At 34.6% G+C, this 144179-nt stretch overlaps 2 protein-coding genes across 3 annotated transcripts in view; both read right to left on the reverse strand.

Moving 5' to 3' along the window:
* The window catches only part of Polr1f (RNA polymerase I subunit F), a 14111-nt gene extending 9752 nt beyond the window's left edge, over positions 1-4359 (reverse strand). The window contains exons 1-2 of the mRNA XM_026408581.2: positions 4087-4359; positions 2021-2162 (exon numbers count right to left, since the gene is read on the reverse strand). Coding sequence (XP_026264366.2) covers positions 2021-2162; positions 4087-4340 — 396 coding nt within the window. The 5' untranslated portion in view covers positions 4341-4359. The remainder of the gene's footprint in view (positions 1-2020; positions 2163-4086) is intronic.
* A 20574-nt stretch (positions 4360-24933) lies between these two features.
* On the reverse strand, positions 24934-82561 carry Tmem196 (transmembrane protein 196). Of its 2 annotated transcripts, none has more exons than XM_026408913.2 (4): positions 82415-82561; positions 31414-31470; positions 28249-28503; positions 24934-24993 (listed from the first exon to the last, which is right to left on the reverse strand). In XM_026408913.2, exons 1-4 carry the CDS (start codon positions 82559-82561, stop codon positions 24934-24936), a joined length of 519 nt encoding a protein of 172 aa, XP_026264698.1. The 2 variants fall into 2 exon arrangements, with proteins under 2 accessions (XP_026264698.1, XP_026264690.1); XM_026408905.2 differs by having other exon boundaries at positions 82397-82561.
* Between the last annotated feature and the right edge of the window lie 61618 nt (positions 82562-144179).

Below are 144179 nucleotides of genomic sequence, written 5' to 3' on the forward strand. Positions count from 1 at the left end.
GATCTCATAGAAGTTGAGAGTAGAATGCAGTTATCAGAGGTTAATCAATTGGGTATTTAGATACAGTTAGATAGGAGCAAGATGCTCTGGGGTAAGACTGCATAGTATTTTGATTATAGATAACAATGTTTTGTGTATTTCATATGGTTAGAAAGGATTTTGGAAGTTTTTACTGCAAAGATAATAAATGAGGAGATAAGAATGTTTAATCCGATTTATGCATTTACATCATGCAATGTATTCAAGCATCAAATATTACATGGCACCATTAATATGTGACTTTTATGTTTTTTTATAAGTTTAAATAATACAAAGTCTGGGAACTTCAGTTAGTAATAGTGTGTCAATACTGGCTAATAAACAATTATAACAAACACATTTCACTACTGCAAGATGATTTCAATAATAAGGGAAACTGCCTGCTTGAGAGGCAGGGAATATATGGAAACTCTGCATCCACTCAATTGCTCTGTAAGGCTGAAAAAATATATTCTATCAATTTAAAAAAGGAAACATTTTAAATATGAGTCTGGAACAACTGAACAGCCACAGGAGGAAGAAAATAGATTTCAAGACCTATTTCACACTACATACAAAGAAAAGCATAAGAAACTGATCACAGAGCTAACTATCAAAGCTAAAATTACAAAGCTTCCAGAAGTTTTTAAAATATCTTCACAAATTAGAAATGGGTAGGTTTCTTTGATAAGATCCAGAAGCAATAACCACAAAAGTATAAAATGGACCTCATCAAAATTAAGTGCTTCTGTTCATCAAATGGTACCATTAAAATGAATAAATAGGCACATCAACAAAGAACAAAGGTCTGAAAAAAATTCTTTCAATACTAAAAAGAGCTACAACTCAATAAAAACAGAAAAATCCAATTAAAAATAGGCAAAGGCATTTTCTCTTCTCGCAGTTCCCTTCTCTGGTCTTCCATACTAGGCTCTGCTATCCCAAAATAGCAGTGTCCAAAGCACCCACCAGAATCCCAAGACAAAGAGGGGAGGAACAGAGTTACAACAGGAGAGTTGCTCTATGTGTATAACTGAGGAATAGGAGGTTTACTATTCCTTGTGATTCTCTATTCTTCCCCAACATCTCATCCCTGCAAAAACCTCCAGTACAATGCTGAATAGAAATGGTAAAAGTGAAGGGCTCTTCAAGATGGCCCATCAGAGGCACCTAGCACTCACCTGCTCTTCCAAAAAGGAACCAAAGCAACAGGTGTATAGCTACATACTGAGGTGACTAATTGTGACAGCAGTGGAAATGAATAGAGGAAAAACATACATGGTAAGATCCAGAGACCAAGAACAACAGCACAGTAAGAGAAAAAAGATATCTTGTGAATTCTGTCATAATGAAATCTGATCTGTATTTTTATTAACAGTACTGATGGTTAGTTAACAATTCTTATCTACTAGATATATACATATACGAATATAAATATACATAAACCAACACATATACACAAACAGATCTGATGGTGGAAGAGCAAGTAAAAGGGATAAAAGATACATTTCAATAGATTTTACATCCATTTCTCCATTTCTACCTTCTAGAAAATTGGAAGATCTTCTACACAAAGCCTTCACTTTCTTGGCATGGACTGGCTGTCCTGTCCTGTTATTCATTCATTTTCATTACTTGCCTGACCCCACAGCCATATGAATGTCTGTTTCTTATGAAAGTATACTGCTTGAATCCTTTATAAAAACAAGATATAGGGGTAGAATTGAGGAATTTCAAGTACTGCTTTTTCCCTCCTCAAGATTATCATAAGGACTTTGCAAAAAAAAAAAAATATATATATATATATATCAACTGGATAGGTCACATATTTTGCACCCATGTGTTTCAAAAGGATGGAGTCTACAAACTTACCTCGATTGAAATGATAGAAAGTATTTTACTTTTAAAATACTTTTTATTTATTCGAATTATTTAAATCTCTTTAAAGTTTCCCAAAGTATAAAATTATTTCAAGAAAGCTAAGAAAAAATGATATACATACCATAAGCTTTTGCCCAGGTTCAGGGCTGAAAATAACAAAATCAGCTTCAATGTTAAGATGAATGTGTCCTTGATCATCATATATATCTCCCAGTTCACCCACAACTTTGATGTTATCATATGCAATAGGGACACCTAAAAGACTGTTTAAAAGAGAGAAGAAGATGATGCCTTTTATCCTGTTTTTAAACTAGGTCATTATGATACTGATTAGATAGTCTAAGACCGAAAAGTATTCATCTCCCAAATATATAACCTATGTCAAAACTGTAACAGTATATGCTTAGTCTGTAACAACTTTTTAGCAGTTCCACTTCACCAAAAGGTTCCAATGTGCTGGCTAAGTTAAAATGGAAATTGACAAGAAAAATGTGTATGCATTTTTTATTACTGAGTACAGGTAATACTGATATTGATACTCTCCATCTGCACTTGATGCAATACAAGGAAACCTAAGGGTTAAAGCTGAAGCCCCTGAATACTACAACCAGTAACTTAATACAAAAAAAAAAAAAAAAAAAAATCTCAAACTGCAACTGTTGCTAGTAAAAGGAAATTTTAAGACATATAACTACATCATTTATTAAGAATTGACTTTTGACACTCTGTGCACATTTTAGAATCCGGATTAGTTGGCAACTATTATTTCAAAATATCATTTCTAACCTATGAAGGATAAAAACCTGGCAGCTTTTACTACCATACCCACTACTTGGAGGAAACTTCCCTAACTTTCCAAGGCAAACCTGAAATCACTCTTCTATTCCATGTACAAATTTATCACTGTTCTACTTTTATTGAATCTACCTGTACATGTTTGGATTTCACACACACAAGCGGTAGACAGCAGAAAGTTTTTTTTGTTGTTGTTTTGTTTTTTTTTGTGGGAGACAAATTCCAGCATGATTTACATAGAATAAGAGAAAAGAATTTATCCCTAATAGATTTTATTTTAGTAAAATAGCCACAACTCCCAAGAAAGGAACTATAGTAACTACCAAATTAGCAAAATCAAACTTAGAAATTTCCTCAGGAATGCTCTTTTTAGTTATTACTTTATGCATGTAGCTTTCCTCAAAAGGAACCAACTATTATCAACTCAGACTACCTTACAGTCACTGAAAATAGCAGGAAGGAAAGAAAAATTGCCAAAACTGACAGGAAAAAATAATTTAGAACCTTATTTCCTTTAATCAAAGCCTCCTCTCTCTACTATAGAATGATGTTCAAGTGGAGACAGTACTGCTGTTCTCTAAAAGGAACTTGGGAATTTCTGGTACTATTCATGTTTGTTACAAACACTACAAAAAAAAAAAAAAAGACAGGGAGAAAGTCTGTTATGCACATGACAGCCCTATACAATGATGAAATATCCTTAGCTCTGCATTACTTTTGAGTAAAGAGATGAACTTGTTTATAAATAGATGGGCACATAATCTAACTTTAAAAATAAATGTATCAACATCTTTGCATGGTTTCAATATATGTTAAATTTCTAGAAATGGAGTAATAAACAAATGGTATTTCCCTCATTCCCAATCAGGTAAAGAAGAGAATCGCGGGAAAGCACCAGATCCAAAACAAACAAAAACTGATCATCGTGTTTTACAGAGAAACTGTTGTTTGTACAAATGCTTATGTGATCTTACAAGTTAAGAGAGAGAATCTACTCAAGTACTAATACGAACTGTTCATTGTCAAATGAGAAAACATTACCCCCGGAGGTGGGAAATGAAACGTTCAACGTCAAAGAAAACTCCGTATACTGGGTCTCCAGACACCTGGTTATTCTCATCTCCACTCCCTCGGTAGACAGTTCACCTGTAAGTTTTCTTTACTGTTCATGGAAGGACCTGGCAGAGATCCCGACCCGGTAGGTAGAGGCCTAGCTGAGCGGACCACAACTCTAGAACACCTCCGGACTACGCTCCGGTTGGGGTGGCCGGTGCGACCTTTCCCACTCCTCCACCTTTCTGTAGCATGCCCTCCCCACGCCCAAAAGAAGGGGCTGCCATCTACGTTACGGCGTTGCTGGCTGGGAGAAGGACAAGACACACAGACCCGTACCTCTCGGAATAGCGCAGGAGCTCGGCATCCAGCTGCTCTCGGATACCGGTGCGTTTCCGGTTAAGGTAGCGGGGCGACAGGGCGATGTGCCGCCGGTGCGGCGCGGCCACCAGACAGGAGTAGCGGCTGTTCACCAGAGCACAAGCAGCAGCATAGGTGGGCAGCTCTAGGCAAGGCAGGACGCCGCCTGTTCCTACCACGGGCGCCTCGGAGGCCGCCTTCGGCCGCGGAGACTCTGAGCAACCAGCAGCCATGCGTCAGGTTAGGCCTCTCCCGGCGCGTACCACTGACGCTAGCACAACCGCCTTTCCTCCGACTCCGGGTTTCTGCGTCATCCACCAGCTACCACGCCCCTACAACTTGTATCCCGTTCCCTGCACTATGCAGGTCTGACCAGCAGGGGGAAACCTTTTATGTTTTTCCCAAATCCTCTCACTTGGAGGAGGAAGCCTGGAGACTGTGGTTGTCTGTAGAGAGCATGCGTCAAGTTTTCTCTTTTTCCCTAAGGCAGGCAAATGTGTTTCCACAAACTCCTCAATGGATTTAGTATATAGATTAATGGGACTGCCCACTTTGATCGTTTGCAGTAATAACATGTTTGGGTAGGATGTTTCAAGCTTAAACTATTCAATAATATATCAAAAAATATAATGGAGTAGATTTTATGCAGTGAACCCAGTCTTACACAGCAGCTCTCAGGCCTCAAACGCAGTATCTGAACAAGAACTCACATTCTGTCTCCAATCCAACTTTACCTCTCATTCAGCAAATCACTTAATAAGAAAATCTCCCACTTTTCCAAGTATCCAAGCCCAGCTGTGATCTTGGGGTCTCTCTTGTGTGCCCACACATCAAATCAATCCAAAGTAAAAACCACAGCTGTATTTTTACAGCTCTGTGTTCACGCTGTCAAAACTACAAAACTCCTTTCCTGCCTATGGAAGGTCAACTTGATGATCAAAAGCATACCAGAAACAACCTAGTCTGTGAAACAACTATGGTGATGATGTGCCGTTTTTTAAAGCCCTAGGTAGGCTCCTGGTTTTCCCTAGGCTAATGCAGACTTCCTTAATAGAGCTAATGAATTACTAGGCCATTTTATTATTTTCCCCTAGCTGCTTTCCTCACCATCATTCATTGCTCTCCCTATGTTAACAATATCTGCTTGCCCTCCCTGCTTATTGAGCCATTTTCAACTCTCTCCCTCTCCCCACTCCCTCCCTCCTTCCATTCTTCAGCCATTTCTTCCACCAAGTAGTTTCTCTCACATGGGTAAATTCTATTTCTGTCAATTTTTAGTTTAGATTTTATATTCTCTTCCTCCGCAAATAGTTCTCTACCTCCTTATCTCCCTCTTTTCTCCTTAAGGATTAAGTAGTTCCCCATCTGTTTGTCACCACCATCACCACCACCACCACCATGGGCTTGTTTTTATGTTGAATTTGTTATAACTGGCTACTTGCCTGATGCATCACTAGATTCCTGTTTCACTGGGGGAAACACCATGAGGTTAGTCTTGTTCTCCAGAGAAGCCCCCCCCCCAAAAACCAACCCTTCCTTCCCCAAAAAATAACCAATGCATCCTAAATGAATAATGTATGAATGAATTAATAAATTATATAACTACTGATAAAGGGTTCAGAGCCCAAATGAAAATGGGATTGTTGGGGCAGGTCCCAAATGGCTGTAGTTAGGCTCCCTCAAAGAAACTTCTGATGGGCTATGTTGTTGTTAGTGTGTAGCCAGGGCTGAAAATCAAATATGTTATGGTTAGTCAAGGCCAGAAACAGTGTGATTCAGTGCATATACTCAAGGTCATAAACATTAATTTGTGAGCATACGCCCCCTTATGTAACCTGTTGGCAGTGTGTCTTATTTGTTTGGCCTGCATATAAAAAGGGTCTATGAAAAAGACTCAGGTGCTGATGGGGGCAAAACGAGAGCTAAAATGGAACTGGCTGGGGGCTAAGCTGAAGCTGGAGGCTGGAGCTGTTACCACCTCTGAATAAAGCATGTCTACTATCCTGAGTCTTGCATCTTCTTCCACTTGCTGACTGCAAATCTGTTTCCTGGGTCAGAACCCCTGCATGATAGGGATTTAAACAAACATTTAACATAGGTTATAGTGTATAAGTTCCAAGAGAAAAGCATAGCAAGAAGTGGTTTGAATGCATCCCCCAATACTGCAAAGTCCTTAAAACACTGTTGTTTCATTTGCTGAATAGGGATAATAATGTGTATCCTGCCTACCTTTGAGAATTGATAGTAGGTTCAAATAAGAGAAATACAAAAAATGATTTTCTTTTATTCTTCTTTAACTTAGTACAAATTCAACATGGAATGAAATTTCTCTCAACATTGAGCAACCTTTACCTTCTATTAAAAAGTTCTGTAACACCTTTGTACAGGACCCTTTTGTTCAGTGTTCTCAACTTTGGCTGAACATTGAAATCACCAAAGGTTTAAAAACTCCCGATTCTGAAGAGGCATCTGTGAGGATGGCCTTAGGCCTCAGTCTAAGCAACTCCAGTTTTAAAAACTCCAGTTTGAAACCTGCAATCTCACCAAGCATGCCTAACAGAGCCCTCCAGTATGACTCTCAGGCACAAACTAGTCACTTCTCCCCACTTGGATAAACTCTGTGAAGCTTCTAATAGGCTGTCCTCACCCAATAAGAGGAAAAGATGAAAAGATCAGGGCGGGGATCAGCAGACCAGATGTTTTAACCCCAGGGTAAATGACATAACTGAGAAATCCTGGCAACTGATAAGGATTGGAAGGGGAGTCAAAAGCCCCCAACCTCCAAATTTAGTATAAATAATAGAGCAAATGAACATACATTCAGCCAGCCGTTACTGATGCCCTCACGCTGAGAGCCTGATGAGGACCTGGACTGACATCTCAATACTGTCATGCCAGATTCCTGGGACCCCAATAGGAGCCACGAATGAGTTTCCTCTCCAGGAGCCGAATCTGATGCAATCACACAAGAGTTTTTATTGCAAGCTCGAGCCTGGACTCACAAGCGTTTCAGATGCAGCTGTCCCAGGGAGTGAGTCCTGGTCCTTTGTTCAGTGAGATTTTATAGTTTTGGGAGGGATACTCTATGCGTCACAACATCACACAGCAAATCATTCCATACCTCTGCCGGAAAGTCAAACAACAACTCTTAACGTTGATTAGCAAATTCACTGGTGGGAACAAGTTGGGTAGGGGTGATTGGTTAGTACAAGAGGGGGATTCCTTTGAACTGATAGGTTTAGGCTATGAGGGGTGTAGTGCTAAACTACATGGTTTCCCAACATGTTATCAACCAACTTAAATTACTGGGGGGTCATCTGGCATCCCAGGTATTTCCTATCTCATGCTGATTGGTGGTTGCTAGGGGGTCCCTATGGGTCCTCACCTAGCCTAACCGAGTCAGGGACACCTGGTGTCACAGATCTCTCTTGTTATTTGCAAACAAACAACTCAGCAGGGTGGGTGTGTGCCTAGGAATACTCTGTGGGTTTTTCCAAGGACAAGGGTCACACCCCTTTCCTTGGACAGGCTTTGCTTTGAGGTAGAGGCTGGTTTCTCAAAAATGGAGTCACATCAGTTTCTCAATACTTTGCATCGTTTGCTGATCCTCTGCATCTTCCTCATCGTTCTCAAACTCTACAGCCACATCTTAACCCTAGTGAGAGCCATAACTTCTCCCTAAAACCCTCTCCTCCACTGGCTGTCAGCTCCAACCCAGGAGAAGCCTGCCTTAGTTCCTGACCTCATCACTGCAGTCTGAGTGAGTGTGCATCTACTGGACTTAAAGCCTAAGGCTTGAAACTTTTGAACTGACACTTGAACTTAGCATGCAGAGGGAATGTCTGTCATTAGCCTGTCATGATTAAGTGTGTTTGCAGTGCTTAGAATTAATCTAGAATTGTTTGCTGTGAATTATGTCTATTGCAGGCCTAGCATTAAGGATTGACGTTTTCTTGATTAAGAACCTATAGAGTGAAATTGTATTATTGAGTGATTTGAATGAATAAAGCATTGAAAAGGGCAGAAGCGCTTACACATTCTTTATTTCTCCCCCTGGACTGTATAAGTCGCACCTTTGGCCCATTACAACAGCATCCTAGGTCATTTAAATAAAACTTCTCCAAGTAATTGATTATATTTTGCCATCAACATACATCTGGATTGTCTGCAGTTATTTTTAAACTAAAAACGATTTGTCCAAAAAGTGAAAATTTTTTTAGTAAAAAAGAATCTGAACAATTCAACCAAATATCTACACACTTTACCTGAAATCAAGTATTCTAGCTATGATTTTGAACAATATTAAATGTGGTGCATCATGGAACAGTTTTGAAACCCTTTATGTATCCATAATTATTTCTTTAACTCTGAAAATTATTAGAATGGAATTTTATGAAGAAATGGAATTGGACAGGATTTCCTTAAGTTATGTGTAACACTTTACATAAAAGAGTTTTGTATAAAGGGTATCCCAAAGATACAATTGACTTTTGCTTCATAATAAACTGTTTCTCAATTTAGTGGCTTTATACAACAGTCACAACTATTAATTTATCTCATAGATGTGGGCTGGGTTCAGTTGGGCTCACTAATGGCATCTGTGGGCAGATATGACTTCATGTGACCACCAGACTAGAATGAGCTTGCTTTCCTGTAACGCTGTGAAGGTTTACAAGGATGGGGCATGACTTCAGGTATGCATTAGAAGTCCTACATCAGGTATGCATTACAAGTCCCTAAATACATCTGCCCATAAAGAGCCAAACCAGTCGAGAGAGGAAGGTTGTCATCACTGCTTTAGGCTGATTTTATCAAGTTTGTTGAATGAGTAATAATCATTTTGTTTACTAGCATTCCCTTCCTGCAACAAAATACCTGAGATAATCAATGTAGAAGGAGGAAAGATTTATTTGGCTTAACAGTTTTAGGGTTTTTAGTCCGTGGTCAGCTCCCTTGGTTAGGTCCTGTGGTTAGGCAGAACATGGCAGTGGGGAGCCTGTGGTGAAAAAGAGCTGCTCACCTCAGGGCAGCTGGGAAATAGAGAAAGAAAGGGGCAGGGGCCAACATCTGCTTCAAGAGAAGACCTCCAATGACCTAATTTCCCTAAATGACCTAATTTCCCTCCTCACAGTTACCAGTGAGGAGTCCTGCTCCCTCACATGTTGAAGTATAACATTAGAGAAGCACGCTGAGGCAAGAACATAAAGTAGGGTTTATTTAAAAAGGGGTAACATAGACTTTTCCTGGGAGGGAGAAGGGGGCCTTGGCTAGTATCCTGGTATTCCAAGAAGTGAGGTGTTCTGCCTTTTTATATGTCTTAGGCTTCCTTTGTTCTCCTGCCCTCTTCCCCTTATCTTTCTCTTTCCTAGGAGACTAGTAGGTGACTTGGCCCAGGAAAGGGTTGGTGGGCTGAAGGGGGAAAGGTGGGCTGAAGGGGGAAAGGCAAGATGGAGCAGCCCAGCACACATTCATCAACAACTTTTACAACTCAGTGTAGGGAGGGGCCATTCCTGGGTCAGGTTACCTTAGCAACAGGTTGGAGCAGAGGCAGGTTCTGGATAAGGGTGGAGGAAGGGCTCTGAAGGCATTTCAGTCCCTCACGGGCAGTTTCCAACTTACCCTATTTGCTCAAATTGGCCTTCTTGATCCGACCTGACTGGATTTACCTATCTACACTGACTGCTGTCTAATTCTGGCTTCAGTTCTACCACCTCCTAATAGCACAACTGGCTGGTGACCAAGCCCTGAACATGTGACTTTGGGGAAAACATTTTAGATACAAACTATAACAATCATTGTCACAAAGAGCAACATAATCATCATCATCACAGTCAGGGTCAAATTTTATTACAAACCTGCCAGGCCCAGTGCTAAGTGCCTTGTATAAATCACCAACTCAGAATCTGTATTTATTTACCCTCTGCCTAAAAATGTTAAGGTAAAAATCAGACCAAAATGATAAATATTGACATTTTAAACAGGTTTGGGAAGGTGTGAGACAAGCATGAGTTTTAGCCAAATCATGAGTACTGGTGGTCTTGTGACAAATAATACAAGAAATATGTCCTGTAGGAGCCAGATACTAAACTCAGGTCATAGAAACGCAAATCCCAGCTGTCAACTTGGACATCTTGCTTAGTGTTTTTAACTTCAACTTCCTAAACTTTCCTGTAGAGGTGTGATGATATGGTCATGTCTTGAGGATTTAACAAAATAACAAGATGCAATATTAAATCCAGCAACTTCCCCACATTAAAGACCTGAAAATATGTTTCTGTGAATCCACGATCAATAACTTGTCTGTGATATGCTCGATTCAACATGATGAAGGCTGTACAGTTAAACTTGAGATCAGGAGAAAATGACCTTCTTGAATAACAAGGTCACAATAATGTAAGAGAAAAATGGGGACAAGAGTATGAATAAAAACTGGAGGATATTTTGGCTCCTATTCTCGGAAAATGATTTTTATTTTCTTGCTTTAGTGATATTAACATGATTAATTTCAGATCCTTCTCACCATATTGTAATTATAAGCAATTAATACATGAATATTTGATTTAGCTTAAACAACTTTGGATATAGTATCCCTTTAAAATATTTTATTGATAAAATTTACTCTAAATATTATATATACACACACACACACACACACACACACACACACACACACACTGAGATGTAAATTTGTAGTGAAGCCAGAATTAGACAGGCAGTCAGTGTAGACAGGTAAATCAAGACAGGTTAGATCAAGGAGGCCAATTTTGAGTGACTCTGGGAAGATGGAGACTGTTCCCTGAGGGATTGAAATGTTAATTCCTTCAGAGCCCTTCCTCCACCATTATCAAGAACGTTTACCTGTTGCCAAGCTTACCTGTCCCAGGAATTGCCCCTCCTTACAGGGTTGTTAATGTGTCCCTGTCTACTTCATCCTGTCCTTCCCGCAGCTCACCTGTTTCCCACCTTTGGGCCATGCCACCAAGCCTTCCTGGGCCTAGTCACACACACAGGAAGGAGAAAGATAAGGGGAAGAGGGCAGGAGAAAAAAGGAAGCCTGGGACATAAAAAAGGTAGAACACCTCGCTTCTTGGGATACCATGATACCAGCTATGGCCCCCTGCTCCCTCCCTGGAGAAGTCTGTGTTACCCCTTTTTAAATAAACCCTGCTTTATATGCTTGCCTTGGTGTGCTTCTCTAATGTTCAAACTTCAACATGTGGAGAAGCAGGACTGGTCACCAATAAATGGCAGTATCAGTAGTTTCAAGTGTAAGAATTGAAACAGGGGCTGGGGATATAGCTCAGTTGGTGGAGTGCTTGCTTGCCTTACATGCACAAAGCCCTGGGTTCAATCCCTAGCACCAAAAAAAAAGGAAAAAAAAAAAAAAAGAAAGAATTAAAACAGCTTCAATACAAATCAATCACTTGAAATCAATGCTAAGGAAATAGTTTCATTTGAATAGTTTTTAAAAAAAAATCGTAACATGGTGTTTTTAGGGAAAATCCATATTTAAAATTTGCCTAATGAGTTGTGGAAATAAAGAAACAACAACAAATCTAAACATAATATACATCAACTATTGATTGATAGAGACCCTTTGTAATTCACAAATACATCAGCAGATGGCAAACGTGAGCTTTAAATTTGTTCTAATACACTAGCAATGGCAAAAATCATGGCAGTTTTTTATTGATGATTTCTTTTTTACATAAAACCTTCTTCCAAAAGGGACTTAGGATCAATTTTTGACTTGGAAATCTCCTATTTGCTTGTTATGCTGATGTTACTATCTGAGGTAGACAGATAATATGTCTACAGAAGATGAGGGGAAAATAATAGCATATTACATTTTATTAAATATAACAGATTTCACTTCACAAGATATGGTTAATGCTATAAAACCATATACATGAATGACTTTGGTGAATGTAAGTTAAGATCCAATTTCTTTAATAAGAGTGTTGTATGGGTGGTCCTCAAATCAAGGTTCTGAACACATAGCATCAATATCATCTGGAAACTGCTTAGAAATCAAAATTTTCAGGCCCTCCTCAGGTTCACTCCATCTGGGGCTGGATCCCAGCATCTGTTTTGATAAGCTCTCCAGGTGAGTATAATATCTGTTGAAGTCTGAAAGATTGTTGGTAGATTGCTGGTAGATCCTGGTAGATAGCTTCATTTGATTCAATGTAAACACAGAAAGTTTGCTAAATAATACACATAAACAAGTATATACTATACATAGATTCAGACAAGGTAAAATACCATTACTAAATTTCCATCTGTTTCTTACATAATGAAGAATTTTAGTTATATGTTCTCCATGGATTATACTGCAAAAGATAATATTGTCATAATTTTTATAATTATAAGTAATGAAACAAATTATAATTAATTCAAAACCTGATTATATCAAAAGCATATAGAATGTTTTATAGGAAGAAAAAATAATTCTGCATAAAACATGCTTTTCTTATTTGTATTAACACACGTATATTCTATTTTCTCCTAGGGATAGTCAAATCTTCTACAACTCTTCCAATCACTGAAATAGATATAAGCATTTTAAATGAACAACAAATACACTCAAGTTTTATTTCATTTGTAAGTAAGGAAAGGCAAACAAAAATTATATGGTGATAATTTTATCCTAAGTACTACTTTGCTTCAATTATCTGAATGTCTGTTGAATTTTACTTTATTAGTTCAGAATTTCTGAAAGAGCACCAAAGGTCTAATTCTCATGAAGAGGCAGTGTGTATTGTACTTTCTTAGTCTAGAGACATGCTGTAGCCTTGTCTGTAATGTACAAACACAGTTTTTACAGGTTTACAGTTTTAATAGCAATAATGTGTAAATCATATCAGGTACTTATGAGGGTAATAATGAGCAAAATCCTCACACATGGGAAAGGTGAGAGAGAGACCTGGATTAAGCCTGAATTTAAAAAATATATGCCTAAATAAAATCATGCTAATTTTTTTAGCTTCATTTACCTAGGTTGTAAGTATGTATGTAGGTGTCTAGCAATAATTTCTGGGCAATAAGCCCTTTGGATGAAAGATGATAGTTTAAAAGTATTGATTAAAATAATAAAATTAATTTCAGGTGTGTGTATAGGTGTGTGTGTATGAGTGTGCACGCACACTAAATGCACACACATTCAACTATGAATATAGATGATTATCTTCTGGGTTTGGAAAGGTTAAAGATGGTACCTCAATGGGGTGGGGCTGCTTTAGAAAGACAGGATGCCATCTTTGGCATAATTCGTTATTCTTTTATGAAAACTAAGGTTAGTATTTCTTCTAAGGCCCTGTGTCCTCTTCAGTTGACCCTTACAACAACTATGTTTCAACACACTTCTCTAATGTTTTCCAATCCAAGGAATCTGGTTAATAAAATTAGCTATGGTACTTGTAAGGGTGCCTGTGGAAATCTCATTTACTTCCATCTGTCTTCAGCTCATTGCAGAAACAAAATAGGAAACTGCACCTTTTTTTTCCTTTTTTTTTAAGATTACCTTAAAGCTATAGTTTAATAAGCCACCTGCTGGCTGCAGAATATGTGGGTATGAACTCAACAATTCAAAGATCCTGAATATTAAATATTTCAAAAGAAGGAGATATGGAAAGTTTGAGGGTGGAAAGTAGACTAAAAATGAAACTTAGTCATGGTATTCTTTTACATATATATAATTTACTCTGACAGATAGACAAACCCCCTATTACTGTAGCATATCCTATACCCCCTTTATTGTTATTGTTGGGCTTTCTAGTTGGGGTCTAGGTCTTAGGCGTCCTTAACAAAGAATTAAGCAACACACACACAAGTTACAGGCAAAGTATAGATTTTTTTTTTTGAAAGTAGAGATGAGAGTAGCATTCTGCAAGTTAGGGCGGAGTGGGCCAAGTGAGAAAGAGAGGCTCAAGGCCCCAGGGTCTGAAAATTAGTGTCTTACATGATGAGCTGTGAGTTGTTCTCTTTCCTATAAGGACTAGATTGAAGACCACACCCCATATGTTCCCATTGGTTATCTTATGATACCTGATTAGAATATTGTCTAATTTTCCCCCTTTGGTTACTTTAGAAAACCTAATTATACCATGAAGAGAGAGCCTACAGAATGGGAGAAAATATTTACCACATGTGCCTCAGATAGAATATTAATGTCCAAGGATATATAAAGAACTCAAAAAATTTAACACCAAAAAAAATGAATAACCCAATCAATAAGGATCTGAACAGACACTTCACAGAAAAAGAAATACAATCAATTAACAAATATATGAAAAAATTTTCAACATCTCTAACAATTAAAGAAATGCAAATCAAAACTACACTGAGATTTCATCTCACTCCAGTAAGAATGGCAATTATCAAGAATACAAGCCACGGGGCTGGGGATGTGGCTCAAGTGGTAGTGCGCTTGCCTGGCATGCGTGCAGCCCAGGTTCAATCCTCAGCACCACATACAAACAAAAATGTTGTGTCCGCCAAAAAACTTAAAGATAAATATTAAAATTTTTTCTCTCTCTAAAAACAACAACAACAACAACAACAAAAAGAATACAAGCCACAATAAATGTTGGCGAGGATGTAGGGGAAAAAGGTACAATCCTACATTGCTGATGAGGCTGCAAATTACTATAACCACTATGGAAAGTAGTGTGGAGATTCCTCAGAAAACTTGGAAGGGAACTGCTATTTGACCCAGTTATCCCACTCCTTGGCATATACCCAAAGGACTTAAAATCAGTGACATAGCCACATCAATGTTCTGAGAAGCTAAATTCCCAATAGCTAAGCTATTGGGAATAAAACTAGATGCCCTTAAACATATGAATGGATAAAGAAACTGTGGCATATACACATAATGTAATATTACTCAGCCTTAAAGAAGTATGAAATTATGGCATTTGCTGGTAAATGGATGGAGCTGAAGAATATCATGCTAAGTGAAATAAGCCAATGTCAAACAACCAAAGACTGAATGAGAGGTAATTTGGATTAAATAGAGGGAAATGAAGGGAGTGGAGGGCATATGAGGTTTGGAAGAACAGTGGAACAAATCAGACATTATTACCCTACATGCATAAATTATTACGTGACTAGTATAATTGTACATCATGTGCAACCAGAAAAATGAGAAGTTATACTCCATTTATGTAGGATATGTCAAAATGCATTCTATAATCATATATATATATATATATATATATATAGATATATATACATATATATAATTAGAACAAATTAGAAGAAGGAGGAGGAGGGGGAGGAGGAAGAGGAGGAGGAGGAGCAGGAGGAGGAGGAGGAGGAAAATTCTAGTTAGAAAACTTCCTACTTTACCCCTATTAGTCATTTTAAAATACTGAACCAGTGGTGAAGTTGTCATGGTGATAAGTCCTCAGTGGTGTCATGATAATGGGACTTATCATAAACAGGAACATGACTTTGTCTCCCTGTTTTATCCTCTATTGGCATCTTTCTTATACTCTGCCTCTACCATCTTGGCATCCCTGATCTCCTACATAACATTATGGCCACCATATTAATACTTCTAATTTGGAAATGATTACAGTAATATACTTTCTTTCTCCATTGGCAAAGTGGACTTTTCCAGTAGCAGAAGAATGGCCTTCAAAAATTTACAAGGGAAGGTGTTACCTAAGGGGCCCATTTGCTAATATTATATTTGGAACTTCAAGATCTGCACTGATAGGTGTATTTCTGAGTGAAGTAGACCAATGACTAAATGAAAACAATTCATCGCTTTGTGTCTCACTTTCTCTTGATATTTTTTCTAGTGATTCCTGCTGTTTTATGCCATATTGAAGAGGGTGATACTGACAGTCTTAGCTCCACCTTGAATAAAACCAGTTGTAATATTCTGAGGAGGCTAAACAAGAGATTTTACAAAACGGGAAAAAACACCCAGAGAAATGAATATATCTGACATATGAGGGAAGCATTTTTTTCCTAAATCAAAATCAGTTTTCTCTATAGCTTATAGGTCCAATCCCATTATCTACAGAGCCCAGGAGAAAAAATGATCATCTTTCATTTCTAACTTACAGTTGTCTGCCTATCTCTAATGACATTCCAGATTTTCCAACTTCTTTATATCTAAGGAGTACAGATTTCATGTTTTCTTTCAATTTACTGAGATTTTTTAATATTTAATTTTTAGGTGTAGATGGACACAACACAATGCCTTTGTTTTTATGTGGTGCTGAGGATCAAACCTGGGTCCCGCCAGTGGTAGGCATGCTCTACCGCTGAGCCACAATGCCAGCCAGAGATCCTTCTTTTGAATTCCTTTTTCTAGGTTAAACAAATGCCTGATGGCCAGGTCATGAATATTGTCCAAATGGCTTCTGTCAATGACCCAGGTTGGTATTCACTGGCTGTTTCAGGAGTTGGTAGATTTGTTAAACAATCCTGAGTGCCTAAAGTAAAGGGTAGCTGTAAAGCTAGACAATTGGAGAAAGGAAAGTGAGGTCCAAGTGGAGTGGACAAAAACTGAAATCAAGGCAGCACTACAGAAGCAGAAATTTCGACATGCAATCAGGCAATCAGAAGAGCAGATCAAATGAAAGAAATTTGAATATGAAGAAGTCAGAAGAGCAGATCAAATGAAGGAGAGAGAGGGAGAGGGAGAGGGAGAGGGACATGGGGGGGAGGGAGGGAGGGAGGGAGAGAGAGAGAGAGAGAGAGAGAGAGAGAGAGAGAGAGAGAGAGAGAGAGAGGAGAGAGAGAGAGAGTTAGTTAGTTGTGTGGCTTGTTTTATGGACCTAAGAGTATATATATATGCTACATGACTTGTGTGAATGGCTGAAGATTTGGAAGTATAGCCGGACATAATCTCACCTTTCAAGGGGAAATATTGAGATGTACTTGGTGAATGGTTTCCTTTCACTTGCTGTATGACTATCTTTTTTGCTGACATAGCAATAGATTAAAATTACTAGGGCTCAGGCTGTAGTTCAGTGACACATGTAAGGCACTGAGTTTGATCCTTAGTACCACATAAAACAAGCAAATAAAATAAAGGCATTCTGTTCATCTACAACTACAAAAAAAAATTTAAAAATTACTAGTACTTCATGCTGTAACTTGGAAATTTGACACTTTTTCTGGAGTTTCATTTTATTATAGAGGACGGAACCTTTGTTTTATTTGCTTACAGATTTAGTTAAGAATAAATATGAACATATTTTGAAGACAGAAAGCCTGGATCTCAATAGACTTTGGGGATAGGAATGAGGGCAGTGGGGATGTAGGCAGCTGTCTAAACAGGGGCCTTGGAGTACATGTTTTAGAGAAGATTTCAGTTTCCTTGTTCTGAATGATCAATGGTCCAGGGTGAGGGGAAGTTTGTCAGTGGAAGAGCTTTTCTTTATTGGGCAGTGACCTTGGCACACCCAAGGGATTTCCTTTTAATTCTCCCTTAAGGTGTTATGGAATAATATTTGAGAACCACTGTCCTAATGATTAGGCAAACACTGGTACCCTGACTGATTAATAGCAAGGTTTGGTCCTAAGTCCTGATTCCTCATGGTTAATAATGGACATGGTTCTGCTTTGACAAGATTATAGATTTTTCTGTGATGTATCAGCCAAGTTCCAGAGCCTTCTTGGCAATTTTTAGTAACATAATAGATGTTGGCTTTGGAGAAAGGCTGTAATGTATTGTGCAGCTAAAGGAGTACAGCCTTTGTTTGTTAATGAAGAAAAACCTTCCAAATCAGTAGATTTTAGCTGATGTGAAGGAAAGGAAAGATAGTTCGTAGACCTTCAAGAATTCCAAATATATGAAAGCTATCTGCCTAAAATGAAGGAGTGTCTTCCTTATAATTAGTTGGTAATAGATAACATTAAACTGTTACACCATTGAAACAAAGATTTAGCTCTATAGCTTGATATTTTAATAATATATTTCTTGGACGATGCATTCCTAGTAAAGACTCTGGTATTCAATACATAGTTTTCCTGGCAAAGGGAGAAAAATATCCCTCCATATAGTTTTACTAGGCATCCCATCAGAATTGGTTTCCTCTGCTATGAGTAACTGACAACTTGTGATTTATGGATTTAGAATAATTGAATTTCTTGGCTGTCATACACTTTGAGTAAGAAGTATTACATATGTTTCCAGAAAAAAAGTGGCTTAAAGAAGAAAAGAGTGAAGTGATGCCAAGTTTCAAAATTTTATTTGGAAACAGTGTTCTAACCAAACGGTACTTAAGATGCTCCCTCTAAGTTTCTGAAACATGTTTGCTAAATAATTTTTGAAAATGTAGTTTGTGACATAAGGTTTTACAACATGCCATTTTTTGAGCTAAATCAAAGAATAAAGTAGAAGGCAGTATATTGTTATTATCACCTTCCCAAGCACAGGAAATGCAGGTTTGTGCATTGAAACATGGCAATATGTGGAGTAAACTTCTCCCAAAATAGAAGTTACCCAACATTTCATTTTGCCTGTCAAGCATAGAATATTTGATGATTTAGTGGAATCTTTCTGTGAGCAGATTTTTTAACATGAAATCTCTAAAACCATTTCTCAACATTACTATATATTGACCTACTGCAAACTACAATCACCTACTTTTGCTACTTTTTACTGGTTTTGCACAGTCTGTGGAATTACTAGTCCATATATTTTCAAGTTTCATAGAGTGTTTACAAACTCTTGTCACACTTCCTATTTTAATGATTGGTTGACTGTAGAAGAACATTCACAAGGATTGAAAGAAAGGCAGGTAGTTCTTTGTGTGCTTTTGTCCTATACTGTCCAATAGGACTTTCTGAGGTGATAAAAATATTCTGTCCTATTGTAGAATATTACAGAATATTTCTATTGATAGAAATATTCTGTACCTAAAAACCACACATGGTTTTTCAGCTCTTGGAATATGATTAGTTTGATGGAGATGGAATATGGAATTTTGTTTTAATTAAGGTTCATTTAACTTTAAATAGTCACAGGTGACTAGTGTCTATCATATTGAATAATACAGGGAGACTTTATGCATTAGAGACAAAATACCTGAGGCAATCAACTTATAGGAAGGATAGATTTATTTTGGCTCACAGATTTAGACATTTCAGTGCATGGTCAACTGGCTCTATTGCTTTGGGCCTGTGGCAAGGCAGAGCATCATAGTAGGAAATGTGTGGTGCCTAAGGCTACTTATATGATGGTTGCTGAGAAGCAAAGAAAGAAAGAGGAAGGGACTGGGTTCTCAATATCCCCTTCAAAGGCACACACTCAAAACAGAACTTCTTTCCACTAAGTCCCACCTCCTAAGGGTTCCACCACCTTTAATAGCACCATCAGCTAGAGGCCAATTCTTCAACACATAAGCATTTTGGAGACATTTCAAATCCCAACCATAACATGCTGTCGCTGGCCCCCAAAGTCTTGTGTCCATCTCACAATGCAAAATGCATTCAGAACACGTCAATAGTCCCCAAAGTATTAAATGTTCCAGCAATGCTCCCAAATGCAAGCCCAAAGTCTTGTGAGACTCAGTGAAAACTCTTTTTCTGTGAGCCCCTGTAAAAATCAAAACACAAATGACATACTTCCAAGACATAGCCATGAAGTAATAATTCCTATTCCCAAAGGAAAGAATAGGAAAATAGCAAGGAGGAATTGGAACAAAGCAAGACCAAAACCTTGAAGGCCGGCATTAATTCTTCATGTCTGCCATACAGTGGTGTGAGGTGACTTCCAAAAGGCTTGGGCAAAACAACCTCTGTGACCTTGCCAGTTGCAGTACACATGGCCTCTTTTTCGGGATGGCTCTGCTCACTGCCTTTCATTTCCCTTGGTAGATGTTTCACATCTTTGGCATCTCCAACTTCTCTAGCTTTCTCCACTGCAGCTTTAGCTTTATTCTCACCCTCTCAGAGACTGCTTGCAGAATTTTAACCCTGCCACATACTGCCTGGCTTCCCAGTCCTTTGAAATCTTGGTGGAAGCCTTCATGACTCTACACCTTTTGCATTCTTTGTGCATACAAAACCAGCACCAGGAGAACAATGCCAAGGTCTTCCATTGGCTTGAGCGGCAGCTAGGCCCAGTAAAACCGTGGTTGTAATGGTCTCTGAGTACCTGGAGTGGGGTGAGGTGAATCCTGGGGAAACAATTCCCTATTAGGCCCTGTGCCAGCACTACATCCTGGGACTCCCTTTCAAACAAAAATCTTTGAGCCTTGCTGACTCTTGGGATGCCCTGAAGGTATCTTGCCTATTTTTCTTGTGCAAAATACTTGGTTTCCTTATAATGGAACCAACTTTTCAGCAACTGCATGCACCTACTTGGCTGCAACTTCAAACATGCTTCTTTTCTGACCAAACATCAGGTTTTAAAATTTTTTATGCTCTGCTTTTTGCTCCTTATTCTCACAGTAAATCTAGCTGAAAACAACAAGCAATAGCCATGACATTTTGTGAATGCTGTGCTGCCTTAAAATTTCCTTCACCACGTTAATTATCCTGTCACCTTTAAACTCAGCTTCATACAAAGTCTCAGAGAATGGACAAAATGTAGACAGTTTGCCAGAATGCAACATGAATGGCCTTCATTACAGTTCCCAAAATAGATCTCATTTCCACCTGCAACTTTACTCTCTGTATTCCTATTAATATTCTGGTCTTCTGAGCCCCCTACCAAAATCTCTTGTTAACCTCCTCTTTTATTATTTTAGGCTTTTATTAACCCTCTTATCCACACTTTTTCAAACTCTTCCCACAAACTAATTCTGAAGGTTCTCATTACCATCTTCAGGTATAATCAAAGCAATGACCCTACTTCTTGGTACCTATTTTTTATGTTAGTCTGTTCTTGTTACTCTGACAAAATACTTGAAAAATATAAGGAAAACTTTATTTTGACTCACAGTTTCAATTTTCAGTCCATGGTCAGCTGGCTCTGTTGTTCTGGGCCTGTGATGAGGCAGAACATCATGGTGAGGATTGTGTGATAGATGAAGCTATCACATCGTGGAAGCCAGGAAGCAGAGAGACGAATGGGCTGGGTTCCCAATATCTCCACCAAGAGTATGTCACCAACGACCCAACTTCTTTCCACTAGGCCCCTCTTCTAAAAGCTTCTACTACGTACAACAGCACTATCAGGTTGAGACCAAGTCTTCACCACATGAAGATTTGAGGGATATTTAAGATATACATCATAACAGTTTTGGACTGTAAGTTTATGACCTTGAGCAATTCAGGTCTACATTTTTGGGTAGCATTAAAAGTGGCTGCCCTGAATCATGTTCAATGGTTTTCCTCAGTGGTTCTAAATTGGGCAATACTTCCCTACCATACAAACAGATGAAAATTTGTTAGGGCATCTTTGGTTGCTAGGGTGACTGGGTATGTACTTCTAGCATTTAATGAGTAGGGACCAGAAATGGCAAATAGCCTGAAATGCATAAAAAAGTCTCCACAATAAGTCATTGGCACCCAATTTGAAAAACATAAGCAGAACATCAGAATTCTCTAAATGTTGTTTTACTTGTGAGATTTGCAATCTTAGTTCTTCCTATAATTAGTTCTGTCCTCTATGATCTGTATCTCATGTCCCCTGCTTCCCCAGGGATTTTATTTTCTTATAATCATTGTATTTTGTGTCCTCAATCCTCTCTCTCTCTCTCTTAATTTGAATGCCTTCTAGTTTTTCCTATATTAAGCAGTGTATTTTTAAAATTCCATATCCACTGTGGCTGTTTTTTTCTCCTTATTCACAACAGTGTTTACCTTGCCAATCAGAATAACACATTTATTTATTTGGCTTTGGGGGTAACTGTTTTTTTTTGTATTATAATGAAAACAAAGCTGAAACCATACAATGTTTCAAAGAACACCATTTTATTACATAGACATATCAGTGGAATCATTATACCACTTTTCACTTCAAAACCATTGTGTGTGAGCACACACACACATACATCCACACACATATATGCATACAAATATGTTTTAAAATTTCTAAAGAGAGTCCACTTTTATTCTTTTAGGCTAATAATAACTCCACCAGTTTGTAGTTTGTCTCCAAACCACAGCTTCACACCATTTTTACATATTTTTTCTAATTTAGGATCACATTACTTTCCCCCAAGAATGGGCTCATACTAAAACTATATTCACTTAAAAAACTAGTTCATAGTCAGTGTATTGTCAAAACTAAGTCTTCAATTATTTGAACAATGTCTTTTTAACCTTCCCCACTTATCCTAGGAATCATTATACATCCATAGTAAATACTCTACAATGAGCCTTGAAAACATTGGGTTGAAATAATTGTATTTAAAGATATAGCTATACTTGGTTAAACATAACACTGTACTATTTGGATAATTGTGATGACTGCAATTTTTTTAACTATGTCAAAGCAGTGGTATGCTACTTTTGTCTTTTATTGTGTGGTTTTATGAAATAGATTAAAGGTGTTAAAACATCTTACTTATGTATTATAATTCTGTATTGTACAAATGTGTCTACAGAGAGAAATGCCACCAAAGTTACAGTTGGTGGTGTATTTCTTTCAGTACAAAACTATATCTTTGCATAAATTCAGTAGAACTGCATACACACAAAATTTCTGCATTTTATAGTTTAGATTTTCAGTGACAAAATCATGACTGTTTGTGGCATCAAATGAACTGTGATGATATTGGTTCACTATTTGAGATTGCATTTATGGACGATGTGTATGATCTACTAGATACTGAAATTACCTGAATGAGTTGGGAAACTTTATAAACTATATTGAACAAGAGTCCAGTTATTACTGTTAAATTGATAATCAGAATTTTTAAAGGAACTAATTTAAACAAGTTAAATGATAGTAATGTTGCTATAAAACTAAAAGCCTTCAGGTTTCTATCAATTAAAATTATTGTTTTTTTAGCACAACTAAAACCCATATCTTCCTTATAAATTATGGCATGTTCTCATAATAGATAATAAAGGTTTTGATTTTACCTATGATTTAGTAAGTAACTCATAAAAAATGACTTGAAAATTGACTCATGTTGGGAAGTAATAAAAAGCTACAATACAGTGTGTTATTATTTAAAAACATTAGATTTCTTCATTGTCTGTCAGAGGTTATATTCTCAAAGACCATGATATTTTCTTGTCCATATACAATATTGGTTGCTATTTTACCATTCCATTATGGAAGAGAGTATTGAATGTAGCTATATGAATGTCATTCATATTTTTATTTCCTTCTACAATAACTGTTTCAGTGCCTTTGGATATATGCCTTCCCAAACATGGTCTGTCCATATTATTTCATGTTAATTGTAAAGGAAAAGTGAAAAGGGCCGGGCGTGTAGGTCAGTGGTAGAACATTTGTTTGGTACACTTGAATCCCTGGGTTCCATCCCCAGTACTGGAAAACAAACAAACAAACAAATAAATGAAAAAGCAAACACCTTAATGAAGTATAGCAAAGCTAATTGTGATTTTGTTTTTAAAGGGAAGATTGGGATAGGGTACATCATCTGTTTTTGGTATAATTTAATTGGGATGGAATGTGTTTAAAACCTATCACAAAGTAATCATAAGTCAGAATGTCTTTGTTTATAATATGGAAGTATATGATTCAAAGTTATATTTATAAATCAATCTCCATGATTATTATTACATAAATACTATAATCATAGTAAAATAGCCAAAAAACTAAGTAATCTATCTTTATAATATTCTATTTAGATCACTCAGCTCCATCAATATCAGTCACAAAGATATGTATATATAACAGATAAAGAAGAAAAATGGAAAATTTTAGTAGAAATTAAATTTGTGATTTTTGTGGGCATAGAAAAACCTTGAGCAATTGCCTTGCCATTTCTGTTGAAATACCCCACAGCATCACAATTTCTTTTCTACTATCTATTTACATTCATGTAGCTATAAATATATGCTGTATATATGTTCTGTATTTACAGTATATACACACACACACACTTTATTAACTCATTTGTGAACATGTAGATTAATCTGCACAGTATGATCAAAACATTTATTTCTCTGAGATGGTATTCACTTACAACTTTGCAGTCTTGTGCAAAAATGGAAAAATATCATACAGATTAATATTGTCTTTCTAAAAAATTCTCTTCTTTATGTTTTTTGGGTTTTTATAATTTACAAATAAATTATGAAACATAGTTCATTCACAAATCGAAAATAATTGCAATGTTTTTGTAACAAGGCATTGCTGAGGTTTTGATTTGTGGCATTCTTGAAGCCATGGTCTTTCAAAACAAAGACATCAATAAGTTATTGTTATTTTTTGTTATTTGCACTTTTTAATTGCTCAATATGAAACATGTAATTACAAATCTAATACTCATGCTAGTCAAATGTTTGTGTAGAATATGAATTTTATTTCTGTTTTATTTATTTATTTCTCCTGAAAATTCTTCTTCAAAACAATCTGAAAAGTCTGTTGAAATGACCAAACTAGAGCATTTCTTTCTTTCTTTTTTTTTTTTTTAGTTCTCGGCGGACACAACATCTTTGTTGGTATGTGGTGCTGAGGATCGAACCCGGGCCGCACGTGTGCCAGGCGAGCGCGCTACCGCTTGAGCCACATCCCCAGCCCCCAAAGTAGAGCATTTCTAGAAAGGTTTTCACTGCATAAAAAAGGCTGGAGAGTAAGTGAGACAAAATTGATGAAGAATAATTTTAGTGGATGCTCAGGAGAAAGAAAAGCAAATGCAAGAACGGTTTTAATCTTATCTCCTAGTCCCTTGATATCTCCTTGCCTCATGAACATCCTAAAAACATTGATTATACTCTTCCATTAAATATCAGTGGTGGTCCTCCATTGCTCATGTTGTCTGTCACTTCCTGTTAGGAAAATAACATGAATTAATTAAAATTCACTTACAGAGTAAGACATTGATCTGGTTAACAGGGTAGAAAACAGAAATTTCAAGCCATTGAAAAACTTTTTTGGGGAAGGACAAGAGTTGATATTGTTGCTCCATTTGAGGAAATAAAATTTTATGGGATTTTGGAGCACATAAAAATGCTAAAGGGACAGTCTTGTAGACCAAAGTCTTCTACCCACAAAATCAGTTCACTCTCCCTACTTTCCTTGTTTTCCCTCAACTTTATTTTGGAAGGACCTCACCTAGAAAGAAAATGATCAAGGGCCCAAGTTTTCCCACAGGCTGCTCTGTTATACTAGCACACTGCCTGGATTACCTTCATTCTATAGAAAAATGCAGCCTTTTGACTACAAACTGAAAAGGCCCACAAAGCAGTCATTCACTCGTAACTATGGATCACTACAAAAATTATAGGAGGAAAGATTTTTTTTTTTTTAAATGATACTGTCACCTTTTACAGCGAAAAGCAGAACAATGAAATTACTAAACATGTCTTTAAGGGCCCAGTTACTAAGAAGTTAGGCAATGAAAATATAGATGTAAAGAATCACACAAAAAGTTCCATTTGTAATTATAGAATTTATTAATTTAGGAAAAATTTAGTTGTTTTGAATTCATATATCTTATTAAATATTAATCTTTTCCTTACAAAAGAAAAGATGATGAAATGTGAGGCCCACTTACTTTTATTATGGTTAGTGCACCATATTATAAATAATATATCAGCAAAATTATCTAAAAATAGATTGATGACATCCATATTCAAACAAGCCTTTTTGCAAAAGAGCAGGAATAAAAAAGACCTTCAAGTAAAATTATTTTCTGTTTTACTAGTTTCTGTTTTGAGAAAGTGCTTGATTTCTTTGGGGAATCTGCTAGAGATTCACATTGTGAAAGTGGTCTGAAAATATACTCATGTTGTTGTACTAGTATTAATCTGATTTGAGGCTTCATTTAATAATTCACTATTAATGGCAAGATTAATAGAAAGCATGCTCCAAAATGATAGTCAACAAAATTTATTCAATTTTTTTTTCTTATTCATCCTGCCAGAAGTAGAAGAATTTTATTAATGGATTTATAGAAATAAGAATCTTATTTGTCTTTCCTTTTCAGAAAAGTATTTGCATTAATAAAACTGCTTTAAGATAATAAAAAACTAAAGTATCAGTCTTTTATTGCAAATTTAAAGAAAGTTGTTTTTAAAAATTTTATGAAATAAGATAATTGTTTTAATTAAATTCACCCCATAAGGACACAGTTAAATTATTCATAGGAAATAACAGTAAAAATTAGTTTTGAAATGGATGAGTCTTATCAACTTATTTGCAAATAGGAATGTCCAATTAAACAAGATGTTTCTATTAGAAATTTGTGTAGGGCCAAATGTGGATATTAGCAAATGGACATACTTTCTGCAAATGGGTCACTATATAATTTTCTGTATTTCCAATTATACTGTTAAAATAAATCAAGAACTTTATTTTCAGCAATTGGAAATATGGAAAATAAATTGGAAAAATATTGTATTGGATAATTTTGCCAGAAAACCTTTTTTTTCAGAATTTGTGCTATATTAGTGTCAAACTTTGGCTCTCCGTTCATGCAATTTTGGCAAGCTGGGGATACAGTTTGTAGACTCATCTATTATTGAAAGCAAAACTGGTCTGTGAATGATGATATTGAGTCAGAATCATGATGTAGCAGAGAATAAAAGGAATTATGAATCATCCAAGCAGAAACGTGTTTGGATGCTTAAAGGCAGGCTGAATATTTTAAATACTCAACCAACTTTCAAGCTGCAAGACACTGCCATGTAGGTTTATGTCAACTCCTCGAAGCAGCCCTTATGAAAGTGATACTTTGAGGAACAACATTACAGCATCAGTCCAAACTGATCTGCTGACATCACGGCTTCCTGAAAGAAGCAGTGCTTCCTGCAGCAACGTTACAACATGGCAACTCCCTGGAAATCAGCGTACCTTGTAGGTAACTCTGGTGTCGGGGGCACCACCGGGCAGCTGGGCAAGTCGGTTATTTCAATAGCCCTCAATCTCTAATGTAAATATAACAATTATACAATAAATATTGAACAAACATACAAAAAAAGGTGAAAGCACACTAGAATAGAAATAGAGCACAAAAAATTCACTATCCAAATATATAATGATCATCTATTTTAATGACTGAATATTTCTTTAAATTATCAGTCCTGCTACTTATACTATTAATTATTTTTTGAAGGATATGCAGAAATCTGTCTAAAATTGCTTTCTTGGGACAATTTAAAAGCATCTTCTTTCTGTTTGTATGGATCATATACAAAATGAAAACATATCAACTGTAAAATAAATATTTAACTTCAAGGGAACATTATAAAGAAAAATGCAGTAACTCTTGCCACTATTTCTTTTTTTCTGTGGTTGTACAATTTCATTTCCATGACACAAAACAAAATATTATTTGGCCATTATCTTAATGAGTTTATTTTACAGATGTTTATCTTAATAGATCCAGTAGCAGGAACTGAATTAAGAAATGTGTGCAAAATGTAGCAGAAACACAGACAGCTCTCTATATTAATTCTTCTTTTATGCAATTAATATAACTTTCTGTTTGAATAGGTTTCATGAAACAATTGTGCAAGGACCATTGTTTAAAATACAGGCAAAGCTATCCAAATATGCATCAAATTAAGATGAGAATTAAATGAAGCTTTATATGGCTTGTAAAATATGCACTGATAGATGAAGCATTTTGTCGCCTTCTTAAAAAGCCCCTTTATGCTTGATGATCTAATTTACATAATCAAATGCATCTACTTACAAGAACAAGGGATGAGCTAGATAGAAAAGGGAATTCATGCAATTTCTAAAACTGGCACTATTGAGTGGAGACTGTTTTGAGTTTATGTGTTTTTCCTCAGTATAATACATAAAAATTCATATTTATAAGGTATTCAATATTTTATGAAGTGCTATTTTAGGAAATGTGTTTTGAATACACAGGCTACAAAATTATGTTGAAAATAGGTGTAACCATAAATTGCAGAGAGAAAATAATTTAAAAATTCCCATACTTAATCCAATAGGGCCAAACTTATAAAATATGACCCCTCATATTGTCATCTAGGGTTGCCTGTTGATTCACCCAGAGCAGACTGCAGTCTTCATCACATGACAGCAGTAGGAGGCAAAGGTACAAAACTCACTTTCTCAGCCATTTCATGAGAGTGATGCAGGGAATGCTCCCTTTCTGAGAACATCCTCCTCTGCTCATAGCTGGCTAGTCGGCAAGTGAGCCAGGAAGACAGGGTGCAGCCCCCAATCCCAATGCACGCCAGGGACATGGAGGCAAGATGCAGAGGATACAGGGAAGAGGTCTTCTTTGTGACTGCCCGGAGGAACTGAAAATTCAGGATGCCCCCAATGAGCCCACAGATACAGCAGGCTGAGAAGAGGATCATCTGACAAGGAAAAGAAAGAGGGGTTAAACTTGAAGACACAAAACTTCCTGGAACACAGGCTATTGCACGTCCAGGATGGCTGACTTTGAAGGTGCTAATAGAGGACAGAAGCTAGCCTTTCAGTAGGGATTCTACTTGTTCTGACTTATTGGAGAGGAAGTACACCACAGTGTCTCAGAAATAGAAATCAAGGATATATCAGATGAGAATTCTGAAGTAAGTATTGTCTTTCAGCTAGATACAGATTTAAACAACATTTATTTAATACCTATTGTGGGCCACTATGCTAGGAATAGCAATAGATGTCATCTCTATTAGCCTTGCCAGCAATCCACTGAAAGAGATACTAATGCACATTTTGGAAAAATGAATTGTTATTAGAATAAACTCAAATTTAGGTACTTAGATTTTCTAGCTTAAATCCAGTTTCACTATGTCAGTCCTCTCAAAGTGTCAAAATATCTATTGAATTTTCATTACTTCCACTTAACTTCAAATATTTGTGCCTCTTCAAATATTTGTGCCTCCTATGTATATGAACTTAGGGAATTTAGTTAAATCCTTTTTACTTTCAGTAAGTCTTTTATTGCTTGTGTATCTTTTTCCTCAACAGGTAGATTAAGGAATTCCCATGAACTGGCCCTCTACCTTACAAATCTTTTGTTTACTCTGGTGGCACTACAATGAAATATAAATAATAGGTGTTCCAAAAATACTGTTTGATTATGGCTTAGCTTTCAAACTTATTATTGGTTTGATCTGGGTCTCTACTCATAGGAGGGGGCAGTAATCAATCTAAATATCATCCCAGAAGATGAAGTGCAATGCTTTCTGTAGCAATGTTTTCTGAATATTTAAGAAACTTAATTTACTATTTCAAGAAATTTAATAATTTTACTTTGTTTTTGCATCTGGTATAAATTATCCTGTGGGCTTGCTTTCCTGGTATTTGATAATGTGATACTAATTTAATTATCCAAACTTATTTCCATTCTTCTCTGGAACATAGTATTCAATCACTCCACCCCCACGCCCACTGGGCTAGGGATGGAACCCAACCTCTCAAGCTCGAAGTCCAGCACTGATCTACACCCCAGCCCAGATTTTCTTGTCCATTAATGGAGCTTGCTCATTTACATCTCAAGGATATTTTTAGTTTCCTGGAAATGTTTTTGCTTTTTCCTTGTGTTCCTAAATGAAAGGCACAAATCAAGTCTTAACTTTTCAGAATGCCTTCCTGGATTTATTGATCCCCTCCTTTGCTATAATTCTCCAGAGCAAGCAGCTTTATAACTTACTTTAGCATTTAGTTTTACATGAACAGGTATTATTTGCTTTCCACAGGTAGTTAAGTTCAGCAGCATTAAGGAGTACCTAGCACCTGTGAAGTCCCAAGTGAGGCAGCTGGCACTACCAAGAATAGCTCATAATTATTCTCCTTGAGATCTCGTGAAAGAGAAGACTCAATTCCTCAAGGTGATGTCATAAATATTAAGAGGAAAAGATGAATTGTTGCCCTAGGAGTAGGAAAAAGGGGAGGTTAGAGTTTAGCCAGTGAGGGTTGTTGGAATCTTCCAGGATAACATGCCATCTTAGCTAAGTGCATCTAAGTGCCAACAGAAGGCCCAGCCATGGGTGGGTCAAGCACAATGAAAAAAAATGTTCAGATCTTATGATTTTTTTTCTTTTATACTTTAAAAGAGACTTAGAAAGACAGGAAACAGACACTAGTGTCTTTTAAAAAAGTTCTTCCTTCCTTCTTCCCTCCATCCGTTTTTCCCTTCTGTCCTTCCTTGCTTTTTTCTTCCAATAAGTTGTTCTTACACAGCCATAGAGAGCCTTGGTAGAGGAAAGGTGTAGAAGAATGAAGGCCATGTCTAGAGAATGATGGGAGAATCATAGGTGCCAATTCCATGTATCCAAGAAAACACTTTTTTCCTCCCAAAGATTTCTTTTTTCCCCTTTATATAATTTTTAAATATTACAGCTCACATGTCTACAGCAGTGAGTATGTAATAGTTTTTGTCACAATGGAAGTTATCATAGAAAAAGGCATAATTAGAAAAAGGGACAAAATGAAGATAGCTGCAATTCTATACATTTCTGGTCCTGCTCAGACACCTGGCCTTTCCTTGTAGAACTGCAGGCTCAAAGGCCACTTCCTAGAGTTGTTGTGCAGCATTGATTTTGCCATTTGGCAAAGGTTTATGATTTTTCCTTTTGTATTCAATAAAATAAGACATGCTTTTACTTTCTCTTCAAACTTTCATAAAATGACATGAAAGGCAAGAGGCGGATTCACATTTCAGCATGTGGTGTTCTCCTCCAGCCCAATGTCAGAGTCAACCAGGAGCATGTTCCCTACCCCAGAACCTAAGATAGAACCATTAAACATCTGAAAACACTTACATGTGCATTTATAGTAATAAAATAAAATAAATCTTTAAGAATTGTCTGTAACCATAACAACACAGCTGTCTTGATGTATTGTGAAATTAGTTTCATAAAGCCAGTAATTCTTAGGCCCAGATCCATATTCAACCAGCTAAATTTCCCAAAGACTCAAGCTTTATTGTTTTTAGCTCATGGAAGGTTTCAGGTGATTGCCCAGGAGTCTCTAAGTGGAAAACTGGAGGCTGTCATCCCTAGCAGACATTAACGCTTGCATATTTATGTATTAGGAGAGCATATCAAAGCTTTTTTGTGCTGGTGTTTTGTCATTGTCTCTCCTACTCTTGATGATTTTCTTTGAAATAAGAAACTCAGGATTTATTTGTCAGATTTGTCAGTCTCATTTTTATCCTAGCTAGTAACATTTAGTACATGGAAGTTGGCTAGTCATCTTTTCTGGTTTTGAATTCTTATATTTTAAACACTTCAATGCATAGTACAAACAAGGAAAAAACTTACGACAAGTCCTGATTTTTTTTTGGCGCACAATATCCCACATATGCCACAGAGAAGAAACTGCAAAGGAAAAGAAGTAAAATTATTCCATTTTCAAAGACAGGAGAACACCTAGCTTTTTAGCTTATTATAATTCACTCACGACACTTGCTCCAGGGAAGTGTAAAAGTTTTAAATTCCCATCAAAATCTTGAAAGAAAAATACCTGATTATATAATAGTGAAGGCTAAAAATGTACACTCTAATTAAAATTTATTTTTTGAAAGTTGATAAGAGTAATAGTGAGGTTTAAGCCCAAATTAACCAGGTTCACACCAGGCAAAATTATGAAGAAAATGAATTTAGAGTTCTGTTCCTCTTGTTTCCTATTACGTCTTATCCCTTTCTACTTTCTCAGGAAGAAAAGTGGTGTGATACATTCATTCATACTAAACAACTAGCAATAGGTTTTTACTTCAGGTAGGGGTTTAGTACAAAGGAAAAGATAAGGCATCAGTCAGGGACATATTTCTCTAAAAAGACATTATTTGTACCTGTCGAATTGGTACAATGGCTACCTCATTCCATCAGAATTGAGAATGCTGCCCTTGTGGAAACATCAAAAGAACACAAGGGAATGAAGTGACTAGAGACATATAATTTCATGTAAATAAGAACACTGGTGACATAATTGCTTTGCAAAAGCAATTACATTAAATCATCTATCAATAAAACATTATTAGACATTTTGATTATCATGAAATGGTAAATAGTTAAGTTTGGATATAAACATTTAAGGTCATTTCAATCCGAATTGGCAAATACTTCAGACTGGAACTATTATATAAATAAATTAACTCATTAACAAGTGAACAAGCCCACTAAAGGCTTTCAGATTTGCAAAAAGAAACTCATTTCCATTTTACTTTTTAAAATTTTGCTTTATCAAATGAAAACTAAAACACAACTGATTTAAACTATGTATCTCACACCTGGATAGATTTTAAAAATATGTATCAAAATATCCTAAGGATTATCTGAAATCGTATGCACATAAGAAGTACAAATAAACTTGTTGGAAAATAATGGGTAAAGGAAATTGTTGCCAGGGAACTTCCCACATAATGGAACAAAATGATTTTATAATCACCTGCTTTATAGTAGGCAATGGTACAGGAGGACAGATCTGGGGACATGAGGGTACATAATTTAGATGACATTTCAAACTAATGAGGAAAGGATCAGGATTATTCAATAAATGAAATTAAATAATTTGTTGACCTTGCCCTAACATCATATACCATAATTAATATAAAGCGCTTTGAGTTTTAGAGGCATAAAAATTTATAAATGTGTTAGGATATGATAAAGTTACAAATGTGTAATTTTAAAGAAGTGGGGAGGAATATCTAAATATAACCCTGAAGTCCATAGATCATGGTAGGAAACACTTATAAGCTGAGGAGAAAATTATGATTTTATGAATCAAAAATATTGAAACTCAAAGGTAAAAAATAACTTTAGGATCATATTCACAAAATATATTATGGGCAAAGGGTTAAAACACTCTAATCACAAAATATTTATAGTACTAATAGAATCAGGAGCAGATAGAAACTCAGAACCTTATAAGACTTGAATACTTACATAATTTTAAAAAATCTTAAAAAGTGATTGCTGAGTAACTGCTTCTTACAGCCCTCTGTGCCCTAATTTAGACCTCCTGTCCTTGTGTGGAGTCCTTCTAACTGATTCTATCTAGCATATTTTAAGGCTGTGCTGAAGCAATTTCCGTTTGGACCAATCCTGTACCTCTTCATGCTTTAAACCTCAAAGCCAAGCACATCTTTCTCCTTAACTAATTCTAACTCGACCTGAAAATCCGTTCACCCGGAATTCATTCTTGAAATAATTTGAAAGCTGTGTAGTTTTATGTTCTTTGGATCTGCTTTGAAATCTATAAATATCATCATTATTTATTTACTGTAGACTCATGGGACCTCAGGAGCATAAGCGGAGGTCACTACCCCAGCCACTTTGTTGGAACATCTAGTTGGAAGTGAAATTGCTACATCTAGGTAGCAATTTGTCCCAGTTCACTTGAATGGAGCTAAGAAATGGGAGTTCAGGGATGGGGAGGGGGAAGGTAGAGGAGGGAAATTAAGCAATGTTTTCCCATTCTCTCTCATCTCTGCAGTGTAAATAGTCTCTAATAGTTACTTCTGTATCCAAAATCCACATTCCTTAGAGGAAACCTGTAATCCTAGAAGAAAATATAGATGCATGCAATGGGAAGTATATAAAATTATGGAATTTTTGAGAAGGAACTGGGAGATCTTGACTTAAATTTAGCCATTTTAATTTACAGAGAAGAGAAAAAGCTCCTGCCCCCAACACACCTACCAAGCTGTAAATTGACCTTTTATTCCAGTGGCTGTCTTTTACCCAAGTAATACCACTGGAAGAGAGCTTGAGTTATGATTTAAGTAGACCTCATAATTTATACATGGGGACCTGGGAAACTAAATGTCCAGGCAGGTTTAGTGTCTTGCTAAAGGTCACACATATAATTTAATGTTTTACTAAATGTCTAAATTAATTTGTTTCTACTAATATAATGGAAATGCTTTTGAAAATGATTTTTTAATGTGAGTACAGTGTACGTTAAACTAGTAAATCCAATGGAAATGTTTAGTGAACACCTATCCACCTACGACTGCTGTCTCTGCTCTTGCCATAGTTGATTTTCATTGTAATTAAAATAATTAGATCGGAATTACTCTAAGATTTCATCTCACTCCTGTCAGAATGGCAACCATCAAGAATACAGGCAACAATAAATGTTGGTGAGGATGTGGGGAAAAAGGTACATTCATACATTGCTGGTGGGATTGCAAATTAGTGCAACCACTATGGAAAGCAGTATGGAGATTCCTTGGAAAATTTGGAATGGAACCACCATTTGACCCAGCTATCCCACTTCTTGGTTTATACCCAAATGACTTAAAATCAGCATATTATTGTGACACAGCCACATCAGTGTTTATAGAAGCTCAATTCACGATAGCTAGACTATGGAACCAATCTAGATGTCTCTCAATAGATGAATGGGTAAAGAAAATGTGGTATATATGCTTAATGGAATATTACTCAACTTTAAAGAAGAGTAAAATTATGGCATTTGCTAGTACATGGTTGGAGTTGGAGAATATCATGCTAAGTGAAATAAGCCAATCCCACAAAACCAAAGGCCAAATGTTTTCTCTAATATGCAGATGCTAATTCACAATAAGGCAGGGGGGGCACTATGGAATAACATTATCTTAGATTAAGTAGAAGGAAGTGATGGGGGGATGTGGGGATACGAAAGATAGTAGAATGAAGCAAACATTATATATATATATATATATATATATATATATGATTGAATGATCAATATGATTCTGCAACATGTACACTCAGAAAAATCCCATCTATGTATGATATATCAAAGTGCATAAATGCATTCTACTGTCATACATAATTAATTAAAACAAATAAAAAATGAAAATAATTAGGAAATGTGTCATGGTGTTATGGTCTAAAATTACTTGTATAGGGGAACCTGCTATAATAATTTAAAGGTTCTTATTTTTCTCACCATGACTTTATGCAGGATGGAAAGAACTTATCCACATTGTGGAAATTATTAAGCAATTATAAAATAAACTAGCTGAAACTGATAGCTTGTCGTGTGTGTGTGTGTGTGTGTGTGTGTGTGTGTGAGAGAGAGAGAGAGAGAGAGAGAGAGAGAGAGAAGAGATGTATGTGAAACCCTGCTCCTTCCCTAGTTTTTCCCTTTTTAACAAATAATAGCCTTAAGACTTTGGCAGGAAGGAAAAAAGCCTTTTATTTCCAGGGCATATGCAAGCTTAGATGGCCATTATAATTAGAGGAAAAATAGAAGAAAATTTGTTTACATAGGAAAAGAGGCAGGAATTCATTGGGGACCTAATATTCTATGCCTATACTTAATGAGCATCATCAACCACTGGAGAAGAGGCGGGAGTTCACTACTTAAGACCAATCACAGATACAAGGCAGAATTTGGCTTGTCACAAAGAGGAGGGTACCGAATGCCAAGAAAGTACCACCACTAGGCCAGGTACACAGGACCTTTCCAAGCTGAGATGGGCCTAAAACAACAAAGAACCTTCTCCTGGATCCCACTTGCCCTTAACTGTGAGCCTAGCACATGGAAGTAACAAGTAACAGGAGGTTTCCACTAAGGGGAGGCAAGAACATGGGAAAAGACCCCTCTGGTAGAGGTGAGCAGGGACTCAAGCTGAGGGTGGGACATTAATACTGGAGAATATGTTTTTGCACTCAAGTTCCTTCCTGGAGCACAAGATGACTATAGCGCACCACTAGAAGAATTTGAAGACTATTGTTCACCAAAGATAATTATAATAACAACAAAATTTAGTTCTTCCTTAGAATGACACTATCTCTAACACTGATAGTCTAAAAGAAGATAGAGAGATAAACTACAATATTCTGAAAAAAAAATATTTTGAAATTGGAGCTATACCATCCATCTAAACTCTTACTCAAAGAAGAAATTATAAGGATATGGTGGTAGAACGAATTATGGCCCCACATATTCTAATCCCAAGACCTTTGAATGTCACCTTATTTGGTTAAAAAAAGGGGGGCATATGTGATTAAATTAAGGATCTTGATATGGGGAGATTATTGTAGATTTTCCAGAGATACTCTAAAAATATAACCACAGGGGTCTATTAACGGGGGGGAGCAACATCAAAAGGAACAGAAGGAGGAATCCAAGATGGTGGCCAGAGGGAGGCAGAATTCTGTATATCTCTGTGACTTGGTCTCAACTAGTGGGAATACTGCTTCTCTGAGAGTGAGAGAGGACCCCTACACAGCTGCTCTCATGCATAAATCACCATGGCTGTGCCCCTACTCAGGGCTCTGGGCCTCAGTGTTAGAGCAAGACTCCTGACTCCTGTCATGCAACTCCTGACTATAAGCCCACACAGGGCTTCCGAGAGCCTGAGCAGGATCACTGCATCAGCACTGCTGCAGAACTCCCAGACGCTGCTCTGCTGCCATGCAGGATACTGAGATGCTACCTTCCCACAGGAACTCCGACTGCCACTCCCCTGTGGACCCCCATCTACCAACAGAGGCTCCCCAGGTCACCTCCATCTTGTGATTCGATTTAGCAGCTACAGCCATAATCCCCTACATGGTAATCTGCCCACATCAGGGGACTTCTCATAGGCTCTGAAGTCAGACAAAAGCTGCAGTACTGAACATCACAGAGCTCATCTCTGAACACACTGCACAACACCATCACAGGACTCCACCCACCCCACCTGACACCCCAGGGGTGGAAGCAGAAGGCCTCCATCTTGGGTCATCTTCCTCACCATATTTGGTGGGGGCAGCTCCTAGATTGGAACTCCAGCTGGCCAGATACTTGGTTTCCAACCCCCCTCCCTCCCCAGCAGCCGTAAACAGGCACGGTAGCTGCCCAACACAAAACATCTTTCAATGAGATGGGGTGCGCAGACCAGGGTGCTGCCTATGGGAGCCCTGCAGAGAGAGGTCCCTTAATTGGGAACAGCAAAGGGAGAGGGAGACGATGAAAAAGTTTTGAGACTAAGAGAGACCAGGAACTGGGAAATCTTTAGGCAAGATACCGAGACAGGACCAGGTGCTCAAGTCATATGAGCAGACCCAAAAAGAGACCTTTGAGGTGCAGTCTATCTGCAGGGACTGGCGGTGCCACACATTACTTCCAGGCACCCTGCTCCAGGACCAGCTTTCCCACCCTGGTTACCTTCATTATCCTGGGGGTGGAGGTACCAGCTAACTGAACAGGCAACCTCACCTATTGGTTGAGAAGGGAAGCAAGAAAGAAACTGATCTCCAAAACAATCAACAATTCTGGTTTCTTCCTTTGAGAACTTGTTTTTCTTTTTTCTCTTTTTCTTCTCCCACTCTATCCTCCCACCCTTACCTCCCCAACCTTTGTGAAACCAAGTACTTTTCATGAATTAGGATTTTGATGACTGGGATGTCTGAATAATATATTAGAGGTGTGTTGTATATGCTTTTATGTTTTTTCTTTTTCACCACCAATTTTTACTATTTTAATATCCTTTATTTTTCTGAACACATATATATGTTTGTTTTATGTACTCTACTGTCTTCCCACATACTTGTCTACCCCAAATTACTTCCTGATTTTTCTCCTGCTAATAGCCTTCTTCATTAGATTTCTCTTTCACACTTCCTAAGATATATTAACTCTATACCCTCACATCCTGCCTCTTCAGCATATTATCCTATGCCTCACCCCCTGTTCATTGTCCACCATCAGAAACTGTAAACCCTTTTATAAACCTAATGATTACATTATAGATAATAATTGAATTCAACATTTGTGTACATTGTGACCAAACTGTAAATGTCTTAATAGTAATGAATTGTTTATAGGTGTTATATTGCTGATATTGGGATCTGTTAACATTGTCCTTCCTCCCAAAGGAGAGGTATTTGAACCCTACAGGAGCACTATAAGCCTACAGGGTAAAAAAAATAACACATTGGACCCATAATGCTAGAAGGGAAGACACACAAAAAACATGAAAAGACAAGGGAAAAAGTGCCCCAAACAAATCAAGATACCACATTATTAGACTCCATGGCCAGCACAGCATAAGAAATGACAGAGAAGGAATTCAGGATATACATAATTAAAATGTTCTGTGAATTAAAGGATGATATAAGAGAGCAAATACAGGAAGCAAAAAATCATTTCAACAAAGAGCTACATAAACAAATACAAGAAGCAAAAGATTACAAAAGATTACTTCAATAGGGAGATAGTGGTTCTAAAAAAAAACAAACCCAGAAATACTTGAAATGAAATAAACAATAAACCAAATTAAAAGTTCAATTGAAAGCATCACCAACAGAGTAGACCACTTGGAAGTATGGACATCAGACAGTGAAGACATATACATAATATTGAAAAGAATGTAGACCACACAGTGAAAATGATAATAAACCATGAGAACATTCAAGAAATAAGGGATAGCATGCAAAGACCAAATTTAAGAGTTTTGGGGATAGAGGAAGGCATAGAGTTCCATACCAAAGGAATGAACAATTTATTCAGTGAAATAATATCAGAAAATTTTCCAGACATGAAGAATGAATTGGATGTCAAATGTTCAAAATCACAATAGATCCTCACTGAGGCACATTATAAAGAAAATGCCCAACATACAGAATAAGGAGACAATATTAAAAGCCACGAGAGAAAGGAATTAGATTACATATAGGGGGAAACCAATTAGGATAATGGCAGATTTTTCAACACAGACAGCTAGAAGATCCTGGAAAAACATACATCAAGCTCTGAAAGAAAATGGATGCCAACCAAGAATCTTGTATTCAGAAAAATTCAGCTTTAGATTCAATGATGAAATAAAAACCTTCCATGATAAACAAAAGTTAAAAAAGTTTACAGCTAAAAAATTGGCACTTCAAAACATCTTCGGCAAAATATGTTTTTGTTTCCATGAAGAGGAAACAAAAGAAAAAGCAATGAAAATTAGCAGAGGGAGGTATTATCCTAAAGGAAAAACTAATCAAAGGAGAAAACAAGTCAAGTTAAATAACAAAAATAAACAAATATGGCTGGAAATACAAATCATGTCTCAATAATAACCCTGAATGTTAATGGCCTAAACTCAGCAATCAAAAGACATAGGCTAGCAGATTAGATTTTTTTTAAAAGACCCAACAATATGCTGCCTCCAGGAGACTCATCTGATAGGAAAAGACATACACAGACTGAAGGTGAAAGGTTGAAAAAATCATACTACTCTCATGGACTGTGGAAGCAAGCAGGGGTTTCCATTCTTGTATCAAATAGACTTCAAACTAAAGTTAATCAAAAGGGATAAAGAAGGTCATTTCCTGCTGCTCAAGAGAATGATACACCAACAAGACATAACAATTATAAATACATATACCCCAAACAATGGAGCATCAGTGTTCATCAAACAAATCCTCCTCAAGTTCAAGAGTCAAATTGACAATAGCACAATAATCTTGGGTGACTTTAACACACCTCTTTCTCCACTGGGTAGATCTTCCAAACAAAAGTTGAATAAAAAAAACTATAGAACTCAATAATACAATCAATAACTTAGACTTAACTGACATATATAGAATATTTCATTCTTTAACAAGCAAATACACTTTCTTCTCAGCAGCTCATGGATCCTTCTCTAAAACAGACCATATAATATGCCACAAAGCAACCCTTAGCAAATACAAAAGAGTAGAGATACTACCCCATATTTTATCAGATCATAATGGAATGAAATTAGAAATCAATGACAAAATAAAAAATCAAAATTACTCCAACACCTGGAGACTAAACAATATGCTACTGAATGAACAATGAGTTGCAAAAGACATCAATGAGGACATTCTTAGAGGTAAATGAGAACATCGACAAAAAATAAGAGGAAAGTTCATTGCATGGAGTTCATTCCTTAAAAGAAGAAAAAGTCAGCAAATAAATGACCTAGCATTACATCTCAAACCCCTAGAAAAAGAAGAACAAATCAACACCAAAAGTAGAAAAAGGCAGGAAATAATTAAAATTTGAGGTGAAATCAATAAAATTGAAACAAAAGAAAGAATTGAAAAAATTGACAAAACAAAAATTTGGTTCTTTGAAAAAATAAATAAAATTGACAGACCCTTAGCTATGCTAACGAAGAGAAGGAGACAGAAAACTCAAATTACTAACATACGTGATGAAAAAGGTAATATCACAACAGACAGTACAGAAATACAGAGGATAATTAGAAATTATTTTGAAAACTTGCACTCCAATAAAATAGAAGATACTGAAGGAATTGGCAAATTTCTTAAGTCATATGACTTACCCAAATGGTGTCAGGATGATATACACAATTTAAACAGATCAATATCAAGCTATGAAATAGAAGATGCCATCAGAAGCCTACCAACTAAGAAAAGCCCAGGACCAGATGGATCCACAGCCAAGTTCTACAGACATTTAAAGAAGAACTAATACCAATACTCTTCAATTTATTTCAGGAAATAGAAAAAGAGCACTTCCAAACTTATTCTATGAGGCCAGTATCATCCTGATTCCAAAACCAGGCAAATACACATCAAAGAAAGAAAACTTCAGACCAATATCTCTAATGAATATAGATGCAAAAAGTCTCAATAAAATTCTGGAAAATTGAATAAAAAAATATATCAAAAAGATAGCGCACCTTGATCAAGTGGAATTCATCCCAGGGATGCAAGGTTGGTTCAACATATGAATATTAATAAATGTAATTTATCATGTCAATAAACTCAAAGATAAGAATCACATGATCATCTTAATAGATGCAGAGAAAGCATTTGACAAAATACAGCACCTCTTCATGTTCAAAATACTAGAAAAATTAGGGATAACAGAAACTTATCTCAACACTAATCTCTAGGGTATATAAAGAAATCAAAAAGCTAAACACCACAAAAAATCCAATCAATAAATGGGCTTGAACAGATACTTCTCAGAAGAGGATATACAATCAATCAATAAATATATGAAAAAAAATGTTCATCATCTCTAGCAATTAGAAAGAATGCAAATTAAAACTTCTGTAAGATTTCATCTCACTCCTGTCAGAATGGCAGCTATTATGAAAATAAACAACAATAAGTGTTGGTGAGGATGTGAGGGAAAATGTACACTCATACATTCCTGGTGAGACTGCAAATTGGTACAGCCCATATGGAAAGAAGTATGGAGATTCCTTGGGAAACTAGGAATGGAACCACCATTTGACTCAGCTATCCCTCTCCTTGGTTTATACCCAAAGGACTTTAAAATAGTATACTACAGGGACACAGCCATATCAAGGTTTATGGCAACACAATTCACAATAGCTAAACCATGGAACCAACCTAGATGCCCTTTAGTAGATAAATGGATAAAAAACAATGTGGCATATATATACAATGGAATATTACTCAGCAATAAAAGAGAATAAAATCATGGCATTTTCAGGTAAATGGATGGAGGTGGAGAAGAAAATGATAAGTGAAGTTAGCCTAAACAAACAACAACAACAAAACAAATGCTGAATGCTTTCTTTGATATAAGGAGACTGATTCATAGAGGGGTTGGGAGAGGGAGTTTGGGAGGAATAGAGGAACTCTAGATAGGGCAGAGAGGTGGAGTAGGGAGGGGAGGGGGCAGGTGGTTAGAAATGATGATGGAATGTGATAGACATAATATCCAAAGTACATGTATGAAGATAAAAATTGCTGTGAATATATATAACCAGAGATATGAAAAATGGCACTCTATATGTGCAATATGAATTGTAATGCTTTCTACTGTTATATATATATTGGGGGTGGGGAAGCACAGAATAAAACAAAATAGCAAATCTTTTAAGTAGGAAAATATTGATTCAAAAAGTTAATACATATTTAGAATAGATATCCCAGGTGATAGTGGCATGAGATAAGCTGTAAGCAAAGTTTTGTTTGTTCTTGTATCATTTAGCAGAATAATAGAGATCCTAACTCATTGTCAATATTGATAGCAAAGAAGAACTTTAAATTTGTGCATTTAATTATAGAGAACCAGAAAAATAAAAAGGAAATACAAAGTAATAATCACAAAGATTTCAGGAAAGTTAAAAAAAATCAACGGATTTCAGGAAAGTTAAAAAAAAAAACAGTGAAAAGGAAGAAAGTGAAACTATAAGACAAGTATGCACATGAATAATTCTCATAATGAAAGCAATTGGACTAATTATGAATGTGTTCAATTTTCCTAACAAAGGATTTTGTTAACATGAATGAAAACCTGTCCTTTTCTTGTCCCTCTTCTGTCTATCTCTTGGAATAAAATATACCAAGACAGGCTATTGTGGAATTTCCCGGTTTGTGTTGTGTAATAAAGGATCTGGAACAATGATTACTGTGGAAGCAGATAAAAGCAGTGGTTCTTCAACCAGTTTAGAGCATGTGAGACTGGAATGATGGGACTATGAAAGATGATGAGTCAATCTTGTTTCAAGACAGCATAGTAACATTTTTTCCTACCTTACATTTAACTACTTCAGATGAAATGCTTTTCTCAGAAATTCTGTAACTATTACAGAAGATGCATTCATTAGAAATAGAAACAGTTTTAGTTGTTTTCCCCTTAAGATCATGAGCTGAACCGCAGATGGAATAAAATACTTTAAGACCACTCACGATTTACATACTTTTATGAAAATTAGTCAGTTTTAAAATGTATTGAAAAATTATCAGGAAAACACACAAACATTACATGTAAAATTGGTCTAATATTATCTATTTACCTTAAATAATATATTCTGTATCTGGATTAAAAGTTGTATAATTTGTTTTGCTACTAGAAGTTCTTGAATATTTTTTATTCTGCTTCAATCATTTCTTAGTTAAAATGACAAGTATGGAATCTCTTAAATAAATTATTTTGGAGTGTAGCATGAAAAATGCATAAAAAAAGCAATTCACATTTTTCTTGATATTGAGCTGATGTAATTGTGACTATTTCACATCAACATTGGGGGGACTCGAAGTATGCCACCACTTTCATGGGCTTCCTTTCATTTGAGATTCCATTTCCCTAGTGATTCCTGTAAAAATTATTTTTGTAAGATGGGAAAGTTTATCAATTTGGAAAGTTTGCCTGTAACCTTTGGATCTCAAATTTGGCTGCTTATCAGTTTAAAATTCCTGATGCCTTGAAGCAGTTAGAATCTCCAAGAAAGTGTCTGTAAATTTAAATCTTCCCAGGTGATTACATTGTATAATCAGGGTCCAAGAGCCACAGACCATAAGAATCACACACATGCTCAACATTATCTTACCTGCAGACCCTCACTTCAGGGTTTTCCACAGAAGCACTGGTACTGTCCTTAATTCCCTTAGTGAATTATGGACAAACGTGAAGACCCGAAAAGTGCACTTTAGGGAGAAGCACCAAGTCTATGTTTATAACATAAGGTCAGAGAGTCAGAGCTGTTTAGTCCTAATGGCTCTTAGAAATTGAGACATTATATCATCAGTGTTTAGTTTTGTTCTACCTAGTGCCTTTCATCATTGCTAATGTTTTTCCCCCCGACCTTCTAATCTTTTCTAAACTTTCTTCAAGTTTTCTATTTTGCTTTCCTTTACTAGATCTAGAGCTAACAATAGTACACTATTATCAGGAAGAATCACAGTATGTTTGTTGAGAAAATGGGTATAAGAAAAAAAAACCTATACAAATAATCATCATTGTAAGAAAAGTATTGAAAAGGAATAGATTAAAATTAAGTGAGAGAAACAATAATAAAACAAACAATTGAATTAAAATATGGGCAAAATATTTGAACAGACACCTGAACAAAAAAAGACATACTTGGCAACTAAGCATTTGAAAAGATAGTCAACATTATTTGTCATTAAGAAATTTATATTTAAACTACAACTAAACACCAATACACATCTATTAAAATGGGTAAAATGCAAAACACAAGTCTGATGATACTAATTATTGTGATGTGGAGCAACAGGAATTTTCATTCATTGCTTATATAAATGGAAAAGGAAACAGCAGTTTTGGAAACAGTGTGGCAGTTTCTTATAACGCTAAATATAGTCTTCCCTTATGCCCTGATTGTGCATTAGGTATCTGTCCAACAAATCTGAAATGTTATGGCTTTATTCATCATTGACAAAAAATTGGAAGAAGTGAAGTTGTACTTTACTAGGTAATGGATAAAGTGTGGTACAACCTTGCAAAACAATATAATTCAATGATTAAAAAATGTGATGTCAAATAACTCAAAGACACCGATAGAATTTAAATGCATGTTGACAAATGAAAAAAGCTAGTCTGTGTACAGTACAAGTCTGATTATAGGGCATTTTGAAAAAAGTGAACAAAAGAGATAGTCAACAACAACAATAAAATGAGTAGTTGGCATTTAGATGAGAGAAATAGGGGGTAGAATATGTGAAACAGATATTTTCAAAGCAGTAAAATTACTCTGGGTGATATTGTAATAGTGGATATATGCTATTTGAATTTGTTAAAACTTTTTTTAACCACAGAATTACCTGGGGAGTTTTTTTCCTAATATTTATTTTTTAGTTTTAGGTGGACATAATATCTTTATTTTTATGTGGTGCTGAAGATTGAACCCAGATCTTCATGCATGCTAGGCAAGCACTCTACCACTGAGCCACAACCACAGCCCAGAATTTGTTAAAACTTTACAGCACAAAAAACCTCAGTGTGTGCAGAATTTAAAAAGAAAATGAAAAATCAGCCAGGACTCAAAAGAATAGAATACAGAATGTTACCAAACAATATAACTGTTACAAATGTGTAAGATGATTTTACTGAAAGTGGCCAAAGAAAGACTCTGACATAGGTAACTTTGGAAACAGTAGAACAGAAAATTAAAGGAAAAAAAAAGAAAATCTATACCTTTGCACTGTATTTGACAAAATTGTTTCCTGCAGGGTAATTGGTTAGCAGTTCTGATAGAAATATAGATGTACCTTGGAACTGAACAATTCAGTTAATATGTGATAGTGGGGGAAGCCAGATTTCTTACTGTTGGAATATGAATTTATAGATAATCAAGGGAAGAGGTTAGAATAATCTATATGGTAAATGATTAGAATGAAAGATATCAGTATTAACCAATTGTATAATCAGCATAGATACAGATGGTTAAATATAGAAAAAATTATAGATATGATCATATTCACATTAGTATTCATTCATATTCCATTGCTTTGTCAGCTGATAAGGCCTATATACAACAAAATCTCAGTAACATTGAGCATACCTGTCACCCAGATCTTGGTTTTTAATATCATTATCCATAAAAGGAGCTGTGTCTCCCTGAAGAAATGGCTGATTCTAGATTAGGGCAGGAAATACACAAGGTGAGCTTAGAGTATATTATAGTACCAGAAAGTAATTAGATATCTAAAAAACAAATAAACAAACAGAACACAGTGATGAAGTTTGTCAAAAGGAAAAAGGAACCAATTGAAAAAACTTCCAATGACCAAAAGTGGAACAACTTGAGCAATATAAATTGGATTGTGACCCTCTATGCACAATAAATATCCACAAGATCATAAAAATAAAAACAAATGACCAAAAAATCAATAAAATGGAAAAAGAAAAAATATCCTATGCAAAACATTCTGAATAACTTATGTAGATATTTGGCTCTTAAGTTGACAAAGCATAAATCCTTCTCCCTAAGTGTTGGTCACACATAATGATTTTCTTTTAAAAGTATCATGTGTAAAGGGGAAAAAGAATAAACTTAAGATAGAGAAATGGAACAAAAGCTTCCTCAAGTCAGGGGACAAAGGTCAATATCAAGAGTGATGACATGTTGATCTTACATGTACTTGATATGATATGACAAAAATGGTAAGGATGTCCAATGATCATAGCAGCACAATTCACAATAGCTAGACTGTGGAACCAACCTAGATGCCCTTCAATAGATGAATGGATAAAAAAAAATGTGACATTTATACACAACGGAGTATTATGCAGCACTAAAAATGACAAAATCATGGAATTTGCAGGGAAATGGATGGCATTAGAGCAGATTATGCTAAGCGAAGCTAGCCAATCCTTAAAAAACAAATGCCAAATGTCTTCTTTGATATAAGGAGATCAACTAAGAACAGAGCAGGGAGGAAGAGCATGAGGAAAAGATTAACATTAAACAGATCGAGTGGGGGGAGGGAAAGGGAGAGAGAAGGGAAATTGTATGGAATTGGAAGGAGACCCTCAATGTTACACAAAATTACATATAAGAGGTTGTGAAGGGAAAGGGGGGGGGAAACAAGGGAGAGAATTGAACAACAGCAGATGAGGTAGAGAGGGAAGATGGGAGGGGAGGGGGGATAGTAGAGGATAGGAAAGGTAGCAGAATACAACAGTCACTAATATGGCATTATGTAAAAATGTGGATGTGTAACCGATGTGATTCTGCAATTTGTATTTGGGGTAAAAATGGGAGTTCATAACCCACTTGAATCAAATGTATGAAAGATGATATGTCATGAGCTTTGTAATGTTTTGAACAACCAATAAAAAAATGGTAAGGATGTCTACTATAATCAATTATGTTAAACATTGAAATGGAAGTGCTTAACGTTTGAATTAGACAACAGAAAGAAATTGATACATTAAAATTGGAAAGGTAGAGGCAAACTATCATTGTTTGCAGACAAAAGATTAATTCGTGAAATTCCCCAAAGAATAAACTCCAGAATTTGCTACAAAAAAGTAAAGTAATTTAGTAAGGTAGGAAAGCACAAATTAATATATGGAGATTAATAATATTTATGTATAAAGCATCCTATTAGAAAGTGCAATGGGAGAAATCCCATTTTTAATACAAAAGGATGGATATCCTAAAAATTTATTTTATAATTTATGTGTAAATCAATAAGTAGAAAACTTGAAAATATGAATGACCAAAATAATCATAGATTTGTACAATCGAAAAATATATAACATGATGGCTATCTATGTTAAGTTTCTGAATAGGATTAGTGCTCTAAAGGAGACCTGAGGAAACTTGTTCATCCATTTAGCTGTATGGTACACTAGAAGGTGCAATCTTTAAAGGAGAGTGAGTTCTCCCCAGATGCTAACTCCAATGGTGACCTATCTTGTACTTCCCAGCCTCCAGAGCTGTGGGCAATACATTTATGCTTTTTATCAATTATTCAGTTTAAGGCATTCTGTTATAGCAACCTAAACTGACTAATACAGTGATCTTAGATAGAAAGGTTTAATAGTAAAGAATGCTAATCGTTTTAATTTAATTTGCTAATTTAACACAATTCAATAAAACACCAAAAAGATTTATTCTTTTAAATTAGAAGGCTGATTTTAAAATTAATATGAAAGCATAAATATCTTTCAGGAGAAATACCAGAGGAAAACTGGTAAAGATGAGCTATGAAGTTGTTAAACGTTAATATCAGATATCAAAACATATTGTAAAACCTCAGTGATTTAAAAAGATGGCATTTGAAAATGAATAGAAAATTGAACGAAGTAATAGAATTATAAAGTCTAGAAATAGCCAAATGTATATGAAATTCATCTTATAATAAAATGGTATTTTTAAGCAGTTATAAAAAGATAGCTTTCACAAATGATATTTGAGCATCTCTGTATCCATCTGGAGGATAAAATGAAATTACATCTATAATTTATATCATCTCAGGGTAATAGCCCAATGGACTAAAGATTTCACTTGCAAACAAAACCATGAAAGTATTGGAAGAAAATAGAAGTTCTTTATTACTTTGAAGTGGCAAGAATCTTTCCATCTATGACTAATAATCCAAAAAAGACAGGCATATTAAAAAACTAAGAGCTAAAAAATTAAACAAAAACTGGCCCAAAACAATAACTATGAGTAAGTTTAAAATAACATACTGGTGACAGTATTTGCAATTATTAAAAAGTCTAATCTTCCCAATGTAAAATGAACTCCTAGGAGTCAATAAAGACTAACAATCCAATAAAAATATAGACAAAAGATATGAACAGATACTTCTTTGAAATACAAATGACTTTCAAACACAAATAAACTCAACTTCATCCATAATGAGAGAAATGCAATTTCAAATTTACTTGGTGATGCTTTTTCCAACTATCTGATTGGCAGAAGCCTTAAAGTTTAATAAGAAGTTTGCCAGTCTTGGCAAAGATAACCAGATAGCCATATATAGTTTTTAGAAAAATTAATTGATACAATCCCTACCAAGAGGAATTTGGCAGTAATTTCAAAGTTATATAATACCTGTATTTACACTCAACAGTCCCATTTTTGAGAATTTAGCCAACATCATGTAACTGCAAGTATACAAAGTGATTTATGTGCCTCAAGAAGGGCAATCCCAAATGTCAGTCAGTAGGGAATTGGCTAAATTCAATGGAATTCTCTGCAACTATTTAAAAAATATGAGAAAACACTACACATTGATATGGAAAGTTCTCCTAAATATAATGAAAAAAGCAGAGCTCAGGATCATGTATTATATAATACATTACTTTTTGTGTAGATAGGCAAGAAATCCATACTACTATGGATACAATTTTCACATACATATATAAAGTAATTCTGTCAAAAACACAGAAAAAAAAAATGGCTGTGGTTACCAGCAGGGGTGAGGGGAGAGGAGTGATGGGAAACTTGCAAAAGGGGCTGGATTTTTCACTGAATATTTATGGTTTTATTTATTACTGAGCCATTTGTAGGTGTTGCCTATTTGAAAAGTTATATAAGTAACCTCCTATTTGCTCAAGTCAAAATTATTATGTTGCTATCAGAAAAAAAATAGCCCATTAAGATTCATCCTTACAAAGTGAATGACTCACCTGAGATTCATGCTTCCTCTGGGTATTTAGAAAAAAACCAATAAAACCCTCCCGAATCTGTACATTATCAGAATGTATACTTAGGAAGAAGAATTGCCAGAAATATTGAGGGTCAAAGAGCTCTGCTATTGTGTCTTCAGTCATAACCTGAAGGTCACCGTTTTGCCTTCCTATTTGCAAGGCTGATTTTCCATGTTGAATTAAACTGAGGTAAGAATTTCCTAGGGTAAGACCTTTCAGGCACAAATCCAAAAGTGCCACAGAGTAGTTACAAGTAGTGAGCACAGTCCTTAAAATAAAATGAAACCTATCATGGAGAACAGAGGTGGAAGGCTGAGTGAGGTTTTCTTCTTTAGTTAAATATAGTGAAACATAAATCACTACATATTATAGTAGGACTGACTTCACCTTTAATGACCACTGTATTTCATCTTTATTTAGAAATGTTTTTTTAGTTCCACCTACTCACAATAGAAGTTGAAATAGTTTTTATTTTGAAAAGTATTCTGATTGCCTCTCAATCCTCTAGGGAAAAAAATGGGTTGAAAAGGTAAGTTTTGCTCTATCGTGTGTAAGTTGATAAAAATAGATTGTGGAGCAAAGAAACAGTCTTGAAGTTCATAGGAACCTCATATATAAAAATAGAATTCAGTGTATCATTTCATTTGCCATTGCTGGTATTGTTCAGATGACAGGTTTTGTTTGTTATACCTAGCTCTGTCACAGCTTCTCCTATGAAGCTGTAATATTGAAATAAAATTTCTAGGTGGCATAATGTAACTTCAGACTGAATGGATGAAACAGCACATGACTGGATGATTGTATTTATAGTATGCAGGGGGACAGGCAAAATTTAACCAATTTCAGCCAATTCTAAAACCTATAAATGGGTGCAATCCTTTTTTCGTGGAATAAAATTTAATTAAACTCATTTTTTTTTAAATATCCACAACTAGATTGATTTATTCTCTTCTCAATGAAAAGTAGTTGAAAACAATTTGGATGGTGTTGACTTTTTAAGTATCCTAGTTTTGTTTTATGGGTTCCAGAAGGTTCCCTCTCAATCCTCAGATGCTGTTAAGATGTCAACAAAAAGACATTTCCAGGTCAAAGTCAATGGAAAGAATTTTACCTTGGCACTGAGTGATGATTGCAGAAGATTCTTATTTAGTGGTGCAAATGACTTCCCAAACTGGAAAAGGTTGTATTCTCATAAGACAGAAGATGATTCAGGAAAGCTACCTGCGAGCATATGTCCCAGTGTTGTTGATTCACTCTCTCTTGGAATAAGTTTGTCATAGGATAGGTTTTCTCCTCTGATGAAACTAAAATGTTGGGCAATATCACAGCACTCTCATCTGACTGCTATCATCTACTATAATCTGGCACACTTCTGTGAGTTCAACTCTCTCTGTACTCTCTCCTCTAACCTTAATACACAAGCAATCCCAATTCCATTGCAAAATTTGCTTCAGGAAGAAATCAGATACTTTTAATTTACTTGAGATCAAATAATTTAAAAGCAATCAAAAGATACCAGAAAAAGCTTCAGTACATGAAAATGTCAGAATATAAAAAAAATAGGTTCAACTGTTTTGCCACTTTGTGGTTCTTTTAATCCATCAGATATTATTCCTGGCAAGCCATGCCTGTATAAAAGCAGACTTTTAAAGGCAGAAAGAGGTACACCACATTTTCTGATTATGATCAATGGCTCATCTTAAAAGCACTATGACTAAACCTAAGCCTTTGCCATCTTTGTTGGGTATATTTCTGGGAAAAAAAGACAGTTCCTTTACAGAGTGTTTAGGGCTACCTAAGAACAACTTCATCAAATCTTAGGGCTTCTGTTATATTAATAACACTTTTGACTTTACATACCCAAATTGAACTTTTGTATGAGATCTCATTCAAAGTGAAGGAATATCTGTTTGAGAAATGTTCTTTACAAAGAAGATAACCAGCTTTCAGCATGGAAGGGAGCAGCAATGGTAATCAAATATTAAGTCACAAAGACTCCCTAGGCTTATATTATGAACCAATGAGTCCTTTTTTAAGGGTCTATACTTTTTGTAGAAACTTCATTTCTCCATTCCTAGGTGTTAAGCAGCTTTCTAAATGATTCAAGTTTTATGTGGTTTATTTTTTATTGGCTGATACACCATCAAAGAATTGTTGGGTTGGGTGTGGTGGTGCATACCAGTAATCCCAGAGATTTCAGAGGCTGAGGCAGGAGGATTGCAACTCTGAGGCCAGCCTTAGCAAAAAAGTTGGGAAAGTATCTCAGTAATAAACTATCCCTGGTTCAATCCCCAATTCTAGGGAGAGGGAATTGGTGATATTGTTGAAATTTGAAGTTCTTTTAAGCTTTACTTGCTTCTCTGTTTCCTATAATGAGGAATCATTTCTGGAAATCAGAACACCTATATTGAAAGGAAGGTGGGGCTATCAATATTCCAAACTGTGCCTTCCTCCTATACTGGGAATTGAACCCACAACCTGGTGCATGCTAGGCAAGTGCCCTACCACTGAACTACATCCACAGCCATTTTTAATCTTATTTTTGAGACAAGGTATCTAAATTGACAAGAATGGTCTTGAACTTGTGAACCTCCTACCTCACCCTCCCAAGTAGCTGGCATTACAGGAGTGAACCACTTGTGCCTGGCTTGGAATTGCCTTTTTAAGGGGCATTAACAAAGTGAACGATTTCTTACACTACTTATGTCCCTAGCTTTTTCTGCCTCCCTCTCTCTTTTAAAGGAGTCTGGAGCAGTTGATCAGAGGTCTGTGAAAGAAACACAGAGAAGAATTTTTATTATCACTCTGCTACAATTCTATAATGCATATTTTGTGTCAGGCATAAAATTATGATTTTCTTCTTGAATTTATTTATGCCAGAGCTCATCGGTAAACATACTCGAACTGTGAAAATTAAGGGACTGGAAAAAGTAAACTAGAATGAAGTACTTCCAAACTCCATTAAAAACCAATGAGTTGCAGAGCACTATTTACAATTCACTTGAAATTCCCTGAGAGGAGAGCATCTCTTCTCTCCACGCGTTAATTTCAAACTGGTTTTAAAGGGCAGAAAACGTGTGTGGCATCCTTCCAGTACTTAGTTCAATTTGTCTTCCAAAAAGACCCAAAACCCTCATAAGGTTAATAAGGAGACTTGAAAATCTAATCTCAAAAGGGGACGTTAGAGAATTACACAATTGGAAAGAGATTATACATTTCTCATTGCTTCAAATAGTCTAAAATAAGACTTTACAGGAACACGAATTAGGCTGTTAAAACTATCAGATTCTGGGAAGTGAATCTAGAGGGTGAGGTTTTTAAGAACTGGATTTTGGAAGGAAGCATTGTAATTGAAGTGTAAAAACAGTGCAAATGATTTATGAACTTAAGGACCCAGAGAAGATGCTGAATTTCTGAGCTGTTTAAGAATAGCTCTGAATGGTGGTTTCTGTGCCTCATTGATTTATATTATTAATCTTATAGCTTCCAGCTTCCTCTGGATAAAGAAGAATGTCATAAAATCATTTTAAACCCTTCTTCTAGCCTTTCACTAGTTCATTTCTTCATGACTCAGCAATCTACTACTCCAGCAAAGATGAGCAGATGACTTTCCACTTATCATATTATAACTTGATGGTACAGTGAAGCAAAACTAACTTATAATCTCACAGAGCCAGACAATGGTTCTGGCTCATAAAAAAAGCAAGAAGATTAAGCCTGACAGATTTTCTATTTCCTAGAGTTAAGGTGTGTGTTTACCGAGAAGCCCACAAAAGTTATAGAAGGAAATAGCAATGTGGTACAAAAAAAACTTTGGGGTCATCTAAAAAAAAAAACACTAGAGTTATGGGCTTTGAGGAAAATACTAAACACTGATCTGTTCATTGATATCCTTTTTTTTTTTTTTTTGAGGGAAATCTCTCTCTCCAAAAGGGCAGCTATGGAAGTAGCCTGTCACCTCAGTGTTGACCTTCCCATTGAGTTTTTATTTTTTTCCTCCATACTCAAAATCATATTTAACCTTAGGTTTCTGCTGTATCTCTTGCCCAGTTATGAGTAAAACTTAACATAAAAAATAAATCCCTTTCCATTTATCCCGTAACATAAACAAAATACGCTGATATTTTTGATGTAACTGGAAAACAAAGTGAGTTCAAAAAGAAAATGAGCTAAGAAACTGTAAGATAAGTCTCCTTCTTGGGACATAATGCATCTAATTCTCAGGACCTGTGCCATCTCACATCCCATCTAAGGGTCCTTTTGAGGGTCCAGAAAATATAACAAACCTTAGGAAATGAAGGGTCAGAGGCCACTTCTGTGTTCATTTGCTTATAATTGAAATTATCCTTTGATGCATTCTGTGGTTCATTTTTATAAAAAAGAGGATTTTTTGTGTATTTCATATTTCTATTGTGTATTTCTGATTTCTATTCAGGTGTTTTTTAGTCAAACAACTCAGAGGACCTATGTTTTATTTATTTATGTGCTGAAGCTATAAAAATACCTGTGTATGAAATTACATGATTGCTTAAAGATAAGCTATACAGAACAGGTACCTTTATCTTTGTGCTGCAGGATGGGCATATTCATAGGTTTAAGCTGCTATGATCCAAAATTCAGTTCTTTAGCCTAAGAACTGAGGTGTCTAAAATATAGTCAACTATTTTCTCACTTTCAACAAGAATGGAAAGGAGTTACGAGGAAGAAAAGTTCAACTCATTACCAGGAAAAATTTTCTAACAAATAGACTTGTCCATAAAGTAGTTTGATCCTCCTCATAACATCAATGAGGATCCTTTAACTGGAAATGTTTGGGGAGTAAATGAATAGCTACCTGTTAGGAGTGCATAGGATGGAGATGAAATAATTCTAACAAGGGGCAGAAGAATATTTCCTATGAAATATACTGACATTCTATTTGACAGCAATATAACACATGGCTAAATGCTCAAAGAATTAAATTTTAGTGACATACATGTGATATTGTGGAGTTTATCTCTGGTGAGAAAAAAGACATTTTAGGCTCCTTCAGTGTCCTGAGCTATTTATTATTATGAAAATATATTAGTCAATTTACAAATGTAAAGATGTGCTGGTTCGTTGAGACTACTGACTATAGGATATCAGATAATAGTTCAGTGTAACTGAAGAAATCATCACACTATTTTTACCCTTACTTTTACTTAAGATTAATAATAGATGACTTTTTATATTTATTATTGTATGAAATTATAACTGGCATCCACATATAAATTTTACATTTTAGGCCACTTATCATAAGCACTCATTGATTCATATTTTTTATAATACTGTGGGAGTTGGGAGAACTAAAAATAGGCTTTAATTGCCTTGCCCAGCACCTTAGCAAGGAGAAGCCATGAGTGCCTGATCTATATGAAGAGCTTAGAGGGTTTCTTCATTTCTATCTTTACACTCTCTTCAGAACCAAAGAAATCATAAAACACCCTATAATGGTTATCCATGTATTGTTATGGTGGTTTCACCTACTTAGCTTGCACATTTTTGGGGTTGAGTTGATATATCAGTAATAATTGTAATGACATTAAATATTTAGGTTTAGGGAAGGGAAAATAGTCATCATAATAAAAAAGACTGTGTAACATTTACTGAGCAAGCACCAGACTCTGGGCTAAACCTTTTGCACATATCACCTAAATTTGTTCCCATATCTCAGCAGAGAAAACATCCTAGATAATATTTTGTTCACATTCTAGAGCAGATAAGTGGTAGAACTGGTATCTGAACATCAGAATTTCTATCTCTAGAGGCTGACCTAGTTTATAATTTCCTGAGAATGATTTTAAATCAACTCTTTTAGCATTCATCTCAGTTTTGGTGCAATTTTCTGTTATTTGAGGAAGCTCCGGAGGCAGAGGTTAAAATAAACCCATAAATTTTATATTTGGACAGGATAATATTTAAAAATATTTTTTGTAGTTGTAGATGGACACAGTACCTTTATTTTATTTGTTTATTGTACATGGTGCCAGGGATCCAACCCAGTGCCTCACGCATGCTAGGCAAGTGCTGTACCACTGAGCCCCAGCCCCAGCTCCTGGACAGGATAATATTTTGATAGTGTGCATATAGAAAACAAATTCATCTTACCATTTTATGAAGATGAAATCCTGGATGGTTATTGATGCAAAAGAACCGGTATTTGGGTCCAAGTATAATGGGGGCTTTTGCTCCTGAAAGTTACTGCATTCTCTTTTCCAAGGAAGTATTTTGCCACCACTTGGTGGCAGCAGTTACCAATTAATTAACAGGTCTGTTTTCCAATTTATAGCTAAAAATATTGTCTTTATCTCTAGGTAAAGTGGACGAAGTATTTTTTTTTAATAAAGATCTATCCTCTCAATTAATTAAACTTTCAATGTGATCAATTTATTTCCATGGGTTTCTCCCATGATGATGATAATAATAATGATGATGATCATGATGATTATCTTGGACATCATTCAGCAATGTCTTTCTGCCTTTCCTAAGTTAAGATTCTATGTTTCGCTTTATAATAAAAGCCATAAACAATGACAACAGAATACTTTCCTTCACTCGATCTTATAGCTTCAGAGGTATAAGCTGACCAAAATAGAGTGATGACATAGCTTGGAAAGAATGAGGGCTTATGAAATCAGAACTGGAAAACAACTTATAATCTTCAAGAAATAACTTATTATTATTATGGGTTTGCACCTAATCAAGGAACTTCAAGCACATTGTCTCAATCCATATGACCAGTCCATTTTACAGAAGAGGAAAAAATTCAGAACAACTTTAGGGATTTTTGTCTAAGATATACTTGTACAATGTACACAGCTAGTAAATAGCTAGTAAATAGTCATCCACAACTTTATGACTCAAAGCATGTACCCTCTCCAACATCTCCATGCTGTCTCTGTGATGATGGTATTGCCATGTCTAAGGAAAGACACAATTAAGCAAGACTTCTAATTTTCAATTTCAAACAGGGATATAAAATTGTCAAGGATCTAAATTCTCCAATGTAGAGAGAGGTAGTAGAAATACATTTATAAAGAGTATAGAAAGACTATATTTTGGTTAGCTTTAAAGATAGATGGAATTTTGGAGTGGTCTACTAAAATTAGCTAAGGAAAAATATTTTGGGGGAGCTATAAATAATCTATCTTAAATAATTATGTGGAACTATCTGAAAGTAGAAGATAAGACTACTGAATCACTAAAATTTGGCCCTAACAATGAGGCTTTCTCAAACTCTGTTAGGTCAAAATTTAATACCTGGAGACTCTTTAAAGATGACAGTTGAGTAAGAGTCTCCGATGATTGTCTCCTCATATATACACCAATTTGAACAGTTACCCATGCATCAAACTACCTTCACTATAGCTAAGGAAGCCAGGTGAGAAAACACAGTGTTTGGTTATAGTATCATAGTAATAAAAGATGTATTGAAGAAGGTGGAAAGGAGATTCCCACATATCCCTCTCTCAACTCCAAGCAGCATAGAGAGATGCCTCCTACTTGGTAGAGGGCAAAGATATTAATTTCAGGCCTTAGAAATGAAACCCAGTTACAAGGCCCTCCCTGGTGAAACTCAATGTTGGGAAGAGCCCTAAAACCGTGCCTCCAGACTGGCACCAGCAGACTGAGGTACAAGAACTGTATTGGTAGCTAAGCGACTGCCTCCACCACCCTTTCCCCTACCTTGGGCAGCCAGAGGAAGAACATGATTCCATGTTCTGGGGAATAGAGAATGAAAGCTAGCACAGAGCTTTGCCTGAAAGCTCAATGACAGTCCCATTATGGTAAGATCCAGCACCAGGAAGAAACCAAACATCCTTATACTCAGGCCAGAGCTCACAGAAAGATTCTTTAGATCTTCTATGGGTCCATACAGAGACATCTTCCCTGGTGGAGCTGCAGTGGTTCTGAGTGTAACCCTAAGACTGTGCAGGTTTTTGTGACCATCAGCTTCAGATGTTACCCAGCTGGTTGTCAGCTTTGGTAGCTAAGACTAACTTCACTACTATTCCAGCATTCAGTATGGAGTAAGACTCTATTTGCTAAGGTTAGGACAAGATGGTGAGAATAGGACATTGCTGTAGAACCCAATGAAACTCAGCACTGGGAATATCCTAATGGCCCCCATTCCCAGACCAGTGACCATAGATAGAACCTCTGAAACTGGTAAAATCCCACTGCGAGGTGGACACATGGAGCCACAGTATATTGATAGAACTCCTATTCCTGCCAGCATCATCTCTGACTGGCTGCAGCAGTCTTGGGCCCCAAGGAACAAAGCCCTCTGTCGTAGGAAGCTCATGGCAGTGTGGGCTTTGTTCCCATCACAGTGCTGTGCTGATTTCAGTAGGCTATGAGCTCAGGATGTAACATAGCACTATAGCATTGGTGGCCACAAGTGTGGCATAGGAACCTGGGGCGTCTCCCTCTGTGATGACTCTTCCCACAGTCAGGCAAAATCCTGTTGTGCACAAACACATGTTGGTAACTGTGAATGAGGCAACTGGACCTACCTTAGCCCCAGGGACAGACTCACAGGGTCAGACTGCTCTTTTTAGGTACTCTCTCAGTTCAAACTTAACAACACACTAAATGTAGATGTGGGACAGACTTGGGCTTGCTTGGTTCATTTTCTAGTGCTGAGAGAGTGACAACATCCTAAAAGCAAACTTGTGGCAAACCTGCACTTAAGGCCCCATCTAGTGCTCAAATAATGCTAGTGACTACATACTAGGGGAAACTAAACAGGTTACTTATAATTTCTAAAAAGATAGTCACAAACCTAGATCCCAAAAACTGAAATAAAGAACTGTTTCTTTGATGCTCAGATGATATTGCACATGAACAAGTATCAAGAATCTGGGAGGAGCCATGACCTCTGTAAAAGTCCAAATGAGGTACAAGAAATTAAACACAGAATAAACAATATGGATGAACTCTTAGATGGAAGATTATTAGAAAATTGAACAAATTCTTTAGCTGAAAATACAGTAAGTGAAATTAAAAAAACATGATAGAAGAAATCAATAGCAGAGTAGATCAAACAGATGAAAGAATTAGCAGGTAGAAGACAGGCTGCTGGAAAATACATAGATGGAGGAGAAAAAGAAAAAAAGAATGAAGAGGAATGAAGAAAGCTTTGGGGAACTTTGGGACAGCATTAAAAGAGAAAACAATCAGGTTATTTGGGTCCAAGAGGAACTTGATAGTGACAAAGATGTAGAAAGCTTATGCAAAGAGATAATAACAAAATGTTCCCAAAGCTTGAGAAGGATACAAATATTCAGGTACAGGAAGATTAAATGTTGCTATGTCCAAAATACCCAACAAGAACAACTTAAAGAAGGGATTGTTTATTTGAATTCGTAGTTTCAGAGGTCTCAGTCCAGAGGTGTACAAATCCACTACTGTGAGTGCAAGGCGAGGCAGCCCATCATGGGGGAAAGGGTCCAGCAGAGCAAAGCAGCTCAGCACATGGTGGGCCCAGGAAGAAGAGGGGAGGGGGGAAGGGACCACAGCACAGAAGCACCCTTCCAGGGCACGCTCCCAGTGAGCCACCTCCTCCAACCATGCTCCACATGCCTAAAGTTACCACCCAGTCAGTCCATACAAGCTAGGATGGACCTATTAGGTAAATCTCTCTTAATTTAATCACTTTACCTCTGATTATATTAATAGGAGTTTGGGGGCATGTCTCATATCCAAATCATAATAGTCATCATTAAGATTTGAATCAACTAAGTCTTCTTCAACACACACATATATATAATCAAGCTCTCCAAGGAGAACAGTAAAGTGGATTTTCTCAAGGCTTCAAGAGAAAAGAAAAAAATAACATATAAGGGTATTCCAATTAATCTGACAGCAGAAAGCTTACAGGCCAGGAGATAGTGGAGTGAATTTTTCATTGTACTGAAGAAAAAAAAAAAAACCTTGTCAAGCGAGGATATTCTACTCAGCAGCCTATCACTTAGAAATGAAGGAGAGTTAAACAGTCCCAAACCAGAGCTAAAAGAATATATTTCCACCACACCTGTCCTACAAGAAATGCTAAAGTGATTTCTTCAAAGTGAAAGAAATACAAAAAAAAAATGAATAAGGAAAATATAAAATCCACTGGTAAGTATAATTATACAAATTCAAGTATGCTGTAATATTGTAAGCATGGTATGGAAACCATTCATATTGTTATTATGGAGGATTAAAAACAACTGAAAATAAAAAGATTCCAATAATGTATTAAGAGATAGGCAACATAGAAAGATGTAAAATGGGACACAAAAATTCAAATGTGGGGAGGAATTGAGTACAAGTTGGAGTTTTTATTAGTACATTTTCTATTTTCCTTTATGAACATGTTATATTGCTATCATTTCCAAATAGCTTATAGTCAAAAGATGTTTTTTGTAAGTTTTATGATAATCAAAAAGGAAAAATCAATAATAGACAAACCAAAAAACATAAGCAAGGCATCAAAACACTATTAGAACAAATCCCTTAATCACAAGTACCATCAAATAACACAACAATCTCACTCTTGGCTAAATAGCCAAAGGAAATAAAATCAGCATTTGAAGAGACATCTTCAGTCCCACTTTCATTTCAGCCCTATTCACAAAGGCCAAGAAGGGAAAACAACCTAAGTATCCATTAACAAATGAATGAAGAAAATGTGCTAAACATAACAATGGAATATTATTCAGCTGCACAAAGAATGAAATCCTGTCATTTGTGACAATATCCTGGAACTGCAGATTGTTTTGTTAAGTGAAATAAACCAGGCATGCTCATGTGGAATTTGAAAAGGTTGATCTTATAGAAGTTGAAAGTTTTTGGTTACCAGTGGCTCCAGAGATGCTAATCAATGTTATTAAATTACAGTTAGGCAGGAAAAAAGAAGTTCTGGTGTGCTATTGCTCAGTGAGGTGACTATATATAGCAATTGTATATTTCAAAAAAACTAGAAGAAATTACTTCTTAATGTTTTTCCATAAAGAAAGGATAAATGAGACAGATATATTTATCCTGATTTAAATATTATGCAACACATAAAGGTATGTAAATATCACAAGGTAATAAACATATATAATTTTTGTGTTTTATATATCAGAAAAATTTAAGACTATTGTCAATGTAAGGACATGAAATTTATGCGACTTTGTTCTTATAATATGAAAATTGTTATTATTTTCATACTTATGAAGCTAAGGTAATATATCACAATCCTCAAAGGATATCTATTTAAAATCTGATCCATAACTTGGGTTATATTTGCACATGCAAAATTAGAAACCACATGGTAAAAACACCATCTTGTTTATTACTGTGTCAGCAACCCTTCGTAATAGTCGAGAGTTGTGCTAAATGTCTGGGAGAGTTATGTTTTCTTTTTTAAATGAATTTTATTGTACATATTTAAAGTATATAATATGACATTATATAACATAGATAGATAGATAGATAGTAACTTCAGCAAAGCAAGTTAATGTATTCACCATCTTTCAATGAAAGGAAGGTCAAGTCTTTGAGTTAGTCTTGTACTGATTAAGAGTTCCTCTAGATTTTTCTCTTCTATTTGTCTTCGTTTCTTTTCCCTACTTCTCTTGCTACCTCTGCATAAGCAACAATCAACAATTCTCCTACTTACTTGGACTCGGCTCAATCTGATGCAGTGGAAACTAGGGTGTTAGTGAATCAGACCCGCTACTTGTCCAACATCACTATATTTCTGGGATGCCTTGCTTGACACATTTTTACAGTTTAAGATCAACCTCCTCCATGAACAAAGGCATTTATAAAAAATCCCTGCATAACTCTGATTGTCAATAAGCTTTCTTTCATTAAGCCTAAAGCATTTATCCTTCTCCACAAGTTAAGGTGAGTCTACCATTATTCCTGTATCTTCTCTAGAAGAAACACATTCTAGTTTCCTGGCCATTTTTGCAACCACTCTTTCCTGAGTTGTTTTTATTTCTCTCTCTTTAAGAAGCTTATCAGCAGCCTCTTTCCATGCTCCAAAAAGTACAGATTTAAATGTTTACACCACAAAAACATAAGACTGTGAGGTGATCAATGTTATTTAGCTTGATTTAATCACTTCAGAATATAAATATATATAAACACCATATTGAACTCTATAAATAAACACAATTATTATTTGTCAGTCAAAAATAAAAGAAAAATTAAAAAGTGTCAGCCATGAAATTGCACGGAAAGCAAATCAATACACTGACAAAGTTTCTTCTTTTAGTTAGGACAGGATTTTTTTTTTCTAGCAAATTTTCGAATAGCTGATGTCTCTAATCATCATTTTGTCTGGTCCACATTCTCCTGACAGCTCTGTATTTCAGAAACTCCTCCTAATATGTATCAGTTTTAAACTGTTAGAAAATTGCTTTCGGGCTGTGATTACTTTAAAGCAGTGGATCTCTGGTGTTCTTTGTCTATTCCAGGCCATTTTCTACTCCTTAAACAGAACCATGGAGTTTAAAATATATGGGTTTCCAATGTTTAGAATTGTATAAGCAAACACTATCCATCCATTATCCAATTCTTTTCCTTTAGAGGAACTCCTATACTTTACACAACTCAATCAAAATAGCATCATCCTCCTATAAACAGAATTGTATTCAATTTACACCAAAAACACAGCTTCGAAATCTCTGAACTAGAGGACAATCACATGCCTTTTAAGTATCTGCTTTAAAGTTTTCAATTTCCCAATGCTCATTTCCTTGAACAGTGTTTTGTTTCCAAAGGTGTCTGAGAAGACTAACTATAATACTTAAATCAAGTTAAGAGGATGGATAAAGATGTAATGCATTTGAAGTTTTCTTCTTGTCTCCAAGGGAGAAAGCAGGGAGAGTATCTGATTTGAGGAAAATTATATTATAGTTATTATTATTTTTTAGTATAGAACTAAGAAGACGTGGGCTGGCATGGTTTTTCTGCTAGACCATTCGAAGAAGAAATAAAAAGTTTGGAAAGGAAAATAATTCCATTCCCTTTGACAAGATAAGTGGTGTGGTGGCTATGCATTGGCTAGAAGGAAGAGCTCACAGGTGAAAGGAAGGTGTCTATAAAGACTTTTCAGGTTGAGCTGCTGGTTTCTGAAGCACTAGAGGAGCTATATTGATACTTCAGCACACTTTTCATTCTGAGAAAATGTTAATTTTGGGGTGGTATTCAGAAAGGTCAGGGATGTAGAATTAACACTGCTCTTAGAGAAAGAACTTTAAAAAAATAACTGGAGAGCTTAAGAGTACATTCTTTGAAGTCAAGGAGACATGGGTCTTAAATATGACTGTACCACATAGCAGTAGGACTTAGAGAAGCTACCTAAACTCTCACAATCCCAATTTCTCTATCATTAAAATGAATACAAGTATGCAAACATTCATCTTACATCTCCACTAAAAGAATTACTGAGATAATGTTTCTTATGTTTTGAGTATATTTCTAGTTTATAATAAACCACAAAATAATGGAGTTATTTAATAATAATCATTAAAATTGTATAATATTTTTGAATATCTGATAAGTCAGACCAGTGCCTGAATTCCTGATACAATTTATACATTCTTTTTTTTTCTTATTTATACAATCTTGCCTACTATCAAACATGTGTGTAAATTTGCTTCAAAGTATTCTTTCTTTCCTCTTTGGAGATAAGTTTTCCTATATCACATCATATGGACTTGGGATCTAAGCACCATCATTTTCTCCAACCTCTGTCTCTAATATGATGAGCTGCAATTAGGAAGACTTTGTGCCTTGTAAGTAGACTACCTTCTAGAAAATAATTATCAAATTATTAATTTCTATTTAATGCAAGAGTAGTTTTCTAAAAGTAGCCAAGAATACCTGCCTCTGAATGTGATATTTCAAAGTAAATGCCAGGTCTAAAGTGTGTCTATGCTCCAGGAGACCAGAGAATAGCACAGGATGCTGGTCATCTTGACAGCTTTGCCTATTTTTAGCTCAGTCTGCAATCATTTTGCAATTCAGTGTGTGTGCATCCAGATGTAAAACAGTCAATGAAAGTGATTCAGCAGAGATGTTCACAGCTTCAGAAACTCACAAAATGAATCTTAATCCTGTTTCTATTCCATCCCTTTTATGCCTATCAATCTTTCTACCATTCTCCCCAAATTAAGAGACCCTAATGAGTTTTCCCTCCTCTTCTCATAATTTCCATCAAATCAATTACTGTATGCCATGCATTCTACCTCAACAATGATCTTCTTACTTCATTCAAGGGCTCACCAACCCTCACCACAATTATCTAAAAGCCTTCAAGAAAATCTTCCTCCCTTGTGTTTCTATAATAGCATTTAAGTTTACCTAAGCATGATTTTTTGCACCTAATCTCTTTGTCCAATCTTTTTTCAATGCCTCTCCAAACTTCTTGGCCTGGCATCAGAACCCAGATGGACAGTTCCAACCCAGCTTGACTGGTCCCCTGCTAATCTTCTATGGCCAGAGTGATTTATGTAATTCCATGTACCCTAAATTTATCATTTTTTCTCATCCTACTTCTCCACTTAAAAAGTTTTATTCTTATTATTACCAATTCTCTAGTGTCCATTTCAAATTCTCTGATCAGATATGATGGCATCTATTTTTCTTAATCCTCATAGTACTCTTTATGGGTCATCTTACATTTTTTACTATTATTATTTATGTTCTTATTACTTATATCAGTAGAAGTTAAGCTCTTTAAAGAAGGAAAACATTCTTTATTCATCTTTATAACTACCACTGATCTCAGTAATTGCTTCACGCTATTCCCACTAGAAATACTTAGCAGGGTCCCTGGCTTTGAACAGGCACTTGCTAAAATGCTGTAATGGAAGGGTAAGCTCTGTGGTTATCGTACTTAACAATCAATGGATTCACAATACACGTTGAATAAATAAAATAGTAGTTTTAATTTTCACATTCCACTAAATCGTCCTTTCAAAAATTATCAATGAGGGCTGGGGTTGTGGTTCAGTGTTGGAGCGCTCACCTAGAACGTGCAAGGCCCTGGGTTTGATTCTCAGTACCACATAAAAATAAGTAAATAAAATCAAGGTATTACATCCAGCTACAACTAAAAAAAATAAAATTTAATTTAAAAAATTATCAATGACATTCCCTTATTTTTCAAATATTCTCCTTGCTAGATTCAATGGTGCTCTCCTGAGTGAACTCTGAATTTCTTCCCATCACTCCCCTTCTCTGTTATGGATTCTTTACCCCTACTTATCCTTTAAGCAGGTATTCATAAAATTTAAGTTTTCCTCTTCTCACTCATGCACTTTATGTCTTTAGCTGTTACTTCTCTCCCAATGACTTTTCACATTCACACATTGAGTATGGACCTCAATCTGAACTCAGCCTTCCATCCGTCTTTTCTACAACAATGCCTATGCTTCAAATTATACATTTCTCATTTTGAAAAACTACTTTGATTATATCAATTACTATGTGTGGTTGTAGAAAGCTGTAATTTTGCTTCTCAGAATTTATTTATCCATCTCTTTGCACTTCGGCTTCATTTTTCTGCTGAGGAAACAGTCTATCCTTCACTCTCAGTTGTAGGCTTCTTATCTAGATGAGGTCTAATGCATTAGAATCTTTTAACCACAGATCTCAGTAATTGCTTCAGACATGACAAAATAAGGTCTGAGGAAAAGAGAACAAATTATAGAAATTTTGTTTTATCAGTCAGGGAAGCAGCTTCTCTCTTCTGCTGGTTGTAGGTATGGCAATGACATGACAAGATGGTAAGGGGAACAGCGAGAAGACTAAGAACAAAGCCAACCACAAGAATCAGGCACCAAGATGTCTCAAAAAGATCTTTTATACTCAGGGTGTACTAATCACTGTTATCTTCTCCTGGAAACAGTTTCCTCCTCCAATATTTCTCACTTCTGGAAATAGAACAACTATCCATTCTGCTCTCATGCTTGACATCTTGGACACATTGACATCCCCTTCATACCCTCGCATACTAGATTCAGTGAACCACACGCTGCTATTGTTCTTTTGGTCTCCAGAATGTTTCTGAAACATATCTGTATCTCTTTGCTTCCATTACTTCAGCTTATTCCCTGCCACTGTCATCTCTCCTCAGTTTCACAGCAAAAGCTTTCAAGTTGTTCTTTCCACTCTTGCCTTTGTGAAAGCCACTTTCTTCTGAACTTGTTTCTTCCATGTTTAAAAATCTTTCCCAGTATCATTCCAAGTATTTACCTGATCTATGAAGTGTTCCATGATGTGCCTTCTTCTCTAGCTCAGCCTTCCTTGACTTCTCCCTTAACTTCTTGAAGCTCATTAAATTCTTTCTACCTCAAGGACTAGGCTTATGCTATTTCTTTTTCTTGAAATGTTTCTATCCTTTTCTACCTGGCTAATTCCTATTCAGGATTAAACTCTTTGCCTAAGTTCATTTCTTCCTGGAAGACTTTGTTAACTTTCTGAATTGAGTCCCCATGTTAAATTTTTATGGCGCCCTAGATTTTTCCTTTGAGATGTTGTAATTTAATAGTTATTTGCACAATTATTTGTTTAATGTTCTGCTCTCCATAGAATATGAATCTCAGGAAAAGTCAGGGACTTTATATTCTTCTTCTTTATTGCATCCCTAGACCAATAAGGCATGTCAGAGTGTCAGATACTCATATAATGTAGGATATTTTTTGTGGTAGATACCAGGGATTGAACTCAGGGGCACTCGGCTACTGAGCCACGTCCTCAGTCCTGTTTTGTATTTTATTTAGAGATAGGGTCTCACTGAATTGCTTAGCACCTCACTTTTGCTGAGTCTAGCTTTGAACTTGTGGTCCTATCATCTCAGCCTCCTGAGCTGCTGGGATTACAGGTATGCACCACAGCACCCGGCTAATGCATGGATATTTTATGGAAAAAAAAAAAAGAGGCACAAGTTGTTTAAAATTAATTCATTTTTTTTGCTCCCCCCAACATGGCTCTATTTTTGTTAGCTGCATTTTTCATAGGCTGTGTCCCTTTACTTCTTATTGAATCTGCCTCCATAAGGTTTCTCACATGAACTTTGTTGTTGTTGTTTTACCCTTTCCACTGGTAAGTCCTTCATTCTGACAATTTTAATGTTAAAGATGTGTATAATCTCTTTGACTCTAATTCTTCACATTGCTTCCTGGATGATTATTCTGACTGACTACTGTCATTCTTAATCTCAAGACCTTTAAAACATTTTTGGTACATGTTCATTTCCAACAAAATATATAATTAAAATCCCATTGTATAGTACTCTAGTTTCTTACAGCTAGGCCAAGCCTACTTCTTTGGGGACCTCTCCTTTCTGTGCTCTGAAATCAACCTTTTCTTAAGCAATTTTAAGCTTTCACGGGCCAGGCTTCACCAGCCTGATGTGTCCTCTCTTCCTTCTCCTCCATCTCTCCCTACTTGCCACCAAAGGCATAACCTTCATGAAGTTATATGTCTCCTTCTTCACTTTCCTTTGTGCATCCACAGGAATTGCATGCACCTCATTCTTTACTGAAGTATAGTTATTGGATTTAATAGAAGGCAATCAAGCTTAGTGATTAAGAGTGAATACTTTTGAGTAAAATTCAATGTATTGAATCCTGGCTCTGCCATTTTCCAGAAATGTGGCATGGCAAAAACTACTTAAATTATTATTTTTTTTCAGTTTCTTCTTTAGCTAGATGTGTAATCATGCATACCTCATGGAAAAATGAAAATATTAAATAAAATCATGAATCTAAATCACTTAGAAGAATTCAACTGCTCAATATCTTAGTGTTTTCAGGTTTATTTCTCCCACCAACTTGAATCCAGGGGCTAGTATATGTGTAATCTATGTTGCCTTATTTTTAGCAGATATTTGTCTAGTATCCACCATGACATAAGTCATAGCTCTCTGAAATTAAACATATTATTTATAATGGAATTATATTCTCCATTCTTTTAATAAGAATGAGGAGACTGCTGTTATAATAACATATGATTATAGAGTTTAAAAGGAAAATTCTTGTGAGAGTACTTAACCTTGTGTATGGGACACAGCAGATGTCAATAAAGGTTTATTTTCTCTATATTGGAAATTCCTTCTTAAATATCAGAATCAGTATAAATATTAAATGTATTTGTCAAGTCTTCTTCAACCCCTGTAGACAGTCCTAATCAAAACCTAATAAAATGTATTATATTGATGCCTATGATAACACTGATGTGCAGATCATATTTTATGGAAATTATTTATTATATATGTCATTCTAAAAGGTTTGAAATGCTTTATAATCAGGTAGTGTTTTTTAATCTTCAAAACTTTAACATTATCATAAGATTTGGCACACACAAAAATTTCAATGAATATTTGTTGGTAAATGGTAAGTAAATGGATTTCAGGTTTGTGGGAGAAGTGGAAAATAACCTCTTCTTACCTCACACTTTTGATACTTGCCAGATAATATTTGAAATCCCTTTAATAAAATGAAACACAGAAACTTTGATTGCAACATCAAAGTAAAGGTTGAAAGGCCTGCATCATGGGAGTAAGCAACTTAGGTGCCCATTTTGGGGAATTGTATGCTGTAACACTCAGCTGTCTCTGGTCTCTATGCCAACCAACTAATTTTGCTTTCCCAGTGAACTAATTAATACCTCAATTTGTCTTCAAGGATTTCCTCATCTTTGTTCATATCTCAGCAAAGCAATACAGAAAAGTTTTCTGACAAGATAATCACTTCTTTTCATCAAAAATGTATCCAGACAAGAGCTGTGCAATAGAAATAGAATATAACCCCACAAATACAAATGACATATATTTTTTCTCATACTCACATTAAAAGAAAAAGGTGGAATTAATTATACTAATATAGAATATATACAATATATAATATAATATATAATAATATAGAATAACATAAAAAAATTTATGAAATCAACATAAAAACATGGGACATTTTACATTTTTTATACTTAATCTTTGAAATCCAGTGTGTATTAATTATATTTATAGCACATCTTAATTTAGACTAGCTACATTTAAAGTGCTTAATAGCCACATGTGGCTAGTAGCAGCTCTCTTCGACTATGAAAATATGGATGACATCAACTTCTATTAATGATCACAAGTCAAAGGAGAACATGTTTTCTCCAAATATCTTATCACCCAAGGAGATATAGTGCTTTCCCTAATATAATTTTTATGTGAGAGTTTTAGAGGCCATGCTCTCTTTCTGCCAAGTTTCCTGATAACTTGTTAATATAATGTCTCCAAACTTGCATATTTTAACAGAGAAGATACTTTCATCTTACTATTTAATAAACGTTCTGAAGGTCTGAGAACCCAAGATGGTTGATGGATTTTGTCTAGACTTGAGAAGATCATTCTTTCTACAATGTAACTATTTCTTGGAGAAATTATTTTTTGTTCTAATTATAAGTAATTGGCATGTCAAGTTGGTGTAAAATGCTTTTCATAATGATACTTTAATTTCTTAGCTTTATACAAAAAAACTCAGCTGACCCTGTCAGAAGTAAGTATGCTACTATACTACTATGACCATGATCAAAAATAAATTTAATTAAGCCATACATACTGTATGCAAATTAGTAATGTAAGCTACTTGGGAGGCTGAGGCAGAAGGATCACAAGTTCAACACCAGCCTCAGCAACTTAGCAAGAGACCTGTCTCAAAAAAAAATAAAATAAAATAAAAAAGAAGGAGACTGGGGTTTAGTCAATGGATGATAGAGTACCCTTAGGTTTTACCCCCAGTACCAGAAAAAAAGCTATGAAAAATAAATTTAATAAAAGGACACCTTTCTTAATGTGTTACTATTAAAAGTAAGACATTTGTTTGTATAAAATATTTTTAAAACTATGTAAAGACATAATATTCATATACATATTTGCCCCTAAATGCCTCAGGTGAATCATATAGATTTTTTCATCTTGATTTATATATATTTGAATTAAAAAGAAAACACACAGCAAATATTCATTGCTATACTTTGACTTCCAGTATTCATAGTTATAGGACTTTGACTTCCAGTCCAACTTCTTTGAATGTCCAGAGTTTGATAAATGAACTTTGGAATCTGCTTTTAAAGCCTCTTGAAAGCAATTCATTTTACTTATCTAAACTGATCTATAGCTCTTGTGGGTTTGAAATTATTAGCTAAGTTCTAAAAATTAGCTTCCATTCCAGTTGGTGTGGAAAACCACCATGGAGTACTTGCCAAAGATTCTGCAGAAAGCTGTTTCTTTGGAGCCTGAAGTGGATGGAAACCCCTGAAATCTGTTGAAATACTTATTATATTTTCATGATAGTTTAGCTGTTGCAATAATTTGAGATCATTCCTGTTCAGTCAACATTTTCCTTTTGGTAGAGAACATATTTTAAGGATTCTTAATATACTGAGGCAACTGTGGAAATAATGTTAGACTAAGAATTAGGTGTCTTGCATTCTTTTCCAAGTTCTGTAGCTAGCCAGCTATACTAATTTTCTGGGCGCTAGTTTACTTATGTGTAATATGATGAATTTAGAATAATTTATTTCTAAGTCTCTATGCAGTTTACATTGTGTGACTTAATTATAAATCTCACCATCAGGGATAGACAACATTTATGATATTTTTAGTCTACTTCAAACTATAATCCTATCCTTTCTTTACCCTCAGTTATTAAATGTTTAAGTCTCAGACTAAATTAAAACAACAACAACAACAACACAACAGAAGGCATCTGAGACTTCCTTCACTATTGGCCATTAAATGTACCAAACTCTCTGTATCTTCACTCAGACTCATGTTGTTTTCTCTGTTTTTGTAATATACAAAAATAAAACTTAATAAAAACCTTCCCACTTCAGCTCTAAACCCAATCATCCTTTACTTACTCAAAGACTTTTTCTATATACTTATATTTTTCTTTTCTATTTCATTATTCACATTGGCATGCAAAGGTCTTCCAAAATCTCCTTTAAAAATGAATTAAAAATAAAAGAGTCCTTGACTCCAGATCCTTTATAACTATTTCTCTCCCTCTCTACACACAGCTCATATCCCTTCCTAGGGTTCTATACTTACTATTTCCATATTCTCCCTTCTGCACACTTTGCACTGACTTATATTCCTATTACTTTACTTCAACTACTTTTGCTAAGTAAACAATGACCACCACATCTCAGTCCTCCTTTCCCAAGGAAGGCCTCTCCTTTGGGGATTTTACGACACCATACTGTTCTGGTCTTCAGCATATTGTCTGGCCACAACTCTCAGTCTCTTTTTTCCTTGCTCCTCCCAACTATCACACCACTGAATTTTATAGTAAAGAAGACTTTGTTTGAGTGCTTGCAACAAATTACATGGCTTTGAATACCTTGTATTTTCAGATTAATTCCCCATTTAACAATTTACAGGCTCTCTCCATTTTGATATGTCACATATAACTCTAATATAACAGGCAGCAAATAAATTCTTTTTTATTTGTGCATTATAATTATACCTAATAGTTGAATTCATTATGCCATATTCATATATGCACATAATTGGATCAATTTCATTTCCCAGAACCTTCCCTTTCCCTACCTTCCTCTCTCTCCCAATCCACTTGCTCCATTATCTCCTTTCTTCAAATAGGTTCTTGATCTCTCCCCACATACCTCCCCCGGACACAGAGTATTTCCCTCTTCTAATCATCTACTTCTCAGAACACTAAATGGAAACTCTATCCAATTAGTTGTTTTGATCTCAACATCTGGGAATCATTCTTAATATTTTTCTCTATGATGGTATATAATTAAACACATCTTGTCATTCTATACCTTAAATATGTTTCCTCTATTTTTACCACCTCCACTATGATCCTAGTAATCATATTATACATCCTAGTATTTATCTGATTCCAATAATGTTTTCTAAACTATAGCCCAGAATGAGCTTCTTTCAATACAAGTATAAATTTGTCCTTTTTCTGCTTAAAAGTTTTTTGTTGGTTCCTCTTAAAAATTAGTAGGAAATCAAATCTGTATCATTTTGACAAAGTTTCAAAAAATGGGCTGGGGATGTGGCTCAGTGGTAGAGCACAGCATGCACAAGGCCCTGGGTTCAATTCCCACCACCACACACACATGAATAAATGAATAAAGAAGCCTTAAATGATTTTAACCTCTGTTTGCCTCTCTACCTCACTCAGTGCCTTCTACCTCCTCATTCTCAATTGCCACAATCCAGTCACCCAGGTCTTTATTCAATTTCTGAAAGAGACCAACGTTTTTCTATGTAAGGGTCTTTACCCACACTGTTGTCAACTTAAAAAAATGTTAATCACCATCTTCTCTTGAGTAATGCCTTATTATCCTTCAGAAGAAAGTTACATTATGGTAAAATGAATCAATAGAAAGTTATAGTAGTTACATTCTAGACAGCAGATTTCAGAATTAGAAAAATATGAATAGAGTCATTCACACACACACACACACACACACACACACACACACACACACAATACTGATTCTTTAGAGATGCTTTTACTGGTTCCTCCATTGCTAAGAAAGTTCATTTGTATTTTCCAGAAAGCTGTATCTTTTCCTGTCCACAAAGTACAATCTATAATTTTAATTTGTGCATTATTTATTCATTGTCTACCTTCATTTTAAAATTATGCTTCAGAAGTTCAGGGATCATGCTTATTTTATTCACTGCTAGATCCTGATGACCTAATTCAAAATATTGAATTTTGTAGCTCTGGCATCAATATTTGTTGACTAAATCTAATAGGAGAAGGAACTGATAGAGTGAGCAGCTGTATTGTGAGAGTCAGAACAGTAGCCCACCCTTCCTGGCTCCCAACAGAGCTCTTCCTCCACACACCACTGTTATTTCTCTCCATGACTCATTCCAACCCAGTGCAGACCATGGAGTGCAGGCCCACTGAGTCTCCTTGCCACCAAACTCAGCACTGATTTGGCCCCATCTCTGTAAGCCTAACCCTGGAAGGTGCCAGGCCCTGAGTCACGCTATCTCACAATCCAGTTTCTGGGGTTTCTCTGCCTGTCTTAAATGGCCTTGGCCTTCCCTTCTTCCAGTTCTTCAACATTTTAAACATATTGTTCATCTTCAAAAATAAGCCACTTTTCTTCTTTCCTATTTATATTCCTTTCTTTTCTTATTCCATGGAAAACCTTGCTAATTATGCAGTGTTCTTTCTCCCCCTAAAGCTTAAACTAATTTCTTATTTTCCATCACTGAATGATGTGCTGACAGTTGCATATATCAGTTTTCTTCTGCTAACCACTGACATGCACAATCAGTTTTACCAGAAAAAGGTGAATGAACATCTTTATCAACAAAGACATGACCTCTCATAAATATAATTAACTATGCAGAATAATAAAATACCTAGAGGACAAAATGTACAACAAATATATTCATGTGATAAGCTGTCTTCAAGTACTGCCAAGCCATCTTGGTGATTTGGCAGACCAGGTGAGATAGGAGGCAATTATAGCAAATGGAGAAATTTTTAAAAGAAAAAGAAAACACAAACCACTCAAGGGAGAAATGGAAAGAATGACCTCTTAGCAGTACATGAAGATGCACAGCAGGTAGTGGGGAAAACCTCTTCAGAGACTACAGAGTAACTGAGTGAATAGTGAACACAAGAATGAATTTCCAAAGAAATCATCAGACATAACATATAGCTAATAGGCATGCCAAACAATTCTAAATAAATCCAAGTCCAAAAACTATCTCAGAAACTTCTCATTGGCCTGGGATTCAAATCTTTCAGTGCAGGGAGTTGTGGCTCAGTGGTGGGAAACTTGCCTGGCATGTGAGAGGCAATAGGTTCGATTCTCAGCACCACATATAAATAAATGAATAAACTAAAGGTCCATCAACATCTAAAAAATATATTTTAAAAAATCTTTCAGTGCAAAGAACAAATCAGGCTTGATTCTCAGAATTTCATTTTCCACATCTCCCCCTCAGTGCTCACGTAATGTGATCTTTCTTGATTTTAATGCACTATGCATTGTTATGTTCTAATTCTGTTTTGGGGTGGCTTTTCTCATTTAAAAAATAATCTATTGAATATTTTGATCATTCTAAATAAATGAGGTTTTTGATGTTAGAGCTGTTTCTTCTGTAGCTGTAGCAAGGAAAATTATAACTAAATTCAGAAACTTAGTTATAAATTTATGAATTTTGTGTGAGTGGGAATTTAAATTTTGCAGTATCTTAAATATCAATTGTTCAAATAAATCTTTATGGTCACTATTCACATTAGTCCTGATAACAGAACAATACAAAACCAATCTCATAGATAGCAATAACAAAACCAGAGGAATTTATCTCCTGAATTCAAATTTTTTTATGTTAGTCAAATATAATATAAACTTTAAAATTAAATCTACATAAATATTTAAGATAATGAATATTTCTGGAGGGAATTAAAGGGGAAAATGGTCAATATTAAATATTGGGTACAGGTATTGTTACCAATAACATTCTTTTTACTAAGGTAATTTAAAATTTAGATATATATTATATAGAACTTGTATATGTAATTACATAAACTTGTATTATGTAATTAATAATACTTCAATAATTATATTTACATGTAATTTAATTAGTCATGTAGGCTACCCTAATTTGGATGATTTTTGCCTATATTTCTATATTTAAGATTTATTTTATTGAATATAAGATGAGCTTAGATTTTTTTTTAATATAGTAGAAGAACATACATATATAATGCTCACAACTTGATACATATGGAAACTATAACAGCTTAAAATGTTAAAATGATAGATGTATTGATGGAGAGAGAATAAAAATTACTCCCCTGGGGATGTGCCAGCTTTGAGTCTGATTTATGATCTGTTCTTACAGTTGAAAATAGCCAGGGACTCTAGGGGATTAAAGCATTGAAATTTTGCTCTTCCCAAGAATCTTCAACACAACAGCCATGCAATATGTGTGGCAGTTTCTGAAAGCCAGTTAGTTATAGAAATTAACTTCAGCTTCAAAGAGGGTCCCAACATTATGAATTTGTCCCCAAATCAGAGGCATTAAAGGCATAAAAGCAGAATATACTGCATATCAGTGACAGTTATCAATGTTTCCTATAATTGCTCATCTTTCCACCTGCCCTGTACCAGAGTGTGCACATCTACATCTACACCTTATTTTTTTTCTTTATGTGACTTAAATTTTAGATTTTATCTTACTCTTGTTACTGATTTCACTTTTTGGTATTAATCACTAAATTCTAAATCCTTTAATTTCTCATCCCTTAAGTTAAAGAATTTGTTGAGATAAAAGATAATGAAGGATCAGAGATATAATTTAGTGGTAAAGCACTTGTCTAGCATGTGTGAGGTACTGGCTTCAATCCTCAGCACTGCATTAAAAAATAAATAAACAAAATAAAGGTTGATTGACAACTTCAACTAAAAATATTTTTTTAAAAAGCATAATGAAGCCATTGGAATTCTTAGACAATGTAATGTATTACAAGCATAGACTGCCATTGAAAATGTAATTAATGTCATCTTTATTTTAATGCTTCAGAATAATCCACATAGGAAAATAATTGGCAAAAAACAAGTTGAGAATAAAACCAATTCCAACAATCTAGTCAAAAATAATGAGAAAATAAAACATCACTATTTGGTAAAATAAGTAAATGCATGCCCCACTTTGCCCAACATTTACCTAACATAATTATTTCTGGGAACCTGGAATATGCTCACTAAATCGCAACTAATTTTTACTGATGTCTAAAATTGGTTATAAAGATAACACATTTATCTAAGAGGGGCTATGCAACTTAAATGTTAGAAAACCTAAAGTCCAACCAAGATCAACTTCATCAATGGTCTTACAATAAGATCCTTTTCAGAAATGTAAAATGATAAAATGTCTGTAAAATACACAGAAACTCATAGAGAATATGTATTTTTTGCAGAAAAATGGCAAAACATGCAGTCATTGTTGTGGGTTTACATTGGTTATTGAATATCCAACAGGTATATGGAATGCTTTTATATAAATATTACATTCAATTTTCAGGATAATTTTGCAATAAGCTGTATTGCTATTTTTGAGATCAGTTAGCTGATTGATCAGCAAGATAATATAACACACTTAAAGTTTAATCAGAAAATGATAAGCTAGAATTTGAACTCAAACTTAATAACTTCCAGGTCTTTTATCCTTTCTTAGTATTATACTGATATCCTCAAATGTACAAATTCCTATTTTTGTATGCCAGGCAGCTATGAGAACATTGAACACAAGGTACTTATGTGCTTACAAATCCACCATTAAAAGAAATATAGTAAAATGTGTGATTAGATTTGTGGTGATGAATTTACACTTCCCTCAAATTTTCCTTCAAACCAAGATGCACATCTTGGGACCTGGGTTTCCTGTTTGACTTGAAAGTAGGCAGTAATTCCTGAGCACACTAACTTGGTCTTGTGATAATCAAGTTCTAGCTCCTCAAGCCTAGCTGGGAACCAAGACTACTGCCAAGTAGTCTTGTCGTTCTTTCAGAACTCTTTTTAAAGCTACTCCCATCTTAATTAGATGAGGTACATCTTCATTTAGCAGTTCGGACCATGAACACGCTAGACTAGTCTCCTCAATACCCCCAGAACACTCCATTGCATTCCACACCTCCATGAATTTAAACATGCACAGCTTTGCTTAGCAAATCTCTCCTTAGCCCATGGGAAATCTGCTTCACTTCCAAACCCAGATAAGTTCCTCTTGCATGAGAAAGCCATTTTGACCCTTCACTGTTGTTTCTTACTTTGAACACTTTAAATTTGTGGTCTTTCATCTTTCTGACTTTCCCTCATAATATTTAAGAATCATTTGAAATGAATAATTTGGTTTAGCTTTTATTCAAAGCTAAGGTTTAAGCTTTAAGAGCAGGAAAAGCTTGAGTCAATATCAATTCTGATAACATGTGGGTTGTGCTTGTTGATTGATTGACTCTGCCAGTATCTTCTGGAAAGTTAGAAAGAGAGAAAGATCAGAACCTGGCCTTAAGCCATCCTCCCTGACTCATATATATTCAGGTTCTGAGGAGCAAATAATGAGGTCAAGCCTCAATAACATTTTTTAATGAAAATTTCCAATGTTCCACACAATGTGACGGAAAAAGTACAGATTTTGAAATAAGACTGACTGCTCTGGCTTTAAATACTGCCTAACTCATCTACTGCCTCTCTGATTAAATAATTGCAGACTCTAGGTAAGTTACATTTTCACTTAAACTTTATAAAATAACACATTCTTTACAAAGTGATTAATATTAGAAATAATAAAGTACATGATGGCATCTTGAGAAATATGCTCAATAAGAGTTTATATGCTGGGCTGGGGATGTGGCTCAAGCGGTAGCGCACTCGCCTGGCATGCGTGCGGCCCGGGTTCGATCCTCAGCACCACATACAAACAAAGATGTTGTGTCCTCTGATAACTAAAAAATAAATAAATATTAAAATTCTCTCTCTCTCTCACTCTCTCTTTAAAAAAAAGAGTTTATATGCTGCCATCTACTTATCTGAATATTGTCCATTTGGCATTTTGAAACACCTAAATGTAGAGTAATTTCACTAAACCCCCAAAACAATAAAATCAAATATTTTCACCAACCCTGGGTCTAGTTCCTTAGCATTTGTAATCTGAAAGTCTGAAATCTGAAATGCTCCAAACTCCCCAAATTTTTGAGTGCTGACATATCGCTGCAAAAAGAAAATTTCACATCTGATCCCACATAATAGGCTGGAGCTAAAAGACAGGTACATTAAAGTACATTAAGCAAATTGTATAAAATTACCTTCAGCCTAAGGTGTATTTGAAACATCAATTAACTTTATGTTTAAATTTGGGTCTGATGGAAGATCATCTTATTATTTAGATGCAACTATTTCAAAATCCAGAAATCATGAAATTTGATACATGTGTTGTTCCAAGCATTTCAGGGAAGGATTATTCAACTGTTTATATCTGTATGTGCATGTATATATGTGTGGGGGCAGTGGGGTGTTGATAATTCACTTTATTCAATAGCGCAATTAAATTTGGTACTTCACAGGTGAAATGATTGTGACCCAACATACCTTGAACATGAAGCTGTTGTGACTCCTTCCCTTTTGCCTGTATATGTGTATTGGGAATGTATGAGTGTGGGAGTATGCATGCACATGCGTGAGCATACACAACAAAAACCACTATAGTTTTTACTGAGATGAAAGATGGGCATTTTGCTTTGGATAATTGGGGTACACTTTCTGTCTATTGAAAGAATTTATTGTTAGCCAAGACTAAGTGAATATATAAAAACAATAGTTTGGTTACATTGGAAGTATAATTGAATAGTCTAGCTAATAATTAAGCCCATACAAAGAGCCAACTCAAACATTTTAGGCAAAAGGATCTAAATTCAGAGATTTGATTTGGTTCAAAACATAATTATATCAAGTAAAACGTCAACAAGTAGGTGACTGTTATATATATTATCAATTATGCCCTAAAGATCCCAGGGCAAAGACTTCAAGGTAAGCTATGTTCCCCAGTCAGGGCCATAATTAAAAAGTCAATTTTGTCTTGGACTGAATAGAAATTTCAAAACATACTATTTTAGTGTGATTAAAATTTAGACAAAAAAATTTCATCAGCTAATGACAAAACCATTACCTTCTCCATAACATCATTATTGGTCAACACCAGAAATGGACATGTATTTATGCCTTCTTAGATATATGATATGGTCCCTTCAATAATAATTACACTTCTGAGTAGTTTGGTTTGCTCTACTTATCTAAATTTGAGAATGAGAGGATGAGTCATACATGAGATTCTTCACCTGGGCTCCAAAGGATTCATGAATGACTTTTATTCTATCTAAAATCTTGATCACACATTGGGCTTCATATCCCAGAGAAAACTATTTATGCACAGAGAAATGTTGAAGATTTTAAGATAATTTTTACTGCTTTTGATAAACTGATAAGGAAGAGAATGCCAGTTTTAATTATTTTTATAAAAATGTTTTGAAATGTCTTCTTCATATATTATTTATAAAATTTAAATTACTTTTAGAATAAGAGATAAACATACATTTGTAATTTTTTTTCCCTGAGGATACAGGCAGTGTTTACATCTCATTATAAAGAGAATGAATCTCCTATTTTATGTGTTCTGACAGTGTAGAAAAGTGGCATATTCTCTAGACAGAGATATGCTAGCTTCAGATTGTATGCATTTGAAGTAACTGGGGGCCTTCTTTCATGTTTTGGTTTTAATTAAAATTTAAATTAAAAGCTCTGAATATAAAATAATATTTTTGAACACATATCATTTGTATATAGTACCTCATTTGTGATGCTATGTTATCAGAATATTTAGATGAACATCTTAACTAAGTCTTCAATTTGGCTGAATCGTTGCCATGGTGAACCAGGAGTCTACAGAATAGGTATATTTGCACTGATTATGCTATAAATTTCATCCAACCAAAACATCATATTTATTAAGCAGAAAATTATGATATATAAATCAAGTATAATCCTAAAAAACAAGTAATAAAATTACTCAAATTTTTAAATGATTTGGATAAGTGAACTTCTGAATATTTTAAAAGACTGCAATTTTGGTTTACATGTGGGAAACCTAAGTTTAGAAAAATTATTTTAATAAATTAAAATTTACAGAAGATTATCAGATATAGATGGGTGGGATTATAGTATGATGGATATCAAATACAAATCAGCAACAGACTCTATTCTGAACATCAACATCTGAATTTTTGGATTTCAAATGTCAACCTAAGGCAACAATATAAAGTTCTTTGGGAGTCATGGATATCCATGAATATCACTAAACCTCATCCATCTGCATTATAGATGATGCACTAAGGGTGACTTTTGCACAGCAACTTGGAAACACAACTCTGTCTACTTAACTCCTTGTCAAATTTTGCATATCAATTCTATATCCTATGACTTTATCTTTTCCAAAGCAGTCAACTCAATCGTCCATTCACTGTCACTTAAAGGATATACTTTCTGATTTTGTAGTTTCATTTTAAGTGACCATAACAAAGAATCAAGAAAAAAAATGCTATAAAGGCATCTATAAAATTATAGTTAGATGATTTGTTTTCCTTCTAACTACCCACATTTTTTTAGGCTAATCACAGGAAGTACCTTGTCTGATTGTGAAACAGTGACTGTAACTATCTTTGTAAGCATCCCTCTCATTTATTTTAGATCCTTTATCTAGATACTACTTTATTTTTAAGCCATTTTAAAAAATATTCACGTTTGGGGTCAAATAACCAAACTAACTGCCTAAAACCTTAATAACCTTGTCCTAGACTAAAGATTATGATTTCAGTAATCCTTTATAGTGTAGCTTTTATTTCCACTAACTTTAAATTTAATTCCTAAACCTTGTAATAATGATGTTAATGTTTTGAAAAAAGCTTCATGACATCAATCAAAACACAGTCAGCTTTATACTGTGTATATTCTGACAGGTTAATTATTGAAAGATCTCATTTGGTATTCATAAATGATACAGTTTTTAATTCATAAATTACCAAAGAGATGAATAGTTTTTTAAATCTAGTTTCCCTTTGCACCTTCTTCAAATCTCTTTGGGAATTAAGAATTGGTGTTAATATTATTAAAAGTATAAGGGAATAAATCTATTGCTTCAAATGGGCACACAGCCTCTTATGATCTGGCCACAAACCCTCTGTCTATCCTTATCTTCCTCTCCCACAACTAAACCCTAGAAAAATATGAAGAGCCAATTCCTGGAACACAACCTTCCCTATCCCTGTTCTTTGCCTTCATCCATGCTGCCTGAAAGGATCTCACTTCTCACCCCCTATACTGCAAGTTTGTGTGTCCAGTGTTTGCTGTTTCTATTAACTCAATGCTCACTGCATGCCAGGTTCTTTACTTAGAGCATTATTTAATCTGTGCCTTGTACCAGTCCTGTTTTACACATGAGGAAAGTTTGCCTTGTCACCCATCTAGAAGTGACAGATCTGAGATTTTTTAACCAAGTAGTCTGACTGCAGATCCTTACACAGTGATACATGAACACTGTGATAACTTGATTCCATGTCTCAATAAATTTTCAAGTTCAAGAATAAAATAATATTTCTTCCATGGATATTTCATTGACCATGCCAACCTTTCTCTCCCTGTTTGTCCTTGTACCCCTCTGAGGTCACACTAACTTTTTACCACTAACCAAGTTAGTGATGTGCACATATTGTTTTCTTTGCCAGCAGTAGCCTTTTGAGGATGATGCTCTGATTCATTTTGCTACCCTCTGTAGTAAATAGTAAAGTGGTTTTCACACGCTCAACTCTGTATTCTTACTTGTTATATGAATTCACCAGTGAAGGAATTAAGAGGTAGTTCAGACTGTTTCACAAATGACTTACCACAAATAATTTAAATAGTCTACATAGCCAGCCAATAAAATGATAAGCATAAAGATCCTAATTGAGTATTTACTTCTTCACAAATTTGAATTTTCTAAGTTGGGTTTATGGCAGTGAGCAATGGTATTGGGCTCTTTAGTTTCAAACACATTCATTCAGTCAAATGTATTATTTGATTTTACTGAACTAGACTATATAATTAAAAATTATTGTTCCCGGAATCTAGGTGAATTTGGCTCATTCTGAACAACAAATTAAAAATGGAAGAAATTCTTTGTAATAGTGACTTTATGGATATGAGTATTATATTTTAAGCTAATGTAGTCATTTAAAATTTTTGAATATAAAGTGGATATGTTAATATTTAGAGACACTTATGCTTATTCATTCAATTTCTTTAGTTTTAGGGGGGTAGGAAATGACTTGAAGAGTATTTGAGTCTTATCATTCTTAAGCCATAAAAAGATGGCATTTTCTCCCCCTTTCTCTACATGTTGGCATTACACTTTGACAGTTGTACAATAGAAGTTTTAAAGTCTTATTTCTGTTTATATAATAACAACAATAACCACAACTCTCAAAAATATTTATAACCACATATAAGATGTAGAATTATCAGATTTAAGATGTTCCTTTTATCTGTTCAAACTCAAATTTAATGTATACCTTCACAAAAATTACATAATTAAGAACAAGATAGCTATTTGGAGGTTAATAGTAGCTAATTATTGATTTCAGAACAAGTATTCTTAGGAGATTTCAATACCATTTTTCTTTCAAGTTCTGTAATATAAGTATATTTATCTCACCTGGAAAAAATTAAAACAAAAACTAATTACCCAAAGCACAATTTTATCAGTTTTAAGCATGCCAGAGCATTTTTAAAAAATGAATTACTTTGGAATGATTTTTCATGGACTCCTAACTGGTCATTTTCTCCTAGTGTCTTAAAGCTAAAATAATGAAGCCATGGTTGTTAAATACATTATGGATTATCAGTGACAGAATACTTATTTAATAGATTATATAGAATAGTGGGAACAAGCTGGAGACTCAGAGGTCCTGACCACCATATAATTTAAAGGAGAGGTTTTTTTTTTTTTAAACAATTAGGTCCACACTAAGAATAGTGCTAAATTATTTTATTTATTCTTGTTGGAAGAAATGGGCCTCTAAAGCTTTCTTTAAGATTCACCCAAGTAACTAACCAAGAAGCTTGTAGGGTCTGCCACCTTACCTAGAAAAATTATGACATTTTCTATGAGAGATGGGTTATTCTCCAATTAGAATGCTGTTGCATTCCTTACCATTATTGATAAAATTACCATTCTTACTAAACTTATTGCCTCCAACTTACAAAAGAGTTTTCAAAGGTAAAGTATCAGAAAGATAGCAAAGAAAAATTGAGAGTGGTGTTTTCTGGGATGAAATGCACTCATATGCTCCTTTCACAAGCACACCACAATTGTTTTTTTTTTTTTTCTTTCTTTCTTTTTGTCATTGTCATATTGTTGTTGACTTTTGTATACCCTGGGCAATGTTGCCCAGAGATAAATGCATAACTATCCCTGCTTGTTTCTGACACAAGAAAATGATGTAACACTCTCATTTTGATCTTCCTTATAAAAGGAACAAAAGACTGAGTCTACCCTTGACAGATGTGACTCCCAAATCATTAACACTGGCCAGCCCTTTTGTAGAATCAGCCAGTGGAATTGAACACAGTCCCCCCAACTTTAAACAAAGCCTTTTAATTTGGTCTTGGCAAAAGAAAAAAAAAGCCTCAATAAATAAAAGGACAACATAAAGAAGCATAGTTTGCCGATTCGAACCTACATGCAAGCCAGAGGAGATTTATGATTTTGTTTCCCGGGGAGGGGGTGACTAACGCACGCACACTGACCATCACCGTAAAGAGGTAAAGAGAGAGTGAAATGGCTCAACGTACACACACCCCGCTCCATACCGGGGACGAGTCTCCGAGCTGCGGCTTGTGCTCTCGGAGGGCCAGGCTGAAGCTGACCGCCCCCACGGCCACGCTGGATACCCCCAACCCTATCTCCAGCACGGAAAGCACCAAGAGGCTCCCAATAATCTGGCCGCTGGTGCACATCCTTCCTGGGTCATCATTCCTTTCAGATCACAGAGGAAAACCAACCATCCACCTTCTTTCTTCCACGATTCTCCTCACCCCTTCCACCCCCTACCAGATCCTAAAACTTTTCTTTCTTCAGCAGCGAAACATTATCCACAAGGACTGGATTTCCAGAACTGGAGACCCTCCTCCCTGGCCCGGTCAGAGGCAAAGAGCTGCTCCACCCACTGGCACGCTCAGACAGGGATCGTGGACAGATCTTCCTGGGCTTGATAAGAGTCCAGAAGAGATCACAGCGGGAGCAGGGCTTTCAAAGAGCCTGAGACGGGGGAGACCTGGGAGCCAGAGCCGTGCTCAAGAGGCGCTGTCCAGAGTTCTGCCATGTCCCAATCTCCGCAGGGAAACCCTATTCCTTCCTCAGCCTCCAGGACCTTTCAGGGTCCCTTTTCTTTCCTTGCGGAGGAGAATGAGCTTAGCTTCCCGGAGAGCCAAGGGGGACTGCTCAGAGCTTCTCCCTGCCTCTGCCTCTTGCCTCCTCTCCTTTGTTTTCGTGGTAAATGCAAAGTGCTTCTGCAAGTCTCTAGGTCTCCTGGCGGAGTCGGCGTATGGTATTCAGCACCACGCTCCTCTCAGTCTCCATGTCGCCAGAAAATGCGACCTTGTCTGATGGCCTCTTTCCATCTGGGTTTCTTCTCCCTCGTCGTCGTCCTCTTCCTCCCCCTCTCTCTTGATCCGATTCTCTCTCATTGCTATGACCTCATTGGAATTTAGGAGGTTGACGGAGGAGGGAAAAGCCTGATGTATTTGTGGGTCTAGGACCAGTTCTCTTGGCTAGCCCTTGATCTGCCCCGCCCGGGGACCCTAACCACAGGAATCCAAGAGATGCCGACCTCCGCATCTCCCCCATTCACTCCCTTCTGGGCTTCCATCCAGCAGGGAGAAGAGGCGATGCCTACGTCAACGCGGGGCTCATTCGGTGTAAAACTTTCTTCTTCTGCGTATACGCGGGGTGGTGGTGGCGGGGGAAGGGGCGGGGGAGCAGTGAGCCAGGAAAGGCAGAGAGAGCAGGGGCTGGAGAAGAGCCAACACTAATTTCACTAGACTCCGAAGGACCCTTACGGAGGAACTCCTCTGTCCAGATGGGCTAGACTCAAGCCTGCTTATAAAGAAGGTCCACTCCAGGCTATCAGGACCTGTCAAGTTCCATATCCGAGGGAGAAGGAGCAGTTGGCTGGAGCCTCACTTCCGTGAGGATGTGGCAACAATTCTCTCTAGCCCACAGATCCCTGCTTCCCCCTAGGCGCACTCCAAGTCCTGGGATGTGTAGCCAGATTTGGCCCAGCTGATAACCCTCTGTTACCACTGAAATTCAAGGACTACATTGAAACAGACATTAAAAAAAAAAAAAAAATCATCTGCCTCAAAGTACAACCGTTTTTGACTGTCAACCTTAGCCAGAAACATCAGGGCACAGACCAAGCTTGGCCTGGGTATTTTTGTTTTGTCATCTTTGACGCATATGGACCTCCAGATGTGTGGGAATCGCTATATTTGAATCTTGTTTCCATTTCTCTGGTCTTACCCCGTGAAAAATCTCAAGGTATGCTATTAAGGATATCCAGAGAGTAGGGGAATGAGAAAAGGTTTTGAGCTGTGGATCATCTTTCTTAAAAACTGGGTTCTGCAGGTAGAGATGGACTGAAGGAAAACAGAGTAAAGGAGAATTGAGTAGGGGTACAATAACATAAGGTTAGGGCATCCTGACCTCTAAATACGTGCAGACAAGTGCACAGTGCAGGCACTTCGGTTACTGGAGGCTTCTGTTTTTAAAGCCACAATATTGAGAACACAAAATCTGAGTGATCCATTGCCTAAATTCTGTAGCCTAAGTGCTACTGCCAGTGTTCTTAAATTTGATTTGGGGCTTGTTTCACAGTTTAAATTCAATTCTACAGAATAACTTATTTCTTTATGGCATATTTATTCTGCAATTTTAAAACTCGAGTTTTTCCTTAAAAATAAAAAAGAAAGAAAAAACAATTACATGTTGTTTGGCCTTAAAGAGTTGTCAGTTATTGTAAAGTTAGAGAACAATTTAAACATTTATATTGAATAGTAATTAGTGAATTCACTTGCTACTTCTTAAAACTTGGCCCATCACATAGCCATTTTCTAAAATCCTTCAAACAATTTTTGCCTAGTGAACCATAGTTTACTGTATTTAAATATTGTAAATGTCATCTAAATGATCCAATCTATACATAGAAATAATGAAGGATCTGTGTTGTCTAATCTTTGGTTTGAATTTAGTCATCATGGTTCTTTTTGTATTTTCTTCTTTCTCTTTCATAAAAGAATAATTAGTTGTTTAATTAGTATTTATTAAAATAAAGTAATTAATGCAGACATGGAGAAAAATGAATAGCTTATTAGAAGAGAACTTAATATTTGTAGAGAACATAGCTTTGGCATAAATAATAAATGAATTTCAAAGAGAAATGAACAAATATTGTCTTATGGCTGAATTTCTATCACTGACAAATGTGATGGCAAGAAATAAGCTTACTTAAATACCTTAAAACCTAATCAGATATCCAAATATAACCAATCTTGATTGATTCTGGGACACTGGTACAGAATCCAGAACCTTGAAAATGAAAATTTACATAGAACAAATTAAACTTCTCTTTACTTTTGAGTAACTACCAATAAGTCACAATACACGAGAAATATTCTCAGGACTAAAGTTAAAACAATCACTATCCACAAATGAAATTACATATTGTTATGTGTTTAAAATCATGTCTGTCAATGTAAGAATTTTCAATAGATTCTTACATTACTTTTTCTGGCACAGAATGTATTTTGCATACCTGGTAAATTGGTGTTAAATATTCTCCCAAAAGAAACACAAATGCATCTAAAACTTCATAATTGCAGAAACTAAGAACAAAAAATGGGTTAAAACTGACAAAATGATTTATTATTATCATTATCCCTAAAAATTATTTGTTAGAAAAAATTATAGGATTTAACCTTAAGTAGAGAAAAAACTACACAAACTACATTGCTATTCAAACTCTAGTGCCTCCACAATTTGAAAATTTAGTTTTCTTATGTCATAGTGTATCAAAAGTGTTACTCATGAGATCCATTGAAACTTGGTTCAATATTTCTACCTCTTCAATAAAAGCAACAACATAAAAACAACAACAACAAAAATCTCAAGCTTGCCACCTGCTGGCTTGAATGTGACACAAGTAGATGTGTGAGTAGCCGCAAAATAATTCTCATAAAGCTCTATCTCTAATAAAAAATTCTCCATTGTTGTTTTCTTTAATGACCCACGTTTTGCTAGTAAGCATTTCTGAGGTATTCATATACGCATTTACATAAATTATGTTAATAGATATTTATTTGTATAAAGAAATATCTAGGAATTAGAAAACAAATATCCCCTGCTATGATCTGAAGAAGAGTCCACTGAAATATCTAGGAATTAAAAAACAAATATCCTCTGCTATGATCTGAAGAAGAGTCCACTTTTATATTAAAAGCTGGGTCCCCAACCTGTAATGCTATTGGAAGATTGTAGACCTTTAAGAGGTGGGGCCAAGTGTAAGGTAATTAGATCACTGGGAGGACAGGCTTTGAGGAGGACCCCATCCCTCTTCTTTCTCCTTGATTTCTGGCTGCCATGAGTTGAGAATCTTGTTCCCCCATGTGGTTCCTGCCATGATGTACTGTAGGCTTACCACAGGTTCAAAAGTGATAGGGCCAACCAGTCATGAATTGGAATATGTAAAATAGTGAGCCCAAATAAACCTTTCTTTCAAATATATTATTTCACATATTTTCTTATAGTAACAGGAAGCTGATAAATACACATCCTGTTTTAATGTAATAAAGTACACTGACAAAAAGACCACTGTACTCAATTCTGTAGAGTTAGTTTTTGAGAAACCCTCAGATTTTAAATGATTACTTTTCATAATTATGATCATCATGCTCTGATTTACAGAATCTAAACTTTAGTTATAAACAAATCTTATGATCACCATGTGCACTGGACTGAATAGCCAATGTAGTAAAAAACAATTAAGGAAAAGAAAAATCACAAAATTATTTCAAACCACTTGACAGTTTTGAAGTGCTCAATATACATTTTGAAGATCTATATGTCTACTTTAATACATACATACATACACACACACATACACAATACATATATATCCCATACCAATGAGATAATATGGTATCAAAATGATTTATTATTATCATTATATATAGGTATATATATAAAATGATAATAATAAATCATTTTGTCATATATATGCCTAATTATTCCTCAATAAAATATATGTATATTTAAGTGAACATAACTCAGTACTTTATTTTTTTTGTAATAATACAAAAGGAAGTTTAAAACTGGATCACTTGGCCCTTTCTCTTATCTCCTCTTAATTCAAAATGCTTGTATCTCTAAATAGCCAGTATTCTCTTGGATTTTCAACACACTCAAACCTCAGTGGAATCGTCTTTGTAGTTGTAGCCAAACTGGCTTAGTCTGCCCACCATGGCCAGCCACTGTGCTTCCTGTCATAATACCACTTTACCTGTGCTGACAGTGAACACTTACCTTTCTTGCACTGTGTTACTTTGTGGGGTTGGTGCTTGCCACACTTCTTACAGAAAGTCTGGCAAGTTTAAGAACGATCACCATATTTATAGGAGTGCTATTGGCACAGAAAGAAGTTCATTTGATAGTCTAATGCTTTTATCGTTGTGGCTAGAAAAGATTGTACCTAAATATTTATGTGGGATTGAGGAAGTGGTTCTGTAAAAAAAGGAAAAAATAAAGCAGCATTTGGAGGTTTTTTTTTATTTTCTCATTTAGAAATCAACAAGCAAAACTAATCACATCAGAATTTATTTTTTGCCCTTTGCCTTTTAGTGATAATGTAGCTCAGAAGGCATTATCCAAGAGTAACTTCAGAGCTTATGTTTCTTAATCAGAGAAAATACAGTATTTAATATTTAGATCAATTTTCCATTTATGTCTGAAATATCACCTATTATTGACCTTTACACACACACACACACACACACACACACACACACACACATACACACACATACACACACAGTAATTACTAATTTTTCACTCTTGGCCATTATGAATACAGGGGGCATGAATTTACTCTCCAACTATACATAAAATATACCTACAGTTAACTGATGAGATACAACAGGCAGCTCAGATCTGTGAACTCTGTAGAAGAGAAATAAAATTTTCTGTCTTGGTTTCTTAATTACAGGTATTAACAGACAATTTTATCAAAAAAGGGGTCATAGGCAGATAATGGTGGTCTCGTAAAATTTAGGAGGTAAATAGCAGAATTCTTTAGGGCTGATTTTGCGTTTGTGATCCCCAAGATTCCTATTTTGAACACCATTCCTATTTTGAATACCAATGGAATGATATTAGGAATTGAGGCTTTTGGGGGAAGTAATTAGGCTTAGATAAAGTCATGAGGATGTAGCTTCCATGGTGATATTTGTATCCTTTTTATTGTTGTTTAAATTTTTAAAAATCAAATCTATTGCATTTCATGGAAATTTAAAAATTCCCTTCTTTAAGAGATATGTTTAGAAAAATGAAGACAAGCCACAGTTTAGGAGGAAATAAATGCAATCTGTGTATCTGACAAAGAACCCAGGGATTCTGCTTCAAAATATATGAAAATATATCTTCAAAAAGACTTGCCTACAAATGCTCAGAGCAGCCCCACACCCACCTGTGTGGGGGATTGAACTCAATGCTTCATGCAAGCCACTGAGCTACACCCCAGCTCAGCTAGCAGCCTTCTTCTTTATGTCTATCTGACAATTTTGGAAGAATGAGTAGTGAGTCTTCCAATCTATGAATATGGTGTCTTTCCATTTATTTTTAAATGCATTTTTATTGATTCTTTTTAGTTATACATAACAGTAGATTCCATTTTGATATAATTATACAATCATGGAGTGTATCTATTCTAATTAGGATCACATTCTTATAGATGTACACAATGGAGGGATTCACTATGTTGTATTCATACATGTACATAGGAAAATTGTGTCATATATATCCTTTTTAAAAGTGAAAGAAGAGTTCCCACACTCTATCATGAGAGGATATAACAAGAAGACTGTCATTGGCAAACCAGTAGGAGGGACCTCACCAAACAGTGACTTCAATTTGTCAGCACCTTGATTCTCCTCTTCTCAGCTTCCAGGATTGTGAGAAGAAATTCTTGTTATTTAAGTCACCCAGTCTATGGTATGTTGTTATAGTAGCCCAAATTGACTAAGGCACTGAGGTGGTCAAATTTTTCAGGGCTTTTTACCGATCAAGAGGGAGTGTTTTGGAGAAAAAAATCCATACATGTTCATAGAAAATCCTTGAATCTGTCCTTTAAATCTAAGCTCCCTAGTTACAGGGTGTAGTTCTGCAAGATTATTTGAAAATTTGAAGGAATAATGGTCATTTTTTTTTTTTGCCAAATTGAGTGAAAACTACAAACTCACACATCTAAGAAGCTAAAGAAACTGCAAGTAAGATAAACAAAGTAACTGCATGTAGGATAAATACACCAAGGCACATCTCAGTCAAGTTGCTGGAAACTAGCAATGTAGACTAAAACTTAAAAACTGTCAGAAAAAGAAGGACGCATAAAGAAAAAGGGCAAGAATTTGAGACTTCTCATTTAATGTTATTAAAGCTAGGGGGTAAGGTAATGACATTTTAAGGTACTAAAATTTAAAGACAAATATAAAGACAAAAATATAGAATTATATACTGAGCAAAAATATCCAAAAATAAAGGGAACCAGACTTTCAGGCCATTAAAAGCTAAGAGAATTTACTAAAATGATATTTACATCACAAATGATATTAAAAGAAATATGCTTTAAATAGAATTAAAATATATCAGAAATAAACGTGGACCTACAATTAGGTATATTGAGCATCAAAATGGTAAATATATGGGGAAATTGTAAACAATACTTTTTTCAGTTATGATCTTTCAAAAAGGAAAAATAATGTGTTTTTAATTTGTGATATGTGTACAGCTAAAATATATGACACCAATAGCACAATCGAAGGGAAAAACTAAATGAAAAGATATTGTCTTAGGGTTCTTAATATGTGTAGTAGTACAATGTTATTTGAAAATACTTGTTACAAATAAAAGATGAAATTATATCTGTTAGCTAGAGCAACTACTAAGCAAATTTGATAAAAAATAGCAAATTAGCAATAATGGAGATAAATGCTACATATTAACATGTGATCTAAGAGAAAGAAAGAAAAGATAATACATAAGAAACAAGTGAAACAAATGACAAAATGTCTGATAAAACAATCCGGATCATACTGATAATTATAATGAATTAAGAGGTTTGACTACTCCAATTAAACAGCAGTGATAGTAAGACTGAATAATAATAACAGTAATAATCTTCATCATAAAATGACAAACGTTATATGCTATCTTTAGGAAGTCTAGTTTAAATGCGAAAGAATGGGAATTCCTGTTCTTAATATAATGTATATCACATCCTTCTAGTTGTATTTTCTTCAGAAAAACACTGAAATTCAAATACCATGTAAAAAGCAACCACCTAAGGGTGTGGAACAGTGAACAGAAGTAGGCAGACTCTGATTATGTGTGAATGCTCACTTAAAAAGAGACGAGGAGCTACACAAGTAAGTCCTCAATTCTACATCTTTTAGCCTGTGGCAAAGTGCAGGCTGTGTGATGCATCTGACCATGGCAGGGCCACAGCATGGAGAAACCTGTGGTCTTCCAGATCTTGGAAACAAGAAAAATGAAGCTAGAAAATTGTCAATGTGACTGAGAATATGGAACACCTGAAAAAATTGGGTGGGTCCCAATTTTTGATAGATCCCTGTACAACACATGTAAAACAAGATGAAAGACATGACCTGAGACCAAAACTTTAAGGCAAGAAAAAGTGTGCAATTCGTGCACAGCCAAGAAAATTGACACCAAAAACAAAGGAAACTATGTTTACAAAGAAAAATGACAGACTTAGAATCTTCACAACTTATAGACATAATATGCAGATATAACTTTAAAATTTCACTATTCCCAGTAGAGGAAAAAAACCCAGCCTGATCATAAAATAAATCAGATATTGGAACTGACAGATATAAGTTTTAGGATAGTAATTATAACTACCTCAATGAATTAAAGGAGAATATTTTTCAACTAATAGACATTTCAGTAGAGAAATTGGAAATTATAGTAAAGAACAAAAATCAATAAAGAAAAGAACCAAATGAAAATTCTAGAGGTTAAAAAAATAATTGAAAATTATAAAAAAGACAATGTAGGGACTCAGCAGCTGAAAGGCCACAACAAAGGAATAAGTAAATTTGAAGATATATCGATATGAACAATTATAGTAAGAAAGATAAAGATGAAGCCTCATTTAAAATGATGAAGCCTCAAGGACTTGTTAAATGAAACCAAATGGTAAGTACAAGTACAATTGGAATAGAGATGAAAGAGGAGAGAAATAGACAGAAAAACACTTGAGAGTATATAATGGCCAAAATTTTTGCAAAACTGATAACAGAAAGAAGTCCACATATTGGGGATTCTAAATGCGCACCAAACAGAGAAAATGTAAAGAAGCTAACAAGGCACATCTAGCAAAGCTAAATTATTATAATCCAAAGACAAATTATATCTTGAAAGCAACAAGAGAAAAATGGCATATTACATGCAGAAATAAATAACTTTTAATTGGAAATCATGGAAACAAGAAAAAAAAAGAGAGAATGTCATACTAAGTGCTTAAAGAAAAATAAATTCAACCCAGAAATCTATATACATCTAAGATAACCTTGAAAAATAATGGTCAAGTAAAAACACTTTTATGTAAAATAAGAAGAATTCATATCCATCAGACCTGAACTACAAAAGTCACGTTTTCAAATTGAGCAAAATGATACCTAGATCCTAAGAAAAAAATATAAAAATCACCAGAAATTATTTATAACTGGGTTAATGCAAAAGACCATGTTTTGTTTTGTTTTTTTAAAATTTCCTTATAAACCAGATAACTGTTTAAAGCCAAAATTGTAACATTGTTTTGTGGGGTTTTTAATAAATGTAGACATTTGTGTAAAGAGAACATGGATTTACTATATGGGGAATATAAAAAGTTAAGAATGTTGTGTAATTCCTAAGATAACAAAGAAAAATTTAAAATATAAAAATAAGACCAGAAATATAGTTAAAAAACTAACTAAAATTCTAAATAAAAGACAGAAAAGTATAAACACAGGAACAAAACATATAGGATACAAGTAGAAGTCAAAAAGTAAAGTGATATACAAATAGTGAACCCAAGGCTATGCAACAATAAACAAATAATATCAATAATTGCATTTTAAAAATATTTATTTTTTAGCTTTAGGTGGGCACAATATCTTTATTTTATTTTTATGTGGTGCTGAGGATCGAACCCAGTGCCTCACCATGCCAAGCGAGTGCGCTACGACTTGAGCCATATCCCCAGTCCCAATAATTGCATTTAAATATATAAACTATCAATGAGATAAACATTACAACTAAAAGGAAAAACTTATCAAAAGAAAAGGGGGAAAAAGACACACCTATGTGTTGTGTATGAAACAAACACTTTAAATAAAAAGATATCCCTTTCAAACAGTGGTTATATTAACAACAGACATAATATCTTTCAAAACAACTTTATTACCAAAAGTAGAAATAAATATAATTAAAGGATAAATGGGTTAGTTCAAAAGATAGACCTCCAGTTACCTCTGCCTCCTGGAATTCATGTCCTTATGTAATGCCCTCCCTTTCAATGTGGACAGGACCTAGAAACCTATTTGTAATTAACAGAATATGGCAAAAATAATGGAGTGTAACCTTTATGATCAGGTGAAAAAAGACTCTGACTGCTGACTTTTGGTTGTGTGTATTCCTTCTATACTTGTGTATTTTCAGAGAACATACTACTGTGCTGGAGAAGCCCATAAGACAAATAATTGAAGGTAGACTCAGACTACCAGCCAGTTAGAAATTAGTACCCTTGGTTCAGAATCTGAAGAGGGACTAAATCCTGCCAACAACCAAGTGAGTGGTCTTGGAATTAGATCCTTCATTAGTCAAATATTGAGATGACTATAGACCTAGCCAAAACCTTGATTGCAAAAGGCCCTCCTAATCCGCACACTCAGATTTCTAATCTTTAGAATCTGTGATAAGGAATGTTGTTGTTTCAAACCATTTACTTTGGAGTAATAGTTTGCAGAATATTAGACTAATACAAAGACATAGAGGCTGGGGATGTAGCTCAGAGGTAAGAGCCCTTGCTTAGCATGTGCGTAGCCATGGGTTCAATTCCCAGCACCACACACACACACACACACACAGGCACTAACAATCATAAATGTGGAAATCCATGATAACAGAACTTCTAATACATGAGGAAAAAGTTGATATAATTAAAAAGATAAATGGAAAATTCTATCGTTTATATTTGGAGATTTTATTATCAATTGGTAGAACAAGTAAAGAAAGATCAGCAAAGAAGAAAGACTGAAAATAATATCAACCAACTATCATAATTTGTCTAACATGATAATAATATTTGCCCTTTCTATCTTAATGAGAATCAGATGTCTGGCTATTGAGGTTCATTCAAGTGAAGTGTTCTGCCCAAATTCTTGTAGCCAGAAAGAGACAGATTTCATATATTTTTCTAATTTCTGATACTTTCTTGATCACTCTAAAGATTGAGTGTTAAGAAATTTAATAATCATTAAATCATAATGTATTCTACCATTTACATAATTATTTAAAGAGAAAGAAATTGATGAGAACAAGTTATTAGGTTACATTTACAAAAATGAGAAGTAGATTAATACAGATGGTAGAATGTAAAAGACTACAGGAAAATCTTTCTTCTTAGATTTAACCCTATATTTAATCCTTTCTAAAACATTTCTGATCTCTTCAACTTTTCTAGTGGCCAGAAACAATGCATTAAGAAAATGTTTAAATATTAAGCAGACATCTTTATTTTTATAAATTTTATCCACTGCTTTCTTATATATTCTGAAGCACAGAGCACAAGCAAAAACAATTTTATTTTGATAGTTATCCAAACATTTTATGAATGTCATTCCTTTTCAACATATTTATAGGAGAAATTTCCAAGTCCTTTCAAGAAATTGTACAAAATGGTCCTTAGCACTAGTGAGTCTTAACTTGTACCTATCTCTCTAAAGGAGAGAAAACAAAAACAAAAACAAAAACACCACAACAGACATGTTCTGAAAAATAAATAAATAAAGTACAACAGATATGTTCTGATAAAGAGCAGGTAGTAGGGATAATTATCTCAGAAATTCTGCATTTCTGTAAGTGATTTCTATAGTCATTGTGGTCATTTTTGGTCACACTGTCAACCATTGATTCATACTGAGTTTTTAATCGATATAAACCTTAGACCATTTTTCTGTGTACTGTCATGTTTCCTCAATCTGGTATTTTTATAGTTGTTGTTTTTTTAACTGAAGGGCAGGTTGATTCATTTGTCACTACTTAATTTCATCTTGTTATCTTGGCCCTTCATTATTTCCTGTTGAGATCTTTTTGAATCCTCTCTCTGTCATCCCATGTATTAGCTCTTTCTTCCAGAATTATGTCATATGCCCCCAAGCAGTGGGCTTATTCTGGCCTCATTCTTCTTGTTCTGAACATTTCTAAAAATGTCACTTTTATTATCTGAGGCATTTTTAACAAGCTTCTGCTTATTTATGCCTCTTACTTTTCTGTCTCTATATTTCCAGATTCTTGCTACTTCAGGGTTTATCATTGTTGATTATGTCCTCTAACTCTCAGCTTTTCATATTTCTTTCAAAATATATGCTTATCCTAGTATTTCCTAGGCAGGCATAAGTTTTTCTTCATTTCATAGTCCCTCAAACAGAGACAATTATAACTGAAGTATATGATTGGGGACTCACGTATTCTGGAGGCTCAAATGTGTATCTCACTATGCCAGTATTCCTTACTCCTCTTGTTTAGAATTTTAAGATGATACCAATTTACAAACTCACTGAACAAATGCTTAATAAGTCTTCATTGAATGAATACATGGAAATAAAAGGAAAGAAGAGTTCATGAATAACTGATAGACATTGTGTTAATAGCTTTCCATCATTATAATAAATACCTGAGATAAGCAAATTGTAAGGAGAAAAGGTTCATTCTGGTTCAGTGTTGGAAGTCATGGTTAAGTATGTGGTAGAGAAAAACTGTTCACTTTATGGTGAGGAATGGAAAAGAAAGAGGAAGAGACCAGGGTTGAAAAATCCACTAAAAGGGCATACCACCAATGAGCTAAGTCTCCCACTAGGCTCCACCTTTTAAAATTTTCACTACCTCTAAATAGCACCAAGGTGGGAACCAAGCCTTTATTTAATTCATGGGATTCTTGAAAACATTTAAGATCCAAACTATAGTAGATAGTTTTACAATAATTCATCTACTTAACTTCATCAATTACTGATATATATATATATATATATATATATAATTAAATCAGCAAGGTGATTTCTCTACTTACTTCCTTCACCAATTGATTTAAAGACAGAATAAAAAAGGGAAGTCATAACCTAGAAAACTGTGAAACATTCATGACAAAGTTTTATTTTTACAGATAAGTAGCTCTTTCCAATTCAACCTGATAGAAAAGCTCACAATATAATGAATAGGCAATTTTCTTACCCTAATTAAATTTTACAAGGAGCTAGCTAACATGTTTTTAAAAAGTTAGACTCAGTAGTAAACAAAAAGTATAAATTAGGCACCAGAAATGCAATCAGTCACTACTTCTCCTATTGGAGCAGAAAATGTTTACTTGAAAATGATAATCAGCATCATTAGGAGGAAATAAGATAGTTATTCTCACAAATGATGTTGGAAATGTAAATGCAAAGGATACTTACAATGTATATTTAGTAATAATTATCAATAATATAAAATTCATATTCCTTTTGAATCAGTAATTTAGCTTCTGTATTTTTACTCTAATAAAATGTTTATTAATAACCCAAAAATTTACATAAAGTAATCTTTATAAGGGAATTATTTTTAGAAAAAAAATTAAATCTGCCCAGTATTCTAGTTAAATGCTAATGGTGAAACGCAGAATGCTAAAACTAAAAATATAACAATTTATGGTCATTAAAATTATACTTCAAAATCCTGTATTATTTAGGTATAAATACAATTTGAAATTGTACTTTAAAATCATGCAAATAACAAAAAACAGATTTTCTTTAAAAATATGAATGCAAAAAATACTGTAAAGAATTCATAGTCATTAGTGTTTAGGTAGTGATCATGGGTTATTTTTCTCTTTCATACTTTCTGTATTTTTCAATTTGTCACAAAAATGTATATTAATTTGTAATTAGAAAAGTCATACCAAAAAAAGTAACTAAAAACACAGCAGTATGGGATCATTTAATGTTGATGGAATAATGCCTATCAATCTCAATACCTCCAGAAGACATCATTAAGTCAAAATTTAATTTACAAATATAAGTTAGGAATAATAATGCTTGAAAATTTAAGTTATATTATCTTTAATACCCCTGTTTAAGAAGCCAGGGAAATAAATCACAAGTTTTAAAATATAGTTTGTTAATCAACAATCTTGAAGATTTATTTTAAAATGTATTCTTCAGATCTTAAGAAATGATAAGGGAATGTAGTAAATCCAGTAATGTGAAAGGTTCATTCTTATACTAATAGGCTACAATGGTATTATATCATGTGCTGTAATGATTGAATAAAGATAAAGTTTCTGTAGATTTCAAAGAAAGAATTTTGGGTCAGCCAGTTGTACATTCTCCTAGTAAATATACAAATTGCTATGTAAAAAGAAACACCAGAAGTTCTGTTAACTTTCTTTAGGCCATTGGGATATGAATAAAATTTGAATTTATTTCACTTCCTACATCTTCAAAAATATCAAACTAAAGTTTGATTAAAATCATTTTTCTTCTGAGCTATTCTAATTAGTTTGCCCCTACCCACACACTGATCTTAATGGGATGCTGTGTGTGAGCTCAGATCTTGAAAAGATATTCTGAGCAGGAGTACAAGGAAAGAATGAATCATGAGATAATATTGAACATGAATAATACTGAATATTTATGGAGTGCTTACATGTACCAGACACTATTCTAGCCATGAAGGATAACATAAATAAGATGGAATATTTGCCCTAATGTAGTTTACATCATGTGGGGGATGTTTATAGAAAACAAAGAAATAATTTTATAATATACTTTTAGATAACATACTAGATTAAATCAAGATGTGAGAATAAAGAAATGAGAGATGAATATTTTAGATAGAGCTTCAATAGGTGACACATGATCAGAAAAACCTAAATGAGTATGAGTGTATAAATCTCAGGAAGAAACTGTGGAAAGAGGATATCCAGCAAAGGACAGAAAGGACCACTGAGTATGTCCAAAATACTGACTTGCAATGAGCTAGGAGTTATTTGAAAATGAGATTGAATAAGTAGCTGTGGACTATATTATTTAAGGCTACTTGTTAATGCTAATGTTTTATGCTTAATTCCAAGTGGATAGATTAGAAGGTTTTGAGATGGGACATAGCACGATAGGATTTAATATTTTAATAAGATCAGCCTGTTAGTCTGCTGGTTATAGTAATAATTGACTGAGAAATGGATTAGAGAGAAGCAATCTAAGAGTCTGCTGCAATTGTTTTGAAGGCTTGGACTAGAGAAATGGTTTTAGAGGTAGTGAAAAGTGCATTTTGACAACATAATGCAATGGAGAAATCTGAATTTTTTCTAAAAAATAAGAGCATTGAACTGCAATCTTATTATATTGTGCTTGTTTGAGAAACTGAAACCAGGCCAAGAAACCAAAGGGGAGAAAATTAGGAAGAGTGGTTCCTGTAAAATTGACTAAGGCAGAGATTGGTTCTAGTATGCAATGACTTTGCAGGATGCTAAAAGTCTTAAACATAAACTAGGAAATCTTTGTTTTATCAGTTTTTAGCGTGGGTTGTGGGGTGGGTGAGAGGGTGAATGAAGAGCTTCCACCACTTCCTCATCACTTTTTTCATGTCCACTACTAGATACTTCTCACTGTTATACGCTAATCTGCTGTCATTACAGTTTCATCTAGGACTTGAAAGTATATTGTGTGATACTGAGTATCCTCCATCTTTTGGAAATCCACTATCATAAGCACATGCATACATACTAAATTGAACTTCAATCTCAACTGCAGATCCCGAAGTATCTCTGTGGTCTGGCTCCAGCTCCAATTTACTGTGATCTCTGACCTTTGACTCCTTACCCTGCCCCCCAGGAAATGATGACAGCTTATTAGGAATCCAATGAGAGGTGGGCCTATCTCTGTTCCTAATAAAAAGCCACAGAGAGACTGTGGACAAAGAAGTGGTCCCATGATCTTACTTCAGCTCCACCTGACTGTTATACTAGAGGCAGTATCATCAGTTTACGAAGTTGGCAGGAAAAAACCCTCACGTGCCAAAAACAGTCTGTAAAGACAAAGAGAGGTATGTGCTTTTTCAAAGACAGACATCAACATAATACTGTAAATATCATGAAGAATCAGATGATATAAGACAAAGCATGAAAGAAAACTAACAAAACTGACTCCAAAGAATGGAGATTTATGAATTATCTGACAAATATTCAAAATGATTATTTTAAAGAAGCTCAGTGAGTTACAGGAGAACACAGATAATGAAATCAAGAAAACAATAAAAGAATAAATATGAAGGCCAGCAAGGAGGTAAAAGTCATTAAAAAAAAATCTGGAAACATGAGACCTGAAGAATAAAATGAATGAAATGAAAATCGAAAAAGAGAGTTTCAATAGCTGATACAATCAAGCAGACAAAAGAATCTGAATTTAATGATAGGTCACTCAAAGTTATCTCATCAGTAAGTAAAACAAGAGTAAATTCTCAAAACACCATCAAGTGAATCAATATATGCATTGTGTGAGTTAGAGAAGTAGAAGAGAAATAGAACAAGGCTAAAATCTTACTTAACAATATGACAGAAAATTTTCCATATATTGGGAGGAATATGACTAAGTTCATAAAAATCAAAATTTATAAAGTACTATTTATTCAAAGAAGATAACACTGAAACACATTATTATTAAGTTACCAAAGTTAAAGACAAAGATATTTTTAAAACCAGGAAGAGAAAAAGCAATTCATCATAAACAAGAAAACTCCACAAGGCTATCTGCAAATTTCTCAGCAGAAATTTTGCAGGCCAAGAAAGAGTGAGATGGTATATTCAGTGTTCTGAAAGACAAAAATAATTTCCCATCAACCAAAATAGTCTATTTGGTAAAACTGTCCTTGAGAAATGAGGAAGAGAAAAAGACAAAAGTTGAGGAAGCTCCTTACCACGAGATCTGCCTTGCAAGAAAAATTAAGGGATGTTTATGAAATTATGAAATTAATGAATACTAATTAGAAACATGAAAACATATGAAAGTATAAAACTCACCAATAAAAGTGAATTTACAGTCAAATTTAGTATAGTCTAACATTGTAATGTTAACTTTCAAACTCTAGGATAGAAGTCAAAAGAATTAAAAGTTATTATGATAAAATAATTTGTTAATGGACAATCTATATAAAAATCCAGATCGCATCAATCAAATAAAATGTGGGGAAGAGGTACTGGGTAAAAGTGCTGAAATTTTGTATTCAATTAGTTTTAAGCTCAACTATTCTAAATATGAGATATTTTACATAAGCCTCATGATAATCACAAAGAAAAAAACTTGTAGTAAATACACACACACACACACACACACATATACACACCAAAAGAGAATGGAATCAAAACTTATCACTACAAAAATTACATCACAAAATAAGGCAGCAAGGGAGGAGGAAAATAAAAAAGATCTATAAAATAGAGAAAAATTGACAAAATTATAGAGAAATTCTTATGTATCAACAATCCTCCTAAATACAAATAAATTCCCCAATTAAAAGACATAGAGTAGCTGAATAAATTTTTAAAAAGAAAAATAAGTTCAATCATATACTCTCTATAAGAGACTCACTTTAGCTTTGGAAAGACACATAGAATGAAACTAAAGGTACAGGAAAAGTTATTCCAAGTAAATGGCAATCAAGAGAGATCAAGGGTAATCATGAGTATATGAGATATAATAGGATTGAGATAAAAACTGAAATAAAAGGCAAAGAAGGCCATTCCGTAATGATGAAAGGGTAATTTCAACAAGAAGATATAACAAATATAAATACATATGCACCCAATATCAAAGCATTTAAATACATAAAGCAAGCATTGACCACTGAGCTGAAAGGAAAAATAGCAATATAATAATAATAGGACACTTCAAAGGCCTGCTCTTTGTAATGGATAGAGAATGTATGCAGAAAATTGATAAGGAAACTGCAAAAATGAACACATTATATACTAATGAGACCTAACAGAAATGCACCGAACTTTCTATTCAACAGCAAATGAGGGAGCTCCATACCACTACATCTGCCTTGCAAGAAATATATTCTTCCCAAATAAACATATACCATTTTCCAAATAGATCACAATTTACATTTTAAAAAAGATTTTTTAAAAATTTCCAGAAATTCTGAGTTATTCCAAATATATTTTCTGACCACAAAAGAAAAACCTAGAAATCAATAACAGTTAAGAAAATGGACAAATAAAAAGCAAGGACATTAAACACACACTTGAACAAATAATTGATGAAATAGGAAGTCAAAAGGAATTTAAAAATCATCTCAAGACCAATGAAAATGAAAATATATACCAAAACTTATTGGGGTACAGCAAAAGTAGTACTACAAGGAAAATTTAGTGCAATACATTATTGATGTTGAAAACAGAGATCTCAAATAAATGAGATAACTTTATTCCTCAAAGAAATAGTAAAAGAAGAAACTAAGATCAAAATTACCAAGAGAAAGGAAATAGTATAGATTATTACATATAAATAGGAAAAATGTTGGAAAATATACAGATAATTAAGATTTTATATTTCAAAAAGATAAAACAACAAACCCATAACTAGGCTAAGAAAATAAAGAAGTTTCAAATTTAAAAATGTTATAAGTGAAATACACATTACAATAGAAGACTTAGAAATTAGATCATAAGAGACTCCAATAAACCATGAAATACCAAGAAGTTAAGCATTATATAAGAAAAAAAATTGAGAAACATACAGTCTGTCAAAATTGAATAGAATGGACTGGGGGGTAAGTGTAGGCAGGTAGGACATGGCTGGAGGAGATGGATCACTGAGGGTGTGCTCTGGGAGGGTGCATATGCCTTTAGTGCCCCACCCCCCACTGCTTCCTGACCTCACCATGAGCTAAGAAGTTTTCTTCCTCTGGTCTCTGCCCCCATGATGTGCTATCTCACTTTGGGTCCATAGCAATGGAGCTGGTTGTCTATGGATTGAGACCTCTAAAACCTTGAGCCCCAAATGAACTTTTTCTTCTTTGAATTGTTCTTGTTGGATATATTGGTCACAGTGACTCAAAAGCTGATATATCTTTTTGCAACTTTTCTACTGAAAAGTTTCTAGTTATATAACTACAAGATAGTTGGCTGATTCTGACTGAGCTTAAGTTTTCTTTATCTAATACAAGCATTTATAAAAGAGAGACCTATTTAAACTATACTTATGTTTGTGCTTTATAAAGGTTGAGGTTAATTAGAAATCAATAACAGTTATTGGCTTTGTCTGCCCTGAAGATTTTTCTAGGCCTGGTCTCCATTTTAATTTGCTCAAACATGCCATATTAACAATATGAATGGAAAAAATCAAAACAAAATGCCACGTCTCAATAGATGCAGAAAAAAATTTAACAAAGTTAAAAACTGATTTTTAAAACAATGTTTTGAAAATTAAAACATTCAGTGAAATGGGTATAGAAAAATTTTACCTAGACACAATAAAGGCTACATGTGAAAATACCACAGCTAACAACATAGTCAATGACTGAAACATAAAATTAAGCTTTCTCTCTTTTTGATGGGATAACAAAATATCAGACTGGGTAATATACAATCAATAAAAATTTATTTCTCAAAATACCACAGACTGGGTAATTTATTAACAATGGAAATTTACTTCTTATGCTTTTGAAGCCCAGGAAGTCCATAATCAAGACAAAAGCAGAGTTAGTATTTAGTAAGAGCTGCTCTAAGCTTCTTAAAGGGTTCCTCATTGCTGTGTTCTCCAAAGGGATGAAACACTGTCCTTATATAGCAGAAGGTATAGAAAGGTAAGAAGATGCTCCCCTCAACCTGTGCATGTTCTAATCCCATTCATGAGGGCATAGCCATTATGACTTAATTACTTTCCAAAGGCCATACCTCTCAATATTCTTATTTTGGGGATTAAATTTCAACATGAATTTTAAAGAGAACATCATTATTCAATCTATGTAACTTCCATCTGTAATCCAATGCAAGGCAAGGATATACAGACTCAATATTGCTATTCAACACTATATTGGAAGTTCTAGCCAAAGCAATCAAACAAGAAAAAGAAATGCAAAACATTATATGTCTATGTATGTAATGCACTCATATATATGTTATTCTGCCATAAAAAGAAGGAAATCCTTCCATTTGTTACAACATGGAAGAACCTGAAGGTTATTATACTAAATATAATAAGACAGACACAGAAGGACAACTACTACATGATCTCACTTGTACGTGGAGACTAAAAAAACTAATTCATAAAAATAGAGTAGAATGGTAATTCTCAGTGAGAGGAGGGAAGTCTGGAAAAAGAAATATTGGTTAAAATGTACAAAGTTTCACTTATGTAAGTTGAATAAGTTCTGGAGATCTAATGTAGAACATGGTGCTCACAGTACTGTATATTATGCTTAGAATTTGCTAAGAGTTAACCTTAAGTGTTCTTACCAAATACAAAAACTATAGCCATGTACAATGACAGATATGATAAATATGTTGATTAACTTGACTATGGCAATCATTTCCCAGTATATATGTATATCAAAACATCACAGGATATACTTTAAAATATATGTGATTATTTTGGTCAAATATATCTTGATAAAGCTGGAAAATATAAAAAATAAAAGATAGGCATTTAAATTAGAGAAATAAGTAGCTGTTATAATTTTAAACCTTCAACTGTTATAATTTATGATAATTTATAGAAATTATTTAAATTATTATCAATAATCTATCCAAATATAAATTCTTTCCAAAAATTTGATAAGATCATTTTAACAGGGACTGGGGCTGGGGCTCAGTGGTAGAGTGCTTGCCTAGCACATGCAAGGTGCTGGGTTTGATCCTCAGCACCACATAAAAATAAATAAATAAAATAAAGATATTGTGTCCAACTACAACTAAACAAATATTTTTAAAAAGATAATTTTAACAAAATCTTGATTTGAAATTACATGTTCATTTCAAGAATATAAAATTGGATCCAATCCTATTCCTCATTAAATTTCTTTCTAGGTTGTATTTGAAAAATTTATACAAATTCAACAATGTAATATTTTGTTTTATACTTTGGATGGTAACCCTAATTATACCATTTCTATGAAATGGAACTTTTAAAAATCAAACTCCATATAGCACCCAAATTCCCACTATCTTTCACCAATGAGCCATGTTTTTTTTGTCATTTCTTTATATTCCATGATTTTGGGGGGTGTGGGGAGGAGTACCAGGGATTGAATCCAGGGGTACTTAACCACCGAGCCACCTCCCTAGCCCTTTTAATATTTTTATTTTGAGACAGGGTCTTGCTGAATTGTTTATGACCTAAGCTGAGGCTGGGTTTGAATTTGGGATCCTTTTACCTCAATCTCCAATATTGCTGGGATCACAGGCATATGCCACTGTGCCCATATCTATATACCATGATTTACAAAAACTTAGGAAAGTGAGAAAAAGTAGTACTTTAAAAAGTTAAGGGTTAAGGGCATAGGGCCAGGTCAGATGTTCATGTCTAAATAAATTAAGAAACTGTATTGTGCTATTGTGCTATTTTTCCTTAGGTTTTTAAGGAAAAAAAAAAGTCTTCTCCCACCTTTCGATACTTTCAAAATCCTCCTGATTTTTTTACCTTTGCCAAAATAAATCTCTTGCTTCTCCATAAATCGCTTGCTTTTCCACTGAAGGAAGGAAATCTTCCCTGAGGATGAAGAAGTCTGGTTCCTAGGCCTGGTGAGGTGGAAAGACATCTAATGAAAAAATGTTACATGTGATTGCTGACACAGAGGTTTTGGAAATGTTGAAATGTTTCTGTGGTGGCTGCCAGTAATGAATGGATACCAGGAGTAGTCAAAGGAATAGGCTTTGGACCACAGGGGTTTAAACCACTTATTCTAACCATAATTGGGCAAGATAATTAAATTCCACAGGAGATGATTTTGTCCATTATCCTAGGGACGGTTTATAGGCAGGTGCACTATAGAAGAAAAGCTAGTTGATTGTATACCTGGAATACCTTAGTACTTTAAATCTTCTGACTTCAATCTGGAATGTCCCCCTCAAATTCACATGTTGGAATGTGTGGTCCCTGGTGTAGCAGTGTTCAGAGGTGGATCTTTCAGGAAGACGACTGGCTCATGAGGGGTCTAACCTCATTCAGTGGATTAATCCATTGCTGGATTCATAATTTGATGGCTTTATAAGGAGGTGGTGGAACTGTAGGAGGTCCGGTATCCTTGGAGGAGATATCCTGTCTTCAGCCCTTTCTTTTCTCTCTGTTGCCAGCTGTCCTGAGGTGAGCATTTTTGCTCCACAATGATGCACTCTATCACCGCAGGCCAAAAATCAATGAAAGCCAACAACGGAGCCAGCTGACAATGGAGTGAAACTTCAGAATCTGTAAGCCAAAATATATCTTTCCTTCTTTAAGTTGTTTTACTCAGGTATTTTAAACAGTGACAAAAAGCTGACTGCCACAGACCTTAACTGTCCTGTAACCCATAGTGAAAAGGGATGATTTGGACTTTGACTTTCTCAAAGTAGACCATGATAAAACAAGGAAGAAGTCATTTTTTTAACATTTTCATAATGTGAATTCTCTTGAACTCTTATACAAAAATTCTTGGGGAAATAACGTCTCCCTCAGTCTCCATCCCCTCCTGATAATAACTTTTACTGAAAATTCTGGAAGTGTTGATTCAAGTCAAAGCATTCAAATGAAAAAACAATGTTGTTTTTTCTTATTGAACACTGAGATTATCTTACATGATATTCCCCAGCTTATAATGGATGAATTTTCCATTTATTTGTTTTATGATGATATGAAAGTGATGTACATTTATTATAAACCATATCTGAATTTTGATCTATTCCCAGGCTAGCCATATGCAGTAGAAAGAATAGCCTCTCAAGATGCTTGGCAATAGCAGTGAGTTAGTCAGTCACATGATCATGAAAACAAACCAATATTCTACAAAGTATGTGTTGCTAGACAATGATTTTCAGTAGGTTAAGTGTATTAAGTGTATTTTCAACTGAACAATATATTCAATCAACAATGGAGTTTTGGGGATGAAATCCTATCTTAAGTTGAGGAACATTGGTATATAAGTTTTAAGGAGAATGATTGTACCAATTGTAACAGACAATTTGTAATCTGAAAGACAGCAAAAGAGATGCTTTTGAAGCCAGAATTAAAAGAGGCAGTCAGTATAGACAGGTAAATCAGGTTAGATCAGATCAAAAAGGCCAATTTGCATCTGGGAAGTGGGAGGGGGATTGAAATATTAATGCCTTCAGAGCCCTTCCACCACCCTTATCAAGATAACCTGCTCCTGTCCCAAACTCTTGCTAGGGTAACCTGTCCCAGGGATTGCCCTCCCTACAGGGAGTTATAGAAGTTGTTAATTAATGCAGCTAGGGCCCCCTTCTTGTCTGGATCACTCCATTTGGCAGTACCCTGTCCATTGGCTTCTCACCTTGGCCATCCCACCAGAGCATCTCCTGGGCCTAGTCACACATGTATGTGGGAAGGAGAGAGATAAGGGGAAGAGAGCAGGAGGACAAAGGAAGCCTTGGAAATATTAAAAAGTTAGAATGCTCTCACTTCTTGGGATACCAGAATACCAGCTATGGGCCTCATCTCCCTCCCAGGAGAAGTCTATGTTACCCCTTTTTAAATAAACCCTGCTTTATATTTTTGCCTCAGAGTGCTTCACTAATGTTATGCTTTAACATTCGAGGAAGCAGAACTTGTCACCAGTAACTGCCAGTATCACTTTCATGAAAATTTAGTTCTTACCTAAGGTAAAATAGGTCTTTAATGAAATATGCTTCATTCATAAATCATACTTTGTATTACATGTATAACATTCACTAACAAAAGAAAATTCAAGAAGAACCTGGCAAAATAGGTTTCCTCCTTGAGAAAAAGTAGTATCCCAGCAAAATGTCAACCTGTTCATTTTATCTAGCATAGTATTGCCTATTTTTCTATATAGTCAGTGATATTTACAAAAGATTTGGTAGTTAAAGATAAGCATAATCTAAAATTCTTAGTGTAATTTCATTTCTACATAGAAAATTTAATCTTATACTGTTCTTCAAAAGGATTTGAGAAATAAAAAAAGATAAAAGAAACAAGAAAATAATTGATTTTCAGGCATTCAAGATTGAATTTACTTTAGCACTTAATACCTTAACAAAAGTTGGGACACAACATGGTGCTGAAAACTTGGCATGGCAGAATAAATTGTTCATTTTATACTTAACAAAACAGCATGATCCCTGTGCATGTTTTTAAAAGTTGATTCTTTTCATCATTTATGTACAAAGTATTTATTGCCCACCAATAAATACCATGCACTATTTTATAAACTGGAAATAGGATGGAAAATCCAGATTTAAAAACAAAAACAAAAAACCTTTAAAATACCATTAGCTCAAATGACACTATAGGAACACATTAAAATCTTCCACAGAACAGATCTTTTATCTTTTTTAACTCAGTCACTTAGAAACAAACAAGATAAAATAAAGTCTAAATAAATAATCCCAAATTACCTCAAATTAAGTATTTCTTGTACATATCTTAAATGAGATCATTTTAATATATTTGATGCTAAACCAAACCAACAATTTCTCAGCAGAGAATTCCTCCCTGCACCTCACTCTCTGTCCTGCTTCCTTTGCCCTGTCTTGAGAAATAGGACTTACATCATCTCCCCTAAACAAGCATTCCATAGTTGAGTGGTTGTCACTCTGGGGAACTTTTCTTCATGGTGTTTAGCCTAAACTGCTATTTAAAAAATTTATATTCTAGGTCAAATTGCAGCTCCATTCCCACCCCTAAATCTCTACCCAAAGGACTTAAAATCAGCATACTACAGTGATACAGCCACATCAATGTTTAGAGCAGCTCTATTCACAATAGCTAAACTGTGGAACAAACCTAGATGTCTCTCAATAGATGAATGGATAAAGAAATTGTGGTATATATACACAATGGAATATTACTCAGCCTTAAAGAATGTAATGGCTTTTGTAGGTAAATGGAGTTAGAGAATATTATGCTAATTAAAGTAAGCCAATCCCCCAAATCCAAAGACCAAATATTTTCTCTGATAAGTGAATGCTGATGCATAATGCAGTGGGGGATGGGAGGATGGAGGAACTTTGGATTGGGCAGAGGGGAGTGAGGGCAGAGGAGGAAGTACGTGGGGGTGAAGATAATGTAATGAGAAGGACATTATTACCCTGTGTACCTGTATGATTGCAGGAATGATGTGAGTCTACATCATGTGCAACCAGAAGAATGAAAAGTTGTGCTCCATTTGTGTACAATTAGTTAAAATGCATTCTGGTATCATGTATAACTAATTGGAACAGATAAAAAATAAAATTTAAAAAATCATTTTTTAGCATGTGGGAGACTCTGGGTTCAATCCTCAGCTCCACAAAAAAATCATATTCTACTTCTCATAGCTATATCTTCTCCAATTGATATGATTGTTTATCTTTCTCTTATTTTAGAACATACACCTTACTGATGATTATGGGCTGTTGTATTTATTCTCCCTGACAAAGCAAAACCAAGTGCATTTTTAACCTATCATTCTTCCTTTTTATTCTTACAGGCATGGAACTTCAAAGAATATTTTTTGCACCGCATCTTATGCCTCCTACCAGTTAATCTACTGCTGGAGGCTCCTGAGCTGCCAACAATTTTTTTTAAAAACACAAACTTTATCCAGGTGCAATCTTCACACAGTCATCTTGATGGTGATAATAATCCTCTCACCATGACACACTGCCCAAAATAGCACTGGCATTCTTTGACACTGTGAGGAAGCAACTTTTTCAAATCTTATTTCAGTTCATATCCACTTGGCAGTCATGCCATGTGGCACAAGTTCATAAATACAGGATCCCCTGGATGACTGAGCTGGAGAAATCATTCTCGATAAAGAATACAGAAAGTAATAGAAAATGAATAATACATCATTCATTTCTCTCCATTGATGATACTGACAGTTCAGCAATCTGAAAACTATTACATAGGTAGTCACAGTTAATATTGATTATTTTTTATGTTTTCACATATTTTGATTTTATTTAATTCTTATAAAAACCCTGAGGTATACTGTCTATGTGGAAACTCAGTTTTAGTATTTAAACATTGCTTGATCTTACAGCTAATAACAGACATCTTCCATAACTGCATTGTTCTTTATATGACAATGTAGTATCTCTACATATTTTTGCCTTTTTTTGAAGTTTTATATATATATATACACACACACACACACACACACACACACACACATAAAGGTACAGATTCATGGAGTTTTTTCAAATGGCACACCAGCACCCAGAATAAGAGCTCCAGAAGCTCTACCTGTACACTTCTAATCTACTCATCCCAACAGCTTCAAGAGTAACCAGAATTTTGAATTCAAGCAACACAAATTTCCTCCTGTATTTGTACAATATGTTTGTATCAATGGATACTTCTTGAATTTGACATTATGTTTGTAAAATTCTTTCATATTTTTTCACGTAGTTGGAAATGAATTGAGAATATATGACAATTTACCCACTCTATTGTTTAAAGACATTTGGGTGTTTGTATTTTAGGTCTATTAGGAACAGTATTATTTTGAACATTCTAATCCATTTAATGAAATGTATACGTGTTTGAAGATTACCTATCTATATTTAGATATACCAGGGAATATATATGTGAAAATCAGATAGCTAAGGCATCTTATGCCTTATAGAAATATTCAGCTGTGATAGATATGGTCAGATTTCCAGAGTGCTTCCACTGACCTATTTACCATCTACATAATTTTGCCTTTGCTACAATGGCACCTAATTATAATTGTGTAGTATGTAGCTTTTCAGAATAGCTTCTTTCATTTAGAAATATGCATATAAAATTCACCCATGTCTTTTCTCAGCTTGATAGCTCATTTTTAAAATTGCAGATATGTTCATATTCCTTCAAAATCCATATTTTGAAACCTAACCACCAATGCATTAGTATTAAATGGCTAAACATTTATAAGGTGATTAAGTCATGAGGTTTTCTTCATGAATGGGATTAGTGCCCTTATGAAACAGGCTGAAGGGAACTGCTTCACTGTTTCTGCCAAGTGAGAATGTAGCAGCAAAGCACTATTTATTCAGCAGAGCGTGAACACTTACCAGACATAATTTGCTCTTGTCTTGATCTTGGACTTCCTAGCCTCGAGAACTGTGAGAAGTAAATTTCTATAATTTATAAATCATCCAGTACAAAGTATTTTTATAGTAACCAATGCACCTCAACAAACAATTTTATTCCATGGTATGGAGGGACCACAATTTTTTTATCCATTCATGTATTGAATATTGCTTTTATCTTTTGCAATTATAAACAAAGCTACTATAAACCTTCATGTGAAGATTTTTGTGTTGGTATGTTATTTCAAAACAGTTTCAATTTGGTTTGGTCTCTCAGTTCATGATAATAGAATTTCTTTTTATTTATTTATATATGTGAGTTTTTCTTCTTACAGTTGATAGTTCTCTGCATATAGACTTACTATATATTTTATTAGATTTATACCTAAGTATTGCATTCTGGAGGTGCTATTTTAAAGGATACATATGTTATGAAATTTCCAATTCCAACTGTTCACTGGTAGATGACATATAGGAAAGCAACAAACTTTTGAATACCTTGTTTCTTGTATCTTTGCCATACTACCTTCTTCACAAAGGAGATTTCTGTTGATTTTTAAAATTTTCTGCAAAGAAAACCAAATGATATGTGAACAAAACTATTTGGTTCTTTCCATTCCAATCTGTAAACCTTTTGTTTCTCTCTTCCCTCCTTTTCCTTCTTGTCTCATTCTAGCTAGAACTTTTGGTATGACATTGAGTAGGATTGGTGATTGAAGACATCTTTGCCTTGATCTGAACTTAAAGGAAAATCATTCATTTGCTCAGAATTGTGTGTTAGATCAGCTGAAAGATGTTTGCAGATGTTCTTTATCAAACTGAGGAAGTTCCATATTTTCCTAATTTGCTGAGAATTTTTCTCTTGAATGAGGGTTTGGATATTACTGCATGGTTTTTCTGCATTAATATATATGATCATATTTTTTCTTTGGCTGTTAATATGTTGGATAATACTGATTGATTTTTCTAACATTGAATCAGGTTTGTATTCATGTAATAAATTTTACCTGGTCATGCTGTGCATCTTGTATAACTTTTGAATTTGATTCGGTAGTATTTTGCTGAAGGTTTTTGTATTTAAGTCATGAGGGAAATTGTTCTTTGTTTTATTTTCTTGTAAAATCTTTTTCTGGTTTTGGTAGTGGGGCAGTATTGACTTAGTAAGTTAGTAAGCATTTCCTCTGCTTCTAATTTCTGAAATGGATTTTGTAGAACAAGTATCATTTTTCCCTCTTAAATGCTTGGTTGAATTCACATGGAAACTATCTGCATTTAGTGATTTATTTTTTGGTAGGTTACTAATCATTGATTTAATACATTTAATAGAAACAGGTCTATAAAGTGACTTGTTTTACCTTGTGTGAGTTTGTAATGCTTTGTGTCTTCCAAGGAAGTGGTTCGTTAATTATCTAACACATGGAATTTATGAGTAAGAGTTGTTTGTGGTAGAGGACCAATAGTGATGTCTCCTCTTTTATTTATGATATTGATATTTATACCTTTTCTCTTATATTTCTTGGTTAGTTTAGAGATTTATCAATTTTATTGATATTTCCAAAGAGGCAACTTTTGATCTCATTGATATTCTGTATTATTTTCCTCTTTTTAATTTTATTGATACATGCTCTAATAGATACTATTTCAGTAAGTTGCTTTTCTTCTTACAATACCCATTAATGATGTGGAAAGTAGTTGAAAAGCCAGGAAGAGAGAAACTACTAGGATTTAGAAAAGACAAAAATTTTAAGCAATCTTACAGGACAAAGAAGTCAAAAACTGGAATTTAAGACTGCAAAAGCTTCCACTATTTAAGAATGCACAATCCCTGAGAAAAGAGAGGAACAGGAAAGTCACAGTCATTCTCAACCTCAGTTTTCCCCTGGGTGTATATGTTGATTAATTTCTGTGGGATAAGTGAAGCCCTGCAGAAAGAAGCCAGATAGCAGAGCCATGTTTTAGTTACCTTAAGGTTTTGGGGTCATGCCCAGATCTTCCATTTGGAAACTCAAAGTATTAATACTCAGTGGTGTAGCAAGCTAAAGGTGGACTAAAACAGATTGTAAATCAGTTCTGAGTCATTAAGTCTGGTATGAATTGAAATAATTTGTCTTTCTGTTTGCTGACAGAGAAAAGGGAAGAGCATCATAAAGAGAAAACATACAACACTTGATGTATGGTAAGGTAAAGTGGGTTAAGAAAGTTATTTTAAATAAAAGGCATTGGGTCTATTGGATATCTATAGAAAAGTTGATGCATCTTGACCCAAATGCAAAAGCCAATTTCAGTTGCATTATAAAAAGAAATTTTCAAGACAGCTCCTAGAATGGTAAAGTGACCATGGAGAGGAGTCTAGTATAGAACCAATGGACAGGGTACAGCCAGAAAATCATTGACCAAGTATGGTTAATCACAGGTAGAAATATGTAATAAAATTTCTAGAAAATTTGTAACAATCTGCCACCAGGAAAAGGTGAACATTTTCAGAATAATACCAGAAGGCCCTAATAAACACATCACTGTACATTTAAAACTATGTTAACAATCTGTTGCTGTGATTCACCTGCATATGAATTGCTGAGTCAGTATTAAACAACACAGTTCGGTTCTGCTGGGAATTCTAGTTATCTTTTAGAGTGGTTAAAAAAATAAATATTGAAACTGGAGTTCTGCAGTAAGAAAATGAATAGGATTTCTTTTGAGATTGTAAATGATGGAAACCAACCTAAACTAGCTTAATCAAAATAATTGATTAAGTTAGTTGTCTCTTTTAATTAAGGAAACAGGTATGCTGCAAATTTTAGTCACAGGTATACTAAGGAACTCAGCAATGATTTCAGGAAACATCTCTATGTTTGGGTCTTTTCTCAGATTGTCTCTCTCCATGTAATTGTCTTGTAAAATTCCAACGTATTTTCTGGAAATTTAGCAGGAGAAAAAGACGCTATTTTTAAGGAGTGAAATTCTAGGGTAATATTCCTGTGCTTAATCTTATAATTATTATATCTTGTGCTTAATCTTAACCAATGAAAGTTACTCTGATTGACCCATGAAGCTCAGAGATGGAGTTAGTCCCAAATAGAGAACATAAAATGAAAGTATAGAAGCCTGGTTCTACAAATTGCACTTGAAGTTCTCTTACTAGAAATGGGGTAGGAGATTATTACTGCTAGTTAGGTAAGAGTTTTTCTCAGTGGGGGAGTTTGACATCTAGCCTACTCTAAATCTTTTAAACAAGACTTCTTTAAGATATTCTTTATTAGAGGAAATATGGATGAGTAGTAACTCACAGTCATAAATAGTTTCCTCAATGTAGTAGAAGACAGTCAATTAATATCAAAGTAGTAGTACTTCATATTAAAATAGTAGATAGAGATGAATCAGATATACTCTACCAAATGAGTGAGTTTACTTTAGAAATATCAATACAAACATTTTCTGTGTGTGGCAGACTCCCTTGGGCATAATCAAAGTCAACAGAGAAGGATGAACACATTTAAAAATATTTCTCATAAAATATGAATTAGTGAAAAGAAGAAACAGAGCATTATTTGGTGTGCTAAGATATGCATGGTAAACATTTCATTCCTCATTTTATTCCCTTTACTCTCATTGAGCTCCTCCAATGTCCTTAGGAAGGAGAACACACTGAACTTGCTATTTTTATAACAGTCCAGAAAGCAATAAGCAGGTTACAGAACACTTTACAAATCAGTACAGATTCAAAAAGGAACATTCACATTATATTTTCCCTTGGCATTATTTCAACTCTTTATCCATGCTGATATTCAATGTTTAGAAAAATAATAATAACATTATGTCAGGTGCAAAGAATGGAGAGGTGGATCTTTTATTCCATGAAATATTCTTTCTTGGAGTCAGGTTTAAGCCTTTATTCAAATCACCATTCTATCCTGTTTATTAACAAAGCAGCTTCTTTCCATTGCCTGGAGAGCCACATTTCTAGCAGGTCAGTATCTCCAAAGCTGTGTGTCATCTCCAGATCCTGCCAGGGTTTTGCTCTCAGCCTCTTGTTGATTATGGTTTCTTTTAATACTAAACCCAAGGCACTTTTTGATGAGAGGATCCAATAAAAAGCAGCCCAAATAGGGAAAGTACTTAGAGGGAGTGCTTAGGGAAGAGAGGAAGTATTTTACTTTTTACCAAATCATCCAAATCTTTGGTGATTTGAGACATCTCATCTCACTGATCCTGATTTTCAGTGAAATCCTGCATCATTAAATCCTTGCTTCACTCTTCACTCCATTAATGGATGCTTAATGATGCAACAGGAAGAATGATTAATATATAATATATGAAAACCTGAAGTGAAAAGTTTGTATACATGTTTCCTCAAAGGAGATTGTTTACTGTATCCAATAATTTGTCATCTCAGATTTCATTTCTTCTCACTTGTTTAACTCAATGAACGTTTGTTAATCATGGAATAGGTGGAAGACACTGCAAACATGTGATCCCTTCAGTTATAATCTTCAGCAAGAAAGTTGATGTGCATAATATTAATTATAGCACAAGATAGAACAGAGTACTGCATAATTTACAAAATAGTTTCACATATTTTGTCTAGGTAAAGCCTCACAAAATCATTATTTTAAAGAGAGAAAATATAAAGCTAGTCATTTCCATTGATTCCTTCTTTTTCCTGTAGGAGGGTAGTGACCAAGTCTGTCTTTGCTTCCCATTTTCCTCAATGTTCCTGGGACATACTAGCCACTCAGGGAATACTCATTTAATAATTTAATGAATGAAAGTGTAAGTTAATTAACCCATAAAGGGTTAATAGGCTTGATCTTATATGGAGATAGAAGTGGTGAGACATAGAGGAATCTCCACGTTTAGATAATTAGCAAGGTGTTAATAGAAGGATTTGGAGATGATACACAGCTTTGAAAATGTGGAATGTTTGAAGAAATTATTCTGATGAGACATTTAGGCTGAGATAATTAGTAAAGAGAAAAGTGTGGATCTCAGTAGGAGAACACATGATATAGATGTAGACTAGGGAGACATTGCTTGAAATCAGGGATGTGAATAGAGTATGAAGCAAAGGTAAGTCCTTTGGGAATGAACTTTTAAAGACTGAGCATTACAAGAAAAATGAAAAGGGCTTTCAATGGAATCCCACTGCAGGTTTGGTTTTATAGTCAAAGGGTCCTGGACTCTAAGAGATTTGGGTCAGACATTTTTCCTGCATTTTTTCTATGGAAATATGATGAGAATCTGCAATAAGTGTACAAAGTTAAGACAAGGAGGGCAGAAAATAGCCATTAGAATAGAGTTAGTAATTTAAAAAAAGATTTGCTAAGAGAAAATATTACATATCTGTTTATTTGTCTTTGGAATGTTCCTTAGAGAAGGACCATCAAGTAGAGACTTAAGAAAGAGAAAGATGAGAAGCCTTGCAGGGGCCAGGAGGAGTGAACAATAGCAAATGGGATCCATCCTGCTCTGAGTAACTCACAGTGAGAACCTAGATGCACTGAACTAGTCCTTACAAGCATCTCAAGAGTTGGTATTATGATCCCTGTTTCCAGACTCTGAGAGGTGATTTCTGAGAATCTCAACTAATCTGGGAGCATCAAGCCTATGTGACACGGAATTCCCAACTTCTCCCATTGCTCCTTGAATAAATACTTGAAGAGTCAAGATTTGTTATAATAATTTAGGACATACAAGATGAGAGATGCTGTCCATGAAGAATTGTTGTACAATGTTGTACATCAATTTCAATGGGGTATAGGCAAGAAATATATTTCAGGTGTATGTGTCAAGGCAGCCACTGTTTATGGCTAGACCTGATTGCTTTGTGGAGTGTTCTGATTTATTGTTGCCCTGCAACACCATTGTTGAATATTGTGAATATTTCCACTAGGAATCAAGAATATCACAAAAAGTATTGAGTCTGGAGCATTTCATCTTGATAAATGTAGAAAAGAGCTATATTACATCTAAGACATAAAGGGAAAAAGGAATTTTGTCTAAGTCTCTATAAGGAAAACCAGATGACAGAATTAATGGGAAAATAAAATCCAGACTTATAGACTTAATGAGATTTTTATCCAAGAAAGGCAAGAGGTTGAATTTATTAAATTTTTAGTATGATAGTGGATTGTTTTTATTTTGAAATCAAAGTAATGGGTTCAAATCACATCCTCCATTTCACAATGTGTGAAATTAGTGCAATAATACTATATTTAAGAAAATTATGAAAATTAAAAGATACATACATTGATGGACTCATCATAGTGTCTGGTATATTGCAGATATTCAATGTACTACATATTTATTATATTATTATTAAGAAATTGTTTAATCTTTGGCATGGAAATATATATATATATATATATATATATATATATATATATATACTGGATATTGAATTCAGGGGCACTGGACCACTTAGCCACATCCCTAGCCCTATTTTGTATTTTATTTAGAGATGGTCTCACTAAGATGCTCAGCACCTTGCCCTTGCTGAGGCTTACTTTGAACTTGTGATCCTTTTGCCTCAGCCACTGGGGTTACAGGTGTATGCCACTATGCCCAGCATAAATTTTTTTAATGGAATAATAAATGTCAAATAATTGAAAGTGATATACTCTTATTTTAGTAAACTAAGAGGAAATTGGAATAAAGCATCATGTAAATATTCCAGGTCCTTTTCTAATTTAGTATAAGAAACATAATTTGGACCTCCTCTGAAGAGAACTGCTACATCATACTAGAGCACTTATTTAAGTAAGATGTATGATCCACAATATTGTATTCATAGGCTCTCAATGGTGGCTCCCAGTTAAATTCCTTAGTTGAATTTTATCTACTGTTCCTGAATAAGGAACTACACACAATACACTCTTTTAAGTCCTCTGAAGGCTGGCCTGGATCTTTATTTCTACAGTGGATTTTCAGTCTTTTTTTTCTCTAAATTAAACTGTTCCTTTGTGTTTACATTTATATCTTATACTTTACCATTATACTTATCCTTCTCCTTTGCTAAAGTTGTTGCCATTTGCTAATGTAACATTCTCATACTCTATAGCTATCTCTATTTCCCCATACCTAAAAGCCCTGTTCAGGAACCCTGATCCATAAAGAATCCCTAAAAGAGAAGTGACCCTCTCTAATTATTCCAATGCCTTCCCTTTACATCTCATGGTATTTGTCACACCTCATCAGATTTTTTTTCCAAGTATTCTTAGCTTCTTAAGACTGTTAGCACCATGAGAATAATTACACCTGATTCACTCCCCCCCCACAATACATGGCATAGTAGCTATATGCCACTTAATAAACATTAAATGGAAGAAACAATTTATTTAGTTTTTATTATGTATACTGTTTCCATTGCTAGTTTAATTTTATTTCGAGGACTTTGAGGCTGCTGATTTTCCTCAGAATATCCAACAGATGTAGATACTGTCCTTTGGGAGATAGTATAAAATTTCTATGTTCTAGAATCTTATAGAGACACCATGACTTCATAGTTGTCACCCGAGGTAAACAGAAGGCAAGGAATTTCTAAGTCAGATTACTTTGGTTATTATCTTTAGGTTCTCTGAAGTTTGGTTCCCTCTTTTGTAATATTGGGAGTAAGATCTTTTCCAGTACTAGAGGAGTTAACTCATAATTATGGAAACTATGTTTTTTAAAAATTTTTTCTTTCAAGTTTAAAAATTTTATGTGCTGCTTTCTTTAAATCACATACATTTTGTGTACTTGTAAAATAAAAATCAGATGTTTGAGTATGTCAGAGGTATTTAAAGACAATCCTTATGAGCTGCATCATCCTTCTGTAGCAATATAATTGTACTTTTACACTTGATGTGTCAACCAAAAAATTCTTTAAGAATATAAAATATAGTATTCAACATACCCCATACTTTGCACTGAATAGCATTTCATTTTTTTCATTTATTTGTAATTTTAGTCTCATTTAAGACAGAATTGTATTTTTTTCTATTTATATGTTGTGTATAAAACCGAGCAGTATTATCAAATAAGAGACAACTTTTATAAACTGAAAAGTGATATTTAAAATGAACTATTGAGTTTAAAAAGTAGACTTTAAATACATATTATATGTGCATTACTGTGCCTGAATACATTATAATGAACATCACAAATATAGTTCTTTGCCCTCTTGAAAGTTGTAATCTATGATTAAATAATGAGAAAAGCCATAACAATTTTTAAGTGCATGGGATGCTGTTAAATCAGAGAAAGTAGATGTCTAGAAGAAACAATGTCTAAACTCTCGATGATAAGCTAGTCAAAGGAAAGTTCTAGATGACAAGCTAGCTTCAATTGTGTCCCAGCAACAAGTAAAGTATATGCAAAGTGCTGAGGAAAAGAGAATGGGACCCTACTGAAAATATAAATGTGCTCTGCAGATAGACACTGAAGAGTGAAATAAGAAGTGAGGTTATTCAATGTTGGAGAAATAGGTAAAAATGAGACCATAAAAGACCTTGCACCTGTAGACTCTATCCTAAGATGGTTAAAGAGACTCAAGAACAAGAGCAACAGGATGTAATTTCCATTTTAGAGAGATTATAGTATAATTTTAAGAGGTAAAACTGGATAAGGGAGCTCATTTAAGAGGGCACTGTGGCAGTCTCGTGGAGAAGATGGTTGTCTGAAACGGGATCTTTGAGAATTAAAAGGGCAAAGGATGCTTATAACATTTCAGAGTAAGAATCAATGGACTTTGAAACTAATTGATGGGGTGGGTGAAGGAGGGAAATAATTGAGTACAAGTCCTATGTCAGTGCTTTAATTACTGAACATAATTAAAAGGGCTGTTTTGGGACATGCTGAACTTGAGCTGATGTGAAACATTCAAGTAAATTTAAGAGTAGACAGTGGTTGTCAGACCAACACTTGGGGTGGAAATTTTGATTGGGGAATCAGATTGATGGCAGTTGAAGACTTCTAAAAAAATAGATGAAGTCAGGGACAGTGGTGCACTCCTATAATTCCAGTGGCTCCGGAGGCTGAGTCAGGAGAATCTAAGTTTAAAGCCAGCCTCAGGAAAAGTGAAGTACTAAGCAACTCAGTGAGATCCTGTCTCTAAATAAAACACAAAATAGGCCTGAGCATGTGGCTCAGTGGCCAAGGGCCCCTGAGTTTAATTGCCAGCAAAAAAAGAAAGAAAGAAGAGAGAGAGAGAGAGGAGAGAGAGAGAGAGAGAGAGAGAGAGAGAGAGAGAGAGAGAGAGAGAGAGAGAGAGAGAAGGAAGAAAGAAAGGAAGAAAAATGAATGAAATACCCATTGAGGGCTCTGGGCACAAAGAGGACAACATGTCATCATTTGGCAGAGGAAGTAGTGATTAGAATGAAGACTCCACAGTTGTAGCCAGGAAACTGAAAAGAAATTGGGGCAGGGCAGGAGGACAGATAAAAGGTTTCAGAAAACAGGATAAAAGGGAATTTTTAGTAGGATAAAGTGGACAAAAGTTAGATAAAATGTGTTCTTCAAAGTATATATTATATTTTGTACCTTGTTTATTAAAATCTACCTTGAGCAAGAACACAGATGATTTTAGTAATGGTACATTATTCTCAGTCTTATTTTTGTTATCAACATCATCATGTTATTATTAAGTCTTTTCTAGAAATCATGCTATTTTAACTACATTTTTATAATTTCAATTTTATAAATATATTTTTGTCCACTTATCTCTTTGAAATAGAATGAATGCTGTTTATAATTGAGCTAACACTGACAGTTATGCACACTGCAAAATCCAAGATATGATAACCAGGACACGTCTATGGTGATGCTTTAATTTTTAGATTTTAAATAGCTGTTGTTCTAGAATTTAATTAGCTGATGTTCTTGGAATATTTGTATTGTCTGTGCTGCAATTCATTTAAAAATGCTTTAGAATAACAGTGTGCTAGACCAATATGATTTACTTTATTCCAAACTGGAGGAGAAGAGCTTTTTAGCATCTAAATTACCCTAATTGGGAACCAATGCTCTGAGAGTGGCTCAGAAATACTATAAATATAATTATCAAAATTGCTATCAGAAATATGTTAATTAGAAGATAGGATGCTAGAAATAATTCAAGATGTGCAGCTAGGTGAAAAATTTTATGAATAGAGAAGTATTATTTTCAAAAATAGGAAATGGGATGAGCTGTAATGTTTTCTTATAAAAGTTGATATTCTAAACATTTGAAAACCTAAAAAATGCTTATTTTCTAATAAAAATTACAAATATTTTGGGGATCGTTTTTAGGAGGAAAGAATTAAACATCTAATTAAACATTTCTAATTTTGACTTGGTTGGATCCAGTGATAATGGAATTTAAGTGATAAATTACCCATTTAAAAAACTACAGTAAGTGTTTACCAGAGGATAAGGAGAATAGGGGAAAAGTTTGTCAACATTACCAAGTTATTGTTAGAAGAAATGAGTTTTGGTTGTCTATTGCACAGTAGGGTGATTACAGATAATGAAGATATGTATATATTTTAAAATAGCTAGAATAAAATAATCTGAATAATTTTTCCACAAAGAAATGATAAATGTTCGAGGCAGTGAATATACTTGTCCTGATTTGAGCATTACACAGTAAATATATGTGTAGTGAAAACCATCATGTGGTACCCCCGTATTTGTACAATTCTTCTATGTCAATCGAAAAAATAATTTAAAGGAGCAATACATCAAAAAGAAGTGAGAGAAAGGCTGTGGTTGTGGCTCAGAGGTAGAGTGCTTGCCTAGGGTGTGTGAGGCCCTGGGTTCGATCCTCAGCACCACATAAAAATAAATAAAATAAAGGTATTATGTCCAACTACAATTATTTTTAAAAAAAGAAGTGAGAACTTTTTTTCCAACTTGAACATAGCACTGTTTATATTTTATAATGTGCACCAAACTGTTTTTAACCCTGAAGATCACTGGGAATGTCTGACACAAATTTGAAGTTGAGAAACCATAATCCTTCAGCCCCTGCCTCTTCCCATATCCTTTACTTTTCTAATAAGAAATCTAAAGACATTCAGCCTTTATGGATAAGCAAGAGAGATCCACATGGAAGGAATCATACCCAGTTGTTAAAGGAAAATGAGCAGAAGAAAACAAAACTGTCACAAACTCTAATTTATCTCCCCAACTTTCCAGTAAATTTCATGGTAAATATTCTAAAGACATTCAGAGAAAGCAATTACATTTTCAGTATATTATAATCATGTCAAAAGTTTTTTCTTTACACATTTAATGCATATACTTAATGACAAAATCATTAGAATTATTTTCTCTTTCTCCAAATGCAGGCAATGTGATTATACTCAGGAAGGTGGCATATGCTTGGGTACAATTATGTAGTTTCTCCCTACCTTCTTATTCAAGAGCTGGCAGATTTTCTTCATAATAGTCAAACTCTAATACAAGCTAGGAAACTCCAAGGCAGGAGAACCATCAATCACTCCTATGTAGCTGAAAAAGAAGGCAGTACAGAGGCTGGGTAGCAAAATCACATGAGGCAGCAGTCCAGGAAGGGAATGAGGGCATGCCAGGTCCAAGAGGTTTGCTGGCAGCAAGGAAAGAGGCAATGACCACACCAGACAGGGACAGAATAACTAAGAAGGTAACATAAGTGATAACACGGGGTTTCTTAGAAAGATAAATTGCTAACAAATTGTAAGTTCAAGAAAGTTTGTCTGGGAAGGTTATTAAGTGGGGACACTAGGTACTTATTGGTATATTGGTGTCATTGCCCCTAACCATTTTGGAATGCTTTTAAAATGACTTCAGAGACTGTTCGGCTCATCTAGCTTTTTTTCAATGAAGCAAATTTTCATCACTCAGTGGAAGAACCCAGCAAGTCAAATCCTGATCTCATTGAAGCTCGCTCATGAAGGAATATTGGCTTCATATTTAACTTGGTGTCTCTCCTTTCCCCATCCAAGTGTGGAACTAGCTGAAATCCTGATATTGATTTTGTTTTGTTTAGCAAGCTAGAAGCATGAAAATCTCCCAATCAGGAGCCAGGCCTTGCAGGACACCAAAAAGGAGCCTGAGAAGGAAGACAGGTCACCATCCTGCAAACCACAAACACTCTCCTGCATACCTGACAGGTTTATTTGGAGGAATTCTGGCTAAAATAAACAGGAAGAGGCTGTGGAATAAAGAATACCTTCAGGTTTCTAACCAGCCAAACCCAGAGACCTGATGGGAGGAGGTTAGGTGGGATTAGCCATTCCATTTGCAGGCTTCAGACATAGCCTTTGCCTTTAATCCTGTAGACTTATCCAGAGAAGAGAACTCAAGAAATGTTTGCAGTTCTCAGTGGTTGAAGAGGAAGGAAGAAAGAAAGGAAGGACATGGTACCTCATAAATGATTTCAGAATCTTCTAAAATACCTAGATAAATCTGAATTCTTCAGGTTAAGTCCAAGTGTGTTCTCTCTCTCTCTCTCTGTGTGTGTGTGTGTGTGTGTGTGTGTGTGTGTGTGTCTATGTAGTTTTCAGGTTCAACAAACTGCTACATTAAAACATGATTTGGTAAATGTATAATACACTATAGGACTAAGTCCAACGGCTTTGCAGAGTTAATACAGACTGTATTAGTAAGGTTTCCATCGCTGTAATAAAATACCTGAGATAACCAGTTTATTAATGGAAAAAGGTTTATTTTGGCTCACTTCAATGCGTGATTGCTTGGCCATGTAGCTTAGGGTCTGTGTTAGCACATTACATCATGACAGAGTGCATGGAAGAGAAAGCCTATTCAATTCAGGGCCACCAGGAAGTGAAAAAGTAAGTGAGGAAGGTATCAGAGTCCCCATATCCCCTTCAAGGATGAGTCCCCAGAGATCTAACTTCCTTCTCTTAGACCTCACCTTCTAAAGATTCTACCACCTCCCAGTTGCACCAACCCAGGGACCAAACCTTCAACACAAGGGCCTTTGGGGAACATTTCAGATCTTAACTATACCATGGACCATAATTATGGATTACCTTTAAGGAAAGAGATGAAGTTTTTTTTTCCTGCTGGTCAATTGCATTAGATTTTTCTGTATTAAAATTACTAAATATTGTGACCAACATTTTAATGGTAATATATACATTATAGTGTTTTGGAAAACTTTGAAAGCCTTGAAAAAATACAAAATGTAATATGTCTATTAAAAAAGAAGTAGCATTTAAGAATAGTCATATGTTGTAGTAAATCAATTTAAACCTTTGTCTGAACATTACAATAATATGAATATTATTCCCCAGGAGATTTTAATGTACTCTCCTATGAAGGGGGGCATGTTTTGTTGAACATTACTATCTGCTTTCATTCAAAAGAGCAATAGTTGCTTTTCTTTTCACAAAATTATAAAAGTTCAATTAGAATGTACTTTACCAAACAGTTTATTCCTGCTCTCCTTCAAGATTCTGATACCTTCCCAGTGGGAATAATTTTTTCCCACTGATTGAGAACTCTGTCAGACAGAGCATGGGAGGGAAACTGGAAAATTTGCTAATTTATATGAGTTCTATTTTTTTCCAGGTAAGTATTAGTAGTAAACATCAATCAAGAAAAATGTTCCTGTGTTATTCAGCTAGAATTTTCCATACCTATTTTAAACAGTTTCATAAGGTGATTATTTAATTTTCTTTTCAATTTTTTAAAGACTGTCAGTGGTTGAATCTACCTCCTCCTGCTGAATTTAAAGTACTGGCAGTAGAACAGTGACTATAAACAATATTATTTGGTTTGGTTTGGTCTGTTTCTTATGTGAAAAGATGGTGGTGTATATTTAGAGAGAACCATTTCCAAAATTTACTCTTTCAGCAATGTTGTCCCAGGTGGCTCTTAAGTCTTTAGAGTGTCCAAGTTCAGCACTGGTTCCCTTTTGGCATAAATAATGATGTGAAATTTAATGACATCCAGGTGTGGAGATGCTTGCTACCCTCTTGAGAGTTGGAAATCTGCTTGGCAAATCTGAAAATTAGTTTTTGTGTTCCACATATTTGCTGTCCCTCCTTTATATTCAGCACAAAACTTCTGCTGTACTAGAAACCTTTGCTAACATCTATTTTAGGAAGAGTTGGTGAATGGTATACACAAAATGGGTAAGATAAATTAAAACCTTTTAATAGGATAACAGCCAGAGCTCAGACAGAAGGTTTGATGAATACTTCAAGATCCCTAACTTAGATGCTTGGGCAAAAGTCTTATACATGAACTTGGAAACCACAGAATCACATTTGCTTCATCAAGATCTGACTAACTTAGCTGCACTTTGAGCATATTAATGAAATTTTTTAGTCTTTCAATTCAGTCTTTGACATCCTAGCTATTTTGTACTGATTGTTTTCAATTCTCTCTACACACATTTTATAATAAATTCTTCTAGTCATTTCCAGTTAAGGTGGCAATTTCTAAGTTACATTTGGTTTGTTTTTGTGGGCTTAAGAACTAAATTATATATTGGGATAGTAAGAATCAAAATAAGGCATAGTCTTTTTTTTTCCAATAAAAAGTTATCCACAGTCCCTCTTCCAAAAAACAAACAACAAAACAAAAAACAAAGGAGAGAAACATAAGCCATAAATGAAAGTATTCTTGCTGTGCATGAGGTTTGTGTCAACTTAATTAATCTGTGTGTCAACTTGACTGAGTTAAGGAATGTCTAGATAACTGATATGCATTATTTCCAGGTATGATTGTAAAGGTATTTCTGGAGATAAGTATTTGAATCAGTAGACTAAATAAAGAAGATCTGCCTTCCACCAATGTGAGTGGCCATCTTCCATTCTCTTGAGGGTCTGAATAGAATCAAAAGGTAGAGGAAAGGCAAATTATCTCTCTCTTCTTAAGCTGGGGGCATAACTCTTTCCTACTCCGGAATATCAGAACCTGTTTTCACACAGTTATACCATCCTGGTTTTCAGGTCTTCAGACTTGGACTGAATTATGCTACTGGATTTTGTGTTCTCTATTTGTAGACTTCACACCAGAATTTCTCAGCTTCATAATCACCTGAGCCAATTACCAGAATCCATCTCTATCTATATTTCTTATTGTTTCAGTTTTTTTAAGAGAACCTGATTAACACAAGTCTTCAATTGTAAGTTCAGAAAACATGCTTTTAAATAATGGCAGTGGCTTATGTCATGGAGTCTGTTTGCATTTGATAGGAGACAAGCAAGGAATAGGGAATAAAAGCTTCCAAGTCTCTAGCTGGGGTTTCAGGGTCCCTAATATCTTAATAGTTGTGTTCTTGTTTTCTCAGATGGTAAGTGTTTGGGAATCATCACATGACTTACAGGTTACAGGAATTCTGGTTGTATACTGTGAAAAAACACTTTGATCCTTTCTTGTTTCTGATAATCTAAATGGGAAATCTTTAAGGGCAAAAAAGGAGAATAATGACTTCTTTCATTCAGAAAGGAATGGGGTTCAAGTCTCCTTTAGGTATTACATAGCCCTATACCATGAGACTATCATCCACCTGCCTGATTTGCCTATGCCATTGAGTGTGAGTGACACATGGCTTTGTTCTCTCGAAAAACAACTGGTAAATAATGCTCTCACTACCATTGGAGGTGCATTTCATTCTGTTTGGAGGCACAGTTATTATTGTGGCATTTATTTATTGAGAATAGAAAAGGCATAAAATTTATTAAATCTCTTAAAGTAAAACACCAAGTTTGTATATTTTGCTCACTGAAGTTTTCCAGATAATGTATTTCTGACCTGATATCAGGATTTTCACTACTATGACATCCAAACATCTTCTCCAAGTCAGAAAGACCTAGCTAGACCACAACTCTGAATCATCAGGAAATGCCCTTTTCTCTTTCTTTAAGGCCAATGCATCCTCAGCTCTTTTTGTGTTATGATGTCTGATATAAGTGACCTGGAATTACTCTTTCCCCAGGCATCTGGAAGAATAACATTGTGAAAATGTTGAATAGACAACCAAGAGGCTGAAGAGCTTCAACATTAGACCCTTGGCCCAGGTGCTCTCATTCTTTGAAAAAAAAAAATTACCACCAGTATATTGTTTTTGTTAATGGGTTCATTAAGATTGCAGTGTTATTGATTTTTTATCTGCTGCAAAGTGTTGCAAATCTGGAAGATTAAATATTGCAGGTGTGCATGTGTGTTCAATATGTCAGGAAAATAAAGTTTTGTATAGTGTGATATCAAAAATATTTGCAAATCATATATCTGATAAAGTAACTTTATCCAAAAATACACAAAGAACTCCCATAGTTAAACAATGGGAAAAGAACACACTAAATAAATTGACAAAAGATATACATGGACAGCTCACCTAATAAGACAGACAGATGGCAAATAAACACATGAAAACGTGCTCAAAATCACCTGCCTATAAGGAAAGTAAGTTCAAACAACAATGACATGTCTGAGAACAAAGAGAACTAATGGATCTACTCTGAAAGCTGGCAGGTGCTAGAACAAAGAGCCAGTATTTCAGTTGGAATCTGAAGGCTAGAAAAAAGTGAACCCCAGTTCAAAGAAATCAGTAAGAATTCTCTCCCACTGAAGCAAGGGTTAGAATTTTAGTTCTAGTTATCCCTTCAACTCATTGGATAAGGGTCACCCACATTAAAAATACTCTGCTTTACTCAGTCTCCTGATTAAAATGTTAATGTCTGCTGAAAATACTCTCATAGGGACACCCAATTTAATTTTGACCAAATATTTGGGCACCCCAAAGCCCATTCAAATTGACACATAAATCTAACCATCACAGCTATCCAGTCGCAATGAAACTTAAATCCATATTCTAAGTGAAATAAGTCAGTTAGAAAAGTCTATATCTGACATGATTACAATTTAGTGGTGTTTTGAAAAACGTGAAACCACAGACAGTAGAAAGAATAGTGAAGGGGTAAGGGTTTAAAAGACAAAACATGGAGGGTGGTGAAAGAATTTGGATCAAAATGTGGTGTTTGATACATGATAGTTTGAATCTTTCAAAGCTCATATAATTGCTAGCACCAAAAATATACCTTGATGTATACAATTTTTAAAAATTATTATTTTTTAAGTTGTAGATGGACACAATGCCTTTATTTTATTTATTTATTTTTATGTGGTGCTGAGGATCAAACCCAGTGCCTCATATATGCCAGATGAGTGCACTACCTCTGAGCCACAACCCCAGCCCCTGATGTATACAGTTTTAAAAATAAAAATCATTTAGGAGTTCAGGGAATTTAAGGACAGAAGACAGATTGCAATAGATGTCTAATCAGATTAAAATTATAGGACATCATCTCACTGAAGGATTGGTCTAATATATGCTGACTTAAGTTAAGTTTGAAATAAATGAGGACTATATGACTATATTCTAGTTGATAAAAATTTTTTCCCATGGAGAACAAATGCTAACAAATATGGAACAATTCAGAAACATCCAGTTCCCAAATATTCTCATCTCCCTGCCACCTGCATTTTCCCCAATGCATATACAATCTTCTAATTCACTGGATGACCTATTTATTTATTATTTTTATACTTTATTACTTTTGTTATAATGTGATCTTTGTAGGATTAGACAATTTGAGCCAAGATCATGGTAGATTTTTCCATAATTTTTGTTAAATAATTTTGAATCTAGTTGAACATACTTTGTTAAAGATCAATCTAAAGTCCACTGTAGATAGTATAGGAAAAAAATGTTTAATGTGGAGGCATCAGAGCCAGCCTCAACTAGTGTTGAGTCTACACATACCTGCTTTATAATCTTGGGAGAATTACTTAAATTAGCCTGGGAAAATGCCAAGGTATTGGTTAAAAAGTACATTCAAAGTATTCCCTAAGCTACCTCCATATCCTTAAATTTCTTCTGCAACTAAGAATGGAAGATTTTCTGTCTTCCATTAATTTTAGTGCTACTAAAGCCAAGAATGAGTCAGGGGAAAAACAGCTCTATCATGGACTTAACAAGATATATCTCTAGAGAAATAAAAATCCATTTTATTTACAAAAAAGTATGTGAACAGCCTGTAGTCTTTAAATGTGAAGGAAACAATGTCTTAGACTTACCTACATCTGAGTTTAGTTATAGCAATAAATCTGCAAAAGTTGTGCAATTATCAGACCAGTCAGCAGAGCTATTTGTTGAATACACTTCCAAATTGAGATTTTTGGTTTTCTGAGTTAGCATACACAGTGCATACAAACAGTATTGTGGAAATAATGGGTTGATCTCTAAATTGGGCTCAGCTGGTCATGATTATCATAGATTAAAATAAAGGGAATCATTTATTCAATTCTAATGAGTGAAGTATTAGCAGAAAATGATTGGCTCTCTACTAACCACCAAAAACCAAAGATGAATGTCAAAGATCTTATCTAATGTATTTAAACTAACTCTTCCTCTTAAAATCATAAAAAATAAACCTGAAAAGAGAACCACAACTATTTCAAAACAGTAGAAAAACGTGTCTAAATATTTTCTAAACATTGAATACATTGAATCATATTAAACACTGAGTAGCTAAAAATGCTGAATTGAAAAAAGAAAAAAAGAAATATCTATTTCCAAGACCTGAATGGCACAATAACCACAACCAAGGCATCAGGAAAAGAATTAAGCCTATGAACACAGGACTGAAAACAAATTCACTGAATCCAAGAATCCAAATGAAATGATACAAAGAGAATTTCAGCAAATTAATTCATAATTAGATTATTATATTTTCTTGCAAAAGTGGGTCAATTCAATGTTGCTGGCTATCATGAACAGAAACAAAGTGGTCTTGCCATCACCCATTTGTCTTTTTTTTTTTTTTTATAGCTTTCCAAGACGCTGGCATTCTCTGACCAGCCCAATGGCAGTGTTAGTTTAGTACAAGATAATTCTGAAGAAAACTTAGAACATAGAAGATTGTAATCCTAACTGTTTTTGGTTTCAGTTGAATGATCCATAATGCCATCATCCCCTAAGAGTTTTGTTTACAACAGTGTCCACAGAGGTTCTACCTTACTATTCCTATTCCTTAAGTACTTCCTGAGTATACTGTGTAAGTATTCCATGGACACTGAAACAGAAATTGAAGATACAAAAATGATTAAGCTATCCTATCCACCTTTGGGTTTCCTGAGTCTGGGAGGGAAATAAACATGTTTATATCACCATGTGTTCATATCAAACCATATGTGTGTTATACAGCAATAGAATTGTGAATAATAACTGTTATAAATGGAGAAAATCATGAAATCTTCAGGATAAACTCAAGTTTTAATTAGTACATAAGTCCTATAGATAACAAAGTGAGATGATGCATTTCAGAGAATATTTATTCTGAGAAGGAATAGAAGATATATTCAAGGAATTACCAGTGTTTTGAGATTTCTGCAACAAAAGGTTAATACTCTGTCACTCTGTCCCCTCCCCCAAAATGTCCACCTCATTGGAAATTATTCACTGAAAGTGACTGATCCTGTGTGGAAGAGAAGATTTTGATCAGAGAAATATTTCAGAATGTTCTGGCAGCAGGGTGAATGATATACTCGAGGAAAGTAAGATGGGAAGCATGTGCTTTAGTGTTAGATGCAATGGGACAGTGACAGATGGCAAGAGAACTAAAGCAATGGCAGTGGTCTTAGACAGGAGATTTGTAATCAATTTAAGAAGTCAAACTGACAGGACTTGGTTCTTAATTGGTTACTGGGGTGGTTGGAAAGCAGAGAGAAATTCTTGAGGGACTCTAGAAGCCTTGTTTGTGTATCATATCAGTAAGGAATTGCCTTCTTCTAGAAAGAGGGATTAAACTTAATAGTAGTTGATTGCTCTTTGGTGATCCAAGTGTGAAGATGAGTATTTTAGAACTAGGTATTAGCAGTACACTGCCAAAGAAATCCAGCCTCCTTTGGTGACTTTGTCCCATTGTCTTGTTTTCTTCTTCAGAATTTCCATTGTCCAAGAAGGCTGCTTCAGCTTAACTGTTATTTCCATATAACAGGCAGGGAGCAGGAAGCAAAAAGACCCAGACTCTTCTATTTTTTTCTCTTCCTCACATTCCTTCTCTTCTTCCTTCTTCTTAATGTTGAAGAACACACACAAGACCTAATGTACGCTAGACAAGCCCTCATCCACTGAGCTACTTCCCCAACTCCTCTCTGTTTTATAAGGTCCATCAAATTCCCACATGACACTTCCATATCACACAAGAGGCAAGGATGGCTGAGAAGTATTGTTATACTAAATATAACAATATAGTACATAAATATAAAAATATAGTATGTTGTCACTAAAAATATATTAGCTGTTGGTTACTAAGCAGGAAAAGAAAATATGAGGTGGATAATACATAATTACTAGAAGTATCTTGTGGGCTGTGGTTATAGCTTAGTGGTACACTACATAAGCATGGGGCACTGTTTGATCCCTAGCATCTCAGGAAAATAAAAATTACAAGTATCTTGCAACCAGCAAGAAAATACATATGGTTAGAATAGTACTTGCAAGGTAGAAGGTGGGAGGAATACATCTGATTACTTTTGGATATGTTATATGTGGTTCAATGCTGATCCTAAGAAATACAATTAATAGTGGCTAAGTGTACAAATATCCAATGGATATTTCAACTCTTGGTTTAAGAGGAAAAGTACAGATATGTATGTTGATTTGTAAATCGTCTGATAGTCTGAAAATAAAGAAAATAAAGCCATACCTTAGGGATGTCATTGATAGTATTAAAATTGAAGAGAGACATGAATTGTGAAGAGAAATCACATGTAGTAACTATATTCATGCAAACTTCTATGCCTCCTAAGCATAGAGGACTTGAAATGTCAGAAGTAATATAAAGAGTATCATCAAACACAAGCCAGGCTAAAGTCAATAATACCTACTGCTTAGTAGGTACTGTACTTCTTGGTACAGTATTATTGCCATACTTTTGAATACAACAGGATGCTTCCAACTCATTTTTTAAGAAAATTGTGTAGTTCCTCCGGATTATAAGGAATAGATAATCCTTTTACATTACTTTTTGTGTACGCAAATAAAATTGTTGGTATAGGCTGAAAAAAAGCCAAAAAACTATTATTCAATAAATATGATTCAATTCATGCTCTTTGATGATTAGCATGAAAATGAAAATAAGTAGCCTGCTCCTTTGACACCTAGAGTGTAGTTAGTCACGTCTCTAGCTGTAGGCATGTAAAAGCAAAGTAGAGTTAGGTCTCTGGCATGTATGAAAATTCCCATTATTGCTTTTACTGTTCTATTTTATTCAGAGTCAAAATTCTTTATTTCTAAGTTACATATGAGAGACAGGTATATATTTAATATTTAATATTTAATGTTTAATATTTTATATGTTATGAATGACTAAGCCTATTATTATAGAGGTGATTATTCAATGGAGAAAACAGAAAAGTACACAATTTTAGTTGAGTGTGTTCTCTATAGAATATTAAACTTTGTATTATTTGAAAATTTTACAACAAAAATGTTTTAATGTATTTAATGTATTTAATGTTTTAATGTAAGTTACTCCAATCGTCTAAATACAGTTTTGTTCTCTTTATAATCTCCTATTTTTAACTCATTTTGAATTTTGCTTATTTTCTATAAATAAGCCCATTGTAACTGGGCTCAGTAGCATACACCTGTCATCCCAGTGGTTGTGGGGGTGAGGGTGGGGGTAGGGGGAGGGAGGGGCTTTGGGGGAAGTGCTGAGGCAGGAGGATAGCACGTTCAAAGACAGCCTCAGCAAAATTGAGGCACTTAGTAACTCAGTGAGACCCTGTTTCTAAATAAAATACAAAATAGGGCTGGGGGTGTGACTCTATGGACCAGTGACCCTGAGTTAAATCCCCAGTATCTAATAATAATAATAAGAAGAAGCACATTGTAATATCTCAGATATGAAGGTCAAAATGTTTAGGCTAGCTCCTATATTAAAATCATTTAGTGTTTAAAATTTTTTCAATTTATTTTCAATATTAATTACTGAAGCTTTCAAATGTCATTTTATTGGCATAACAACTTTTAGTACCAGGAAGAACTTGAATTAATTTAAATTTTATTTTCTCCTGGAAATGATTCTTCTCTTTGCTAGGATCAAACTTGACAAGTACAGAGTTACTGACACTAAGTACTAATGCTCATTTGTAGTCATGGTTTAAATAGTCTCCCTGAATAAGTTAATAAAAGAATAGATACATTTGTGTATATTTATGTGCATGTGTGCATATAAATCAGAAACAGTAAATTTCCAGTTTTGCAAAACAAATTTATTCATTTTGCTTGTTTTCTGCTCCATATTCTGTTGGCTTTAAAATTCTTGAATAATCTGACTGCCCTCTACACTATGAATTTAATCCTCTGTATTGGTAACTGTGTTTCATCAATCTTTCTAACAGTATAATCTCTTTGGGAACATTATTCACTAAGCTTTAACTATGCAGTATTTAAGGAATTAAAATAGATTTCCTCTATAAAATCCTTGATATAATTTGTAACAGTACTATGCTTTAATCATTATATAATTCTCCCCCTAAGTAAATTCTCTGTAATCCTCAGGACTACATTTTTAAATCCTTAGGACTATGCTTTTTCAAAAAGTGGTACTTTCTACTTATTAAAAAGCTTTTCAAGAGTGGTCTCATGAATTGATAATCCAAATAGATATAAAAGAGAAGTTAAGAAAAATACATTAAGAAAAATGTTTTATTGTTCCCATAAGCTATAATTCAATGTGTTCATTTTTTACACAATTTTGGTTGGGAATTTATTGACAATCTCAAATACATAGTTATCTTCATGTAATTTAACAAAATAAACATAAATAATACTAAAGTCCCAAGGCCCAGAATCATTTTTAAACTTCAATAGGATGGAATGTTCATTTTCATTGCTCAATTCTATGCTTATACTTTAGTTTCTAAACTTGAGATTAAAATTATTATTACATATATAGTTCTCATATATATGTATATATATAATTGTCTGATATTTTATTGCCTTATTGTTATAAAAACGCTGAAATATTAAAGTTAATTTATTCTCTCTTAACTAATTATAAGTTTGGTACTGTCACTATGCTATAGCTTTATGTAACAACTCTCATCATGCAACATGTTGCATGTAGATGAAGAAGATGCAGCGAAGGGATAACAAGCCTTCATTTCACTTATATAAGCTCATGTTTCAAATTGTTTTATTTTTAATTGACTCATTTTTGTACATATATATGGGATAGTGTGAGTTTTTTAAAATAAGTTCTTTTGTGAATCAGTTTCTTTTATATTTGTCTCTTGGAGCTATATTTAAAGATAAAAATCATTTCAATGAATTCCTTGGTCATGTTTTCGAGTACCATTAGCATATGCACCTGCAAACACAATGATAAATAATGATGAATATGCCTACAGTATAGTGTAATTCCATACTTAGGTTAAAAGGATGTTTATTCATCTGCTGAGTTTTATCTTAATTATTGTTTTTTGGTTTACTAGGATGGAATATTAATTTTAATGAGATTACTTGACCCATTTCTGCATTACTTTTATATTTATTAAGGATTCATCATCCTTGAGGTAGGTTTACCAGTAATTGCTATATATTAAGCATATTATGAAGTTGCTATTGGAGATGTAACAGCAAGGCATTGATTTTAAATTCCCAGTGTTCTGGCCTTGATATAGAAAAAAAGAATCATGCAGAAATTTGATGATAACAGGTTATACAAAGATGAGGGAAAGTACATATGCCATAAATTCGAGAATTTTACACAATACATAGCTCCTTGGAAAGGCAATATGCTGAAAAAGAGGACAGAAGAAAAAACTGTCAGTTGAAGCAGCTTCTGGATTTCATTGTAGTATTTTTTATACTGTATTTGCTACTATAATTGGAAGTGAGAATTATCAGGTTTCAGAATTTTTCTCCTGACACATGCCTCTTTGACATTCATATTCATTCTACCTGAACTACATGGTTTTACTTCTGTTGCCACAATCTTAGCAAATAGCTTTTAAACAATTCCTTCTGCATCAGGCCTCAAATATTATATTTTAAAGTATTCTGAACAAAAAGTAGCATTACATCTTGTAATTCATTTAGAATATAAGATATTGTTTTGGGAGTCATTGAGGATAAATGTTTCAGGATTCTTTACATATTTCCAGAGACCTCAAGTTTTGTTCATTTTTTTTTTCTATAATTATGCAGCTTCCTCATTACAAGATCAACACAAGGGAGAACAAATCCTATTAGAATCCACAGACTCAGAAATAAAGAACTCTTATTGAATAAATAAAAGGTTGTGTGTCAAGTTATTTTTCATGCCCAGGGACTAAACATTTTAAGGTTTTTAGAAATGAAATCATAGAGATGAGGAGATGAAATCAGTTTTCTTTATGAGTCACATCTTTTGGTAATCATGTAATCAAGCTGTTCTCATATTGTTATCATGCATACATGAAAAAAAACATGCCTCAAAAGAAGAATGTGTGCTGGGTATATAATAAAACTGTGTGCCTGTTCTGTGACAGTTGATTAAAACAGCAAAAGGTGTCAAGAACACATAATGGTAAAGAGACTTCCTTTCTTTTCAATAAAGGGTATTGGGAAAACCAGATGTCCTCATGCAGAAGACTGAAATTGGACACTTACTTTGCACCATATACAAAAATAAACTCAAAGAAGATTAAATATGTAAATGTAAGGGATGAAGCTGAAAATCTATTGGAAGAAAATGGGAACACCTACATACATTGAAACAAAACTTTCTTGAATTGGTCCCCCAAACTCAAGCAATAGAAGCAAAAATAGACAAATAGAATTACATAAAACTAAAAACCTTTTTAAAACAAAGCAAACAATAAACAGAGCAAGAGGCAACACATGGATTTAGAGAATATATTTGAAAACCATACATCTGATAAGGCACTAACATCCAAAACATATGAGGAACTTGAACAACTCAGTAGGAAGAAAATAAATAACCCACTTTTAAAAAATGGGCAAATGAACTGAAAATATTTTTCTGAAAGGAAGATACAAATGGGCCAAATATGTCTGAAAAAAATTCTCAACATCTGTAGTCATCATTTAAATGAAAACTAAAACCAGAATGAGATGCCATCTCTCACCTGTTAGAAAGGTTATTATCAAAAGGATGAAAAATAACAGTGTTGGTGAGGATGTGGAGAAAAAGAAATCCAATGTTGGTGTGTAAAACCATTATGAAAAAGAGTATGGAAGTGCTTCAAGAATCTAAAAATGGAATTGACTTATGATATATTAATTCCATTTTTAGATTTAACCCCAAATGATTAAGATCAGTGTGTTGAAGAGAGAGCTATGCACCAATGTTTACTGCAACATTATTCACAATAGCCAAGAAATGGAAGCATCTGTAATTGCACGAATGGATAGGAAAATGTAGTATACATATACAGTAGAATACAGATTTTAAAAAAGGAAATTCTGTTGTTTGTGACATCAATGAACCTAGAGGACTTATGCTAAGGGAGAAAAGCCAGTCACATAAACACAAATACACATGATTTCACTTACATGTGGAAAATAAATGAGTTTATCTCAGAGAAACAGAGTAGAATATTTGATACTTGTGGCTGCGGTATAGGGGATAAGGAAAGAGGAAATGTTGGCCAAAGAGTACAGTTTTCAGTTTCATAGAAGGAATGTTTTTGAGATCTACTGCACAGACTGGTGACTACATTTAATAATAATGTAGTTTTCTTTTTTCTTTTTTTTTTAAAAGAGAGAGTGAGAGAGGAGAGAGAGAGAGAGAATTTTTAATATTTATTTTTTAGCTCTCGGCGGACACAACATCTTTGTTGGTATGTGGTGCTGAGGATCGAACCCGGGCTGCACGCATGTCAGGCGAGCGCTCTACCGCTTGAGCTACATCCCCAGCCCTATAATGTAGTTTTCAAAATTGCTAAAATAATCTATTTTAAGTGTTCTTATCACAAAAAATAATGAAGTGAGATCATAGATATATTAATTAGCTTGATTTAATCTTTCCATTGTATACATACATAAAACCATCACATTGTGCCCAATATATATAATTGTTATACATCAAATGAATTCATTAATTAAAATTAAAAAAAGGAGAGGCAAAAAGACTGACTCCATCATTTTAAACTGACCTAAGTCAGTTGGCATTTGAACAATTGGTAGCCTCTGCAGATTGGAGTTAAGTGTTTAGTACATGGCACCTAATAACCAGGTTTTCTATTAAACTGAAAGTTTGGACAGAATATCCCAAATGAACCAACATTAATTAACAGGAAAAAAAACACAGTCATACAACACGATCTTACATCTTGAGGATTAATTTACCCTGAATAGGACCTTGACTAAGAAATTCACTCACAGGTGAATGCAAACACACTCAGCAGCAGAATTAGCATTGTTTGTAGCTGGTTTTGATTACAAGTCCTTCTTGAAACATAGACCCAAGACCATGTTCAGTTCTAGATGTCACTCCAAGGACACTCAGTTTCCAGGCATGGTGGATGCCCCTATATTGCTCATGCTGGAGATATTGCCCATACAATCATTCTGGCAAATCATACATCCTAAATGTACTATACTACACCAAATTAATTTCTGTTCTTACCTTAATTTTCTTCTGGTTTACATTTGGATAATGTTATTTGAAACCCTTTGTTAGTTGAAGCCATCTGTTTCAAACTTGAGATTGTTTGCACCAAAATTTTGTCAAATGCTAATTACCTAAACCTGAGATATGAACTAAAATTAGCATATCACTTATTTGCCACAGTTCTTTTGAAGGAAAGCTTTTTCTGAGAAATAAAAAATCCAAAGAAAGAAGAAAATTATTAATATATAATACATACTATCAGAGAAAAAATTATAAAATATAAATGTGTTATAGAGAACCTGAAGGACTGATGAAATACTATGGAAAATTGAAGCAAAGAATTAGAAGGATGTTTTGGAGAATTCTCTCAGGACAGAGCAGAAAATAAATAAATAGATAAGGAAAAACAAATAAAGTGAGAATAAATAAATAAAAGCGAAAAAAGTCGGGGGGAGGACAAGGGAAATTCAATATATAAAATAAGAAATCAGAAAACACAAATCGTAAGGAATTTTTCAGGAATCCAGCATTATAAATTGAGTGTTTATTCAACAATTATTAAGAATTATAATTAAACTGAAAAAATTTAATTTTAACCCAGAATATGAGTAATGATTGTCACTTTAGATTTGTATTGTCTAACATGACTAATATTGGCAAACCATAATTGGCCTATTGAGTGTTTGAAATGTATCTGGTCCAATTGGAGATGTGCAGTACATATAAAATTTATACTGGAATCTGAAGACTGAATATGAAAATAAGAAAATGAAATATTTAATAACATAATATTACAAGTTAAAATGATTGATATGTTGTCTTAAATAAGATACATTATTAAAATTTACTCACCAATTTCTTTTTACTTTTTCAATATTTCTTTTAGGAAATATTCTTTTTAGACAATGTTGTTCTAGACGACACTAATTTACTTTGGAAATATTCCATTACTCTTAATTAGTTTGAAAGACTTGGGGCACATTCCTGGAAAAATTTGAGAAGGAAAATTTTGTGAATGTGAACTGGATCTTGGAAAAGAGTCAAAAAGTCATTTAGAACTAAGCTTATTAGGTGAGGTGGTGATAAAGTTGGATAACACCCTCAGGGTCAAAACAAGGTTAGAGAACTAAATATTTAGTCTTCTAATTATGGGTGACTCATAAACTGGATTGTAGCACATCTCTTCAGACCTCAATTTCCTTTTCCACAAAATGAGAGGTTTGTACTAACTTAGTTTGAAATCTTCTAGGCAATCTTAATGATTTTGTAAATAATTTCACATTACCCTTAATGGTACAAGATTGTGAAATTGGTTTTGGAATCCACTGGCCTAATGAATTATTTTAGCCATGATCAGATCTCCTGATGACAGCTTCTCCACTGAGAATGGAGATTTTAATCAATACAAGCAAGGGGAGACAAACCTTTCCTCTTCCTTCTTTTCTTCCTCTTGTGTTTTGATTTTACCAGTCCCTCTTTTTGTAAATAAAACAAATGGATGTATATAGGTGTTGCTTAAACACTATTCCATTCATTTCCTTTAGATTAAAACACATTTCTTGATTTTTTAAATTTATTTTTTAAACTATTCTAGTTAAGAAAATATTTTTCTTAGCATTTTATTTATTGAGCCTATATAGATATACCTCATCTTTGCCTTATACTTTGATAATTGCTTCTTTGATGACTTTATAAACATTTCAATAAGACATGAAAGTAATAAAAATAATTTAAATTGGTGTTTAGAAAAAGACTTTCAAAGTTGGGTGAATGGATTTATAAAGGTAATAAATCCTTTGGTCTTTTCCCATTCAGTTATGGCAAAGTTTGCAAGGAAAATAAATAGAATTCTTTCACTGCAAATGTGTCTGTTATGTCTGTGAAAAAGAATGTGCTTTTAATAAAATACTGAATGTGCATATGCTGTTCTAGTCAAATAACTTAAGGGCAAAAATACATATTCTAATAAAAACCTCAAATGCCCTTAAGTAAAAACTCCATTTTCAATGAAGGTCGCTGTGATCACATGTTTTTCAAGGACTGATGAGAAAATGCTGAATTATTCAGATACTTAATTATAAAATAGTTTTGAGGGGTGAAATGATTTTTAGCATAGCGCTTACCATGTTGTAAATACAGAAGTAGGAGTTTGTATGACATTTCAGAATTAATGACATAGGATAATGACAAAGCTGTACCATGATAACCATCTTATCATTTCCTTGGAGAGATAAAGAGGAAATAGACTGTATTAGTTTTCTATTGCTCCTGTGACAAAAAGCACAGACTTAGTGTTTTAAACAACATAATTCTATTACTTTACAGTTTTGTAGATTCAAAATCCTAAAATCAAAGTGTTGGCAGAACTACTTTTCATTCTATTGAGTTCAGGGAAGAATTAATTTTCCTTATTGTCCAAATTCTAGAGAACTTGAATTCTAGCGAATTTCCTCACTGTGAGTTCCCTTTTTTTCTACCTTTAAAGCCAGCAAGAGTGGGCTGAGTCCTCACATTGCATCGTTCAGACTTGATTTCCATTGTTACATATCTTTCTCTCCTTTCTCCACTTTTAAGGCCCCTGTGGATCCACCAAAATAATCCAGCATACGTTTCTCATTTTAAGATTCTTATCTTCATTTTATCTGTGAAATCTCTGTGAACATGTAAGGGAACATATATAAAAGTTTGGGAGATTAGGATGTGGATATTTTTGAGAAATCATCATTTTATTCAACATATGTATGCATATCTATTACTAATGAATGCATGATATATACATATATGTGTATATTTAACACTCATAAAGAAGACAAATATTTTTATATACTAGTATATATGTTTATATACTATATTTTATATACTAGTATATATGCACACATATATATTTACACATGCATATGCACAAGTACAAAGGAAGATCTGTATCATTCACTCTTTGTCTATATTTCAAGAATTTATAAATAATTATAAATTTGGTAACCTGAGAACTTGATTGGGATACTGAGATTTCTAGGAATGAGCATTTGCATGATCAACACCAGTCAGAGTGAAGGACGTAGGAAGACAAAGGATAGAGCTGTTAAACTTTGAAGCATTTAAAATGAAGGCCAATGCAGTACTATGGGAGCTCTGGATTGGTTCTTCTGAGTTGTTCCACCTTGAGGCAGGCCTTGATACATCCTTATCAACCACTTAAAGGATGCCTCCCCTTTCTCCTAAGGGCAAGTGGCCATGGACGAAGCAATTCTGACAGAGGAATTCAGTTGACAGCCCTCAGTGACTAACATTGCCAGCACCTGAGAAAATGAGTGTTTCCCAGAAGGATCCAGAACAGTACAACATGAACTAAGCCAACTCAATAGCAGCATGTGCCAGGTTTTATATCACTATTCTCCTTATTTAATTTTTTTTGTAGATGGACATAATACCTCTGCTTTATTTATTTATTTTTATGTGGTGCTGAGGATCAAACCCAGTGCCTCACATGTGCTAGGTGATTGCTCTACCACTGAGCCACAATCCCAGCCCCCCACTATTTTTCATTGTAAAAAAAAAAAAGAGCAAAATGCTTTGAGCTAATCATATACATCAAAGAGAATTACCATCTAGAATCCATATATTAAATTGAGTTCCATTTCTTTTTGTCTCCTGATAAACCTATTGTTACAAGCACATCTTTTGTAATTTTCTGATTTTTTTTTTTTGTAGCTACAAAGTGACCCTTAAAATGATGTCTATTGCCAGTGCTGATACATTTAATTAGATACAATAATTAATGGTAGGGAGACACTTTGCCAACACAACAATAACAATATTAAATATCACTTTAAATGCTACAATTTCTTGCCTGTGTTTAAGTTGTGAAAATGTGTGCTTTTCTTCCCTTTAGGACAGTATTTTGGATTATAAAGATAAAGTATTCTTAATGCTTAGATACTTTAATTATTCCAAATGCTCCTGTTCTCTAAAGAAGTACATAATAAATTTCTCTCCTGCAGTAGGTGGAGGTAAAATTATCTGATATGCTTAGGTAGTTATATCTGTTCAGAGGCCAGGAAAGAGTAGAAATGAAATAGAAATAAAGATGATCAAGGTATTGACATCCATTATGACTCACTACCAATGAAAGAAAGAATATTTAATATTTTTATCATTTGGAAATCTGAGGAAAGTTAATTTGGAGACCCTGCTCTTTAAAAGCACAACATTTATATAGCTGTGGGATGGGTCAGTTTTGAATCATGTTACCATCTTCAGTGTAGAGGTTATCAGGTAGAAAATCCATTAAGTAAACCAACCGTGAGAAGAATCATCAAAGAGTGCTCATACTTAACTTTCATAAAAAAGTTTAATGTTTTTGATATATTAGGTAAGCAATGATTGGTGAAAAAACTGTTTTGATGTTAGTGGTACTAAGGAGATAATACTTCTTTACTACTTGCAAAGAAATAAAAAATATACTGATTTATTTCTATTCCCTCAGATAATTTATATATGCTGGAATCAAAACATTCAACATTAAACATACAAAGGTGTATGTCTCCAAGGGATGTAGTCCCAAAGAATTATAGACTTGTTGACTTAAGCCATAGGAATACAGTGTGTCATAATTCTGGAGGCCAGAAGTTTAAAATCAAAGAGTCAGCAGAGTTGGCTCCTTCTGAGAGCTCTGAGAGTGTCTATCCCATTCCTCTTTCCTACCTTCTGTAGAAGCTGACAATCCCTGGCATTACTTGTTTTATAAATGCATCATTCCAATTGTTACCTGTTTTCACTGATACTGCCTCTCTAATCTCTGCGTCAAAAATCCCCACTTCTTATAAGGACACTAATCAGATTACAGTGTACCCTAAAGACCTCATCTTAACTAGATTACATCTACAAAGACCCTCTTTCCAAATAAGGTCACATCCATGGGTACCAGAGTTAGGAGGTAATACTCCTTTAGGGATAAGTGTCAACCCATTAAGAAAAGGAAAATCTTGACATGTAGAGAGAAGACTAGTTATCTATCTAAGTTAGTTCATGTTAATATTATCAAAATGGCCATACTACCAAAAGCATTATACAGATTTAATGCAATCCTATTAAAATACCATTTGGCATAATTAAAGTATCTAAGTTAAACTTGTAGAGAGAAGACTAGAGATTTTAGTGTCAGTAAGAGAAACAAAATGCTCTATTTGGAGTCTTCTTTTTAAAAAAAATTTAGTTATACACAGACACAATATTGTTTTTTGCCATTTAATTGTTATGTTTTAATTAATTATACATGACAGTAGAATACACTTATGCACTTCGATATATCATATACATAAATGGGATATAACTTCTCATTTTTCTGAGTGTACATGTTGTAGAATCATATTAGTCATGCAGTCACATATATGCATAAAGTAATAATGACTGTTTCATTCTACTATTTTTCCTATTCCCAAATCCAAACCCCTGCCCTCCCTTCATTTCTCTCTACCTAATCTAAGGTAACACTATTCTTCTCTAGTGCCTCCTTCCTTATTATGAATTAACATCCGAATATTAGAGAAAACATTTGGCCTTTTTTTTTTTTTTGGATTGGCTTATTTTGCTTAGCATGATATTCTCCAACTCCATCCATTTACTGGCAAATGCCATAATTTCATTCTTTTTTAAAGCTGAGTAATATTCCACTGAATATATATATATACCACATTTTTCTTTATCCATTCATCTACTGAAGGACACCTAGGTTGGTTCCATAGTTTAGCTATTGTGAATTGAGCTGCTATAAACATTGATGTGGCTGCATTACTATAGTATGCTGATTTTAAGTCCTTTGGGTATAAACCAAGGAGTGGGATAGCTGGGTCAAATGGTGGTTCCATTCCAAGTTTTCTGAGGAATCTCCATACTGCTTTCCATAGTGGTGTAACCAATTTGCACTCTCACCAGCAATATTTGAGTGTACCAACATTTTTTTGTTACCTGTATTCTTGATGATTGCCATTCTGACAGGAGTGAGATGAGTGTAGTTTTGATTTGCATTTCTCTAATTGCTGGAGGTGTTCAACACATTTTTATATATTTGTTGATTGATTGTATTTCTTCTTCTGTAAAATGTCTATTTAGTTCCTTATCCCATTTATTAATTGGGTTATTTGTTTTTTTGGTGTTAAGGTTTTTGAGTTCTTTATATACTCTAGAGATTAATGCTTTATCAGAGGTTCATGTGGTAAAGATTTTCTCCCAATATGTAGGCTCTCTCCTCACAGTATTGTTTCCTTTGCTGAGAAAAAGCTTTTTACTTTGAATCCATCCATTTATTGATCCTTGATTTTACTTCTTGCAGTTTAGAAATCTTGTTAAGGAAGGCCAATCCAAAGCCAACATGGTGAAGATTTAGGCCTACATTTTCTTCTATTAGGTGCAGGGTCTCTGTTCTAGTGCCTAAGTCTTTGATCCATTTTGAGTTGATTTTTATGCAGGGTGAGAAATAGATGCTTAATTTCATTTTACTATATATGAATTTCCAGTTTTCCAACACCATTTGTTGAATAGGCTATCTTTTCTCCATTTAATGTTTTCGGCACCTTTGTCTAGAATGACATAACTGTAGTTATGTGGGTTTGTCTCTGTGTCCTCTATTCTGTACCATTGGACTACAAGTCTATTTTGGTGCCAATACCATGCTGTTTTTGTTTCTGTAGCTTGGTAGTATAGTTTCAGGTCTGGTATTATGAGTCTTCTGCTTCACTTTTCTTGCTAAGGATTGCTTTAGCTATTCTGGGTCTCTTATTTTTTCCAAGTAAGTTTTATGATTGCCTTTTCTATTTCTATGAAGAATGTCATTGGGATTTTAATAAGATTGCATTAAATCTGTATAATGCTTTTGGTAATATGGCCATTTTGATAATATTAATTCTGCCTATCCAGGAGCATGGGAAATATTTCCATCTTCTGAGGTTTTCTTCATTTTTTTTTCTTTAGTGTTCTGTAGTTTTCACCTCTTTTGTTAGATTGATTACCAGGTATTTTATTTATTTTTTATTGAGGCTATTGTGAATGGGGCAGTTTTCCTAATTTCTCTTTCAGTGGATTCATTACTAATGTATAGGAATGTGTTCGATTTATGGGTGTTGATTTTATATCCTGCTACTTTGTTGAATTCATTTATGAGTTCTAGAAGTTTTCTGGTGAAATTTTTGGATCTCTAGATATAGAATCATGTCATCAGCAAATAGTGATAGTTTGAGTTCTTCTTTACCTATTTGTATCCATTTAATTTTCTTCTTTTGCCTAATTGCTCTGGCTAGAGTTTCAAGGATTATGTTGAATAGAAGTGGTTAAAGAGGACATCTTTTTCTTGTTCCAGTTTTTAGAGGGAATGCTTTTCATTTTTTCTCCATTTAGAATGATGCTGGCCTTGGGTTTAGCATGTATAGCTTTTACAATGTTAAGCTATGATCATACTATCCCTAGCTTTTCTAGTATTTTGAACATGAAGGTGTGCTATATTTTGTCAAACACCTTTTCTGCATCTATTGAGATGACATATGACTTTTGGTTTTAAGTCTATTAATATGATGAATTACTTTTATTGATTTTCGTTATGTTGAACCAATCCTGCATCCCTAGGATGAATCCCACTTGATTGGGGTGCACCATCTTTTTAATATGTTTTTGTATGTGATTTGTTAGAATTTTATTGAAAAATTTTGCATCTATGTTCATCAGGGATATTGATGAAGTTCTCTTTCCTTGGTAAGTCTTTTTTTTTCTTCAATATTTATTTTTAAGTTGTAGCTGGACACAATACCTTTATTTTATTTAACTATTTTTTATGGGATGCTGAGGATCAAACCCAGGACCTCACATGTGCTAGGCAAGTTCTCTAACTCTGAGCCACAACCCCAGCCCTCCTTGATGTGTTTCTGTCTGGTATTGGAATCGGGGTGATATCAGCCTCATAGAATGAGTTTGGAAGGGTTCCCTCTTTTTCTATTTCATGAAATACTTTGAGGAGTATTGGTGTTAATTCTTCTTTGAAAGTCTATTTATAGAACATGTGGAGAATCCATCTGGTCCTGGGCTTTTCTTGGTTGGTAAGCTTTTGATGGCCTGTTCTGTTTCATTACTTGAAATTGATCTGTTTACATCATGTAAGACCTCCTCATACAG

Source organism: Urocitellus parryii, chromosome 3, assembly GCF_045843805.1.
Source record: "Urocitellus parryii isolate mUroPar1 chromosome 3, mUroPar1.hap1, whole genome shotgun sequence".
NCBI classification, from domain to species: domain Eukaryota; kingdom Metazoa; phylum Chordata; class Mammalia; order Rodentia; family Sciuridae; genus Urocitellus; species Urocitellus parryii.

Bases quoted from the DNA above. Each gene is read 5' to 3' on its own strand.
- Tmem196 (XM_026408905.2), bottom strand. From the start codon at position 82,561: ATGTGCACCAGCGGCCAGATTATTGGGAGCCTCTTGGTGCTTTCCGTG. The intron at 28,504-31,413 runs GTAAGTTTTTTC...TTTCCTTGTCAG, and splicing joins AAAAAAAATCAGGACTTGTC to ATGATCCTCTTCTCAGCCTG. The intron at 24,994-28,248 runs GTGAGTTTTGTA...TTTTCCTAACAG, and splicing joins CTCATGAAATGGCTGAGAAA to GAAGTGACAGACAACATGAG.